The sequence below is a fragment of the Psittacula echo genome, assembly GCF_963264785.1.
Source record: "Psittacula echo genome assembly, chromosome: 12".
Lineage (NCBI taxonomy): Eukaryota > Metazoa > Chordata > Aves > Psittaciformes > Psittacidae > Psittacula > Psittacula echo.
This window is the reverse complement of record NC_137747.1, coordinates 13362111-13484006: the sequence shown is the minus strand read 5'-3', so window position 1 is coordinate 13484006 and position 121896 is coordinate 13362111. Positions and strand designations below refer to the sequence as shown.

The 121896-nt window shown below is 49.3% G+C and overlaps 3 protein-coding genes across 4 annotated transcripts; 1 reads left to right on the top strand and 2 right to left on the bottom strand.

Annotated features, from left to right (window-relative positions):
- Positions 1-1576: 1576 nt before the first annotated feature.
- MYH7B (myosin heavy chain 7B) lies at positions 1577-28799 on the top strand (the record flags this gene model as incomplete). Its single annotated transcript, XM_080627696.1, has 42 exons — positions 1577-1675; positions 2391-2546; positions 3266-3369; positions 5018-5161; positions 5266-5422; positions 5502-5529; positions 6482-6578; positions 7439-7462; positions 9101-9193; positions 10235-10298; positions 10422-10520; positions 11498-11601; positions 12113-12251; positions 13408-13526; positions 13663-13812; positions 14121-14291; positions 14983-15162; positions 15246-15378; positions 15868-15944; positions 17341-17428; positions 17855-17972; positions 18519-18642; positions 19383-19519; positions 19937-20192; positions 20735-20977; positions 21153-21329; positions 21648-21793; positions 22112-22202; positions 22942-23331; positions 24040-24166; positions 24619-24737; positions 24967-25163; positions 25306-25655; positions 26094-26218; positions 26460-26575; positions 26665-26857; positions 26948-27151; positions 27250-27375; positions 27484-27654; positions 27892-27996; positions 28327-28422; positions 28536-28799. Exons 2-42 carry the CDS (start codon positions 2450-2452, stop codon positions 28797-28799), a joined length of 5943 nt encoding a protein of 1980 aa, XP_080483822.1. The 5' UTR covers positions 1577-1675; positions 2391-2449.
- A 668-nt stretch (positions 28800-29467) lies between these two features.
- Positions 29468-67342, bottom strand: TRPC4AP (transient receptor potential cation channel subfamily C member 4 associated protein). Its single transcript, XM_080628101.1, has 19 exons — positions 67132-67342; positions 56061-56189; positions 55708-55824; positions 52588-52645; positions 51456-51511; positions 49907-50035; positions 49231-49432; positions 47110-47304; positions 44445-44587; positions 41096-41227; positions 40484-40542; positions 38149-38250; positions 36592-36675; positions 36182-36272; positions 35621-35761; positions 34001-34109; positions 33392-33504; positions 32946-33152; positions 29468-31983 (listed from the first exon to the last, which is right to left on the bottom strand). The coding sequence occupies exons 1-19, from the start codon at positions 67258-67260 to the stop codon at positions 31846-31848; spliced, it is 2334 nt and encodes a 777-aa protein (XP_080484227.1). The 5' UTR covers positions 67261-67342; the 3' UTR covers positions 29468-31845.
- Positions 67343-71120: 3778 nt separating this feature from the next.
- On the bottom strand, positions 71121-80335 carry LOC308226476 (ER degradation-enhancing alpha-mannosidase-like protein 2). Of its 2 annotated transcripts, XM_080628215.1 has the most exons (11): positions 80208-80335; positions 80020-80130; positions 79869-79908; positions 78814-78919; positions 77541-77666; positions 76620-76831; positions 75375-75516; positions 74842-74966; positions 74017-74161; positions 72473-72594; positions 71121-71649 (listed from the first exon to the last, which is right to left on the bottom strand). In XM_080628215.1, the coding sequence occupies exons 1-11, from the start codon at positions 80324-80326 to the stop codon at positions 71158-71160; spliced, it is 1740 nt and encodes a 579-aa protein (XP_080484341.1). In that variant the 5' UTR covers positions 80327-80335; the 3' UTR covers positions 71121-71157. The 2 variants fall into 2 exon arrangements, with proteins under 2 accessions (XP_080484341.1, XP_080484342.1); XM_080628216.1 differs by lacking the exons at positions 79869-79908; positions 80020-80130; positions 80208-80335 and adding an exon at positions 79512-79844.
- Between the last annotated feature and the right edge of the window lie 41561 nt (positions 80336-121896).

The following is a 121896-nucleotide window of genomic DNA, read 5'->3' as shown; positions in this document are numbered from 1 at the left end:
TGTCGGTGGAAGGGATGGCACTGGGAGCCCAGCCTGGAGCCCAGCAGCAAACCATACCTGTGCATTGAATGGAAGCCTGGCCACTGGTGGGCTTCTGCAGAACTCCCCTGCAGTGCCTGGCTCAGGTCAAGGCAGGTTCTGGGGCTGCAGAAATCTCTGTGCACGCTGTGCTTTGTGCCTAGCCTGAAGCCACATGCCCTAAGCAGCTCCTAATGTTGCTATTCTGGCCGTGGCAGAGGCCACCCCACATCCAGGCTGGGCACAGCACTGTGCAGCTAATCCTTCATCACCCCATGCCTCGGTTTCCCTTACTCTACAAACTCAAGTCACTATGGGGTGTGAGGGGTGCTGAATGGGGAACAGCAAACCCCTGCAGCCACGGGCCCTGGTTTTCCATTATCACCTCGTGGGGTTATTTCTATGTCCCCAGGACATGACCACAGGAGCGAGGAGCCAAGAGGTGGCTTGGCATCAAAGCCCTTTGCCTTGGGGAAGGTGTGTGCTGGTCCTGTCATTGACAGCAGCATCTCCCGGGCTGATGCCGGCAGGAAGGGGATGGGGTACAATAAAGCATCCAGCGCTGCTTTGCTTTTTGAATGCACCAAAGCAAAGGCCAAGAGGAGCAGAGTGCTTGGTGGGCAGGCATGGGTGTCCTTCACCAACATGGGTAGAAACCTCACTACGCTTTGGATGCCGGCAACTAAAACAGCTTTTCCCTGAGCCTATGGCATGTCTGTGGGTCTGGGTGGCCCCGCTGGGTCCCTTTCCCATCTTGGTGCTCCATCCCATGGTGCTCCAGACTGTGACGACCACGTTGTACCCAGTAAAATGGTGTGGAGAAACCCAGCACCATCTCTGCTGAGAGATTCTGAATCTGGCCTAGCCATGGACCAAGCTCATGGGAGCAGGACCTGGGAGTTACTGTTGGGCAGAGCTTGCCAAAGCAGAGCCCATCCATGCAGCGAGGCAGAGCAGGGGGCTTGAGCCTGCCCTGGAGGCTGCCCACCGGTCACTGCAGCTCAGGGGAGCATCAGGGCCCTCTGACAAAACAGCTTCATGCGTGTAACTAGAAAAGTCAGTCCTGGTGCTTGTGATGGTTGGTGTTAAATGGGCAGTGGCTGCCGTGCCGCAGGAACAAGCCAAGCCCGTTGAGAAGATGACAGTGGGGTAGCAGAGACCAAGCCCAGAGGTCCTGGGCAGTCTGTCCAGGGAGAGGCTGAACTGGAGCTGAGCAGGAGGTTGGGATGCTCCAGCTCGGAAAGCCAGCGGCCACACACATCCCGCCAGGCAGCGGCTCCCCTGACAGGGTGTGGGGAAGAAGCAGGAGGGAATGCTCAGGTGCAGGAGGGAATGGGGAAGCTCCCATCCCTCTGCTCCCCACCAAGCAGGCAGCACGGGCAGGCTGGGAGAGCTGCGCTGCCTTCCCGAGCTGGAGTCTCTGCCTTTGTACTCGCCTGACAATACAGGAATAAAAATAACCAGGCTGCACTTGCAGAGAGATAAAAGCGAGGTTTGCCTTTTGTGTCTCTCCGGGCAGTGGGACAGCAGCACCAATGGAGCTGTGTGGACATGACACATGGGAATTTCTGACATATCTTTTCCCACTCTGACCTTGACAGACACAATAAAAGGGGGCTTTGCTGCACGCACTCAGCCACTCAGTCCTATCAGCAAGGTTAGTAAGAAAGAGCATGTCTGTGTTGCGCGCTTGTCCTCTGCTACTAACCCGCTTCACCTCTGCAGGGTGGGTGATCCCGGAGGACAGGGGCTGAAGGCGGTGGTACAGGGGAGGGTGGGACAGACCTGCACCAGGAGCCCTTCTGCTAAGGGCTGTGTGCTTTGCCAAGCTCCTGGCTACCAGCAGCGGCCATGGTTGTGATCGCTGCCATGTCCCGGAGCTCTGCTGTGTGACACTGCAGTAGATGGATATTGGAAAGCACCATCTTCTCCAAGCAGCTCTCTTGGCGATCCTCTAGAAGGGGTCTTCCCAGGGATAATACCTCCAGCCTTGCTTTTATCTTCCAGCAGATACAGGTCTGTGCAGAGGTTTTGTGCAGGGTACCAAGGCTCCAGCAGGTCTGTAGAGCTGGAATAGGCTTAGCTGAGTTTATCAAGAAAAAGGGTGTCATTGACGATCTCTGGTGACACCTATAATGTGAATGATGGTTTTGACACCGAAGCGGTGCCGGCTCACCCAACTGGGACTGGATAGCAGCAGAAGGGAAAGTGTTTGGTAATTGCTTTGTTATTATGGCTATTATTAGCTGCTATTGTTGCTATTGTCTCTCTAAAGTTAAAAGCTCTTTTGGTGAGCCTGGTGCTCTTGGTAAGCAGCCCAGCAGCGAGCACTTTCCCCATGCACTGATTCGCTGTCCTTTCCCTCCTTGCAGCGTTCAGGTGTCCTGCACTCTTCCTTCACTGCTGCCAGGTCTTCCTCCAGCCAGGCAAGATGTCTATGCTGGACATGAGCGAGTTTGGGGAGGCTGCTGAGTACCTCCGGAAGAGCTACACAGAGCAGCTGAAGCTGCAGACAATCCCCTTCGATGGTAAGAGGCAGCTCTCGGCACAGCCCCATGTGTGTGCCCCGTGCCAGCCCCTTGGCCATGGCTCTGTTTGGAGACCATCCCCATCCCTTTCCCAGTGCTGCTCCTGATGGAGCAGGTGTTACAGAGCTGCCCCCACCACCCTGGAGGAAGATCTCACAAGCAGGAAAAGCAGGTTTTTATATTTCCCCTTGTTTGCAGAAGTGTCCTTTGAGGGAGACGGGCTGAGGGAGGTCAAAGCCTTCTCCAGCTCCAGTTTAGAGGTGTCCGCGCTGTCCCAGCCACCCCGCTGTACCGCAGCTCGGGCTTCAGGGCCCAACTTGCTCCTCTTGGTTCAGCAAAAGAGGAGAATTTTGCTTCCTCTCACCGTCCTTTTTTCATGATGGTCCCAGTGCAAGCACATGAGAACAGCAGACTTGGGTCAGGCTAAAAGCAAATCCTGGCAGAATAAGCAGCTGCCAAACACAAAGAAGGCAATGAAACCCCAGCTCCTATGACCAAGAACATAGAAAGGAAGAATTGCTGTCCTTCCATGTTACCTGACTGCGTTTGTGTGGCTTTCAGTTGACAATGTCAAATGGTTTCCTACATTTCAACCTGTTCTGTGTCTTTTCCTTTCCTTTCCTTTCCTTTCCTTTCCTTTCCTTTCCTTTCCTTTCCTTTCCTTTCCTTTCCTTTCCTTTCCTTTCTCCACCTCTCCTCTCCTCTCTTTCCTTCTCCAGGAAAGAAGCGTGCTTGGATCCCGGATGAGAAAGAAGCTTATATAGAAGTGGAAATCAAAGAAAGCACTGGTGGCAAAGTCACTGTGGAAACCAAAAATAAGGAAGTAAGCAAAATACCTTTCCTTTACCAAGGGAGAGCAAGTGTGTTTGTGTGTGGATATACGTGACAGGCTCACGTCTGAAACTAGCCGAGCTCCTGCTGATAACCCGGGTGATCAGTGGTGCCCCGAGGGGATGCAGTGTCAGGACACTGATGACCTGCCAAGAGTGGCAGTGGTTCAGCATCTCCCCATGGAGCGCTGGCTTTTGAGCACGGCTCCTGTGCAGGGCAGACCCAAGGGAACAGCCCTGGCCCAGCACAGCTCCAGGCTGTGGATGGAAAGGCTGCCCCAGCGCAGCCTTTTGCAGTGCTGAACCCAGTGCCCGGCTCCTCTCCAAGGTTCAGACCAGAGGTAAGGGGCCAGCTGGCCAATTCCTGCTCGTTTTAGCTGGGATTTACAGTGGATTGTGGTGCTGTTGAGAGAACAGGCGCTGGGCAGAGGGCAGCACCAGCTATGCCTCACGGTGAGGCTCCAGCCTGCCAGCAGTGGGAGGGAGGCGAAGCAAGGCAGGATCAGCTGGTATTTATCAGGATAATGAGCAAACAAGGATCAGTTGGTTTTTGTCAACATAATATCCAGTCCCAATAGCTGCAAATGGAATAATGAATATTCCTGTTTGGCTCTGGGAGTCTCATGGTCCCACAACTTCATCGCAGTGCAGAGACTCTGACTGGTGTAATGCTGGGGAAGAAACCCAAGGACCTGCCCGGGCAGTAAATCATAGACTTTATTATTGGTACTCCTCAGCTGGTCAGCGTGGCACTGAGAAGTGCTCATGTCTGCCAGGTTTAGAAGAAATGCATGTAAGTGTCTATGAAAGTGTCAAGGCTTTGAAAACATTTTTGTTTGAAACGGGGGGAAAAAAGTAAAGAAATTTGCCCTCCCCAAAATAAAATTCATTGGGGAGGGTGTAGAAATTTTAAAAATTATTCTGATATTTGAAAGATCTTCAGCTTCTGTGAGCAAAGCAGATTCCAAACCTCTTTTGCTGTTCCCTCTTGAAACTGCCTTGCTTAACAATGTCACAGATTTCCAACATCTGTACCTGCTTTCCCTGGATCAGCATTTCCAGCTCCTGTGTCTAACACCTAACACCTTCTAACACCATGCACTTCATATCCACCTGTAAAAAACCTCTGAAAGGTTTCATTTCATCTTTATTAACAAGACCATTTGCTAAACGTAACTTCTTCCATTCAGGCCAGACTCGTAACGTGATAGCTTCCCAGCGCTTGGGATTAAATAAACGCAGTTATCAGTGATGGGGTGCAGGCTTCAGCTGTTTGCCCAAATGACCAGGGATCTCTGTAAGCAATAGTCCATGTTTCCCAGAGGGTTTTAGGCTGTGAAGAAGGGCACAGGACAAGGGTGTTGAGCACGTTGTGGGCTGACATCCTTGTGCCCCCCAGCTTGCATCCACTCTGTTGGTCTCAGCCACAGCCCATCTCCCTGGGAGAGAAGAGGTCTGGAGCTTGCTTGTCCCAACAGGGCTTTGTGGCTGGGGCTCTGCTAACCCCACCAGCCCACATGGGAGGACAGCAGGCATGGGGCAGGGTGCCCAGCATGGGGATGTCATGTCCATCCACGCAGCAGGTTAGAGGGTGTTCACTGGGGACTGGGGTCCATCTGACCTGTCCCCCTCCTCTGGCAGACGCGGGTGGTGAAGGAGGATGAGCTGCAGCCCATGAACCCGCCCAAGTTCGACATGATCGAGGACATGGCCATGCTGACGCACCTCAACGAGGCCTCTGTGCTCTACAACCTGAAGCGCCGCTACTCCCACTGGATGATCTATGTAAGCCACTGGCACCCGGCAGGCGGGGGGGCACCCGTTGGGGTGGGGAGATGAAGGGGCATCAGGGCACCCCCATCCCTCACCCGCCCTCTTTCCCTTTGCAGACCTACTCGGGGCTCTTCTGTGTCACCATCAACCCCTACAAGTGGCTGCCCGTCTACACGGCGCCGGTGGTGGCAGCCTACAAGGGCAAGCGGCGCACCGAGGCCCCCCCGCACATCTACTCCATTGCCGACAATGCCTACAACGACATGCTGCGCAGTAAGCCCTCGCTTTGGGGCTCCTGGGGTTGGGGGTGAGGTGGGTGGCACTGTCCTAATGCCTCCTCCTTCTCTTCCAGACCGTGAAAACCAGTCCATGCTCATCACGTAAGTGCCCCTCGCCCTGCTCAGCCTGATGCTAGGTGCCTGGGCAGCACCTTGTGCCCCAGGGAAGCCCCTCGGCCATGTCCCCCATCCTGTCCCACCCAACCTCACGTGCAGCCACCATGTGAGGTGACAAGCTGCCTCCCCTGCACCCCAAAGCTGCCATGGGGCACCCCAACTGCCTCTGAGGAGCAAGGGGAAAGGAGAGATGGAGGCCAAGGCCAGAGGGGGATGGTGGCAGAGGTGGCCAGAGGGGCGGTGGTGGGGGAGGAGGGTGACGTGGGAGAGTGTAGACCAGGTTGATTTCAAGTGACATATAGATAAGGGCTATATAAAGGACTCTAAAGGACCCTATGCTGCTGCCAGGAGCCATGGACATTTTTAGCCTTGGCCATAGCCTAATTAGGAAAGGCAGGGGCTGCGGAGAGATGCTTGGCGCGTGTCCGGTGGCGGCTCTGCTCCCCCCGGGCTCTTTGTGATCTGGGATTACAATGGGAGAGCAGCTAACTATAGGGATGAGCTCAGCCAGCCCGCCGGCTGCGCCTGGTGCAGGATCCACCCGGTGTGGTGGCTCCAAGACCGCCAACAAAGCAGAGCGTGCTGAAACCACCCGAGTGGGAGCAGCAGACCTGGGTCCTGCCTGATCCTGCACAGCTGAAGCCCCGGGGCTGGGGCTGTATGGCCGTGGTGGGTGCCAGCACCTCCTGCCATAGATGCAGCCGGCAGCTGACTCCCTGCGGCACCCCCAGCAGGACACGGTGAGGATGGAGCTGGGTTAAGACAAGCCCCAAAGACAAGCACGCACACCCGCAGGCTGGAGGGCATTGACAGTGCCACCCCTCTGAGACTCTGCTTCTCCTTCCTGGCGCGATGAGCAGGGTGGCAGGGTCTCTGTTTGAACTTTTGCCTGTTCTTTGCCTCATGCCCTTGATCTGTGTATTTCTGTTGCTCTAAGCGGAGAATCTGGTGCTGGTAAGACTGTAAACACCAAGCGGGTCATTCAGTACTTTGCCATTGTCGCAGCCTTGGGCGACACGCCGGGCAAGAAATTAGTAAGACCCTCTTTTGAAACAAGCTCGTGCTGTTTTCTTCCTTTCTTTGGTGTTTTTTTCTTTCCCTTCCCTCCCCCTTTTCTTCTTTTTACTTCTTTTCTTTTTTATTTCCCCATTTTTTTGCATTTGGAAGCGTGTTTTGGTCTGACCCACCCAGGGCTTGGCTTTTCCTCGCCTTTTGAACAAGCAAGGCTTGAAATTACTCTGCTCAAGGGGAAATGGGCTTTTTTCATGTGGCTGCTCAATCTGTGCAGCCTGGAAGAGGTGCCTTAGGTGCCCTCTTCATCTTCTCTTCCTCCTTCAACACCCCACAGAGCTTCTTCTTAAGGAGTATTAAAAGAACGCAGCAAACCTGCCATTTCCCACCTTGCCTCTTTTAAGCCTTGCTTTTCATCCTTTTCTCCTTTTTTTCCCCCCTCTTGTTCATTTTGACCCTTTTCTACCTTGTGCTTTTCTTGCTCTTGTTTTGATTCTTGCATTTCTTTGGTGCTGGTTATTTTTGAGCTGCCTTTGCAAGTGCTTATTTCTTCTTGATACGTTGAGGCTCCAGCCTGCTTTTCCCCTGTAGAAGCAAACTGGCTGCTTTAGGTATCAGTCAAGCAATACCTCAGCATTATTTTCTTTACTCTTCTTTGGGTTTGGATTTAACCGTTCTTGCTTTTTGATGCATTTCTTTATTTTCTTGAGCTAATCTATTTAACAACTTTTTGGCATCTCTTGTAAAGTTTAATCCTCCCAATTTTCTTCTTGGACGGTTTTTTGGCACTAAATGGTCATGCCCTGCTTTTCTGACCATGCTTCTTGTGGTTCTTGCCTGCCTTTTCTGGATTGCTAAAGACCATTTTCTTTCCTTCCTCTAGGCAGCTCTTGCCACTAAAACTGGGGTAAGTGTTGGAGACTCCTATTCTTTAATGCTGAGGACAGTTCTGGTGCACCACAGAGCGATGGGGTGATGAGGAATGCCTGTGTGGGACCTCTGCCTTGGGTCTGGGAGCAGGGGCAGTGTTTAGTTCTCCACTTCGCTTTGTATCTCCCACCTTCCCATAGTTTGGAGCTTTGGTGTTTCATCTCTTAGCGACTTTCTACCTTTTTGGCTCCAACCTCTCCTTCAAGGGATCATTGCTCTTCAAACACTGGGCAGCATCGTGCTTTGGCTTCAGACCTGGGTTCTCATAATGCCTGGACATGCCACCCTTTGCAAAGACCTGAACAGGCTCAGCCCTCCACGTTGCAGGCAGCTCATGTCCTTCTCCAGGGTGTGTTTCTGAGGTGCTTGCTTAGCTCCAAGGAAACAACTGGGCTCCTTTGGAAACCCAGCACAGCTTCAGGCCCTGGCACTGCCAGCACGCCCAGGGCTCAGCCCTGTGTCCTTAGTCCTTTCTCTGTCTGAGCACTGAGGGACAGCCTTTAGCTGGTGCACACTAAAGGGAGGCTCATTAACACATGAGACTGCTGGAGGGCTGGAGCTGTGGGTCCAGGGCAGCCCATGGGGCAGCCCCCATTGAATCTCACAGGCCAGGCAGCTTAGATCAGGCTGGATTTAAGGATAACAGATCAGAGGCTATCCCAGAGACAAAGTGCAGTTGGTTAAAGCTGTGATTCACAGCTGCTCCCCGTCTCTTTACCTTCCACGCAGCTGGAGCTGCTGAGCTGGGGAGTGGTGGTGAGCACAGTACAGCTCATGGTGGGCAGAGCTCAGAGCTTTCCTGTACAGGGAAAGCCCTATGGGTTGGAATGTGTCAGAGCATGGGCATAAAGCTCTCACGAAAGATCCTGCAGGAGCCTGTGCCACCAAACTCTACTACTGTTGTCAGCCTCCCCTGTCCTTTGTGTGGCTTGGCATGAGTCTCTTGCTTCTCTCCTTGAATTCTTGCCCTGCTTTGCCTGCGTTAGGTGGAGGTTGTCTCCATATCTTTGAATTGTGTGTGTGAAACATGAATGGAAAACTGAGGTTAATTCTGGGGCTTGCTCAGGAGAGCTCAGCAGATCACATTGGCTGGGGCTGGTGATGTGTCCTCATCACAGTGTGACCCTCCTGTGCATGTTGTTAATGTAGGGAGTCATGGATCAAGCGTGCTTTCTGGGTCATTTCTGCAATGTTCTGTGATTTAAACTCTCCCAGACTGTGTGTGGTGGAAGAGGAAATTCCTGTCAGAGTCAGAGCCTGGAATGTTTCAGACTGCTGTGGTGACAGCGTGTGCTTGCTCTTGGTTTCATATTGTAGCAGCCTGAGAAAGGGGCTAAGGATTGCTGTGTGCAGAGGGGAGAGCAGCCTGGGTCTTCAGAGTTTAGGCAAGGAGGAGCCCACAGAGAGCATTGCTGCAAAGCCTAACGCTGCTGACCCTTAAACCAAGCTGCATTGCTTTGTGAGACAAGGAGATGCCTGAGGAGCAGCAGGCTCTTATAAAGGACAGAGCAGGCAGATGGTGCAGGGAGCCCCACTCACTGTTTCCCTGTGTTGTTGGTAACAGATCCCCTCCGGCTGGGTGGGAACTGACGCATCCTTTGGGTTTGTTTTGCAGGGCACCCTCGAAGATCAAATCATTGAGGCTAACCCAGCCATGGAAGCTTTTGGCAATGCCAAAACCATAAGGAATGACAACTCCTCGCGTTTTGTAAGTGTCTTGAGCAAGACAAGAGAGCTAAAGTGCAGCGCTTATGCAAGCTGAATGCATCACTTGTGCCAGTGTGTTCTCTATGGTGTGAGCCAAAGGCACCCAGCAGGAAGGAGGCTTTGCTTCCTGGTGGGATTGAACTGCTGGGGCCAGGCTGCTTCTGGTTACATCAGTGCAGTAAATGGTGTGCTGAATGAATGTGTTGGTGTCACAGCCTGTGGCTGCAGAGACATCCCTTACAGGACCAAAGCTGAGGGGCAGTAAACACAGCCTGGAGTGCTGTGTGCCCCTTCCAGGGAGCAGCATCTCTTTGGCTAAGCTCAGTCTTGGTCTGCTGTGGGATGCTGTCATGCCTGTTCCTGTGCCTTGGAAGGGAGACGCTTCAGGGATTCCTCAGCACACCATGGAGCAGGAAGTTGGGGCAGACTCAGTATCACACTGCCCCACGGAACTGCTCAGCTTTAAGAACAGGTCTGTTCTTAAACCTGGAGAGGGGCTTTGGACAAGGGCCTGTATGGACAGAACAAGGGGAATGGCTTGAACCTGCCAGAGGGGAGACTGAGATGAGCTCTTAGGCAGAAGCTCTTCCCTGTGAGGGTGCTGAGGCGCTGGCACAGGGTGCCCAGAGAAGCTGTGGCTGCCCCATCCCTGGCAGTGTTCAAGGCCAGGTTGGACACAGGGGCTTGGAGCAAGCTGCTCCAGTGGAAGGGGTCCCTGCCCGTGGCAGGGGTTGGAGCTGGATGAGCTTTAAGGTCCCTTCCAACACAAACTACTCTGGGATTCTGTGATGATTCTATGAGAAGGATTTATCTGCTGTGAGTGAAATCTCTGCCCGCCTGGTGTTCAAAGCCTTAGGTGATGCTGATGATACAAACCAGAGAACTTCACCCACCCACCCCTCACAGAGCCCAGTAACTTTCCTGGCATCAGCAGAAGCCTAAGAAGTGGGAAATCACCAGTGCCTTGTAGTTGTCTGAGGTTTCTGGGAGCTGTTTACGTGTGTAGCCAAGCCCAGCACTCACCTCCTGCGCATGTTTCCAGGGCAAGTTCATCCGGATCCATTTTGGCCCCTCAGGGAAGCTGGCCTCCGCAGACATTGACATCTGTGAGTAGAGCTGTGCCCACTGCAGTGGGGAGGGATCACACCTCCCCATGTGTGTGCTGATGCTGGGTCAGCTCTGGGAATGACCAAGCCCTTCTCTGACCCCTCTGACCTGCCTTGTTCTAGATCTTCTGGAAAAATCAAGAGTGATTTTCCAGCAGCCCAAAGAGCGGAGCTACCACATCTACTACCAGATCCTCTCTGGGAAGAAACCAGAGCTGCAAGGTAAGGCAGCCGAGGCTTCTCTAGCATGATGGCCTGAAAGGGCTCTGTGTTAGCTTTGGGGTCCGCAGGGAATGGCAAACCCAGCTCACATGCAAGTACTGCGCTCAGATGCTTTGTTAGCTGCACAGGATCATAGGATTGGTGAATAATTCAGGGTGGAAGGGATTTCACCTACTCCAGCCTCCTGTATCCTCCAAGACTGAGAAGCCAGACCAAAGCCCTTTCTGCAACTGCCTAGGAGCAGAAGTTGTTCTGGGTCTATCTGCAGGGTGGGAGCATGCTTTGCAAAGCTGCCTTGCATAGAGCCCTTGTTGTATGGTGGGTACAGCACTGACCTCCGCATGTGCAGGGTGGATTCTTACTCCTTTTGGGGTAGGGGGAAGTGTTTTGCAGCCTGCTCTGAGCTCCTTCAGCCACCCGAGTGAGGTGATGTGTTTCAGGTGGGCTTGGAAAAGCTACACGGCTCACTCACTGGTGTAGACACATCCTAGGATAGTCCCAGCAGACCCGAGCTTGGCCTGGGGCAGTCCTGTGCTCTGAGCAGCCCTGCTCTCAGGTCCCAGGCCCCATGGAGTGCACAGAACCCTCGCTACAGTGCAGGAGGATACTGGCACAGTCCCCCAGGGTGGTCAGCCCCTTGGCTGCAGGCTCATTGAGCTCAAGGACAAGACCTTATTAGGCAGGTCTGGAGCGCTGTGCAGAGCAGTAATCTTATCTGGTGGTCACGAGGACATGGATGGCCACTTCTAAATCAGTCTGCAGCCAAGCCATGTCCCAAGATAGCAAACAGGAGGCACATCACAGAGGAAATGGACCCCTGTGTGGACCTGCCTGGCCTTGAAGAGGGTGTTCCTCCCACCGGCTGGTGCCCTCTAGTAGTTGGCGCTGGTGAAGCCTTACCTCTTCATCTGTGCCCCTCTGCTCCAGCTTGGTCTCTGTCAGACTGGCCTCACCCTCTGCATGTCTTCCCCCAACAGATATGCTGCTGCTCTCCCTCAACCCCTATGACTACCACTTCTGCTCTCAGGGTGTGACTACTGTGGACAACCTGGATGATGGCGAGGAACTCATGGCAACAGATGTACGTGAACTTCTTTCCGACTGCACAGCGTGAAGTGGGCCTGGGGGAGGGCACAACCTCCATCTCCCATGGGGAGACGTGGGGACATGTCCTGGCTTTTCTGTATCCCTCTCTAAATTAGCTGTGAGCTCCCTCTGGTTTATATGCACATGCTTTGAGCTTACAAAGAAAGAGCAAAGTGACTCTGATCTCCATCAACAGCCCCATCCAGGCAGAGTAATTCTCTGCATTAGGAAGGCTCGGTAGCACATAAGCACTTCCCATGCTCCCAGGAGAATACAGCTCAGCCTGGAAAGCTTCCTGCTTGTGGATGCTAGGCTAGTCCTTCTGCTTTCAGATGGGTTTGGTGGGAGCTGGCCTCACATTCAAAATCCCATGGACAGGATTCCTTAGCTAGACATGCACTGGACAGAGCACCCTGCCCAGAACCCCAGGATAGGGAGAGCACGTTAGGAGACCTCATGTGGGAGTGGTGATGTTGTTCTATCTACACTGCTTTGTCTCTCCTCAGCATGCCATGGACATCTTGGGCTTCAGCAATGACGAGAAATACGGCTCCTATAAAATAGTGGGTGCTATCATGCACTTTGGCAACATGAAGTTCAAGCAAAAGCAGCGAGAAGAGCAGGCAGAGGCTGATGGCACTGAAAGTGAGTTTGGCTCCATGCTGCCAGCTCTGCCCAGCCTGGCCTGGGCATGCAGGCCCCTCCAAGGGCAGAGTGTGGTAACTTCCCTGGCCTGGTCAGTGGCTGTCATCCCAAGCAACCAAACGGTCTGTAGGTGCACAAAAGGGTTTGTCTTTGAGCCGGCACACTTACGGCAGCCTATTCTACAAGGTGGTCTCATCTGCATCAGACTTGCCTCAGTTGCATCATAGGCTCTCACCCCCTGGCTGTGCTTCACCTTATTCAGTCTTCTGCTGCCTTTCGTCTCCTCTCCTCTGGCAGTGACAGCCTCCCAGAGCATGAGCCAGGCCATGGTCAGGACTGCTGGGACCTGCTCAAGACGCAGCCTCCTGCAGAGCAGTTAGAGTAGGATACAGTCACTGTTTAATATTTGTCCTTGTTTGTTGCCTAGGAAAAATCCCGTACAAATCAGAGGTCTAAGAGAATGGTCAGGCTGCAAAGCAAACCTGGAAATTCAGGCAGAGCTCAAGTATTTTCTGTGGCTTTTGCATTGCTGCATTATGCCTGGCTCCCATATAATGGAGCAAGCTTCAAGGCAGGATGAGAAGGGGGAGCTCTATCACTTAGCTGGAGGGCTTCAGCAGTCACTATACTTTAGCTGAGTGACTACCTGGATCAGACCTTCCTGCTAACATTCATGAAGGAAGAGTTCCCCTTGCCTGAGGAATGTCAGCACAGGATTCAGCTGCTACCTGGCCATTACTGATGATTTTGCTTTAGCAGTGATTTCCCTACAGAGGTGATTTTCCAGCTCCAGTCTGCTGTTAGGAGTCTATGAAAGATAAGCAAGAAAATCACCTCTCTTCTGGTCACTTTAAATTCACTGTGTGGGAATCCAGGCTCCCACTTTTCAGTGGGGCATAGAGATTCCCAGATAAGGCTTGAAAACCTGGTAGGGTGCAGCAGGTCTGCTACAGCCATCTCCAAACCGTAACTTCTCAGGCAGGAGGTCAGACTTTGAAAGCATCATACAATACCCAGGATGGGAAATCACACCAGACTCTGGAGAAGGTGGAAAAACGTGTATAGGGAGCACTGAGCAGCAGGAGAGCCAGGAAGTTTTAGTTGTTGTCTTCTTTCCTTCCTCGCTGCCTCCTCATGCCTTTGTGCTGCTTTATAGGTGCTGACAAAGCTGCCTACCTGATGGGAATCAGCTCAGCTGACCTCATCAAGGGCTTGCTCCATCCTCGTGTGAAAGTGGGCAATGAGTACGTGACCAAAGGTCAGAATGTGGAGCAGGTGAGTTTGCCTCAGTGACCCTGAGCTCCCCGCGTCTGTCCTTGGTGTGCCAAGAGGAGCTCTCCAGCCTCTAGCTCCTACAAAAGCAGGGAGAAGGATCAGTGCTCATGGCCTGCTCTATGATGTGCTTTGACAGGTTGTCTATGCGGTGGGAGCCCTGGCTAAAGCCACCTATGACCGCATGTTCAAGTGGCTGGTGACTCGGATCAATAAGACCCTGGACACCAAGCTGGCCAGGCAGTTCTTCATTGGAGTACTGGACATTGCAGGCTTCGAGATCTTTGACGTGAGTTCTGCGGGCCGCCGGCAATGGGATTGGGGGAATGTTGTAGCCAAACAGCTCAGTCCCCTGGTGTTTGACAGCTCCTTCTCCTCCAAGAAACTGCCTTGATAGGGAAATGAGCTCTTGTCTGGATTAGGAGCTAACAGGCAGCTCACACTGCTTGTGGGCACATCTCCAGTGATCCCTGGCTACCTGCTCTGGTAGCGGTCCAGCTGAGCCTAGCAGAGATCACTCCTCACACCCAGACAAAACAAGAGTGAAGCCCTTCATGTCTGGGCTCCTTCTAATGCAGAATTGTTTTCTTCTGGCAGTTCAACAGCTTTGAGCAGCTCTGCATCAACTTCACCAATGAGAAGCTGCAGCAGTTCTTCAACCACCACATGTTTGTCCTGGAGCAAGAAGAATATAAGAAGGAAGGCATCGAATGGGTCTTCATTGACTTTGGCCTGGACCTGCAGGCTTGCATTGACCTGATTGAGAAGGTAAAGCAGGAGTCAGGCATGGGAATAGTACTTCTGGTAGGTGGCTTGTTTGCAAAGACTGGAAGTGCTCTGCTACCAGAGAGGGAATGATCCCCCCCAGTGCGTGGGAAGTGCCCAGCTTTGTTTTCCCCACACTTACCCCAGAGCCTCCAGCCCAATGAGTCCCTTTGGCACAAACCTTGACTTTCTGAAACCACAGACATTCTGTTCCTGCCCACTGGTGAGCCACAAAACCTGGTGCAGCCTTTGCCTCCAGAGAACACTGATCTCTGCCCCCTTTTCCTACCCACTTGCTGCCTCTCAAAGCCTCTTACTAAGTACTTGCTGATTCAGAGCAGCTTGTACAAAAGGTTTCCACCACTGCATGGTGGAAACTCACCTCTTTCAGAGGGAAGGAGCTCACCTATCAGGATACTGGAGAGGATCTCCCCTTCCCACAGCCTGATGGACCTGGGCAAGCCCCCAGGTCTTGCAGGCTTGGCCAGTCCCACTCTGACTGGCAGGAGGTCAGATGCAGCCTGGAATACACCAGTGATAGCTTGTCCCATAGTCAGTGTCTTGCACCATTTGCCTCTAAGAGGATGAGGTCTCCCAAGTCAAGCTCTGCTCAGCGGCACAGGGAATCTGCCATTCTGGAATGGGCTATGGCAAGGCTGAGCTCAGACCTCTTTATACCACCTTCTCCCTGCAGCCATTGGGAATCCTGTCCATCCTCGAAGAGGAGTGCATGTTCCCAAAAGCCTCCGACATGTCCTTCAAAGCTAAGCTCTATGACAACCACCTTGGGAAGTCGCCCAACTTCCAGAAGCCCCGGCCAGATAAAAAGAGGAAGTACGAGGCGCACTTTGAGCTGGTGCACTACGCTGGTGTGGTACGTCCCGGACACCCTCCACAGCACCCACATCATCCCCTTGGAGCACCGACCTTACCTTTGCCTCTTCTCTCTGCTTAAAGGTGCCATACAACATCATTGGGTGGCTGGACAAGAACAAGGACCCCCTGAATGAGACAGTGGTGGCTGTCTTCCAGAAGTCCCAAAACAAGCTCCTGGCTTCCCTCTATGAGAACTATGTGGGCTCATCTTCAGGTGAGGAACAACCTCATCTGTTTCTTGACCTCGAGCTCCCCTCCCTTTGCAGCAAAGCCCCTCACCCTCACACCCTGTTGGTGTAGTATTCCTGCACCTAGCAGCCCAGGCCCGGGGAAGAGCCACACTGACCCTTAAAAACCACTCTGACCTGGGTAGGTGCATGCTCTGGCCATGCAGTGCTGGCCTAGGGGCTTTAGAGGGGGGTTAGGACCAGGCTGAGCTTGTGTGGTGCTGAAAGAACTGTCCTGGTGGCCCTGTGTGACCTGAGATGTGTGAAGGGGTCTGTTGTTACCGAGATCTGAGGAGCAGAACCCACAGCTGGGTGCTGTGGAAGGTGTTTCTGCTCTATGGCTTTGCTCTGCAGCAGAGCATTACTAGAGAGAGTAGGGGCTGTGGGTGTTTCGAGGGTGTTTGGGGATGCTCCTGCATCCTCCAAGCCAAGCAGATGTTGTGCTCATGTAATGAATCAATATTTCAACCCAACAGAGGAACCTCACAAGCCAGGGACCAAGGAGAAACGTAAAAAGGCAGCTTCTTTCCAAACAGTGTCTCAGCTACACAAGGTAAGAGCCAGCCCCTCATCCGAGCCCGTAGGGAAGCATGCTCAGAGTGTCCCAGTGTCATCCTGCTCCCCTGCCAAGACTCTGGGGTATCTTGCCCCTGAGGGACCACCAGAGCTCCTGAAGGAGCAAAAGCTCCTGACACCCTCTTGTCCGTGCGCAAGGGGCCGGTGCCTGGCAGAGTCCCAGCCCTGTCCCCATGCCCTAGGGAAGGACGCGGGGCTCCGGGCTGGGAGAGCGATGGCTCCCTTTGGCTTGCGCTGCTTCCGCCCGGCTGATGCTTGCGCTGCTCACAGCTCCTTCGCCTTTGAGAGAGCGGCAGTTAAGACTTGTAGTGATGTTTAGGTGATGTATTACATGAACATCACTTTAAGTCTGTGCTACTTCTCTCCTCATTCTGGTCAGCGGGAAGGACAGCCTTTGGGCAGAAGAAAATGGAGGAGGATCTTGCAGGTCTCTGAGCAGGCAGCTCGCTGCTGTCCTGTGCAGGGAGGTGACCTGAGCTCTTTCACAGCTCAGGGTGACACCCCATGCTCACCACAGAAGTTATTTGCCTGCCCCAGAGCTTAAGCCGCTGGAAAACAGCGCAGAGGGGGGTGTGAGCTCAAAGCTGTGTCCTGCCCTGACAGCCCTGTGGTGACAGGGTGCTCGCAGAGGGCAGTGCTGGTGTCTGAGCCCCCGCAGGGACATGTGTGACTTTCTTCCTCCTGGACAAGTCACAGGCCTTGGGGAGAGGTGTTTGTAGCAAGAGGTTGTCCCATGGTGAGGTGGAGCTGCGGGAAGGTGTTCCCAGGCAGGCTGAGCCCGTACGAACAGGACAAGGCAGCCTGCAAAGATCGAGGGTGCAGATGCCTTTCCCATAGGAAAAGGCAGGGCCATGTCTTGGCTTGAGCCCTGCCTTGGACAGGAAAGGAGGTCCAGGCTGGGTTGGCTGGGCCGCCTGTCATGGCCAAAGGGTATGGGAAGCACTGTGGAAGTGCAGGGGAAACCTGATGAGCTGAGGACTGCAGGCAGTGTGGATGCCAGCACTAGATCAGGAGGATGCTGAGCACAGAGTTGGTGACAGAGCAGAGCTGTTTACCAGGATAAGCTCAGTGCTGTGCTCCTGGCTGTCCCCTGCAGCAAACCTTTACCTGCAAACACTTGAGAAGCACCCAGTCCCCTCTGCCGTTGCTCCCACCCTGGCAGAAGGCAGTGGTCCTGCTTACAGGGCTGGGGTGTCCCGTTGGCAGGATAGCACAGGGATTAGGAAGAATTCCCTCTTTCCCATGAAGAGTGGTAGGGGGCTCTCAGTGTCTGCTCTGTCCCTGCCTGTGGGGAGAAGGAAGGGGCTGCAGAGATGTGTTGTAGGGGAGCAGAGGTGTCACCCTGTGCCTCATCCCCTGTCCCTGTCCCACAGGAGAACCTCAACAAGCTGATGACCAACCTGCGCTCCACTCAGCCCCACTTTGTCCGCTGCATCATCCCCAACGAGACAAAGACCCCAGGTATGTGTGGACTGAGACAGGGAGTTCCCTTGGGTGACATCCACATGTGGGAGCTGGCAGGACTCTGGCACCCACCTTCTCTCCAACCCTTGTCTTGCAGCAGCTCTGCTGCCACTCACACCAAGCCCCATCTCAGTGTGGAAACCCCTGTGACCCACACCAGCCTCCTCTACTGGGGAGAAGGAGTTCTGCCAGGCTCCCACTTTGGCTGTGCATTGATGGTTGGGCTGCTTAGTGTATGACAGCAGGCACAGCAGAGTGGCTCACTGACTTCCACTCGTGCTCAGCATAGGCCTGCCGGATGGGTTAACACCCGCATTCAAAACCATGGGTGGATTAATTTCCAGGGTTCAGACCCACGCTGCAGCTCCATTTCCTCTCTCCTCCTGGGCTGAGTGTCTGCTCCACCTTTGTTCTCACCCACAGGAGCCATGGATGCCTTCCTGGTGCTGCACCAGCTGCGCTGTAACGGTGTCCTTGAAGGCATCCGCATCTGCCGTAAAGGGTTCCCCAACAGGATCCTCTATGCAGACTTCAAGCAGCGGTAACTCTCTCCTCTTCCTTGCCCAGCAGCCCCCATGTATTCTAGGGGCTCTGGCTCTGACCTGCTCCCCTGCTTGTGTGGGGCTGGTCTGAGCCACCACCATACCCCCAGTGCATGTGTGGGATAGCACTGCTGCTGCTCTGTGCTGCCAGACATGGAGAGTTTGGTGCCAGACATGATGAGACTGGTGACGTTTGGAATGCAGGGCTGGTACAGGGAGATAGTGGCAAGGCTCAGCTCCATTTCTCTCTGCCCTTGGGATTCTTACTGCTCTGTAGTTGGCCCCATCCAACCAGTGGCCTCTTCCTGCACAGTCTTCCTTGTGTTCAGGGACTAAGATCTGCAGGGTTCCCTGATGTCTGCTCTGCAGAAGAGCCCATTCAGTGCCCTTTAGCAACTGGTTCATACATGGGTCTGGTCTGTGCAGCAGCGCTCTCTAGAAGTACTAGAGGGAATTGGCATGACCTGGGATATGGGGATGACGATAGAACCATTGACTCTGTTCTGGAGTTCTCCTGCATGTCCTCCTCTGCTTTTTCCCTGCAGCTACCGTATCCTGAATCCAACAGCCATTCCAGATGACAAGTTTGTGGACAGCAGAAAGGCCACAGAGAAGCTGCTGAGCTCCCTGGAACTGGACCATTCACAGTACAAGTTCGGTCATACCAAGGTGAGAGCAGGCAGCTGGTCCAGGGACGCTGTCCCTCCTGTCTCTGCAGTCCCAGTGTGCTCCCCATGCCCAGCTTGCTCTCTGCCTGGCCACAGCCCTGCTGGAGCCCTGCGCTCTGCAGGCTGTGTGTGGCCCTTGAAAAGGCTGAGAAGGGCAGTGGAATCCTAGAACTACAGAATGGTTTGGGTTGGAAAGGACCTCAAGATCACCCATTTCCAACCCCCTGCCATGGGCAAGGAATGCCTCACACTAGACCATGATGCTCAAGGCTCTGTCCCACCTGGCCTTGAACACTGCCAGGGATGGAGCATTTACCACTTCTCTGGGCACCGTGTGCCAGTGCCTCACCACTCTCACAGCAAAGAACCTCTGCCTAATATCTAACCTGAACTTCCCCTGTTTAAGTTTGAACCCATCACCCCTTGTCCTGTCACTGCAGTCTCTGATGAAGATGCAGGCTGGGAAGAAACAGGTCTGAGAACATCTCTGCTGCTTGAGCTCGTACCACCCAATGCAGCAGCTTGTGTCCGCTCAGGGCAGGAAGCTCTGGTGTCCCCTTGTGCCTTGTGTAGGTGCCCCTCCAACCAGTGCAGTGCAGGGAGGGCACTGAACCTGCAGTGTGCAGCTCTCACTGCTCTGTGTGCCCCTGCTTTGGCCACAAGTCAGCTCTGCCTGGTGGGTGGTGTTCCCCCTGAGCCGCTGCCCTCTCTGCTCTGACTGCTCTCCCTTTGATCCTGCAGGTGTTTTTCAAGGCTGGTTTGCTGGGCTTGCTGGAGGAGATGCGGGATGAGCGTCTGGCCAAGATCCTGACCATGCTGCAGGCCAGAATCCGTGGGCACCTCATGCGCATCGAGTATCAGAAGATCATCAGCAGGAGGTAGAGCTGAGGGTGGGGGGAAAGGCAGAATGTTGTGTATCTCCCTGTTCCTTTGAACATTTGAGTGGGTTTGAGGCAGTGGCTGGGTAAAGCCCTGTCATGAAGGGCTGGAGGCAGACCTGTGAGAGATCAGGCATGGGCTTGGTAGGGAGGCTCAGTGTATCTGGGTAGGGAAAGCCTTTGGTTTCCACTGGAAGATTCAGAGGGATGCAGAATGAAGAGACTTGAAGCCAGCCCACACCACTCATCCCACTAGGGCCATTATGTGTGCAGACAATGTGCCATTCATTCAGCATACTTCCATACTGGTGGAGAATAGAGCCGTGTCCCGGCCTGCAAAAGCCTGGGCTCTATTGCAGTGGGAGTGGGATGTGGGGAATCTACACCTATGATGATGCTCTGCTTGTGTCCCTCCAGGGAAGCTCTCTATACTATCCAGTGGAACATCCGGGCCTTCAATGCTGTCAAGAACTGGTCCTGGATGAAGCTGTTCTTCAAGATCAAGCCTTTGCTCAAGTCTGCTCAGACTGAGAAGGAAATGTCCAACCTGAAGGAGGAGTTCCAGAAACTGAAGGAGGCTCTGGAGAAGTCCGAGGCTAAGAGGAAGGAACTGGAAGAGAAACAGGTCTCCATGATCCAGGAGAAGAACGACCTGACTCTCCAGCTGCAGGCAGTGAGTGCCTCACCCCCTCTATAGAAGTCTAAAGATAATGCAGGGTCCATGGGCAGGAGAAGCAGCAGAGCATGCTAGATCCCTTGTCCAGCCTCTTGCAGTTCGAGACCCCCTTGTTGCCACAATCTGTTTGAAATGCAATGTTAGACTTGGTGCAAACCTGAAGCATCATCACAGAGTTGCCACAGAGATTCGTGCTCCCCTGGCTTGGGAAGGGTGATCATCTCATCAGGAGCATGGGGAGATGGCAGTGTTTGCTAACTGGCTGTGGCTGATCCATGCTGTTCCTGTTCCAGGAAGTGTCTTTCCAGTGTTTCCACCCTCTGTAAAGATTCAGCTGTTGTTAGCACTTTGGCCCTGCTTAGTGTCAGTGGTTGTCCCATGGACCTTGCAAACAGAGCTCTCTGGTTTTGACCACCTGAGCAACTCAGGCTTGCTCTACCCCTTCCACAAGGAGAGCTTCAGCTGTGGCCAGGGTAGCATGGCTGAGAGCCTGCTCTGGGGGCAGTGAGTGAGCACTGCCTCTCCTGTGCTTGTCCCAGGAGCAAGACAACCTGGCAGATGCAGAGGAGCGCTGTGACCTGCTCATCAAGTCCAAGATCCAGCTGGAGGCCAAGGTGAAGGAGCTGACAGAGCGCCTGGAGGATGAGGAGGAGATGAACTCAGACCTCACCGCTAAGAAGCGCAAACTGGAGGATGAGTGTGCAGAGCTGAAGAAGGACATTGATGATCTGGAGATCACGCTGGCCAAGGTGGAGAAGGAGAAGCATGCCACAGAGAACAAGGTAAGTGACCCTCCCTGAGAACACAGCCTCATTGCCCTGGGGCCTCAAAGCTTGTGGAGGCACCAAAGAGAAGCATTAGGGACAAGGTTGCTGGTTTGTGGGAGCCTTTCATGGGTATTCACTCAGCATCCCTCTCCCTGAAAAGATGTGCTCAGTGGTTGACTCCCTGTTCCAGGTGAAAAACCTGATTGAAGAGATGGCTGCTCTGGATGAGATCATTGCCAAGCTGACAAAGGAGAAAAAAGCACTGCAAGAGGCCCATCAGCAGGCCCTGGATGACCTGCAGGCCGAGGAAGACAAAGTCAACACACTGACAAAAGCCAAGGTCAAGCTGGAGCAGCAAGTGGATGATGTGAGTCATAGACAGTGAAGTGAGAGAGGTTTGAGTCAGACCTCCAGGTTGTCCCTGATGGGATCTGGAGGGTGGGAACATTATCAGATCCCCGTTTAATATGGCCAGTTGATGAATAACCCCGTTGGCAAACTGCCGCTGAACCAAGAGGTGATCCAGAGAGATGCAGTTCTGGGCTGAGAGAATGGGACTGGACACCAAGCAGGAAACAGCTCTGGCTCTCAGGGCTGGGTGAAGTTCCCACAGCAATGGACATGGGGAAGGTTGGAGCTGCAAAGGATCCTTTCCCTCCCTACCCTGTTGCCCTTCATTCTCCAGCTGGAAAGCTCTCTTGAACAAGAGAAGAAAGTCCGCATGGACCTGGAAAGAGCAAAGAGGAAACTTGAAGGAGACCTGAAGTTGACCCAAGAGTCTGTAATGGATCTGGAGAACGACAAACAGCAGCTGGAGGAGAAACTCAAGAAGTGAGTGTATGATCTGTGCCTGGGCTCTGTGCTTACTCTGCCAGGCCAGGGCCCACCTCTACATCAAGTGGATGTGTGGCCTCTGCAGGAGCTGCTGGGATGGGGCTTTGGATGTGCCAGTTTGGCCACTCCAATGCTGGCTTAGAGTAGTCCATGAGCTGCTTCTTACCCCTGTAGTCTCTTTCCTGTGAGGGTTGGTTTGTCCTCTGGACCTGGGTGTTATGCTGCAGGGAACAATCTTCCTTCAGCTTCAGGAGCCAGATGTCCTTGGGAGGACAGTGTTTGTCTGACCATGGGCTCTGCCTTCTTTCTGTACAGGAAAGACTTTGAAATGAGTCAGCTGAATTCAAGGATTGAAGATGGGCAAGTGACTGAGGCCCAGCTGCAGAAGAAGATCAAGGAGCTACAGGTATGGTGGGCAGAACTGTTCCCACAGCCTAGGAGTCCTCAATTTCCATCACGTGTAACGTGATGGGGAATCAGTATGGCCCAGATCCTCTCTGAACACATTGCCTAGGCAGAAGAGTGATGAAGAGGCAAAGCCTCTGCCAAAATGTGGTGGGCTGAAAAGAAGTTCATTAAAGAATGAACTGTTGAGGTGAATGCTAGCGCCAGCATGAGGAACAGCTTCTAGGATGTAGTTCTCTGTCCAGATTAAAACCTTAAATCCAGTGCCCAGACTCTGAGGGTCCAAACTTGTATGTGGGGCTTCTTCCTATCAGACAGGCCCCACGTTAAAGCATGCAGGTTCCCACTGAAAAGAAGCAAGTATCAGCCTGGATCCTGATGTCAGGGCACAGAGGAGAGCAAGAGCTCTGCAAAACACACAGCCAGGGCGCATCAGGCACTCCTGCTTCAGAGAACCCCAACCCAGCCCAGGCCTTTGCTCTGGACTGGTGGCTGCTTATTCCCCAGCAGCAGAGGAGACACCTTGCTCCACTGTGGAGAGCAAAGATGCTGGTGAAACCTGGTGCTTGGAGCATCTGCCTTGTTACCCCTAGTCCTATTGGTACAGTCCCTGATGAAGAGTCCCTCTCCAGCATCCCTGTAGGCCCCCTTAGGGGATATCTGCCCATGGCAGGCGTTGGAACTGGATGTTCTTAAGGCCCTTTCCAACCCAAACCATTCCATGATTCTGTCTCTGCCAGGCCCGCATTGAGGAGCTGGAGGAGGAGCTGGAGGCCGAGCGCGCTGCCAGAGCCAAGGTGGAGAAGCAGCGGGCGGAAGTGTCCCGGGAGCTGGAGGAGCTGAGCGAGCGGCTGGAGGAGGCCGGCGGAGCCACGGCCACGCAGCTGGAGATGAACAAGAAGCGGGAAGCGGAGTTCCTGAAGCTGCGGCGGGACCTGGAGGAGGCGACGCTGCAGCACGAGTCCACGGCCGCTGCCCTGCGCAAGAAGCACGCGGACAGCGTGGCCGAGCTGGGCGAGCAGATCGACAACCTGCAGCGCGTCAAGCAGAAGCTGGAGAAGGAGAAGAGCGAGTTGAAGATGGAGGTGGATGACCTATCATCCAACATCGAGTACCTCACCAAGAACAAGGTGGGCGCTGCTCCTCTGCAGGGCAGTGAACATCAGTGCAATGGGTGTGTTCAGCACAGCCATGCCTGTGGGATGTTGTCCTAGGTCACTCTTTGCCACAGCCAAGTCACAGACTCATAGAATCCCAGCCTGGTTTGTGCTGAAGGGACCTTAAAGGTTGTGAAGTCTCCTACATTGGAGGTATTCAAGGCCCGGCTGGACAAGTTCCTGTGTGATGTACTCTATGTTACCCTGCTCTTGCAGGGGGGTTGGACTAGATGAGCTTTTGAGGTCCCTTCCAACCCTTGGGATTCTGTGATTCTGTGATTTAGTTCCAACCCCTGCCATGGGCAGGGACACCTTCCACTGGAGCAGCTTGCTCCAAGCCCCTGTGTCCAACCTGGCCTTGAACACTGCCAGGGATGGGGCAGCCACAGCTTCTCTGGGCACCCTGTGCCAGCGCCTCAGCACCCTCACAGGGAAGAGCTTCTGCCTAAGAGCTCATCTCAGTCTCCCCTCTGGCAGGTTAAAGCCATTCCCCTTGGCCTGTCCCTACAGGCCCTTGTTCAAAGCCCCTCTCCAGGTTTCCTGCAGCCCCTTTAGTCCCTCTTTTTCACTGGGTATAGCTTGTCCCTGTATCCCTATGTCAATGTTTGCAAGTCCCTTTGGGGAGGATGGTGCTCTGTGGCCAGGGCTGGGTCTCACACAGGCTGTGCTTGGGGCACGCAGGCCAATGCTGAGAAGCTGTGTCGCACCTATGAGGACCAGCTCAACGAGGCCAAGTCCAAAGTGGACGAGCTGCAGCGGCAGCTGAACGACGTGAGCACGCAGCGGGGCAGGCTGCAGACCGAGAACGGTGGGTGACAGGGGACATGTGGCTGCCTCGGGGCATTGGGACATGTGGGACGAGGTCCAGCCAGGCAGAGTGTCCCCCTTCTCCCATGGACAAAAGGAAAACAGCAGGAGCTCCATCTGGAGCACAGGGAGGTGGGATGTCTCTGTTGTGCGTCCACTCAGGCCTTGGAAAGCTGCTCTATAACTTGACTATAGGCCAAGGAAAAGGACCTCTGTGGTGGTGGTGGTTGTGCTGGGGGATGTTCTATGAGCTCCAGCTTCAGCAGGAGGGGTTTCCTTTCACTTTGCCCTTAGCTGCTTGTATCTCTGCCCATGGGCCCCAGCTTGGCTGGGTGGGGATGCTGCCGGAGGTCTCCATGCAGCTGAAGGCCACAGGGTGTGCAGGAGCGTGCGCTAACGCAGGCTGCAGCCCTTCAGCCCCAAAGTAGCTGTTTTGGCTGTGTTTGACCCCAGGGGAGCTCAGTCGGCTGCTGGAGGAGAAGGAGTCCTTCATCAACCAGCTGAGCCGTGGCAAGACCTCATTCACACAGAACATTGAGGAGCTCAAGAGGCAGCTGGATGAAGAGACCAAGGTGAGGCTTCTATGGCTGCTCTCTGCATGGCACAGATCTCAGGGAATGGGCCATGTGTCCCACGTGCCCCATGGAGTGGGGAGGTGGGACATTCCCTGCACACAGGAGCCCCAAGGGCAGCTTCTTAACCTGGGCAAACCAGGAGTCCTCTCCTGCTGCCCCCCGTCCCAGTGCCATGGCCGGTGTCCTGGGTCCAGCAGCTCCTCTCATCAGCTCTTCCCTTCCTCAGAGCAAGAATGCCCTGGCCCATGCCCTGCAAGCGTCCCGGCACGACTGTGACCTCCTGCGGGAGCAGTACGAGGAGGAGGTGGAGGCCAAGAGCGAGCTCCAGAGGAACTTGTCCAAGGCCAATGCAGAAGTGGCCCAGTGGAGAACCAAGTACGAGACGGATGCCATCCAACGGACGGAGGAGCTGGAGGAAGCCAAGTAAGTCTGATGGTGGAAGTGGGTTCCTTGCGGGTGGCAGGTTTCCATTTGGTGATGGGCTGAGGCTGTTTGGGCAGGCTGTGGGGGCAGTGGGGTGGGATGACATGGGCTGCGAACACTCCCCCCTTGCTGCCATCGGCAGGAAGAAGCTGGCCACCCGGCTGCAGGAGGCAGAGGAGGCGGTGGAGGCTGCCCATGCCAAGTGCTCCTCGCTGGAGAAGACCAAGCATCGGCTGCAGACAGAGATCGAGGACCTCTCGGTGGACCTGGAACGCGCCAACTCGGCCTGCGCTGCCCTGGACAAGAAGCAGCGCAACTTCGACAGGATCCTGGCCGAGTGGAAGCAGAAGTACGAGGAGACCCAGGCGGAGCTGGAGGCGTCGCAGAAGGAGTCGCGCAGCCTGAGCACGGAGCTCTTCAAGCTCAAGAATGCCTACGAGGAGTCCCTGGACAACCTGGAGACCCTCAAGAGGGAGAACAAGAACCTGCAGGGTAGGACTGGGCACAAGCCAGACTCCTGCCCCCATGGGATCCCCTGTCCTCAGCCATGTGGTGGGATGGGGGCTCCCTGTAGGCAGGGATCAGACCTTGCTGCTCAGCCAAGACAAGGAATGCAGCAGCCCAGCCAGGAAGCCACCATTGTCCTGTCCTTGTGCTGGGCACTATGAGCAGGCAAGCAGCCTCACTTTGCCCTTGTTAGCCAGTGGTGCATGGCAGGCAGAGCCATGACCCTGGTTTGAGGGTGTTGCAGTGGACAAGCAGGTCTCTATGTGTCCATAGAGTCTCTCCCATGCCCTCTCCTTCACTGCAGCAGTGGCCCCAAGCACACTCAGCTGCTCTCTAAGGGCTGGGGGTCATCAGCCAGCCTGGGCAGGCGGATGGGGATGTCACACTCTCATTCCTGACCAAGCGCCCTTCCACCCCTGCCAGAGGAAATTGCTGACCTGACCGACCAGATCAGCATGAGCGGGAAAACCATCCATGAGCTGGAGAAGCTGAAGAAAGCCCTGGAGAGTGAGAAGAGCGATATCCAGGCAGCGCTGGAGGAGGCTGAGGTGGGTCCTTGTTTCCCACTGGTGCTTGCAAGTGCCCCTTGCCCTCGGGAGCAGCAGCTCACACCAAGGTGACAGGGCTGAGCTGAGCTGCAGCCCCTGGGCTCATGGGGGTCCTGCAACCACAGCAAGGCACTGGGGTGGCTCCCCATAGCTCTGGGGTAGGGACAAGGCCAGGCTGGGGCAGGTGGCTGATGGAGCACCCCCAGGGGCCACCTTCCCATGGCTGCCACTGTCTCTACAGGGGGCCCTGGAGCACGAGGAGAGCAAGACTCTGCGCATCCAGCTGGAGCTGAACCAGATCAAGGCTGATGTGGACAGGAAGCTGGCGGAGAAGGACGAGGAGTTTGAGAACCTGAGGTGTGTGGGGAGAGCGGCTGGGCTGGGCCATCGCTGGCTCCATGGCCCTGGCTCTGTCAGGGATGGGGCTGATGCATCATCTCCCGCAGGCGCAACCACCAGCGTGCCATGGACTCCATGCAGGCCACGCTGGATGCAGAGGCGCGGGCCAAGAACGAGGCGGTGCGGCTGAGGAAGAAGATGGAGGGAGATCTGAACGAGATGGAGATCCAGCTGAGCCACGCCAACCGCCAGGCCGCCGAGTTCCAGAAGCTGGTCCGGCAGCTCCAGGCCCAGATCAAGGTTGGGTGATGGCGGTGGGACCGGGTCGGGGCTGTCCCTGCTGCCCGCCCCGCGCCCTCCTGCGCCCGCTGACCCCGTGGTGCCCTGCAGGACCTGCAGATCGAGCTGGATGACACCCAGCGCCACAATGACGACCTGAAGGAGCAGGCGGCCGCCCTGGAGCGCCGCAACAACCTGCTGCTGGCCGAGGTGGAGGAGCTGCGAGCGGCGCTGGAGCAGGCGGAGCGGAGCAGGAAGCTGGCGGAGCAGGAGCTGCTGGAGGCCACCGAGAGGGTCAACCTGCTCCATTCCCAGGTGAGGGACCGCCATGTGCCGCGTCTCTGCTGGCACTGGAGAGCCCGGAGCCCACACAGGAGTGGGGCCGTGGTGAACTGACCCTGCTCTGCCTGCAGAACACGGGCCTGATCAACCAGAAGAAGAAGCTGGAAGCAGACATCTCGCAGCTGAGCAGTGAGGTGGAGGACGCAGTGCAGGAGTGCCGCAATGCTGAGGACAAGGCAAAGAAGGCCATCACAGATGTAAGAGCGGTGGGGCTGGCGGGTGGGAGGAGAGGGGAAGGTCTCAGAACGTCTTCATTGAGCCCCCAGGGCCGCCTGGGCTTGTGGTGATGCCTCTTGGCCTTGCAGGCTGCCATGATGGCAGAGGAGCTGAAGAAGGAGCAGGACACGAGCGCACACCTGGAGCGGATGAAGAAGAACATGGAGCAGACCATCAAGGACCTGCAGATGCGCCTGGATGAAGCAGAGCAGATTGCTCTCAAGGGAGGCAAGAAGCAGATCCAGAAGCTGGAGGCCAGGGTGAGAAGACAGGGGCAGACCCCTCATGGTGCATCAGGCTCTCCAGGGCCCCAGCACTGCTTCATCCCTCTGGAGCCAGGCTGTACACATGGGAGCCATGGGCAGTGAGGGACAGTCCCTGAGGACCTGAAAGCCTTTCCTAGGGGTTGTTTAGTCTCAGCTGTGGCTTCTCTGAGCTGGGAAGGTGTCTTGGCCTCATCTGGGGCTGGTGCTGAGCTGGCCTCTGTCCCCCTGCAGGTGCGGGAGCTGGAGGGAGAGCTGGATACGGAGCAGAAGAAGATGGCTGAGGCCCAGAAGGGCATCCGCAAGTATGAGCGGAGGATCAAGGAGCTGAGCTACCAGGTACAGCAGCCCCGGTCCCAGCTCCAGCCTGCAGGACCCAGCTCAACGCTCCCTGTGCTCAGCCTCTGCCGTTACCCCAGTCCCCACCTTGTCCTGGGCTCTGTGCAGGGAAGAGGGGCAGGATAGGCTGCAGCATCTCCTGAGCTGGGTGCTGAAGCACAAAGGGGTCGGGACACACACACACGGCAAATGGGGAACAGACCCTGGTGCTCTGTGTGTGTGTGTGAGGGGCCCTGGCACCACTGGGACTGTTGGCTGACAGTGTGGGGCAGCGGGAGCCCGAGCTGGGGTTGGTTTTGGGTCCTGCTAACAGAGCTGGGGCACTTGCAGGCTGAGGAAGACCGGAAGAACCTGGCACGGATGCAGGACCTCATTGACAAGCTGCAGAGCAAGGTCAAGAGCTACAAGCGCCAGTTCGAGGAGGCGGTAAGTGCCCGTCCGCACTGCTGTGGCTGTCGTGGGGCAGAGAACCCCGGGACGGCCGCAGGAGGAAGGGGCCATGAGGCTGATGCGGTGCCCGTACCTCCCTCCCCATGCAGGAGCAGCAGGCCAACTCCAACCTGGTGAAGTACCGCAAGGTGCAGCACGAGCTGGACGATGCCGAGGAGCGGGCGGACATCGCCGAGACGCAGGTCAACAAACTGCGCGCCCGCACCAGGGAGGTCATCGCCTCCAAGGTAAGGCCACCAGCGTGGGGACAGGGCTGCGGCATCCCTGCAGCACAGCCCCTGGCCCCGTCCTGCCCAGCACCAGGTCTGGGCTCTCACCAAAGCTCTGTTGCGGTTCTTCCCCAGCACGAGTAGCAGGCACTGGTGCCTGCCCTGCCCCGCTGCCTGCTGTAGGTTGGAGCTGAACGGCTGCTGCCAGCTTTGCACTGTGTGAATAAACGTAGATGTGCCAGGACTTTGCTCCCTTGTGTCTGTCACAGGGTAACCGGGCCCTTGGCCTCTGCTGCTGTGGAGGGCAAGCTGGGGGCTCTGGGGGTGTCCTGCACAGCCAGGCAGGAGGTAGGGACAAGAGTCCCAGCTCTATGCCCTGGCTTGCTCCAGGCTGCTGGTGGGGTTTGGGAGAAGAGCCCTGTCCACATCCTTCCCCACCAGCCCACTTCAGCCCCCTCAGCAGTGGGGCACCAGAGCTGAGGCAGGGTACAGAGGGGTGAGGGTGTCACAGAATGAATTCGGGTGGGAAGGACCTTTAAGCTCATCCAGTCCAACCCTTACCCCAGCACTGCCAGGGCCACCACTAACCCACGGCACTGAGGGCCTCGGCTACACAGTGTGTGAACGCTTCCAGGAAGAGTGATTTCATCACTGCCCTGAGCAGCCTCACCAAAACCATTACTCCTGGGGAGAACATGAAAAACCCCAACTACAGGCCTGCAAAGGGCCTGCAAAGAAAGACATGGCCACTTGGTTCTTTAAAATAGATTTCTTTAATGGTTTCCATTCAATACGTTAGTTTGCAGTTAGTGACTTGGCATTAATCTGGGCAGCACAAACCTTAGCAATTCATGGGGACAGTGCAGGCTTCCAGCAGTACTTGTTAGGGACAGGGGGTCCCACCTCCATCCCAGGGTCCGGCGCTCTGCCTGGCACCATGCAGGATGCCTCCTCCCCATGCTCTCCATAAGACAATACAAGGATGAAGGAGAGAGACAATCCCTCTCAAAATGAGATGTTGGGGCATCTGCATGGACAGATGAGCTCACAGATATGTGACACCCAGTTATAATGGGCCTGTTCCCCTCTGCACACTCATGCCCTGACCCCCAGCGTGTTCCCTCCTTGGAGGAGCTGCTGTGGGTTCCTTTTCCTTCGCTGCTGATGGCCAACTTGGGCTCCTGCAACAGCCTAAATGCCAAGGCAAAGCCAAGCTGCCTCTAGGATGTGTGGACCCCACAATCACTGGGGCCTTGAGTGGTCAAAGGGAGTTCAGTTCAGCCACACAGCCAGACAGCAAGGCTAGACGGAGCTTGGTCCCTCTGTTACATCAATCCAGATGTGAATGAGACTCTGGAGGCTTAGAGCAGCAATCACTGGATGCACCAATAAAAGGCATCCCTTACATTAAAAGCCTTTTTAATTTGAAGCATTTATTTTACGTGTACATCTATTACAGTTAAGAAGAAGCAAAGATACACCAAAGCCACAAGTACCCAAGAACAAAAAGAGTACAGAGGAGAAAGAAATTACCTCAGAGGGGGGAAGGGGCAGGGATGGGGGGGACCTGATGCTGCAGCTCTGTAGAGTGAGGAACCAGGGTAGGGGCTGCCCAAGGCATTCAGCCCCCAAGGTGGGACACAAGGATCCCGGGAGCTACTGCATGAATCCAGGTTAATGCACAAGCTCAGCAGCTCTGACCCCCCTGCAAGCAAAGTACTAACTGCAAGTCCAGAGCAGGACACAGAGGAGAGAGGTGGACAGGGAGAGCAAGCCCTGCATGGGGGGAGTTGGAGCCTTGCTGCTCACCCAGGCCCCAGCACAGGGACCCTCAGAGTGGGCTGCATTCTGCTGGCAGTGATGAGACACAATGCTTCAACCCTGGGACATCCTTTCCCCAGTACCTCCCAGAGCCAGGACAGAGCTGAAGCCAAGTCACTTCATCAAATCAGAAAAGAAGTGTTTCAAAGAAAACAGGTTTCCTTCAGCTGGAGCTGCAAGACACAGTTTTTGACTCAAATGCAGTGGCTCAGGAGTTCAGGTTGTTTTCTCATTCCTGGGAATCTGCCTTGGAGCAACACAATTACCACTGGTGAGGAGGCAGGGCAGATGCAGGTTTGGCAATCAGGACTGCCAAATGCCAATTCCCCCTTTTCCAACATATCCCACAACGTTCCTTTCAACCAGGAGGGTTTATTCCCAGCATTTAACACATTCTGATTAGATCCAAGGAAAACAACTGACGTCTCCAGTAAATATTGCACTTCAATATTAGTGTGTGGGTTTTGCTTAAGGACTGAAAGCAGAGACTGACATAAGACTTCAGGCATGGCAGGTCAGCATCAAAAGCAATGGTCCTGAAGAGGATTTTAAAACCACGTTAGTTCCCCAAGAAGGGACAAGCTGCAAGTTTACCAAAATTAGTACATTTTAATGCTCTGTAAAAGAGCCAACCCCTGCTGCAACTGCCCAGTGCTGAGATGCCTCTGGTCGGCACAGCACTGTAACACCTTCAGGTAGGAAGCGGAAGACAGCAGGAGCAGAGGTTCTCTCCTAATGCACAGATTCAGTACCAAATGATCCAAAAGGAGCAGGTAAAGAGGTGATTGGAGCTGGGGCTCTCAGGAATTAAAAGCACACATGCGCACACACGCACACATACACACACTCACACTCTAACCAACCCTGAACCCCTGGTTCCAAACCCCAACAGAAGAGCTGCACCCAAGGATGCCCTTGTGGTGGCTCTGCATGTGGCTGGTGGGTAGGTCCCGGTCACACTGGCTCCTTGGACCTCACATCTGGAGGACAGTTCTGTGCTTTTTGACTTGCTCATTCTGGAAGAGCCACAACTCAACTGGCACATAGAGAGCATCCTCATGGGTCTGCAAAGAACGATCTCTGACCAGCCACGCTAGGCTGGGAAGAGAGAAAAGAAAGAGGCTGGTTTTTGCAGGTAATGGTTTTTATCCCAGAACAGCTGGAAGATACATCCCTGAATGTGTTGCCCAGAGAGCTCTCAGAGTCTCATCTGTTAGAGATCAGAGATGGGGATGGGGGGGGAGTGGGGTAGGGACAATGCTCCACGGTTCCAAGCCGTGCACACACACACACTCCACAGCATATCCCTGAAATCCACGGGCTGTGAGGGACCCTCCAAGTGCTGTCCATCAGAAGCCGGAGTGAAGAGTTACTCCTCAGCAAAGTCTCTGTCAACGTCCATATACGCCTCGTCGATGTAGCTAACTATGGCACAGGGGGATGTCCGGTCTGGACTGAGCAGTATAGATACAGTCTCTTTCCAGTAGGCAAAACTAATACATGAGCTCTGTGGGAAGAGATGAAGAGGTTGGTTAGTGAGGTTCACAGGCACTGACATGCAGCAGAAGGCACATCCCAAAGGCATTCAGTGGACAGAACTGAAAATTGCTTCTTATTCAGCCTGATTTGCCCAGCCCCACACCTCTGGGTCACTGTTCAGCCCCTCCTTGCCAGGGCAGCGAGCAGAAGGGGTGGGAAGAAGCTCCTCTTCAGGTACCTCATCTATAGGAGACTGCCAGCACATCACTCATGACAGCCATATGGCTGTGTTCTGCAGTTACACACGCACCAAAGGGCTTTCTTAAACACATTAAAATCTGTTAAAGCTGGCACTCAATCACTGAAAAGTCAAGGAAGGAACCTGTGCAACCTCCCTTCAGCCTTCTAGGGCATATACAAGGGAGCTGTCTTCTCATCACAGGTCATTTCTTCCACTTCTAAGTGCCCAAGACAGACCAGCTCAAGCGGAAAAGAGTGGGCTGCTTTCCTTGTATTGCATGTCCCTTCTATGCTCCCTTGTAAACAGGGCAGCTGCCTTGTATTGGAGCAGCTACACCAGACTGTTTTCCTGCACTATGCCACACCAGAAGAGAGGGGACAGTCCTGTTAAGGTGCTAACTAATGTGAAAGGTGGATCCTGTCCTGCCTTCACACCCCTGTGCAGGGCTGTTCACCTCACCAGCCCTGCCCCTCAAACCCACTCAGCACTGGCAAAGTCTCCCTGTGTGCCAGAGCAAGACCTAAGGGCCTACTTGCACGAAAACCCAGCATCTACCTTGTGGGGTCTGACTGCTTGCCGAAGGGACCTGACTGCGAAGATGGTGTGAAAAGCACTACACAAAGTTACACTCTGGAGCACAGCTTGCTCCTTTCTTGCCCTTCACAACCTCTCACTTTCCATTTTTGCCAGGTGACTAGCAGACAGAAACTGCTATGACTGATTCTTGCTACGCTAAGAGGCTCACATACATTTTCTAAGCAGGTGCTGTCTTTATCCTTGTTGAGGTAATGCTGCTGCCAGAATCGCAGGAGACTGTGGAAGTTGTTCAGGATGAAGCCTGGGTATTTTTCTGTGTATTCCATCTGTTGCAAAGTGTGCAGATAAAAAGGCAGCTTTTCTTTCCTTCGGGCCAGCATTAGGATAACTAAACTTGTGTTCAAGCAACTGACATTTTCCTAAAGGTAAAAATGACACAGTAGTTGAGACAAGAAAATCCAAAACCAACCATAAACCCCCCTGAGGTATCAGCTGTACATATCCTTACAAATCATGCTTATGGTAAGCAAGAGGAGCTGCTGTGTGTATCAAGAAGGGACATGCATCTCCTCAAGAGAAGGCAGGTTCCTCCCTACTCCCATCCCAGTTCACCACTACACAATATCAGCAATCTGCAAAGTTACTGTCAGCTCTTTACCTGTGTAAGTGTCTGTACATGAATAATATTAATGAGACGGAAAAGAAAGGACATTCTCATGGACATCTGGGACATATATGACAACAGGCGGCACTCTGACAGGACTTCTGCAACTGCAGCAAGAAGAAAGAGACAGTCATCAGGTGCTTAAAGTTCAGGCAGGTTGGTCCAAGCAACACGGCAGTTAGGGCTGGTGCTCAGAGTGTAGCAACAAACATGCAGAGTGGTGCTTCTCAGTCTAAAATGAAAGTTTTCAAACCCCGGACTTTAAATAACCACTGCCACTACCAAACACCTCCAAACACCACTTCTTATTCAAGGACCTGTAGGGACAGGCCAAGGGGAATGGCTTTAACCTGCCAGAGGGGAGATTGAAATGAGCTCTAACGCAGAAGCTGTTCCCTGTGAGGGTGCTGAGGCGCTGGCACAGGGTGCCCAGAGAAGCTGTGGCTGCCCCATCCCTGGCAGTGTTCAAGGCCAGGTTGGACACAGGGGCTTGGAGCAAGCTGCTCCAGTGGAAGGTGTCCCTGCCCGTGGCAGGGGTTGGAACTGGATGAGCTTTAAGGTCCCTTCCAACACAAACCAGGCTGGGATTCTATGATTCTTTACCTTTAGCATCAGACTGATTCTCAAATCGGTCCAGGGACAGGGTAATGCAGCGAACAAGCATGTTTGAGTCGACCAGTGAACTGTTGATCTGATTTAAAAATATCTGGAACTAAAGAGAAATATTTTTTAGTATTGCATTAAAAAAAACCCAACAAAACCACCATCCTACACGCACACCCATAGAGGAGGTCTGAGAACAGCATTTACTCTGTGGCAGAAGGGGAACAGGTCAGTTAGGAAAACCAACAAACAGGATTTGGCAAGTAGAGCAACATTAAGTGTTCTCCAGGTGTTTAACACTGAAATAGAACAGTTCTTGAAGGATACTGGAGAAACCACCCTAAGTTCTGAGCACAAGTACCCAAAACGTGCATTTCAATGTAAGGCTTCAGACATGGACAATTTCCCCTTCCCTTCAGAAAGAAGAGGTCAGTTCTGAATGCCCAAATGCTCAGGGTCATTTCCTTTTTTGTTATCCTCAACAAGAGGAGATCCATACTCCACGGCTTGCCTCATCCAGCCCAAGCCAACTCCAGCACTGAAGGCTGGCCAAAGGATGTCTACAGCAAGTACCTTAAAAACACTATGGCAAAGAAAAATGCCAAAGTCCTGGCACCACTCAAATCTCTTTTGAAGCTGGGTCACTTCAATGAAGCCAAGATTTCATACACTGTTGGTTTTGAAAGAGGGAAATGAGTCAGCATAGCTGCTGGGCTCTCTAGCTCCTCCAGCTCCATGTTTTCCTACACTTACTCTGTACAAGCAGACAGTGCTAGGGAGGAATAACATGGAGAAATATAGAATGACAATTAAAGAAATTATAGCTTGATAAATAGGAAGCACACACAAAGTGTAAGGACAGATTCTCTAGAAGGATTGCATTCATTTACCAGAAAACCACCTGAAATTAAATACATCTTTCTTTTAAATGCACCTCTTCTTCTATCCTCCCTGGTCCTTCAGACTTAACAGCAACCAGAGAAACATTTCAGTAACAGAAGCAAGAGTATGAGGTGATTCAAAGCCTATCCAACAGCTGATGTTACACGCACAAAGTGCACAAGAGCATGCAACCACTCTGCATAGAGTTGCCCATTCCTGATCTACATATACAACTAAGTTTTATAGGTAATTACATCAGCCTTGTATGTAATTGCCTGTAAACTCACATAACACCAATATATGTCTTTCTACAGCATCAAATATTGAGTATTTAAAGTCATCTCCATGAAGAACCCTTAAAGCTCCAGTAAAACATTTTTTTGAGCCTGTCTCAGCGCCCACAACTATCAACTTAACCCAAACCCCACTGACTTCACAGAAAATGTTCTACCATAAACCCTGACCTTAGCCCTGCCTGATCATGCAACAGGGCAGAACTTTCTGAGCAGCCCACTGCCTGCTGACTCACAAAGAACTGGGACACTTCTGAGAACATGAGTGCATGCAGCCACATACATGCTTGTGAAGAGTCTTTGGCACCTCACTCCTTAGCATTAATTGTGCACCAAGCTCAACAATCACGCCAAAATCAAATGCATCTGAGCTTTAGTGCTATGTTTGGCTGTATTGTAATGTGTGTAATATGACCCACTTGGCACAGCTTCTGCAAGTATTTACCTTCTCATCTGTGTTGATGTACTTGTTGAACCTCTTGAATGCATCAATATTGAATTTCATCAGTTCTCCCAGAAGGTCAAAGTAACTCTGAAGCACATCTCGTGATTTGCACTCACTATCAACAATGCAGTAGAGAATATGCTGGCATGGGAGGAAAACATGTTATTGCCACAGTTTAGCCCAAGCCAGCAGTACAGCACAGACTCTGATGTAACCACTAAAACAGCTATCTCCAGGTTTAGTTCTGAGAAGACAGAACTAAAGACTACAATGCAGATGAGAGTTCTGTTAAATTAATCCCAGTGATTAACTTAAACAGGGGAAGTTCAGGTTAGATATAACAAAGAAGTTCTTTACTGTGAGGGTGCTGAGGCGCTGGCACAAGTTTCCCAAAGCAGTGGTAAATGCTCCATCCCTGTCAGTGTTCAAGGCCAGGCTGGACAGAGCCTTGGGCGACATGGTCTAGTGTGAGGTGTCTTTGCCCATGGCAGGGGGTTGGATCTGGATGATCTTTGGTCCTTTCCAACCCAAACCATTCTATAATACAATATACTTCATTACCTCCAGGAGTCCTCTCTTCAGCAGGAAGATCTGGTCTGCATAGGAGGTGGTGCCCCGCAGAAAACTTTCAACTGCCCTCGCTTGCCAAAACCTGAGAGAAAGAAGAAACGAGGTTTTCATTTCAAAGCAAGGGGAGTATTTATCACAACTACTGTTTAAATCAAATTTCCTGAGCTGTTTCATTCCAATCTAAAGCTGGAGTCAGTCCTGTTGATCCTGCAGAAAGTCGCTGTGCTGCGTGTGAGGTCCAACACAAGCTCTGGCATTCTCCTTCACCTGCACTACCACAGTAGACAAGTGCAACGAAGCCAGATCTTTTCATATGTTATCATTTTCAATAGCTATAACCTGCATGAAAACAAACTGACTTCCCAGTCAACTCAAAAGAGCTCCAGCACAAGTGAACCCACCTGAAGGAGGATTCAGCCGGTTCCTTCTTCATGACCTGAAGCAGTCTGGTCAACAAACCCCTTTTCCCATCGCAGACAAGACTCCTAGAGCACATGAGGAAATCACAGCATGAGTGGAAGGGCTGGCAAGCTCTGTACCTTGTAGAACACTTAATCCAGTCCCTTCTCCAGAGCTTTTAATAATCAAAATCCCAGTTTTAAATATGCAGTACAAATATTCATTGCTAGTTCTACCAATGGAAGAACTCTCCTCACTGTCTTTGATGAACATCTGCAATAAAACGCTGCAACATGACCATTATATGATCTCATGTATCAGGAAAATCAACATGGAAACAAAATGCTAAGGGTGAAAAAGATACCAAGTTTAGGTCAGAAACTGAACAATGCCGCCTGTCAGGCGACACAAGCCACCCTGCAGAGGCAGAATGAAGCATTTCAAGCTGCACCCTCCTACTCAAAATGCCCCCGGATGCAGGTTCAGCAGGTTAACTGCCATGTACCGGATCAGTACCCTTGCTGGGCAGTCAAGAGCCAGCTGACAAAGCCCTTGTGGGAAGCGGCTGTTTTGCAGTGTGAGTCTGTTCTCACTAGCACTTGAGAGAGATGAGAAACTCTGCAGATTGGAAAAAGCTGTTCACACCCCTTGATCCATCTCCTTTAGTGTGCTCCTAACTGGGTGAATTCTTCCTCCTAAATACTCACTCCTTTCTGACCAAAGCCAGAAGGGTACCTGTGCTTAGACAGGAAGGATCTGAGTAATACAGACACCATTTCTTCCCAATTAGGCACAGTATTATAATAATTTTAATCTAGGAATCCTCTTAGAGAATTCCCTTTAGAAGTGAGGTAAATCTGCTCTGGGAGCCCAGGGCCTGGCTCATACTCTGGGAGTATCCTGACAATTGGATTCTGCAAATATTTCACCTTGGGAGGTTTGTGCATCAGAATCATGTATTGAAGAGCTTATTAAATCAAAATAGTCAATCTAACAGGTACTCAAATCTAACACTAGAGATTCATAAGTGGTTTACCATGTTAATCTAATTTAGCTTATTCTAGTTATTAGCTGCTCTTAAAATAAAGCCTCCGAGTAGACACACATAGATCTGTTTGTGCAGACTGGAAATGGACGTTGTGTGTGCACAGCCTGCTCCTAACTAAATCTCTAACTAAAATTTATTAGTAGCAGCAACTCATGCATTGGGGGGATGCCAGTTTACTCACCAGGTCTGTCTGTAGTGCCCATAGTGAGAAGGGCCAGACAAACAGGCCTTTGGAAAGCACATCATGACGAAGTCTGGCCCATGAAGTCAAACTCCCGCTTTCAGGTTGCTTTTATTTTATAAAGAGCCTTACTCTGAGCACAAGCACATTTTACCTTTGCTAAAGACCACGAATATCATATAAACCCAGCCACTTCCTGCTGTAACACTGGAACTGAAGCAAGTGTCTAGGACAGAAGGACCTCAAATAAACCTGGTGACATCAAACTTCCAATGTAAGTGCTTGCAAAACTCTAGAAGCTGCTGCAATAAATCCTTTATCCCTACTCACCTGTCTGTGTTGACAACTGCATCAACTTCAGGGATGTTGGCTTTATGGGAGATTGCACTCAGCTCATTGAGCTCTTGGCTGTTTAAAAGCAGATACTTGTTCCTACAGCAAGACATTTGGGGAGTCGGGAAGAAAATGCAATGAATTCAAGAGGCAAATGTGCAATCCCATGAAGAGTAAAGCTACACACATACGAGGGCTGCAGGACCAGGCAAGCAGCTTCCACCTCTCTGACTCTGCTCCCCTCACCACAGCGCACTTCCAAGGCAAGCCAGCTACCTGCTGTGCTCTGAGCCTCCTCCCAGACCACCAAATGCCAGTTTCAACACTGACCACCTTGGAGATGGTGGTTCTTTGCTGTTCAGGATCTTATGGTTTGGTTTTTAAAATCTCAGCAACATTTCGCTGAATTTCAGAAGACTTAAATCAACTTTTTCCACAGCTTCCTACAGTTTCTCTCTGCCCTATAGTGACCATGCTCTTTGTCAGTAGTAAATCTGTTACAAAGTAGACACTGCAAGAAAAGTCCTCAGTCATCCTGGTATTTTACTACGCTGAGCAAACTGTTTACTCTGGAAAGATTAAAACAATTCATGAAACGTAGAAAATAGAAGAGGAATTGATACAAACCCCAGGAATTTGCATGGAATTCATTATCAAATACTAAACTTTTCCTAATGAAAGTCAATTAATTTATCTGTAAAGTAAATTAAATACAGAACAAGACTGACAGAATAGAAATGCAATCCAGAGGGTCCCTTTGAGAGACTCCTTGCTCATGCCAGTGTGTGCCCTTAGAGCCCTCCAAAGTGCTCAGAATCAACTGCAAAGTTGTATTTTCAGGAGCCCTAAAGGAGCACAGGATGCAGTGACGAGTGTGAAGATGTGCAAAGAGAACCTATCCATCATACATAGCAACTACACAGAAGATAAACTGTTAGACCAGAAAGGTGATGGGGATGCCTTCTTGCTTCAAACACTGGCTTCCAGATAAGTGCCCACTGAGGCTGTCACATGGAGCTTCTTTTGATCTGGATCAACAGGTTTCTGTAATGAAAATACAGCCTCTCTCCCCAGACAATAAACAGTCCCACAAGTGTGGGTTTATACAGTCTTATTGAATATCAGCACAGAAGTACTTGCTGTCATCTTGTCCTCAGCTAACTCAGCGTATCTGTGAGTCCATGTAACTATTTATTTAAAACCCCAAACCTGATTCCACACATTCTACTTGCTCAAATGTTACAGCTAAAAGCTCTGTTCAAACAAGCCTGAGATCTTTGTAGTGGTCACTCAAGGGGGAATATCATCTAAAGAGATTTTATTGGAAAACCTGGAGCGATTCCTGGGCAAACAATGTCTTGCATGAAGGATTTACTATAGGTCGGCCATACCCTTCTGCTTAGAGTATGTCCAGCAGCTCCTCAGTCTTAAAGCTAACCCTGCACAATCAAAAAGGTTGATATTTCCATTCAGTACTAGATCAAACCTACACACAGTTATCACTGGCTGCACATCTGAGCAGCTAGGCAAGCAGTGCCGTATACCTCAAAGGCAGATGTTTGTAAGCAACAGAACACCACCTTGCAGGACTGAATTAGAGCAACAGGACACTGTACTGCAAGATATAATTTACGTGTCAGAACAGAGCAATAAGTAGCTCCATAGCAGCAGTACAGCATTTACAGATCACTATTCCAGCAGACTCAACCTTTGCAAGTTTGCCTTTTGAAGGTAAACAGAAGCTTTCTTCCTATTTCCAACCTAGCTTCCCAATGGCTAGCTGACAGATAATTGTTCCCTTAACATTTTTCCATCCAGTTTCATCAGGTCTTCTCTGTTGCTGGCATTCAGGCAGCAATCATGTCTTCCCAGCCTTTTAAAAAGGCAAAGGAGTCTTGATTAACCTCTGTAGAGGTTGCCTTTCACCTTGATCTTCCAACCTGAACATGTCCTTACAGGGTATATGCGCTTTTGTGAGCACACTGGCTCACTACCAACTTTCAGAGAAAAGACAGATAAAGAGCAGCATGAAAGCTGCCTCCTTATTCCCTCAGCTAGAAAGTGCTCACTCATCATATAAACTTTTCAGTTCGTTGCAACACAAAGCAAAACGGGCTATTTTAAATCATCAACAGACATGTCAAGACGTGCCCACTGCAGAGCATGTCCCTAACCACTTCACAGCAGGAGCTAAAAGGCACATGAACAGTGAATCAAGTTTAAGGACAGTACAATGTTCCATTCACATGGATCCTGCACCATGCTTGGGACACCCACTGTAACTGCAACCAAACACACCGAGCCTCAGTCTCCCACAGCTTTCCATACTCACTCATGGTGATCACTAAAGCTCTGAAGAAGCCTCAAGAACTGGATCTTTAAAGTAATGTCCTAAAAAGAGACAAGAAAGGTCAACAGATTTTGCTTTATTTGTGGATATCATTAGTTGCCAAAGCTGACATGAAACAGCTGAACTGAAAACCTATCCAAACCAAACACATCTGGACAGCAGAGCAAGTGACTTGCACAAATGGAGAAGGCTGCACTTTGCAGGCTTCCCAAAATAGAACAGAAGTGGAGACTGCCCCGAAGCCTGTGCATGTAATGGTTAATAACTTTCCACTCCCCCCAAAAGACCTGACTGTGATCCATTTGTGTTCTGTGCCTCTCCTTGCTAGACCCACTAGCTATCATGTCCTTAAGTTTGGTCATCTTCCACCTTTGGCCTCCAAGGACCACGGAACCCTTTCCCAGTTCCCAAACTAAGAGAGTGGAGAGGCTAAATTGCCAGCAGGAACCAAAGATAAAGACTTAAGCAGTAATTCACCAGAAAAACGTGAATGCACATCTCTCTTTCTTATCCAAGCACCCAGTTACTCAATACAACCACCCAGAATTAAATGATAGGATAAAAATCCAAGATAACATTTAAGAAGTTACTCACTGGGCTACAATCACAATTCTGGTTGTGTCCATGCAGAACCAGGGCTGATGCCGAATGCTTTCTCCAGATCAGTTTGTCAAACAAGTTATTGAGGCCAGGAATCAGTTTGAACTCCGCTATCATTTTATGAACCTGGAAAGCAAGAGAAGCACATATCCAATCTGGACAGAACAGTCTGGTAAACAGATGGGCACAATTATGTCATCCTCTGACAACAGAAACAGTGAATTCCTTTAGCAAACAGCATGTGTTTGTGGTTACATGCACACTGACTATGGGCTATCACTACAGCAGTTTCCATTTGGTAGAGATGGATAAAAAACAGACATTTTGGGAGAACGCTGTTAGCCACTGCTTCAGTTAACCCCCCTGCCTCTGGAAGCACAGGTTTTCATGCCCATCTATATAGAAATCACATTCCTGCTGCTGGACATCTCTGAATATTACACCTGAAGAAGCATGCAGCTCCTTCCCACCTCATCCACACCACCCTGACAGGCTGCAAAGCTTGGAGTCCTTTGGTGCTCCCTCACTTTAAAATGCTCTCAGACACTTTGGTCTAGTCACAAGCCTCCAACAACAGCAGCTCTGAGCAATCTCTCTGAACAAAGCACTCCCTGTAGTCCCTCAGTGGCCAGAATGGCACAAGCACAACAGATGAAACCAAGTGTATGAGCTGCTTGCAAGAGCCTCAGTCCCTCACTAAAGCAGGAGCTCTCTGTGCCCATCATTTTAACTCCTGAATATGCTCTTTTCCACCCAGAGCATAACCTGCTTATTTCAAATGACTCCTCCCTAATCTCAGATGTGTTCAGTTTATTTAACTCCCAAGTTCTCACCTGATAGATGGCTGCATGTCAAAGCTCCTGAGTCACAGCCACTGCCTTTGGATCATGCTCTCCTCTCAGACCCCAAACTCCTCAGCCCAGGGATGCCAAGACAATCCCTGCTCTATATTCATTCTTCAACCTCCTGTGAGCTTTTCCTGTTGCTGCCCAGCTTCACATGAGTTGCTCTATTTCTTTCTCACCACTAACACTAGTATGAGCTTCTGCTGCATGCAGTTGGGCTCCCTGTAGCAGGAACAAGTAACTCAGCTGACCGCCTTTCATCACAATACATATACCTCCTTATACATATATAAGGAGAGTAATTTAGAGTGTGCCCATAGTAAGAAGGAAGCAAAAGCACAGATCAGCAGTGAAACACCACTTATCCCCAAGAGCATGATCATCCCTAACACACAACAGGTACGAGCCAGGACACTGCTACCTCAGCTGCTGATTCATGCACATTAGCCAGTAGTCAGGTTTAAACCAAGGATTTAGAGTAACCATCCAGCAACAGGTTGAGTTTGTCAGGAAGCAGCATCATGCGTCAAGCGAATGCCAGACCATTATGTTGATTATCACAGTGGACTGAGGCAGGTTTGTGATGTCCAGTAGAAATCCTATGCAAAATTAGTCCAATATAAAACCAGTAAGAACTTCGGCTGCTCAGACTGGATGACTGATAGCACAGATCAGTGCTTTTATTCATTCACAGGAAAAGAGATCTCATCAAGCAACTGAAATGCTTGTCAATGAGAGTGCTGTTGCAGACACTGAGCTTTCTGCTTATTGGAGGCTTTCCACATAGAACAGCTCAGCTCCAGCTCTTCATCCAGCTGCTTCTCAGGAAGGGGAATGGATTCACACTTGGTTCAAAGGCAGTGGATTTTACTGAAAGACCTGGCTCTGGACAAAAAGTGTTTGGGAATGAAGTAACTCAAGTCTTTCAAGAATTCAGTTCCAGTCTTGAACCAGCCCTGTGAAGTGCGCCACCAGCTTTATCCTTAGCCACCTTCCCTGTTTGCATAAGGGCAGAAGTAGCAGAGGAGGAATAAAGAGCTGGTTTTCCCAGGAAACGGAAAAAAAGGTCAAGTTTAAAGCTAGCTATTCCAGCAGCAAAGTGTCCACCTTGTCCCATTTGACAGCACCACCCTAGAAGTGACCCAGGAAGCCAGCCTCTCCATCTCCCTGAACAGGCAGCAGTACGATAAGCACAAGCTACAAGTATTTTCTAGAGTATCTATAAAGCTGCATTCTTGTGGTGAAATCAGGCAGGGATCAGTTATCTGACTCCATACAATGGGAAAAAACCTCCTCCCAACAGATCTATGCTCTGGTGGGTTTATGCCCAGCAGAAACAGTACTTCTAAAAGCAATGAAGTACTTTCAAAAACAGTGAAGTACAACAGGATTATGAGTTTCTTATGGCACTGACTGTGGTTGCTGCAAGAACTGCTAGTTTCTTCTGGTTACTATTATACTGAATCTATTTCTTTTCAGTGCTGACTATCAGAGTTCAAAGTGACCAGGTGAGTTATGTTTGGGACTGTACTACAAAAGCACTTCTATTTCAAATTCAGATTAAGAGATTTAAGAGACTCCACATATTTGTGACTCCTAAACAGCAGGAGGTTACAAGTAAAGAACAAAATACTCAAAGTGTGCTCAAGCAACAGCCCAGCACAGCTATTCTTGCCTAATACAAGAGCCCTTCAACAGCTCAGAACAATCTGATCCTCCCAGTCTCTAGGGCATCCAAATGCCCCTGCTATTCCAAGCTGCTCTGTTGAGCTGAGGCTGCCAGTGCTGGAAATCTGCCAAAACTGCACCAACAGATCGCTTTTCTTTTCCCTTCACAATATGCTTTTGACCAGTTTCTAGCAAAACACAGCCAAGCTGCAGTGACTCGTTCTCCATAAGCCTATGGAAGGCAGGGAACAAGTTATTTTTCATTCTGAAAGCGAGAAATACAAAAGTGAATGAGTGACATTTCTAGGCAGCACCTAGAGCAGACAGCCCTGAAGTGTATCCTCCCAGCTGAGAGTTTAACACCACACTCACACTCAGCTGAGACATGGGAACATACTGCAAAACCACCCAGTCACCCCAGAGGATCTTCCAGAAGTGAAAGCAACCAGGGAAGGTGAAGCAGGAAATGCTCTGAGCAGGTCACCAGTGCACCAAGAAGGGGAAGAACACATAACTGCAGCTCCTGAAGCATCCAGGTACACCCACATCTTTCTTCACACACAGACAGGATGCCTCAACCAGGGGCATCCAGAGCTCTGTAGACTGACACCCCCCCGCCAGAGGTCAGCACGACCTGTGTCAAGCCTTGCTCAATGGCTCATGCTGGCTCTCAATGACGCGTGTTTGTGCAACCCTGTGGTGACACGATTTGCCCAGCTTTACACCTTGAGCTTTGCCCCTCATGTTTTCGTGCCCATGACCTAATTCTTGAGTATTTAGGTTTAAACAGATGTTACCTTCTGCATGAGTGACCCTTTTCAAGTGCTCACCTGATTCCTCTGTCTCCCCATGAGCAGCACACAGAGAACATACAACACCTCCAGCTTATACATGATCTCGTGCATGATCTTCATGGGCTGTGGAAGCTGTGCTCGTGTCGAGGGGTTGGCTAAGCCACTCTCATCTGAAGATTCTGAAAAGATGGCAAAGATGCAAAGCCTGAGGCAGCTTCAACAGGAAAGGATTTGTAGCAGCTATTACTTGTACACTGAAACACCCCAGGTGTTTCATCCAGCACATCTGCTTGAATCTTACCCAGAAATAGAGCCATGCAGCAAAGAACCAACTTACATTAAATGCTACAGAATAGAAAAATAGAGCTGCAATAAAATAAAATTAGATTTCTTAAAATGATTTTTTCCATGGATGACGGGACATCGTCTAAAATAAGTAGGATCACCTCTACGAACTAGCAGATTACCACACCAGAATGGACATGGCAGAAAAGGTAATAAAAGTAGGGGTGAGATTATCAGAAGCATTTACTATTTGTCTGTTCTCATTTCATACCTCAGTACCAGTATACTTAGGCCACAGGTAAATAATTTTCATAGCCCTGTCTAGAATTATACTGCTAAAGGCAGAAACTGGATATAACAAACCATGGCAGGGGGGTTGGAACTAGATGATCTTAAGGTCCTTTCCAACCCACACCATTCTACGTTTGCAAGACAGAAATCATGAGTGACACAGAGAAAGTCAATAAAGACACAGTGAAACTTGTAGGCTGCAGTTCAGAAAGGAGTTAGCTCACACAAAACATATCTAAGGGCTGAACTGTCCTGCCTGCCACAGGACAGCACGAATGCTTGTTGAACCCATGTGAAGAAACAGTAACTATGCAAACACACAAAGGAACGAAACCACCAAAGGCACAAAAGTGCAGACGCTGACTGACTCAAGAGTCCCCAAGCCACAAGCTACTGGACACTGAGGCAGTGTTCTGGGAACATGCATCTGGGTTTGTGTCCTGGGTTCAGCAATAGCAGTCATTTTCCTCCTTCTTCGTAGCTGGTGCAGTGCTGTGTTTTTGACTTTCAGCCTGGGAACAGCGCTGATAACACCGATGGTTTTAGTTACTGCTCAAATGTTTACCCTGACCAAGGACTTTGTGAGTCTCATGCTCTGCCAGGGAGGAGGGGAAGCCGGGAGGAAGCAGAGACAGGACACCTGATCCAAACTACCCAAAGGGTATTTCATACCACAGCACGTCATGCCTAGTATATAAACTGGGGGCAACTACCTGGAAGGGCTAGATCACTGCTCGGGTAGGGCTGGGTATCGGTCGGTGGGTGGTGAGCAGTTGTATTCTCTTCCCTTGTTATTTCCCTTATCATTATTATTATTATTGATGGCAGCAGTAGTGGTTTGTGTTATACTTTAGTTACTGGACTGTTCTTATCTCAGTCCATGGGAGTTACATTCTTTTGATTCTCCTCCCAATCCCTCCAGGAGCAGGGGGAGGAAGAAGGTGTGTGGGGAGGGGAAAGTGAGAGAGCAGCTGCATGGTTCTGAGTTACCAGCTGGGCTTAAACCACAACAGTTTGCTTGCTGACTGATGTTGTGGGTCAAAAGCTGTGATTCAGCATGTTCCACCTCAGCCTTGAGAATTCTGCTCTAGAACACCAAATGCTCTCTGGTTTCACAAAATCCCAGGCTAGTTTGGGTTGCAAGGGACCTTAAAGCTCATCCAGTCCCAACCCCTGCCAGGAGCAGAGACACCTTCCACTAGAGCAGCTTGCTTCAAGCCTTGTCCAACCTGGCCTTGAACACTGCCAGGGATGGGGCAGTCACAGCTCCTCTGGGCATCCTGTGCCAGTGCCTCAGCACTCTCACAGGAAAGAACTTGTGCTTAGGAGTTCATCTCAATCTGCCCTCTGGCAGGTTAAAGCCATTCCCCCATCCTTTCCGCCACATTGGTGTGTATAAAGCTACATAAAAAATGCTGCTATTGACATATTTCATGGGGTTTTTTTAATATTTTCAGAAGTTCTAATAATTGCTACAAACCTACTGAAGCTGGGTAAGAACAAAGTTTTCTAAAGCAGCACAGAAGCAAAGATGTAGGTATCAAAATCTGGGGCTGATTATCATGACATTACCAAGTACTTTGACCTCTCCAAGACATACAATGCATTTTTGTAAGGGTGAAGAAACAAACCCCATGTTTCCTTCAAAGCATTTTTTAAGGTTGTATTAACACTTCCACACACTCAACCTGGAACAATTATTTTATTTCCCAATTAACTTACTTAATTTTCCTGGCACTACCTTTCCTTTTAAAAGGAGGGATGCCTTGCTTGGGATGAAGTGTTTGGACCTAAAGCTATCAGCTTAAGTTTTAGAGCAAAATGCTGGTGAGGCCACTTACCTCAGGTATGTGTTATTTTTGTCACTCCAAGAGAGATCAGGGCTGAGGATGTACAGTGTTAGTGCTATTTAGGCATGCAAAGGGCACATTTCCTTCTGCTAACTTTAGTTCATGACAAAAAACAATCAGTGCTACATAAGGACAAAACAGTAGTCAGACCTAAATGCTGAGGCTGGTGGTTTTCCAAGAAAGAAATGGGAAAGAAAAAGCAACACATGGCAAACATTGTAGAAGGTTAAGGTATGCAGCAGCTAATGGTGGCTAGAGGAATGCAAGCCAGGTACCTGTACTGCTCTGCTCTGCCTCTTCATTTGCCACTCTCATCAGTGTATCAAGCACTAGTGCATTGTCCAGCCCCAGCCAGGTGTACCATTCTTCCAACTCCTGCAGGAAGCTAGAAGTACCTGTTGTTTCACACACCTTCCGTGTTGCCAGTTTGCACAAGCGCTCAATGAAGCCTGGAATATTCAGAAGTGTAGCTGAAAAAAGAAATCAAAGTATTTATTATGATTGAAAATAACCAACACAACACTCATCACATCCTCTACACCACAGGGTACCAAACCACCTCCATTAGTAATACAGAAGAGTGCACAGAAACTAAATCCACCTGGTTAAAATGATATAAAGATGGAAGAAGTCAGTGCACTCTCCTGTTAAGGACTGGCAGAGAGCATACACATCCTAGAAGTCATTCAATCAGTGTTAAACTGGTTTATGTAACTAGTTCTACCCTACTCTAACTGCTTGTTTCCAGCCAATTCCCTCTGCTGGCACTGCTGGTTTCCAGTCCATAGTGAGTCAATACCAAGGAACTGATCTGGCTGAAAAATCAAGCTGGCAGTAATAAAGAAGCAGCCCTTGGAAGAGGCAGCTCCACCTCCTCTTCCCTCTGCTGTGTGATGCTACCTCCTTCCTCTACCTGCTGTGGTGTATCTCACTGCACTCTGAACCAGCTCACTTCAGAAGGTGGGTAGAAAGCTGTTAGCTTTTTAAGTATGGTTTCTTGAATTAGTTCTTCATGGAGCAAAACAGATTAGAAACACATAACAGCAGCCCCAAGTCAGAGGGTTTTAATTGTGGAACAGCACCCTCAGAAACAGCAACTCAAGGACAGGAATCACTGGTCTGCAAAATGCTTGGGGAGGTGCATTTTGTCCTAAAGATTTCACAGAATAACTGAATGACAGCCCTGTTTGTTATAGCTACATGGCTAAGTCTTCACAACTGCAGGTGTAACTAAAAAAGGACTATGTGGAAGAGTTGAGATTCTGCCTGCTGGTACCACCTCTAAAAGAAGCAGCTTCCTGATAATTTTAACATGGAATATGCTTTACAGTCCTAGATACAGCATCTAATTGCCAAACAAAAACTGACTAGTTAAACACTTGCTTGGCTAAGTTCAGCTCTGCAAGATTCAAGTTTATTCAGTTCAACTAAACTTCGTACCCACATCTATGTGTACTTATCCACCGCTCTTTACAAGCATCCTCTGGTGATCACAAGGCAGAAGACAATACAAATCCTTTAAAGCTTCTCGCAGCTTCTGCCTGCTGTATTATGTGTCTGTCTTTCCCTGGATGCTGTAGAGGTGACAGCAGTTACAAATGGAGCTTTTCTGTTCACGCCTAACACAAAACATTGGGAAACAGGAGAACCAGCTCCAAACCCCCTTTTTCCGCTTCTCAAAATTGCCTGGCATGGGCCTATGCAAACATCTGCTTCAGAAGCACAAAAGAAAGAGTTGAAAAAAACAGATTCTACATTTGAGGGTACTTTTAAATCTCTTAAATTCACACTCATCCTTCTGGGCAAGATCTTCATATCTGAAGTACTCAGCAAAATAAGGAAACCAGCCCTGTGCCCAAAGTTAAAACTGGTATTAGACTCACAGATTTCCAAGTCTGGTGTACTAAAGGGGGGCAACATGATTAGTATTAAACATACTTTCCGTGTTGATGAAAAGAGACATCCTGCTCAGGATAAGGCCAGATAAAAGCAGAGAAGGAACTGCTCCAACATGCTGCATGCAGTTTAGTTCAGGAATTCCTATTTTAAGGAGGACATGGAACTACTGAGAGTTGCTAAAGGGAAGGCCATGAGGAATAGAAGACAAACCCAAATCATTTTAACCCACTCAGTTCATCAGAGAGGGCTGAAATGACAGATATTAATTCACCTATTCACCAATCCTGTATGAAACCAAAAGCTACAAAGGAAGTTTCATTACCAGAAAAGATTGTTTCCAGGAAACTGCTTGAGGAAAGTGAATAAAGAGAAATGCTTTGCAAGACAGACTGCTTACAGAATCCTCTGGAAACACATGCTACAGACGGGTCATTGAGCAGAGGGAAACTTCACACACTGCTGAGATTCTTTTGTGTTTGTTCCCAATGAACAATTACCTTGATTAATTTCAGCTCGAGAAGGACCCAAGTTTTTTTTCTGCTGGGCATTTTTGGCGAGCAGCGTGTGCTTGTCATCACTGCCTGGGTCAAGTTCTGAAATGGTGACAGCAAGGATCCTGCAGAAGTTCGCAAGCTGCTGCTGATCAAAACTAGACACCAGGCTCCCAAGATTGGGAATATCATCCAGTTGGATCATTTCCTAGAGGAGGCAACATCAGGAGAGTAAGTCACACATGATGATAAGGACATGGAGTTGTTGGAGCAAGGCCAGAGGAAGCCACAAGGTTTATCAGGGGCTGGAGCACCTCCCGTATGGAGATGGGCTGAGAACATTGGGCTGTTAAGCTTGGAGAAGAGAAGCTGCGTGGAGATCTCAGAGCAGCTTCCAGTGTCTGACCCTCTCCACAGAACATACATGGACATTTCATTCAGGGTTTTGCCAGGGTTACAGTCACCCACCACCATCCTTTGCAAGCTCTGCAACAGCATTACAAGACCACATGCATCACTTGGCTGCTGTAGGAAATGTGACTGATGATCACTGTTAACATGCAGGTTTCAAATAAACTTTAAGAGGTGAGGATGCCTGCTCAGAGGGTTATCTTCAGCAACTCAGAGACAGCTGTCCTTCCTGGCTTGAAAAGCCATACAAAGAAAGAAACCAGCAACTGACCTTTTTCACTCCCAGGATATCTTCAATGAGTGTTGCAGTTTGTAGAAATGTCTTTTTGTTTGTCATCAGTGTAAACAGGAACAACACAAAGTCGTTTCTTTCCGCCAATCGCCTTGTGACTCCTTCCGTCTAGAGAGGAGCAAATGCACACAGGGACCCAAAGTCAGAGCCCACCTTGAGAAGTCACAAGTTACAGGCACATGCAGGACAGTTTTACAGATGATGTGTTGTTGAATCTGCTACCCCTGAAGCCAGGAAACATCATGTTTATGGTGACTAAAACACCATAAACAGTCCTTGCCTGAAGTTAACATGCAAAAAACAACAGGCTCCAGGATGAGAGGCTTCATCTCAAGGCAGTTGTTTACTTGCCTGAATCAAAAGGAAACACTGCATGCATAGAAATACCTCAGAGAGACCTCTGGTTCCCCATGCAAACTGTAACCAGCTCCGTTCCATGGTATGCAAGCACACCCCAGATGCCTGTCAGCATCGCTCCCAGCTTGGCAGAGCAACCAGAATCAAGCACTGGCCTTACTGAACTCAGTGATGAACCCAACTTCATGCTTTCCCGTGACTTGTGGGTTCATCACTGAGTTCATTAAGGTCAGCTTTCATGCTCTGATCTCTGCTGAAAGCACAGCCAGTCCTTTCTGGTATTAAACGTAACTTAAAACTACATCCTTACCACTTTCAAAGCTGTTTATTATATATAACTGACACATTACCAGTGCTCACAGAACTAGATACTTCCTGAATATTTACACATAAGCCTAAGAACACTTAATATTGCACTGACATTTCTGTGATCCTGAATGCTTCTCATTCAAGAGAGCAGTTATACTGAATTAAAACAGCTATTCTATACATTGCAAACTTGTTTCTTAGCATATTATGCCATTCACAGTTTGCAAAAGTTGCACTATATGCAGTTAAATAATCATCATGTCAGTCAGGAAGAGTATTCCCTCTTCCTGCTTCCATGTGCGCACATAGTGAGAACATGATCTACTGAGACTCCAACTCCTGAGATCAAGTTGATGTCTTTGGAAGAGCTCCAAGCCAGTAACTGCCTTTTCTCAAGTTTCTGTTCCACGGTGCTCCCTGGGTTATGCCATAATGAAATGTGGGATTATCTTAATCCTGAGGATGTTCCCTGCATGCATCACCTGAGGCATGCGCTTTTAGCGTCAGCATTTTAAAGGCAAGGAGTTGCGACAGGCCTTTAACCAAGCGTCTTCCCTAACACTGATCTGCCATCAACCAAACTGAACATTCAGCACATAGAGTTGCAGGATCCAACTTAAAACACTTTGCCAGCACTATCACTGAACTCGACTAGCTGTAACATGGGTTAGCAGGCATCCATTCCCAGCTGCAAGTTTGAGGTTTGAATACAACATGGCTCTCCTATGGAAACATGCACACAAAGAGCCAAACATGAGGATTTAACCTTGACAATGTGGCTAAGAAAACAGAAATTATTTGAGTAACACATCAAAATTATAGGGTGGCCCAGAAAACACACTTCCACAGCAGCGGTACTTACACATATACACGTGTTGTACAGTATGCTTAAACAGTCCTTGATCAGGTCATCGCTTACTGCAAAGAAGAACACAGACACTCAATAGCTACACACTGCTGAGGAGCACCAACATTCACCATAGTGACATCAACAGCTATACAACAGTGAGAATTTCAGGCTAACTCCTAGCTCAGACCGTAAGTGCAAATGCTTTGGAGGATGGAAAACGGAAAGAAACACTCTATGCCTGACCTCTTCATATGGTTTCTTCCAAAGCTCCCCTCAGCACTGCCTAGGACCACAAAGATGTACTTGTGGTCTAGAGCACTTCTTAGTGACACACAAAAGAAAATCATGTGGGTGTAGAGAGTGTTTTAGGAAAAATATCACAGATCAATTCAAAATCTGTCAATATGAGGAACTCCTGGGATACATATTAGTTCCAATTGTTAAACATGGAGGGAGTTTTCTCCACACAGCATCAGGAATTCATAGCAAACCTTTCACTCTCATTTACTCCAGCATTTTAATATCCAAAGTATGTTTTCAGTAGAGACAACAGCTGCCTCCAGCTCAAATTCAAGTTACTTCACCTTTGAAGCTCCCTGGCTGCCAGGCATGGAGTGTACCATGACATTTCCTTTGCTCAGCAGGGTTCAAGGAACCAGAATGACAGACAGGAGAAATGAAAACACTAAACCAAAGCTGCTCCAGAAGGGAAGTTGTGCTGAAGCTACTGCACCCCACCTGCAAGTTCTCCTTCCAGCAATCTGGAAACTGGTTACTATGGCTAGACCAGGAAAACAGCATCATTTACATTATCTCACAATCTCTGTAACTCCTATTACATCAAGGATGTTTTGTGGACTATTAATAACTGTTAACAGCAGCTACACCACAGTAACAATGAAAGTTTCCACTGACTGCAGATTAACTGCACTGAGGGATGTTATGCTGAGTGCATGAATGCACTGAGCTGTGCTTTGCAACAAGTGACTATTCTAAATCCCATCATGAATCAGTACCAGAGGGAACAAAGAAACCAATGATTCATTTAGGAATAGGAAATCACTGGTTTGGGAACAGAGAAATAGAAGAATTTCTATGTGAATAAGAAGACAAGAGTAAAAAGAAAACCCACCCATTTACTTACTTTTCTGTTTCTTTTTCTGTGTGATAAGAGTTGGTCTCATGAGGATTTCTACTAAAAGCTGTAGTAACAAGATAAAGAATTAAGGGAATAATCATTGAGATACAAATAATCAATTCATTTGTCAGTGATAAATCCAAACTTAGTCCTGTCTCGGCTGAAGCCACAGAGGTGATTACTGGCAGCTCTACAGTCAAACCCCACTGATGGCAAAGTTACCTTGACAAAAATCAGTTGCATTTACCCTAAAGAAATAACAACAATTGTATAAGACAATCTTCCACTGGCAAGTTTTTAAGCATTTGAGCCTGTAAAGAGTGTAATTTCACACGCATCCAGTAACACCAAAGATGGCTATCACACATCTCCCAGAATAATAAGCCTTTAGCAATCATCTGCAAGAGATGCAAATTTAGCATCCCTAAGTGCTGCTGGGCTTCAGAATACATTCTTGGTCCAGCCATAACTGAACTTAGTTGCTCCAGATTTTAAACTCATCACTAAAGAGCAAGCCACTGCTTCTGTGCATGCACCTTGTGTGTGCTAAACATCCACGTTTACACATGGCTGAAGTGTTGTCTTCATTTCTATGTCAGGAATGTAATGGTCAGCTTCCCAAGACTAGGGCTATGGCTCTGACAGATGTTCAGACAGTCAGATGCAGAACTGACCTTCAGCTGTTCTAGCAGTTTATTTTAAAATGAGAGTTAACCACTGGAAGGAACTGATGATTTCTGCAGGAAGCACTGCAAAAAGCCCCTAACTTTAAAATTCAGTTTAAAATCATTAAGTGCAATGCAGGCATCACCTGGTTGAGTCATGCCAACTAGGAATATACTTCTATTTTACAACCTACTCTCTCTACTTGTCCCAATTTAACTTGGTCTTTTAATGAACCACCTACCCAAACACAGAGGCAAACATTCAATAGCACTGGAGGCACTGCCCATTTTAACCACTGATAAGTAAACAGGCAACTTTAAGAATGTCCTAGGTTCAGCTGTAACATTTGTTTTTCTTCCCAGTAGCTGGTGTGCAATGCTGTGTTCTGGCTTCACTCTGAGAACAGTGCTGATAACACACTGACATTTCAGTTGATGGTCAGTAGCACTTACCCTGATCAAGGACTTTTCATTCTCTCGTGCACTGCCAGTGAGGAGGTGCACAAGAAGCCGGGAGGAAGCAGAGACAGGACACCTGACCCAAACTAGTCAAGGGTATATTCCATACCACAGCACATCATGCCCAGTATAGAAACTGGGGGGTGTTACCTGGAAGGCCCAGATCACTGCTGGGTATTGGTTACTGGGTGCTGAGCAACCATATTGTGCAGCACTTGTGTTCCAAACTTTCATTTCTTCTCTTGTTGTTTCCTATTATTATTGTTGGCATTCTTTTTATTATCAGGATATTTTACTTTATTTTGGTTATTAAACTGTTCATATCTCAATATTCATTTGATTCTCCTCCCCACTCTGCCCTGGTTGGGGGAAAAGGGGAAGGTGAGTGAGTGGCTGTAAGGTGCTGAGACACTGGCTGGGTTTAAACCACAACAAAAGAGGAATACACATTTTATAGAATCCCAGACTGGTGTGGGTTGGAAAGGACCTTAAGATCATCCAGATTCAACCTGCTGCCATGGACACCTTCCACTAGACCATGTCACCCAAGCCCCTGTCCAACCTGACCTTGAACATTGCCAGGGATGGGACACCCACAGCTTCTCTAGGCAACCTGAGCCAGGACCTCACCGGAGGCAGAAGGAGCAGAAAGGGAGTTACAAGATCTTATTTCTTGGAATGTGGTTGCATTCAGATCCAAGGTCCATGATGTTCCTGTATCAGTTCATGTGTTTGTACTTCTGGGTAATATTTTGTATGTATTCATATAAAGGCAGGACACACAAATGTGCTTTTGTTCTTTCTTGATGTAAAGGCTATCAGAATCCAAAAATAAGGAGTCTCCTATCACACATTATACATACAGAGCACACTGCAGATTTAGTGTCCTTCAAAGTTACTTGTGCTTCACAGCTCAAAGTGCAACTGCAATGTGGAATCAGCAAATGGCATACACAGAACCAGCAGATTACACTCCTTCCCTTTTAAAAACACATAGGGCAGGCTTATACAGCTGCCTTTAACCACATAAATCCACTGGTGTCAGCCAAATCTCTGGCCATAGTACCAGCTAATTAAAGTGTAGCTGATATTTACCATCTCCAGCCCAAGTTAAAAACCAAACCAAAACCAGTTGAGAGGATACCAGTGACTAAACCAGTACTGATTTCAAAACAACATAACCTAAATACAACTTTTACCTAAGTAAAGTCACGCTAAGAGAGAATTAGCAAAGACAGTGTTTAGTTAGACTGAAAAACTATCATCATCAATTTAATGTGGGGGCATCAATTTAGCGTGAGGTGTCCCTGCCCATGGCAGGGGGCTTGGAACTTGATGATCTTAAGGTCCTTTCCAACCCTAACTATTCTATGATTCTATGAATTCGTTTACCAGAAAACACAAATCATACACGTCTAATGAAAGCTGAAATCCCAGAGTCTGTCACCATTCAATTGAGCAAATGGGTATTTGTGTAATACTGAATAAAGATAAATGTTTCCAGAAACCTTGGAGGTCTGTTTAAAAACTTTTCCATAAAGGAAGCAGTCCTTATTGCATGCCAGGTATGAACACAGACAACCTGGCTGAAGGAGCGCACCAGTGTGCTTAAAGAACCACCACACATCCTTCAGTGGTAAGGGAAAAGCTCAGCGCTCTCATAGCAACTGTAGTAATCTCACAAGTAGAAAGCACTTGAAACTGTTTACAGTGAGAACATAGAGGTCTCACCTTAAAACCAGACTGCCTGAAGAAACAGCCAAGTCTTCTATATCATACAAGAAAAAGCACCTCACTTTTGATGATGGAATACCTCAGAAAATACACCCTTCTCACATTTTGATTAACAGAAACAGGCACAATTCTAATGTTTAACATCAGATTGGTAAAGTCATTTTGTAGCTTCTATTTAGAAGCTTCAAAGGTCTCAAGGACCTCACAGATTTCTCAGTGGTACAATTATCATACAGAAATCTTTTGATATTGTTGAAAAAACACTTACATCGACTCCTCCAAATAAGTCAAACGTGTATGTATTTGGGAAAGTGGACTCTTGAGCAGCTTTTTTATCTTCTGTAACAGATGCCACTGCTTCCATTGAAAGAAGTGGGGAAATTTCCTGTATGCAAAAGAAGGTTCAAAGAGAAAACTGTTCATCAGTATAACACAAACGTCTCCAACTACCCATGTGATCTACTGACTGATGAATGACACACTGCCGGTTCTTATCTACCAGCCAACTGACAGATGTTCTCATACAAACAGTAAATACTCTAGAATACGATCACAGTAGACTTTAAAGAAAGCAACAACAAAATAACCCCTAGCTTTCATGAAGAACAGTGTAGACAGTACCTTTAAGATGCTTTGGCACTGGGAGAAATCGCTGTTCGGGTGGCTATGTTGATATAGCTTCTGCAGCAGCAAGGGAATCCCACTCCATTTTGCTTGTTTATCTCTTTCCTTTAACAAGGCCTCTGTTATCTGCAACAAAAGAAAAGAATTTCCACGTGTCAAATGCTTCATAACCAGGAAAACTACCTTCTCACCTCCTCAAAACGTCAGCATCAGAATATCACACAGAGCAATTTATTGTACAGAGTACCATTATAAATCCAGTACCTTTTTCCATGCAGCATTTATTCAGGACTGATAGCTGCAGAATTTCACAGATGATCTAAGTATTTTGAGCAGGAGGGGGCTTAAAGCAGATGTTATCATTGAGAGTATTTAATCTCATGCCATATTTTTATATTAATCCTAGATTTTAAAATGGGAACACATTAGTGTCTGATTAACTCCACTGGTAGAACTCCACTGGACAGGTCAGTGGAAGAGAAAATGGGTGCCCCTGATGCTATCAAGATACACAGAACACTGAAGATGGAAAGGCTTCATTACTCATCACATTCAGCTTGTAATAAGGATTTCCTCAGCCGAATCCCTGAAGCCATTATTGGTCATAGCAATGACCCAAAACATGAAGATTTACAAGCAGGCTCCAGGAGAACATACCAAAGATCCAGTAAAAGCTTCCTCTGTGGTCTGGTTATAAACAAAGACCAACAACCAAATCAGCAGAACAACACTGGCATCACCCTCTGGGAAGCAGCCTGCAACCACCCCTTCATATCTGCTACTACATTTGTGCAAACTTTCTCCAATTTTCCCTCTTCTCCCCAAAATATGTATTAAAAAAAATAAATATTCACCACTATGTTTTAAACGTAGGAAGAAAAAAAACTAATAGCAGCAATAGCAGCACAAAACTAAGGAATATTCTGCTTAGAACCCACAAAAGCTGTTTGAAAACTTGACCACTTCCTGCAGGTTACTGCCAGCAGATGCTGTGAAGGAGAAGCTCTTCATTAAAGTTCACCATGCAGTCAATGCTGACCCGCATTTAACTCCCTTCCTTAACAGTACCTCAGAGGTATCTAGGCCAAACCCAGAAGAGGGCCTTGCCCTTGTACAGAAAGCTCAGACAGGCAACAAGAGTTAGAGCAGGATTTCTGGCTGGTGTGACATAATTTTTATATGCCCACCAAATAACAAACAAACCCAAAGGAAACTGCAATCCTCAGGTCAGCCAGACTGCATCTCAATGCAACAGTTGTGGAGCTTCTTTTCCTTCAGGCCCAAATCTCTAAGCTGCTCTCATTCTGGGTAAGTCACTTCCAGCCTTTCTGTGGCTAACTTCGTAGAATGGTTTGGGTTGGAAAGGACCTTAGGATCATCCAGTTCCAAACCCCTGCCATGTAACCCAAGCCCCTGTGTCCAACCTGGCCCTGAGCACTGCTAGGGATGGAGCATTTACCACTTCTCTGGGCACCCTGTGCCAGCGCCTCAGGATCCTCACAGTAAAGGACTTCCTTAGATCTAACCTGAACTTCCCCTGTTTCAGTTCAAACCCATCATCCCTTGTCCTGTTGCTACCGTCCCTGATGAAGAGTCCCTCTCCAGCATCCTTGTAGCCCCCTTCAGACACTGGAAGCTGCTCTGAGGTCTCCATGCAGCTTCTCTTCTCCAGGCTGAACAGCCTCAACTTTCTCAGCCTGTCTTCATATGGAAGCTGCTCCAGCCCCTGATCACCCTCGTGGCCTCCTCTGGACTTGCTCCAACAGCTCCATGTCCTTTTTACGTTGAGGACACCAGAACTGCACACAGTGCTGCAAGGGAGGTCTCACGAGAGCAGAGTAGAGGGGCAGGATCTCTTTCTTCGACCTGCTGTCACGCTTCTAAGTTGTATTGTTTCCCTTCAGCCTCCCTAGATGTTCACTGTTAAGAGTTAACAGCCAGGAAAGCCGCCTTCTTATTGTTTCAGCCAGGCCATCCTCCTCAGATACACCTCTGTGTACAATTCTAAAAGCTCACTGCATTCCATATTAGACAATTATACGCAAATATACTCCAGTTTCTGACTGAGAATTCACCCCTTCTCTCTGCTTGCTAGACACTATACAGAAAGACAAGAAAACTGGGGCAAGCACATGAAACCTCAAACTGGCAATGTTAGCTGCTGTGAGTCCTCTCCCTTCCTCTAAGCTTCCCAGATAGCTAAGGTTCTTTTCCTGATGAGAACTTCAAGGCTCTTGAAGTATCAGGTTTTCTTGCTACAGAGGCTGACTGAAGCAGCACAAGCAAATCTGGGACATAAAACTCTCCAGTTTTTAACTCTTCCCTGCTTTGACTTCTGAATGAGAGTGATCACTACTGGAGAATGACACAGTTCCTTCTGAGAAGGCCACTCAGAGGCAGGACAAACCCAGAAATCAAAGGGCTTCTCACTGTTTGTCCTGCGAGCAATGGGTCAGCTCCTTTGAGGTCACAAATTTCCATCTCTCCTTGTAACACCCAGCACAGAGATGAAGAAGAGCTCCAGCACTGCCCATTTCAGGTGTGGCAGAAACACACAGCCCCATGAGCAGCAGAAACTGGATTCGTTGCTGGGTAAAGTGCAAAGAATGTGCAGCAAAATGCCAGGGAAAGAATCCAACTCTCCAGCTCCAACTGATGTGCAAGATACCACAGGCAAAGATGACGTGCATGGGCTGCAATCTCTGCTTCCAGTAGCACAATGGAGAATTCAGCATCCAAGTGCTCTCAGAAACAGCCAAAAGCTCTTTACCAGTGTTAAAAGCTTGCCCTGGGTTTAATACTGCATTTGTTAATCACATGTATGCTTCTTGGTTTGGGCAGGCTCCATCTCCATTCCCATCCCTGTACCAGTAGGTCTTCCTCTTCCTGTGCTGGACTCCGAGGCAGCCACTTGTGCTGATCTGCAGAAAACCTTTCAGAACTGAAATTCTGACAGAATGAGGCAAATGTTTCCTTGCTCTCATCTTCCTTTAACTGCTTTCAAAACAAAGTTTTCTTTCTCTTATTTAATACATGCCTTTGGTTTCCCTGCAAGCTCCAGCTTGTGGTCCCTGTTCGGCATTTATGAGGCTAGCCTGGCTCTGAATATTTCCATTGTGGTGGGGTGGTATCTGCCAATGCAAAGATTTTAGATTCTGTGGAGGGATTAAAATTCAATTGGATTGTATGGAGCTGTCTGTCTTTACACCCATTTTGGTTAAAAACGGCATCTCCCGATTTCTGGAATGGCATATAAATGAAAACTGTTCACTAGATGTTAAGTGGGCTTCCCTCTTGCTCTTTTTTGGGCAGACATTATTGAACAGTCATCATAAGTAGCTCTGGGTCTTTGGGGGCCTCTTTCCTGCTAGAATTCTTTGGTTCAGCATTGATTTCTCACACATTTTCTTCATTCACTGAATAGCTCTGGATAAAGTAGCTGAAATCTTGCATACGAAGCTTGAGAAGTCAGATACTCTAGCAAGAAGGGAAGGTTGCAAAAGCCCAGCTGGAAATGGTATCAGTTAAAAGACAGAGGCCAATCTAACCAGTGGTTACTGGGGTTAGGAACCATCACACATTCCTGGCATTAGGAGATGACAGAGTAAGTACCAATTACTGGGAAAACAAAAGGACCAGCGTCAGAACTTCTCTACACCCCAGTGCAGCAACCAAACTGGTACAAACATCAAGCTCCGCACAGTCATTTCTCAGAAGTTTGCATTAACACATCCAAGTCTTGAATCACAGACTGAGAAACCTGGGGAACAGCACGCTGTGGCTCTCCAGAAGCAGACCTTCCAGGCAGGCCTCTGAAACAAGGCAGCACACATCCGCTCAAGCCAAGCACAGAGCTCCCAAGCTATGTCACCAGCCAAAGTGGTCTGAGTGATGTCAGTTTTACTCCAGCAGTTCACTGAATGCTGTTCATCAGCCAGGGGATCAGGTACCTGACTAGTCCCATCCTGGCTAGCTCGAGCTGTGCTGCTGAAGCCACAGCACTGCGGATTTACTGCAAGGGCAATCAAAGACTTCCTGGAGGATTTAAGTACAGAGTTAAAAATGTGTCATCGAGCCCAGCCACGACAGCAAGTGGAGCAGACGGAGTGGTTCCTCTGTAATCCCAGACTGATTTGAGGTTGAAGGGACCTTAAAGCTCCTCCAGCTCCAACCCCTGCCATGGGCAGGGACACCTTCCTCTAGAGCAGCTTGCTCCAAGCCCCTGTGTCCAACCTGGCCTTGAACACTGCCAGGGATGGGGCAGCCACAGCTTCTCTGGGCACCCTGGGCCAGCGCCTCAGCACCCTCACAGGGAAGAGCTTCTGCCTAAGAGCTCATCTCAGTCTCCCCTCTGGCAGGTTAACGCCATTCCCCTTGGCCTGGCCCTACAGGCCCTTGTCCCAAGCCCCTCTCCAGCTTTCCTGCAGCCCCTTTAGGCACTGGAGCTGCTCTCAGGTCTCCCCTTCAGGAGCCTTCTCTTCTCCAGGCTGCCCCAGCCCAGCTCTCTCAGCCTGGCTCCAGAGCAGAGCTGCTCCAGCCCTCGCAGCATCTCCATGGCCTCCTCTGCACTCACTCCAGCAGCTCCACGTCCCTCTTGTGCTGCTGCCCCAGAGCTGGATCAGGACTGCAGGGGGGTCTCCCTAGAGCACAGTAAAGGAGCAGAATCCCCTCCCTCAACCTTTGGGATTGCAACCGAGCACACGGGGGGTTGAGCTCAAGTGCACACCGGTGGCTTATGTTGAGCTTAAAGTCTCTCAAAGGACTGGAGTCCAGGATCTCCCAGGAGATGACTCCAAAGACTGGTAACCACCATAGGAATAGTTCCCTACTATAGAGTTTAAGTTAACTAACTTTTGTGCATAATCTTTTCTTGAAAGTATAAGAACGGCTGAACTACATGCAAATCTAAGTATTTCTTTTAAATTTCTAACCCTCCTGCGATATAAATGCTTTTAAAACACCCCAGTATCCATTAGCATAACAGTCTAATATAACAAATTATAATACTTAAATCTTCATTGAGGTATACTGAGTTATATGTTAATATCTACCTAAATCCATCCCTGGATCAGCTTAGTTCCCCTTTCCTTTCTCCCTCTCACTTTGCTATGGGATTTGTTGCTGATGTTCCTGCCCATGACCACTATTCTCCAGGCACAGCTTCTCCAACAGAAGCAGCTCATCCTCCCAGCTGCTTTGTGCCCCTGCACGGGGTCAGAACTGCATTATGAGCAGCACTAAACATTTGTTACTGCCCTGAGACCTCCTGTAGTTACGAACGCTTCAAAGTCCCTTCCCCTTCCAGTGAGGATTTGCCTTTCCATCTGTGGTCCTGCATTGTGAGGATTTTCAGTGCCCTACAAAGTAAACCTCTTACTTTCCCAGCCTTGTCTCTACCACTTTTCCAAGCTGTGGTCAGTGACACATCTCCAAGTCTTTCCAGAGTTGCTGACGAACTGGAGGCCCAGAAGCACATGACAGAAGGAGGAACACCATGAGCTAAAACTCCCCTTCACTCTCCAGAGCAAGCAGTTTTCTAACAAAACTGTGCCTCTAGTTCACATTTACCCTTCAAACATTTCCCTGTCTTGATGAATACTCACTACAGGAGCCTGGTTTCTATCAACTTTCAAAAGCAAAATAATAGTGACTCAGGTGCCCAATCACCCTTTACAGCACTGAAGGATTCATGCTGCGATAGACTTCACAGCTATGACACATCTGCTGTCATCCTACTTAATTCAGTTGTTTTTGTTGCCATCATAGAATAGTTTGGGTTGGAAAGGACCCTAAGATCATCCAGTAAACCCCCCGCCATGGGCAGGGGCATCTCATACTAAATCATGTCGCCTCTGTACAACCGGGCCTTGAACACCACCAGGGATGGAGCATTCACAACCTCCTTGGGCAACCCATTCCAGCACCTCACCACCCCCACAGTAAAGAACATCCTCCTCATACCCAATCCCAAACCTCCCCTGTTTAAGTTTTAACCCGTTACCCCTTGTGCTATCATTACAGTCCCTATCATGCAAGCAAGTTAAGATTGGAAACGCTATAAAAAAACCCCCAGAATTTCCATTCTCATTTCCCATGACCACTTCTGAAGTATATATTCAAACGTTCTGAATGTTTAGAAGGAAAAAGAAGCATGAGATTATCAAGAAACAGATGCAAGCACAGGGGCTCTGTATCATTTTCATATCCTTCCCTTCCAACCTTTTAGGCTGTACCTTTAAAACCCAGGAAACCAGTATTTGTGCAATTAAATATTCAGCAATAACTGAGGAAGCCATCTCTGACACACTGCCAGGAGAATGAGTGTTCGGAGTTAGGGGAGTGTCCCATCAGCCCAGCTCTTGACCACAGCCCTCTTCTCAGTTGCTAACAAACATGCATCAGCCTGGCGAAGCTGTCCCTTTCCTCACGCAACTTCTCACAGAAAACCTTCAACCAAGGTAAATGATCCCCCTCCTCAGACACAAGTGTCCAGTTTAACACAACAGCATACCCAGAAACAACTTGTGCCACATATGGCAACATGTCAGAGATCCCAATTTCATTCATACAAAAAAACTCCAGTGGTGAGATGTTGACTTCTCCTAGCTTAATAAGAGCACCCATCTCCGGCCTCTCTCCAGCTCCTAGATTCTTCAAAGTGTGGATCCAGTTTCCCAAAACCAATGTTTCCTCACCCTCCACAAGCCTGGATGGAGCCACCACACCCTTTCTCCTGCCAACCCAAAAGCCAGGCATGAACCCAGAAGCATGGTGGCTTAGCCAACAACTTGCTGTGGCTTCTAGCCAGGTCTAACCATCCTCACAACTCCTGGACTAATGCTCTACTCCCCATCCCTGGAAGAAGAGCCCATTTACCAAGACAAAGAACAGGGCTTGAGAATCCAAAACCCTACAGTGCTTCTGAGAGTGGAACAACTCCAATGCAGATCTTTTAACACCAGCAGCTCTTCAAACCCACTACAAAATCCACCAGATTGTAGGAACAGCTACTACTGTTTGCTTTGATGATGTTACTCTCGGAATATAATACTTCAATGAATATGTAAAATTATATTAACCACACGGATTACTTTTGCTTGGAACTGCCTATATCTCTTTTTTAATTCATTTCGAATGAAAGCAAAATCCATGTGGATATCTAGGAAAAAGCAAAAGGGCAAGGAATATCATAGAACCACAAAATGGTTTGGGGTGGAAGGGACCTTAAAGCTCATCCAGTTCCAACCCCCTGCCACAGCAGGGAATCACATCTACAACAGTTTTCTTCCCACTCATACAACAAAATAAGACCAGTGAAGTCCAACCATTTCTGAGTGTTTCTTATGGATGATAGAGCTCTGGTCCCTGTTACATAAAAAGCATACTCCCTAGGTGTCCTTTAGCAAGGAGTATAAGCCTGCTAAGACACAAACAATTAGAACTACTCAAGAGGATTATATTCACCTGAATGCTTTTTTGGTGGTGGTGGTGTGAGGGAGCAAAACTGATTAGAAACCAAAATATTTCCTCAGAGTTGGGAAACTACTCCAGACGGACAACCTGTAGTGGTGGGAGCTGGAAATCTGCATGTCTGAGGCAGATGTTTTCCTTCCACAGAGATGTTTTTTCCAGAGTGGATGGGGCTATCTTGCTAAGGGAAGCATCTATTGCTAGGGATGAAACACAGCTGGAAAGATGGACTCTGTTTTTCCATTCTGATTGTTTCAGCTAAGCCTTGGCAATCCTGAGAGCAGCACTGACGATGTGCTCTTGGGTCTGCACCAGCAGCACACTGATTTGCCAACAGATCACTGGTTAGCCCATTATTATACTAGTCTGTCTATAGCGACTCACATAGCTGCACCTAAATATCTTCTGGTTTCATGTTATACACATGCTTTTCACAGTTGGCTTGCAGCAGATGAAGTACGTACTGTCTTGCAAAGGAATCTGAGCTTGATCAGCCAAGCCAAAACATTCTGTTGCCTTCAAGGAACCGCAGCATAAACCCCGTCAGGTCTTATTTAGAGTGCCTGTGTGCAGACAGCACTGCTGTGCCAGCACAGGGACTCAAACCAGCCAGGTCCCAGGCAGTGTTTCTCCTTGTTAAAAAATGTGTGTCACTTCTGGAAAGTTGGTCTGTTCTAGTTTACCAGTATCTGAAAAGCTCCTTTCACTTGTTCTGGACTCAGGGCAAACCCTGACACAGAGTATTGCAATCTCTTATCACTGATTGAGGCTTGTACCCAGGGAAGCAACTAGGCTCAAATGCCTCTATGAACAGGCAAGGGCAGTATCTGCCAAAATCTGCCTTATCCATCAACCTCCTTATTATTAACAACAGAGCAAAGAGACCAACCAGCAAGAAAGCTCTGGCTCCTGGTAGGCAAGTACAGCAGGAACACACAAGGATCCAGATTTTGGAGACTTTGCTGGCCTCAAAACTGCCAGATATCCAGGTGGCTGTTGCTGTCAAAAATACTATTATGTCCCTGTATGATCAGACTGATGGAGCTTTCAGATGCAGGCCTGCCAACAACGAACCTCACCCATTCAGAGATAAGCCTCTTCTTTCCTCACACAAAAATGGATCTTGAGTTCACCTAAAAATAGTACACAAAGTCTTGTTTAAGAACAAATGCCACTGCTGCCCACAGAAGGGTTCTGACTGTCCCCCAGAGATCAGATGCTGAAATACAGTCACCACACGGGGCTTGGAGCAACCTGCTCTAGTGGAAGGCATCCCATGGCAGGGGGTTGGAACTGGATGAGCTTTAAGGTCCCTTCCAACACAAACCATTCTATTAAATGAACATTGTGGGAAAACACTACTCAGCTGGCAGGCACCTCAGCAAGGAACCATGCTTCCTAATCTCTCTGAATTAACAGCCTGAAAATGCTTTCTTCTCCTCTCGGAATACCAGCAGTGTATGCAATCCATGCAGCATATATCCCAGAACCTCCTTGTAAAGAACAGGAAGACAGAGCCCGAAGGACATTCTCCCAACTTTTTCTAAACCCCAACACAGCAGCTTGGAAGCCTGATCTGTTCTCATGCTTTTCAGGAGCAAATGAGTTGATAAACTGAAGCACAAGCTACAATACTGTTGCTGAGGAGCCAACTGCAGGAAAACCATGAACATCCTGATCAAAAATAGAACTTAATAAAGATAAGCACCCAAAACTGCCTCCTACTTCTTTAAAAGTTACATTAAAATGTTTTATATTTAGATCACCTACAAACAAAAAACTGCTTCGAGGCAGAAGTACAGAGACACGTCATTTACTAAGTTCAAAATCATTCAGGGAGTTCTTGTCATTTCCTCTTAGTTTAAGTGATTTGAAACCAGCATTTATGAAGCACTGGGAGCCCTCAGCATCCAAGCTTGAAGTCTTTGAGAGCAGCACATTGCTACTGAAATTTATAAAGTAAAACAAACCAACCCCTTGCAACAAGAAAACCCCATCCCAAACTTGGGCATTAAGAGAAGGAGGAGGAGATAACCAGAAGTTTCCTCACTTCCTGTTAAAGCCTGGTCACTGCTTCGGCAATGATTCCCAAGATTTAATAAACCCCTCTATTAAAACATGGGACCACACTGCATTTCTCAAGCCAACTAAAGAGTGGAGCTACCATCCTAACAGATCAGGATGGTGCACAACATTGCTACAGGTTTATCTGACTTAAATTGCTGCTGTTGTAGGGGGAGCGAGAAAGAGCATAGAAGTGGACAGGCGAGTTGGTCAGACAACCTGCTGCTCTGTCTGCATGCCCTGCGGAACAACCCCACTGAAATAACTTCCTTCAAAGGACACTTCATGAGGTTTAAATTCATGCAAATGGTTTGCTTTCTCTTAAGCCTTAGTCAAACTATCTGAGCAAGCAGCAGAATGAGGACAAAAGAGAGGCTAAAAGCTCTTTCACCTCCTCAGCTACAGAAGGTGTGGGCATTCATGCTGACCAAGTCTTCCCTTTGCAACTGCTCACACTCCTTGTTAATCAAGGAACATACTGTTGCCTGCACTACAGAAAACCACTTAAGACAATGGTAACTCATTTTTAATACCATTTCACCTCTCTGAAGATACTTTAGCTCAATAAATCACCACCCGAACGCAAGCTCTTTATCCCACACTTCACTTCCCAAGTCTCTGCACCATTTCACAATTAATCAGTAAAACAAATGCTAATTACTCTTCACAAAACGAAATGAATACTCCATTATCCGTGGGCAGCTTCTTAAAAGAGCCAGCAGAAGCACATGATAGCACAAGCCTCCGTTTGCAAGTTTTCATTTCTTGGTAATTCCCCAGCATCATCAACTGGGAAAGACGTCAGATTTGAAATAGACCTGGAACAGTGTTATGGAAAACCACCAGCTAAACCAGAGCTAAAGTGCCTCCCGAGCTTTAGTATCATCAGGTTGGCTCTGTCCATCAAACGCACCTTAATTCTGATGCAGTGTTAACACGGTTCTGTGCAAAGCTTCTTTTCAGGGAGAAGGCACAACCTCCATCACCAACCAAAGCAACAGGGGAGGCCGACTCTTTTGCAGCAGGGCACAGGCCTGCTCTGCTCCCCAGCCTTTCTTATAGGGAGACCAAAGATGGGAAGGGGGAACAAGGAGCACGAACGCACAGAGACATCCTCCTCCTCCCCACCACGTCAGGCTGCAGGGTGAGGACTCGGGCCAGGACCGCGGCGGGGCAGCACAGGCAAGGCTGGGCTCCAAGCAGGCTCGGCAGCAGGCCCCGCCGGGATCCTCCCGGCCTCCGAGCTCCAGCGGAGGCCTGACAGCGCCGGGCCGGGGCTCAGCCCCGCCGAGGGGCCGCCAAACACCCGCTCCCAACCCCACACTGAGCAGGCCCTTGCGGGGCGGAGCAGGCGGCTCTGCAGGCCCAGCTCCAGGCCGGCCGCGTGCGGGGGGTGTGCTAAGGGCAGGGGGTGAGCCAGGCCTCAGCCAGCCCCGCGGGAGTCCCCGGCCACGCCAGCCCCGGGCCTGGTGAGCCCCCGCCGTGCTCCGGCACCCTCCGCCCGGCCCAGGTGCCGCCCCCCCACACCCCGTACCTGCGTCCCCCGCGTCAGGCCGCAGCCGCTGAGCTGCCCGTACCGCAGCTGCTGCAGTATGTTGGTGGGCGCCGCGCGGACGCCGCGCCGGGCTCTGCCGGGCCTGGGGCCCCCCGCCGCCTCCGCCATGGCCGCCGCGGTGCTCGGGCGCACACAAACATGAAGCGTTCCCCCCCACCGGGAGGTGCTTTGTACGGGGCGGGAGCAGGGACCCAGCCCCGGCAGAGCGCTGCGCGCTGCGGGGGATGCTGGGAAATGTAGTCCCAGTGAAGGCGCGGGGATGGCGGGAAGGGGAGTGGAGCACCAGGGGAGCAGAGCGGTGTAAATGGCTCCGGGGGGTAAATAAACCCCAACGAGAAACACAGCACCGGGGGGATAGACACTGTGGAGCACGGTCACGGGATCCCAGCCTGGTTTGTGTTGGAAGGGACCTTAAAGCTCACCCAGTTCCAACCCCTGCCACGAGCAGGGACACCTTCCACTGGAGCAGCTTGCTCCAAACCCCTGTGTCCAACCTGGCCTTGAACACTGCCAGGGATGGGGCAGCCACAGCTTCTCTGGGCACCCTGGGCCAGCGCCTCAGCACCTTCACAGGGAAGAGCTTCTGCCTAAGAGCTCATCTCAGTCTCCCCTCGGGCAGGTTAAAGCCATTCCCCTTGGCCTGTCCCTACAGGCCCTTGTCCAAAGCCCCTCTCCAGGTTTCCTGCAGCCCCTTTAGGCACTGGAGCTGCTCTCAGGTCTCCCCTTCAGGAGCCTTCTCTTCTCCAGGCTGACCCAGCCCAGCTCTCTCAGCCTGGCTCCAGAGCAGAGCTGCTCCAGCCCTCGCAGCATCTCTATGGCCTCCTCTGCACTCGCTCCAGCAGCTCCACGTCCCTCTTGTGCTGCTGCCCCAGAGCTGGATCAGGGCTGCAGGGGGGGTCTCCCCAGAGCACAGTAAAGGAGCAGAATCCCCTCCGTGCTCTGTTGCTCATGCTTTGAGCGTGCAGCCCAGCACACTGGGGAGGGTCTGGGTTCCGAGTTCTTGACTAACATGCAGGCAGCAGCTCCCAGGGACTCAAAAGGTGATGATGGTCCCAAAGACACAACGGTCACCAGCAGCCACTCTCCTCCATCACTGCTGCTGGCTGGCTCTAGAGGCTTAGGGCTGCTGTTGCCAGCCCAGCTCTGGTGCTTGGTGAGACAACAGGGAACATACAACGTGGGCACCCAAAATCACTTAAAACACAGACCTTGATCTATATTCCATTTTATTATCCCTTTTTTGTATAAGGGACAACAGAAGTCCATACTGACACTAGGGATTAACATGATGCTTTAGAGCACCCTCTAGCCTGTGCTGCTGATGTACTTGAAAGTTTTACAGCATCCCATCTTCCAGCCCTTCTCCCCACCATGAATAATGCATGGGCTTGATGATTATCAGAGTTTTAATTGTAAAAAGCAAGATGTGCTAATGGATGACTTGCTGTTTGGATAAACTGCTGCTCACAGAGAGCCACTAAGCACTGCAACTGAAGAAATGCACACATGGTCACCTGTTCACTTGCCTGCTCATGCTGCCTCAAACTGCTGTTCTCAGTCCCTTCCCCTAGGGCTTCTGTCACGCTTCCCCCTTCGCTTTTTGGTATGGGGTTTTTTTTGCCATTGCCAGCAATTCATACAAGGGTCTGACTTTTTCTTCTTTTTCCTTTGTTAGCTCCATTAAAATAGTATTTCACAAGATGTTGGCTTGACCTTTCACCAACCCACAGCCTCTCCACATCCCAACAATTGCTTTTGAAATACCTCAGAAAATCCAGCCTGAAGTTTTGAGCTTTGCAGGCTGCTGAGGGTGGAGACAAACACCACCACAGTTTTAAGTATGGCATCAGCATTACATGCTAAATTTGGGTTGTCTTCTATCTTTCTCCACTCAAGCAAAGCCCGTGGTTTCCTTCCAGCCTCTGACAGATGCCACAAGTATGCACTGGAGGCGGGACCTCCTGAGCCCTGACCTGCCTCATCTGGAAGCCATTCAAAGCTGCCACTACTCGTCTGTGTTTAACACACCTCTCATCTTGGGTTCCTGACAAACCTCCTCTACGGTCTGTTAACATGACACAGTCAGTTTTCCGTTTAAACAAAAGGCTTACTAAAGATCCTAAGAAAGTCCTTTTTGTTAAAAGAAAGTCTTAATAAGGTGGTAGTAGCTCCCAAATACTGGAACAAACCAAAATTAAGGCTGTCTTGTGTTATTCTGACTCACCCATCCCATAGCACCAACCAAGGTCCACCTGATTATTCCCAGTAGGACAGTAACTGTGGAGAGACGAGTTCTTTCAACTCCAACTGTTCTAAGGATAGGTCTTACCTTCTAAGTCCCTTTGGTTTTGCTACTGAATGTAGCTTGTTTGTGCCTGCTCCAACTCCTCACTTCCCAGCAGGCTTGAAGAAAGTTCCATCACTTTTCTGCCCCCCCTTTTTTTTCCCCTCTCTTTAGAAAGAAAACCTCTTTGTAACACCAGTGTTGGATCCTTGCATACATCTGTCAAAAAGACACTAATATCACATTTGGATTTCTCAGGTCAGCTGAAAGCCGAGGTTTCATGCATTTCACCTCTTAAGAAAAAAAGAGTTTCCATAAGAGGAAGGGTCATGGGAGCTCTCTCACTGCCTGCTGCAGAGCTTATGAGCGTGTTCAGCTTTCTCTGGCATCAAAGGGAGAGCTGCACTTCAGTCTGAACCTTCCATCCCACCCTTATGCACGTCACGCATACAGCTGGTCCACCCTGAGGCCAACTTCATCCACTGAGCTGGCTGATGCAGTTACATAAGTGAGGCCCAAAAGGAAGTTTGAAAGAGGAAGGAAATGGGGAAATGTCACAGGAAAAGTGTGTTAGACTCTGTAAGAAGGAAGCAAGCTCCACTGCAGGGTACACCAAACCTCTGCTAGTCCACACTCCACCCCAGTTTGCAGATGACGCTACCTGAACATTTATTAAACTGGTTTCAGGCAGGCAGCACTGACCCACGCTGGTTCTAGACATGGAAGAACCAAGAACTTTGCTATGTTGCAAGTGCTCTCCTTCCCCCACAGCATCCTTCAGCCTGACAGACAGGAACCACCTCAAACTCAACAAGTTTTCTCAACTGGTCATCAATCTCTCAGGTAAATCACATGTTCCTGAAGAGGCCAAAGATAAAAGGTGGAGCACATCACAGAAGAGACTTAAAGGCTCTTCCTTGTGATCAACTTGATCTTCCTTGTGATCACCTTGTGATCCCTGCTTTTCCCCTTATAACAGGCATCTGCTCTGGCTCATTTTTACAGAGTAAAGTGTCAACTCTGCATAAGCCTGTAAAACCTCAAACCAAACTCACAATGGAATCATCATAAAATGGAATGAATCCCAGCCTGGTTTGAATTGGAAGGGACCTTAAAGCTCATCCAGCTCCAACCCCCTGCCACGGGCAGGGACACCTTCCACTACAGCAGGCTGCTCCAAGCCCCTGTGTCCAGCCTGGCCTTGAACACTGCCAGGGATGGGGCAGCCACAGCTTCTCTGGGCACCCTGTGCCAGCGCCTCAGCACCCTCACAGGGAAGAGCTTCTGCCTATCATCTAATCCGCTTCCTGAGCTGCTGCTCACACTCTGGGGGTGCAGCCCAGCACACAGGGGTTCTGGGCTCAAGCACACACTGAAGCTGGGCCATGGGGACCTTCTCCTCACCCAGCACCCCCAAGTCCTTCTCCTCAGGGCTGTTCCATCCTGTTTCTCCCAGCCTGTGTTTGTGCTGGGGATTGCCCTGACCCAGGGACAGGACCTTGCACTTGGCCTTATTGAACTTGCTATTCAGGCAACCAATTGGTTTGAGAGTATCTGAATCACATCTGATGAATGAGCATAGCAGAATTTAAGGGGAAGCTGCTTCACTTCCTAATAAAATTCACATTGTGAGGTACAACACTTTCCATTATGAAACTAAAAAAATATATTCTGAGAGTCTGACTCAAGTTCAATAATTTAAATTGATGAGGAAAACAGAATCAGGTGTTATCCAGGAAGACCTGTCCCAGTACTGCAAGCTTAGAGTTAAAAGACTGACTGGGGCAACTCAGAAGGGAGTGTGAGCTCTTCTTGGAGTTCCTTTTCTCTCCACCTTTCTCTGATGAAGCATCTTCAGGGTCTTTTGCACCTTCTCCTTCATCATGGGTGGAAGAGCTCTTTAAAGAAAATTTCTTGGGTTTCTTCAGTGAATAGAATTCCCGCATCAAATCCTCCACCTCCCACTGCTCTTCCTTACGCTCCCTACAGCAGTGCAGGGCAGCAGGGTCGATGGGATGAGCTTCAGTGTTGAAGATGTATCCTCCAGCATTCAAGACGCATTCCCCATATGGTGTAATGACCACATCAAAGTCTGATCCATCATTGTGAATGAAGTTGTCTGGGTCAAAGAGCAGGTACAAGTATTTGATTGTTTCAGCCAAAAAGAAGGATTCCATGCGATTATCCAGCCTGTGATCCCGCAAGTCTTTGATCTACAGGAGAAGAAATACAGTGGGTCACAGTAATATTGAATTCAATAAGCCATGAACTGAGGGGGAAAAGTAAAACCAGCAATTCATTTCAGTTAAACAGCACAGTACGGCACCAATTCACCCTGTATTTTAAACAGATGTATGCAAATACAGCAACAAGGTTCCAGATGTTTGGAATTAGCACAGTCTAGTGATAAGGAATAGGAAATAAGCAAGCAGGAGAAATGCATTTCCTAACTGGGCAAGGAGGAGAAGAGGGAGGAAGCTTCCCATCATTTTCCCTACCAAAAAAGCCCACAACATAAGGCTTTTACCTACTTCCCAATCACAAAGCTTAATTTCCAATATTTATATGGATTTTTTTGTAAACCAGAGCTTGAAATCTTCCATTGAATGATTTTAGAGAAATCACACCCTGCAGTTCTCTTGTGTTTGATCAGATTTTCAAGACACAGTGGGAAATCACAACCACACAATTGGCAGGCAGAGCCTGCACATGAGCCTTCCTGCTGCATGGAGCACCAAGTAGCTAGAAAGATACAAGAGGCATGAGAAGCTGCTGATGTTTTCTCATGCTTGGGCTCTGTTGCCCATGCCAGAATTCAGCCAGTGTTCAGGATGTGAGGGAAGTTATCACCAGTAACATGAGCAGCCATTACCAGGTCAGCTTCAGAGAAATACAAGGTGCTTGTTTGAAAACAAAATCATGTTTCAACTAAAGCAATCACTTGCCTCAATGGCAAAGTATCATTTCTGAGAACACTTTCTGAAAGCTGATGCTTAGCAGCCATTCAGCTGACTTAGCAGTTGATTTAACACTTACAGTTGCAAATCCACAGTCCACCTTGCTAATTTTCTCTATTGACTCCACTGCATCTCTTCCCAGTTCCAAGAGTGTGGGATCTCTTGTAGCACGGTACAGATACATCGCGCTCTCAATCAGCTCTGCAGAAAAACCCCCGACATTTGCAAAACATCAAGATTAGCAAGCCATGGACATAGGAAAGAAGGGATATTCCTTTAACTACTTTCTACACACTGCTTCAGGATGCTGAGGTGAACAGCCCAGCTTGCCTTGTGTCTCCTCTGGCTCAAAGCATCTGTTCTCCTGAGGATGTGCTACAAAGAAATTCACTGTAACCAGATTGCATCAGCTCAGGTAAGAGTGAATAATGCTCCCCTCCCACATTCAGGGAGTGGGAGGGTAGTAAAAGAGAGTAAGATTAGAACAGATGTCAAAGGAAGAAAAGAAAGATGCTCCTAGAAAGAATTATGAAGAAATTCACTCCCCAAAATGCAATTTTTAATACTGTAAGCCCCAAACTGGGGTATCTAAAACACCATTAAGCAAGCACTGTGGAAATACTCTATATAGGCAATGTATGCACTGTGATGTGTTTATTTACTAAAGAAACTGGGATGCTGTAATACATTTTGGGATGCTACAATACATTAGAAGTTAATGCTGATGCGTTTTTTTGGTGCAAGTGTCCAATTCAAAAACATCTTTGTTTAAAGAAGGATGAATGCCCCATCTCTGGCAGCGTTCAAGGCCAGGCTGGACAGAGCTTGGAGCAACCTGGCCTAGCTGAGGAGTCTGTGGCAGGAGGTTGGAACTGCATGAGCTTCAAGGACCCTTCTAACACAAACCAGTCTGGGATTCTATGAATGTAGATGTCACCTGAACACTCAGCTCTAAAGGAAATTAATGATTCTAATTATTCAGATTATGTCACTGTAGTATCACAGACAACATACAATCCTATTATATATATTAACATATATATTAATAATATATATGATGCTAATAATATTATATACTATATATTTATATAGTATAATAGTATATAATTATATATAATTATAATAATATATTAATAATATATGTTAATTATATGTCTTATATAAACAATATAATATATATTAATTTTATATATATATTAAGCTGAGCTGAGCTTTACTAGTGCAACTAGAATTGGTTTATTTTGGGAACTCAGCAGAACTAGTGGTCTGTCCATACTCGCTTTCACTTCCTAAATGTAAAGAACACAAGCAGTAGCATCAACATTTTGCATGACTCTAAACCATCCCATGTTGGACAATCTAACACTTATACAAGTCAAAACCTACATTGGGAACCCAGCTCATTAACATGCCCCATTTATATAGTAACACTACGGTCTGCTTCCTCTAAATGTAGCCCTGCCTGTGTGAAGGGCTTTGACTATGGAGATCACTGGTAAAACACATGCAGGAACTAAGTCAAAGCAAAACTAGGGAGGAACTTTCAGGGGGTAGGTAACATTCGATTGGACCACCATAGCAAGAGCAGCATTCTATGTTCCTTTTGATTTCACTTGTGCTTACCAGGCCTGAGTGGATATCCTTCCCTCTTGTCCACTGTGTAGCCCTGGGGAATGTTGTAGAACTCCGGCAGCCCACCAAACTGCTTCCAGACAGTGTAGTAGTTGAGGAAGGTTCTCATGGCATTATTTACATCCCCGATGAGGCTCTGAGAGAGAGGGAACAATTAGCAAAGCAACATCTGGATTAAGAAGAAACAGCACAGGAATCAATGCAATAACACTGCTATAGTCAAAGCAAGAGAGAGTGACAGAAACAGGTTGTTCAGGTCTGAGGGGTGTAACTAATACTTGGGCATGATGTCTTGAGACTGAAGAGGAGACAGATGCTGCTTTTCTGTTGGATCACAATCCACACACCTGAAATTATAGGAAGTCTTAATGATTTTCACCTATAGGAGGTTGTGTTTATTCAGTCAACATTTCTTTTAGTCAATCACAGCATCCAGTCCATTTCAATGGGGATAAAGTCCCAGACCTTTGGTCTGATCAGAAAGCAAACCATGAACAGGAAAGGATTCATATAAATAAAGCATTTATGAGGGGGTGGAAAAAGAGGTGTGATTTTCTTTTTCCTTACATTCCCAACTAGATTATGAGCCCACTGTCAGTGGAGTTTGCTACAACAAAACTACCCTCTGTCATTCTTAATGGGAGACTCTTTATAGACCATAGAGTCAACACCTCCTCTTCCACAGGCTCAAGACTAGGGCAGATTTCACGAGAGAGCAAGCCAAACTTTTAAAGCAACACAGATGAGGGTTCTATTCAGAACTTCTGTATTAAAAACAGATGAACAAAAATCACCACATGGTATTACAGCTCCTACCTGTAGGCCTGGCCAGTAGGCCTCCAGGGACTGAAACACAGGCATGGACACTGTTCCTTTGTACATCTGAACCCAGAGGTACCAGTCATCAAACTTTGTGTAATTTTTGATAGCTTTGTTATATTCTATAGGGAAACACAGAGGGGTTGGTAACAACAACAAAAATATCTCTTCTTTTAAGAGCAAGAGAAGCCCCTTTTTCACTTGAACCATGATAAATGACTAACTTCTCAGGATGCTCACTTTGGTTACTCTTTGTCATCACAGACTGTTCAAAATTATTACAACAAAGGCTTCAGGAACAGTCTTGAATCATAGAACCACTGAATGGTTTGGGTTGGAAAGAACCTTAAGACCATCCAGTTCCAAACTCCCTGCCATGGGCAGGGACACCTTATACCAGACCATGTTGCCAAGGCCCTGTCGAACTTGGCAATGTACCCTATTAGAGTTACATCTTCCACAGTCTCACATGCAAAGTTTTTACAAGGAGCCAATCCTGGGACTCTTCACTCAGGACACAAACTACTCACCCAGAAACATGGACATCAGCTCCTCGTCCTGCAGGAGAATGGCTCCTTTGACCAGGTATTCAAAGTAGGAGTCCACTCCTGCCCCAATGCCAGCATCTTGGGCGACCCACTTGGCAGTTATCACATCAATGTGGTTGCCAACCTGGAAGAAGCAAGGGAGGATAAAAACGGGAGTTCAAGTGGAAAAAAAGCCTATCTCCTAAACAATAATGCCCACACCACCACCACATGACACGTTTGAGCTTTCTTTACACTATTTCACAGATTCAATGTCCATTCCAACTAGTATTTTGTCCATTGCAAGACACATTTATCAGTATCAGAGAAGTACAAACTGTAGAAAATGTAATTTTACCATTTCGAGCTTCCAGTATGAACACTGCACTGGCCAAACCAAAGCACCATTATGCTACTGCAAAAAGGCACAATTTCAACATGACGTGACTGGTCCTAATTCTGATCTTACAAGAGAGTAAAGAAGGATGAAGAGGTCCAGAAACAGTAAACAAGGACGTCAAAGGCATGAGAGCTGCCATGCTGATATTTAAAAAGATCCTTCAAACCTGGGACTCTTCAGCCTAGAAACAGACCCAGCTGATGGAGTATAAAATACACAATCATGACTTGCTTGGCATGAAAAAAACCCAGCTACTAAGTTTCTTTCCTGAACAAGGCTTAGGGGTATAAACCAAAACTAAACAGATGCCAAAGCAAACAGAAGGGAACACTTCTTCCTACCGCATGTAACAAATCTGTCCCTTTTTACATACACAACACTAGGAGTTCACATGGCTTCAAAAAGCAGCTACAGAATTAGCTGAAGAAAAACTGAACACAGAGATAATACTTCTGGCTCTGGCTAATCCTAAACCACCAAAGCTGTAGAGGCTGGTAACATCCTGTTGCACTTGCCATACTTGTATTCTCTTCTGTAGGCCATTGTCCCAGCAGGCATCAGACAGACCTTTCATTTAATCTCTTAGAGCTGCTGTTACAAAACCAGCAATACCCAGTGGGAGGTGTTGATCTGTTCTGGAGCAGAACAATGGCATAATGTTGGGCAGAGATGTGGATGCTGCAGGTGTTCAGGAACAATGTGAAATACAAGACTTCCGCCCAGTTCTTAGCACTGGTTATTTATCTAGTTCCATCTCCTCTCTCTTTATGCTTTTTTATGCTTAGAGCTGCATCAACAAAACTACACAAAAAGCAAGCCAGCAAATTCAAAGTCCATTCTTCACTCACCAGCCCAATATCTGAGCGATTCTTCCACAGTGCCTTCAAAGCCTTCCTGGCAACGTCCTCAAACACTGGATCACCAGTGAGGTGGCTTAAAGTGGCAAATTCCACTATAAATGTCCCAATTCCAGCAGTACAGGTAACTGGGGTCTCCCCAGGGTTTACTCCATGCAGCAAGTTCACTGTTCCATATGGCATCCCAGTTGGGGTCTGAAAAGCTGAAACATAAGATTTGGGGTTCCCTCTTATGTCTGACACTCTCAAACATGTGACTCACATTCCACTGCACACAGGCAAGAAGCAGGACTGGAGCAACTGCAGTAACTGCAAAGAATGAAGTGAGAAGTAGAATGTGATCCTGGGAGGGGCAGAGGGGGCTCTCCAAGCTACCCAGAGTCCTGGGAAGGTACTGCAGATACCTTCCAGCCTGCCCAGAGCAGCATTCCTGCCTTTATTTCTTACAGCACAAGCAGGGTAGTCAAAATGAACTAAACCCATTGGACAGCAAAGTGCAAACACTGAGCTTGTGATTGCTGAGTGGTAGCCTAGCCCCAGATGCCCACCACACAAGGAAACAGTGCCATGCTATCAGGGACACATCTCAGCAGCAGCTCACAAAGGGGTAGATAAGGCTGCATCTTATTGTCTTTACAAGCTGCTGTTTCACAGTCTTTATTTATTATTTATCCTAAATATATTTCCCCTCAAGAAGCAACAAACAATCTGAAACACATATAACACTTGGCATGCATTTATCCAACTGGTATCCCGCACTTCACAATGTTCTCCCAGAAAATGAAACTTGCTTTGAGCTCAGGGAGCACAGAACCCTTTATGAGTATGCTCATCAAGCAGCACCACCTTCACCAAACACACCGGTCACCTCATGAGCCACGGCACAGAGACACAGACCACAAGAGTTCTCACCTGGTAGGAGCTTGCGAGCTGCTTCCTCTGCCATCCTCAGGAGAGGCCCAGAGCATGGCCAGCCCACTTCCACCTCAACACCAGCCTTCTTGGACAGCAAGTGAGCTGAGAGGAGGCCACCCACCACTGGAAGAAGCACAGTAACAATCACAGAATCACAGAGTAGTTTGGGTTGGAAAGGACCTTAAGACCATCCAGTTCCAATGCCACGAGCAGTGACACCTCATCCTAGACCATGTTGCCCAAGGCTCTGTCCAACCTGGCCTTGAACACCGCCAGGAATGGAGCATTTACCATTTCTCTGAGCAACCTGTTTCATTGTCTCACCACCCTCAGGGTAAAGGATCCCATCAAAGAAGCTGGGCAGGAGTCAAATCTGATACCCGTTGTATTTATCATGATGCAATGGCAGTGTTTGGGAGATGGCTCATCCTTAACAGTCAGGACACAGCCTGATTCAACATGCCACAGAAGAATGGTTTGCTTCTTCCTGCCCGTTTACAACAGGTAGCAGATTTATTTCTTCCATTAGTTTAGAAGCATCAGATCCTTCTTGCCCTACTACACCTGCACTGTCCTGCAGACAATCAGAGAGCTAACAGTATAATGAACATGAACCTCTAAGAGAGGAATTTAGTTTCTTGCAGACAGTTTAATACTATGTGTAAAGTGATACAGTGTCCTGTATTACTTTACATCTTATGTAATACAATCTTAAATTCCTTGGAGGAAAGCATCCAAGCCAGAGTTAGCACAGAGAAATTACACTGCTGCAAAAACTGCCTCAGCAATATTTGATAGGAGAAACACAAAAAGCAGAACTAACAGTTTTGTTCCCTGACAGTGTCTTTTAGTTGGATGGCACTGAAGGAGTTCAGCATTCAACTGGGTACAAGACTTGTGATTTTCAATAAAGACAGTCAAGTTTCACTTATGACACTAAAGCAAGAAATTAATAACATCTATTTCAAAACAGTATGGAAAACCATGATCCAATTTGTGGCGTTTCAGTGGAAAAGATGCTTATTTCAGAGCTGCAGACCTGGCACCAGCACACTGAGACTGCCACATCTGCTTCTGTTTGCACTGAGGCAGGAAGCAAAGAGCTGACGTGCAAAGACCAAAAAGAAGTGACATTTGTCTGGGATTTTTCTGTTGGTGTGCCTGTCCTCTCACACTGCATTTACAAACTCACTCTGTCCCCTACCTCACATGACCTCTGGGTACAGTTCAGAGGCTCCTACAGGAACACTGTGGAAAAAGCCCACCTCACCTCGAATGTTAGTTTCAAAGACAGATGCATTGACATCAATATCAAAATCCACTCCTTCCCGCAGCACACCAACGACTCGCTGGAACTCGGAAACATTTCCCAAGATCTGCAGGGAACAACAGAGAACAAGGCTTAGAGTTCACAGGAAAACAAAGGTGCAAGTCAGTGTTAGGGACTAATTCTTGGTTTGTTTTATTATTTTGTGAAATCATTAATTACAAAGAGTATTTAAAAAAGTGATAACCAGCCTCATCTGGCCTGCATCAGCACCAGTGTGGCAGCAGGGCCAGGGCAGGGACTGTTCCGCACCTCAAATCCTGTGTTCAGCTCTGGGCCCCTCACTCCAACAGAGACATTGAGGGGCTGGAGTGGGGCCAGAGAAGGGCAATGGAGCTGGTGCAGGGCCTGGAGCACAGTGTGATGGGGAAGGGCTGAGGGACCTGGGGGGTTCAGTCTGGAGAAGAGAAGGCTCAGGGGGGACCTGATCGCTCTCTACAACTGCCTGAGAGGAGGATGGAGCCAGGAGGGGCTGGGCTGTGCTCCCAAGGAACAAGGGATGGGACAAGAGAAAATGGCCTCAAGCTGCACCAGAGGAGATTTAGATGGAGATGAGCAACAATTCCCTCCCCAAACGGTGCTCAGGCATTGGAACAGGCTGCCCTGGGCAGTGCTGGAGTCACCGTCCCTGGTTCACAAACCATGTAGATGAGGCCCTCAGTGCCATGGGTTAGTGGTGGCCTTGGCACTGCTGAGGAACAGTTGGACTTGATGATCTTAAAAGTCTTTTCCAACCCAGTTGATTCTTTGATCTCATTCCAAAATGCTTTCTCCACACACACTGTAGGTCTTTATCCCTGAACCTGAAGGTGGGAGGCCTAGGGCCAGAGCACAGTGAAATGTGAAGGCTCCCTGGTCAATCAGTGACTGTACTGGTGCTACCGTGTAAAACACAGGTGTGAAGGAGGCTGACAGTGGCCTTGAGCGGCTGAAGGCCGGGACGGAGCCGCGGGCACGCACAGGGCCGGGCCCCAGGGCTGGGGACAGCCCGTACTCACTAGCAGCGTGTCCAGGGCGTCGATCAGCGTGAGGGAGAAGCTGTGCGAGGAGAGAGTCGCGGTGAGGCCCAGCGGCAGCGCCCAGCGGCCGGGCGCCCAGGCCCGGCCCCGCGGCGGGCGGGCGTGGGGGATGCCCCGGCCCGGCCCCTACCTGCCCCAGGTGTCCTGCCCATCGCAGGTGAGCGGCCGCAGCTCGTCGTAAGGGAAGGCGCTCTCCAGGTAGTGCTCGTAAGCGTGGTAGAACATGGCGCGCACCCGCTCCCTGCGGCACAAGCACAGAGCGCTCAGCCCCGCTGCGGCTCGGTGCCGCCCGTCCCCACCGCCCGGGCCCGCACTTACCGGTACGACGTCACATCCAGCCCGCGAGCGGCCGCGCCGGGGCCCGCCGGCGGCCCCGGGAGCCGCAGCGCCCACAGACACAGCAAGGACCCGAGCGAGCGCAGCACAACCACCGCCATGACGGCACCACCGGCCGCAGCCAATGGGAGCTCTAGGGGCAGGCAGCGCATGCGCACGCCGCCGGAAGTACCTGACAGTGCGCGTCCTCTTCCGGTGCGTCGGTTTTATCGGCTACGCGTGGCCGGGACTCCCCATCGCAGGCACGGGGAGCGCCTACGGGCAGCAGTGGGTATCCTGGGCGGGCTGGCGCTGTGGCGCTGGCAGCAGTGGAGGTGATAGCAGCTGTGGGACCTGGAAATAGATACAAGTATCTGAGCTCTTGTAGTGGTGATGTGTGTGGTAATGACATGGTACCAGCGGAGGTGCCGGCTGCCAGGGAAGAGGAGATGGTTCCTGGCACCATCCCTGTGCATTTCTCTCTGGCTATGGGGCAGGAAGGGGTGCAGGATATTCGAGGAGGAGCTGGGAGGTTTCTGGCCTGTGGGCTGCCCTCCTAACAAACCATCCTCATGGTCTTTTTCCCTTCTTAAATCCAGTTTAGTGTGGTGCATCCAGACCTGCTTCAGGAAACACAGTGAGCCTGCCCCATGGAGCTGTGTGGTGCTGTCACCCTCTGCAGTGCAGGTGGGCTGCACATCCTGGTGTGATGCTCAGTGTCGCAGCAGGACAGGCTCTGAGGCAGCCTGGCTCGCAGCAGCCCTGTTCCCTGCAAGAGCAGTGAGTCCCCAGGGATATCAGCACTGTAGCTCACGCCAGGGAGGATTTCCATGCTCACACTCCCCATGTGATTACACTGATTTTAGCACCCTTGAACCAGCAGGTTCTGTTTTAACGTCAGAGTGATTGGCACATCCCTCGTTACACCTGCATCTTTAGACTTCAGTTGATCCAGAGTGAATCCTTCCTTTTCTCCCCATGCATGCCTGTAGGTGAGGAAGAGTGAGGTGGGACTGTATCATGGAGAGCAGAAACAAGAAGTAATAAGCCAGTCCTCTTGTGTGGCAAAGGTGCAGCATATAGAAATCAATACTGAAGCAGCTTGCTCACCGGAGAGGAAGGGATGCAAATAACCCAATGCTTTGTCATTTCATGCTGGCATTTGGCACTGAGAGAGCTGGCTGTTGGTGTTCTTTAATGACAAAACCCACTTTTTACCCCACGGCTCCTCTCGCGGGGCTGTCCCACTAGGTGTCACTGCACACTCGTGTTCCCATGTGTGCCCGCAGCTCTGCTCCGTGCAGCAATAAACAGCCACCGAGTAATTTCAGCATATTATTTGTTTGCTGCAGCTGTAATTCAGGTTTCTGGGGCCATACATCATAAGGCTGTCTGCTTGCTTATTCCATGGCTCAAGGCTGCTGGAGTATATCTCACTGTGTCCCTGGGAAAATCAACCTCTTGAAGCTGATTTCACTAAAAGCTGTCACAGTACATTGCTGGAGTGCCTTTTATTAAAGTTTATTTTCCAGACTGATATTTAACAGTGTTCTAGACCACTGTCATTTACCATCGGCTGGAACAGCAACTGCTCTATCAAAGTCACTTATTGCATTCTAAAAGTTGACTCAAGTATTTTTAACCAGATAAAGTGTGTGAGTGGAAAGAAACCCAGGACAAGACAGAGGCAGAGCCCTACAGTGTCTGTTCCCTGGCATCATGGCATTGGAGGAAGGGGACTCCATTGGCGCAACATCACAGGCACTAATTGCACTAATTGAAGCGCGATCATTAGTGCCTGCACCCTCTAAGCATTTGAAAAACATTTTCATGACGAAGAATGTAGCAAAGTGTAACAAAATCAGCTGTTCATCATGAAAGAGCTTCCTGTCAGCCTGCAAGGACCAGGAGTAGCAAAGACCAAACCAAGGGATGAGCAGAGGATGGTGTAAATTGGACTGAATTTATCTTTTTATCTTTCTTAATATTACTTATCTCCTATGGAGCCAGGCTGAGAGAGCTGGGCTGGGTCAGCCTGGACAAGAGAAGGCTCCTGAAGGGGAGACCTTAGAGCAGCTCCAGTGCCTAAAGGGGCTGCAGGAAACCTGGAGAGGGGCTTGGGACAAGGGCCTGTGGGGACAGGCCAAGGGGAATGGCTTTAACCTGCCAGAGGGGAGACTGAGATGAGCTCTTAGGCAGAAGCTCTTCCCTGTGAGGGTGCTGAGGCGCTGGCACAGGGTGCCCAGAGAAGCTGTGGCTGCCCCATCCCTGGCAGTGTTCAAGGCCAGGTTGGACACAGGGGCTTGGAGCAAGCTGCTCCAGTGGAAGGGGTCCCTGCCCATGGCAGGGGTTGGAGCTGGATGAAGTTTAAGGTCCTTTCCAACACAAACCAGGCTGGGATTCTGGGAATTGCTGCTGCAGGGACTGGGCAGTGCCTGGGATAGCCAACGGGATCAGAACTGTGTTGGTTGTGTTTGGTGCAGTTTCTGGGTGCAGTTTGTGAGAGCCCTTCCAGCAGCTCCCGTTGAGCACCCTGGGCTGGACTGGGGAGGCAGCTAGGGCTGCCTTCTCCCAATCACTTGCTGCTCTGCCTCCTGACATAGCCACAGGTTTATTGCAAGCCCCACTGAAACAAGGTTACTTTGTGTTGCCCCCACAGCCCCGTCACCGAGGGGCTGGGAACTGTCTGTCCTGTGTCCAGAGGGGAGAGCACCCTGTCTGTGCTGCTGCGGCTGCTGCAAGGTCTCTAAGCATAGGAGATGCAGCAGCTTCCAAGTAGTGGTGTGGCAACCCCCTGTGTGTTCATGAATAAACACAAATACAACTGATGGCATGGAAATTGTTTGGGAGAAAGGGTGGTTCTCAGTGTGGCTGTGGCACATACTAGAGGAATGTTACTGTGGTGTGCATATAATAGACAAGTTACATAGGCTTTAATGCAATAAATCATGGAAGATGCAGGGACAGAGCATGTTTTAGGCTGCATCAGAGTCAAGCGCTGCTTCATCTGCCTCACTCCAGCTTGTCAGGGTGTCTGTACTGGCAGAATAATAGGAAGTTTCATTTGGCTGTGGGAGAGGTTGTAATTACAGAGGCGTTCAACACTTGGTTTATGACATTTACGCTGAGGACTTGTTTACTACTTGCTATTACCATAAGTGGTGCTGTTGCCCTGCTTGCAGTTTTGATGGCCATTAACATGGAAACTATATGTAAATGAGGATTGTCCATTAATATTTATAATTCACGGTGGAATGTGAGAGTTTGTGATGAGAGGAACTGTGAGCAGGAGGTTTATGAACACTGAAAACTGTTGCTAAGGTGGTTCTCTTGAAATCATTTTCCTTTGCAGCCCAACATCCATTCTTAATTTTAGTAGCACATATAGCAGGGTGGAAACGATGATTGATTTTCCTCCAAGTGCTGTGGGCTGCTTCAGTCGAGATTTCACTCTAAAAGACTAGACATTACCAATTGCTTTTTATAACTTCAGAATTGATTTTATTTGTTTAGCACCTGACTAACATAATAAAAGAGAAAAGAAATCCAGCTAAAGAGGAGACACAGCAAACTGACAGGCTGCCTGGTTTGTGGCTTTCCTTTTGGTGCTGTGATTTTTAGCCATGCTGCAATTGAGGCAGGAAAAAGCTGGACTCCCAGCCCCAGCTGCCTAGGGGTGACTGGTGAGGTGTCCCAGTGCTGCACAGCCCTGCTCCCCCCAGCAGAGAGTATGAGTAGGGGAGGTCTCACCAAGGAGGCACTTGGCAGGCAGAAACAACAGCAAAAGATGAGAAAGGGAGAGCTGACATGGCATCACTCCAGCATAGATTCGTAGAATCATAGAACAGTTCGGGTTGGAAAGGACCTTAATATCATCTAGTTCCAACCCCCTGGCTTCAACTGAGTCTCTTTAAACCTCTTAATGATTTTTCTTTCACTAACTAACTAACTAACTATCTATCTAACTAACTAACGGACTAATGTAGGAGCTGTAGGTAGGCAGCAACCAGAGAATTAATGCAGTGAGTCTCCCGTTCCAAACAGGTCTCTTCCAAACAGGGCCATGCGGAAGCTGTCTGCACTACATTCCCAAAGAATGGTGGCTTTATATAGAGTTTGAATGCTTTATGCAAGTCTGGCTTGCTGCTGGGATTTTGACAAGTGAGAAAGCAAAAATAAAACCCAGTTTGCATCAATGTGACTTGGTTTTTAGTATGGGGATTTATGCACCCATGTTAGCTGACATTGTTAGATTCCAAAGCTGCCACACCTGTGTGAATGAGGCTCCATTTTCTTTATCTGAGCTTGGATTTCCCATAGAGATTGTGGCTTTGATATATTTTTACCAGGAAGATTTAGAGGTGCTCAGAAGATTTGTGCCTGTAGAATACAGATGGGCCAACAGGGCAGGGCATGGGCATGGGACCCCTTCCAGTAGAGCAGCTTGCTCCAAGCCCCTGTGTCCAACCTGGCCTTGAACACTGCCAGGAATGGGGCAGCCACAGCTTCTCTGGGCACCCTGGGCCAGCGCCTCAGCACCCTCATTTGATTTTGACCTCGAAGTTCAAAAGACTTGTATGTCTGGGAGAATCCCCATCTTCACATTCACACAGTGAATCTGGTGAGAAGGGCTGATTTTACAGCTGGAGAGAAGCAATGAGAAATCCTTCCTTCTGGAAACACAGAGGAGGCAGAGACACTGTATTCCCTAGTTTATGACCATGTAAAACAAATTCACTGAAACTTGCCACTGCACAAGGATCTCCTACTGTTAGTAAAGGTCAGAGCAGAGGTGAGTTTGTTTCTCAAAGCAGGAGACCAGGAGAGTGTAACTGTACTGGTAACCGCTGCCAAAGGGATGCAGGACCAGGGGCAGGTGGGTTTGGAGCTTCTGTAGGGGTTTCCCTAGTGTTTGAGAAAAGGGAATTTTGAATCAGGCAGAGATGCACCAGAGCAGATCTGAGAAGTCGCTTTTTAGTGGTGGCCTTGGCAGTGCTGGGCTAATGGTTGATGATCTTAAAGACCTTTTCCAACCTGGTTGATTCTTTGGTTCTGTGATTCTGGTTCTCTCCAGCATTCACCTCCTTTTTGCCTTTTTCTGTTTGCTTTCAACCTAAAGCTACTTTATTGCCAGTACACAAAATATGTCATATATATGCCATGCATTAAGGCAGGCAGGTGACAACCCTGGTGGCTACCTTCTGTCCCTAGACTTAGTTTTTGACAGGGGTAAGTAGAAAGCTGCTCCCTGGTAGCGTTGTTTCAATCTGCTTGGGGTAATTGGCAAACCCTCAAAGACCCTGTGGAAATTACATTGATATTTGATAATGCTAATTTCTGACACAGAAATCACTATGAAAACAGCCCAGCCCGTTCCTGTGCAACTCTGAAGGCTCAGGATTGCAATGTGCTTATAAACAAGCTGTGATTCTTGGAGACCCACAGATTCAAGGAATGAGTCTTTCAGGAGAAAAGAAACCCAGTGCCCAAAACTTGCTCAAAGATCTCCAGTAAGGCTGTGGCTGCTCTCCTGGGCTTGGTGCTGTGCTGGCTGGAGGCTGCTCCCATATAACTCCTTTAGTCACCAAAGGATAGTTCCTGGGGGACTGTGGTGATCTGTGAGGGGGAGCAGGCTGGCAGGGGCTAGCATCCTGCATCCCAGCACCCTGCGGCATCTGGGTGCTGCTTCCACATTCATGGGCTGTCACCTGAAGGACTTCCCTAAGGCCTCAGCTCTGCAGCTCCCAGCAGGACCATAGGGATGTTTTGACCTCCCCTTTGCTGCCTGGCAAAGCCGTGGATGAGGACAGCTTTTGATGGGGAGAACCAGCCCAAAGCTGGCCACTTCTGCAGCAGCCTGGACAGAGATGCCAGCCAGAAAGCGAGGGGCTGGCAAAGATCTTTGTGTTGAAACCTCTCTGGTAAACATTTGGTGGTTTGTAGAGAAGTGAAAGAATGAAAACTTTGCTTTAAAAACTAAACTTTCAGTTTTCAGTTGTTTGGGATTATTGATAAAAATCAAGCATGTTTTCAGTGGCAGTGAGCTTTCAGAGCAGGGTTTGGTGGCTAACCACCCGCTCCCTCCGCGGTCAACCAGAGCTGTTTCGAAGGCAGTTTTAGAATCATAGAATGAACCAGGCTGGAAAAGACCTTTAAGATCATCAAATCCACCCATTCCCAAGCACTGCCAAGGCCACCACTAACCCATGGCACTGAGGGCCTCAGCTACACGGGGTGTGAACACTTGCAGGGACGGTGACTGCAGCCCTGCCCTGGGCAGCCTGTTCCAATGCCTGAGCACCCTTTGGGTAAGAAATTGTTCCTAATATCCAGTCTAAACCTCTCCTGGTGCAGCTTGAGGCTGTTTCCTTTTGTCCTGTCACTTGTTACTTGGGAGAAGAGACCAGTTTTGCACCTGAGTTGCTGGTCTGTGTCCCCAGAGAGCTCCTGCCCCTTTGGACAGTGCTGTGAGACACAGGTAGCTCCTGGGACCATGGGAGCCCCTGGAAGGCTTTCACTGTGCCCTTGTGATGCTCTGGTCTTCTCCCACGGAGAGCCTGTTCTGCTGCTGGCTGACAGCAGATGAGTGACCACAGCACTGCCGAGGAGTCAGGCAGGTGACAAAGCTGCCAACATGGGAATTACTGTTAAGGAAATCCCCATGTCTTTTTTGTTAACAATTATTCTGAGTGGTCAAACAGTGTCTGTGTCACCAGAGGACTGCTCTTCTGGCAGTTCCGCTGCTGCTGTCTGAACCCTCAAATGTCAGCATCAGGCAGGCTGCAGGGCTCCTTCCTCCCTTATTTGAAGATGATATTTATTTCTCCTCTATTAATGTTTTAGTAGGTAGCCAGACAAGTGCTGGCTCTGCTTTCATGGAGCAAAATGCATGTATTGAGGCAATCTTCACCGCTCCAGCTGGGAAGCCCCTTTAAGTCAGTGAGGTGACACAGTGGCAATGGACTCCGAAAGGACAGGCTTCCAGGTGGGAAGACAATGGGTTGGCAGTGCAAAACTCCCTACAATGACCTTCCAGCTCCACCAAAACAAAAGCAGGTTCCCACTGATGTCAGCATGGCAGGAGATCTGAGCTCCAGAGGTGGACATCCACTCTGGAAGTGACTGAGAGGACAGAACCACCTCCTACCTCCAAGCTTCTTGTCCCTGGTAAACCCAACTGGTTTATTTGGTGGTGTACAAAGAAGAAACTGGCAGTGGTGCAATGGGACACCCCAGCCATCAGGGCATTGATACCCCCATTCATCAGGGCATGGTTACCTGCAGCTCAAAGCAGGTAGGGGATGCCACAGTCCACAGAGGATGCTGCAGGTAGACAGGACCTTCTCTTGTATCCTTCCTACAGCATTTTGAGGGTGCAGTGCATTTATAACGGGTTTGTTGTTGTCCTCACGAGTCCCCATTTCAGTTTGTGCCCCATCTGCTTTTCAGTGTCAAATGTACCAGTGCTGTGGTTTGGGCATCTCATGGTTTCGGTTGTGATTTCTCAAAATTGGATGAGTACCAACCAGCAAATAACGACAACAAGGTCCCACCCTACCACAGAACCACACTGCAGCTTTGGGACCGGGTTTGATGGGATTCTGCCAACAGATCTGAGCTGACTTTTGCTCATTGTGAGACCTGGTTGTTGGGGCTCGTTTCCTGTCTTTTCCCCTTTCTTGTTTTCTTTTTGTGGTGTAACACAACATTGTGAGCTAAGCATTAGAAATGGGTTAGGACTTTACTGAACCATGGGTGGTGTTTTAAAGGCATTTTGAGAACATCTTCTTGTATCACTCCCTCAAAAAATGTAGAGACCCAAGTAAAATGTAGGTAAAATTCAGGTGATGAAGCTTATATAGATTTTAATCTAGCAAGTCCTTGTGGGTAATACCTTATACCAACATATATTTTCTGCATTTGTACACACGTGTACAGGTGAAAGGGCTGTTTTCATAGCTGGAAAGGGAAAATATGAAACTTCCCTCTGCTCTTTGGATATAGAAAAAAAATCCAGTGAGAAACACACAGAGATTTCTTTTGCACGTTAGGGATTGATCTTTTAACCTACAGTCAAGAGAAGCTCAAACTGGCTTTTGCAAGAGTCCTCACTAGTCCCTAGTAAGAGTCCTTACTAGTCCCTACCAAGGGTCCTCACTAGTCCCTAGAGCAGATGGAAAATGATTCCTGTATTAGGTTTGAGGACTCAGCAGGACTCTGCAATCTGGGCTGCAAAATTAAGAGGCTTAAAATGTGTTATTTCCACCTGTTTGCCCCCTTCGTTCAGGGAGTTATTGGGTCAAAGACCTTTTCAAACTTCCTCTTGCTACCCTTGGTGTTCGAAACACAACATTTTTCTTGCTCAGAGCTGAGATTTTTGACTGATCTTCATTGCTTCAAGCTGAGGTTTTAAGAAGCAAAGCAAATCTCTTGGGAGCTCGGCTGAATGGAAGTTCAAGATTGGCCAAATAGAATTCAAAGTGGAAATTCAAAGTGGAAATTAAGGATACATCCCAGCCTGCTCCAGGCATTGCCATGGTGCTTAGCTCTTCTTTTTGGACAAGGTTGGTTGTGGTCAAGCACCATTGGCATGAGCACCGGTGCTGCCTGCACTGCCTGCACACCAGCTGGGGCTTGCCGGGGTGGATGTGGAGCAGCATTACAGGCAGGGAGCACCAGCTGGGATCCTGCCATGCCCTGCGGGTCTGGCCACCCCAAGGGAGCTGGAGTCACGACTTCAGGGTGGCTGCTGGCATCACCTGAGCACCCAGCTTGCCCCTGAAGTGCCCTGTGGCTCTCTAGGGTGCCTGCAGGAGCTGCTGCGGGTGCCATGGAGGTGAACGGGCCAGCTCATCTCATAACTGCTGTCATCGCAGTGTGGTGTTGGGAAGCGGAGCGGTGCAGCGATAGCGATCAGAGGTGCTCGTGCTCCAGGCACACACCACCAGCAGTGGGTGAGGAGCGGTTCCTCTGCTCTGCAGTGCTGGTTGTGATCACAACCACGTTCCCGCTATGGCCTGCGGTGGAAATGCGGCTTCGTGACATTTCTCATGAGAAGCGAGACTTGTCCCTTTCAATCCTGAGCACAGCTGGTAGCCAGGCCGGCTCTTCCCTTCACACCTGTGCTGTGTCCTCCTCCTTCCAGACCCACCTGTGGTCCTTCCCCACATCCCTGGGGGACTCACTCCCATCCAGTCCACATGGTGGTGAGGGTCTTCCAGTCTCTCACTGGTCTCTATTTGCGTGACCAGAGGGAGTAAATGCTCATTTACTGGAGCAGCCAACTCAAGCTTGGTCATCATAGAATCCCAGCCTGGTTTGGGTTAGAAAGGACCTCAAGACCATCCAGGTCCAACCCCTGCCATGAGCAGGGACGCCTCACACTAGACCATGTCTTGCGAGGCTCTGTCCAACCTGGCCTTGAACACTGCCAGGGATGGGGCAGCCACAGCTTCTCTGGGCACCCTGTGCCAGCGCCTCAGCACCCTCACAATAAAGACCTTCTGCCTTAGATCTAACCTGAACTTCCCCTGTTTCAGTTTGAACCCATCACCCCTTGTTGTGTCACTACAGTCTCTGATGAGTCCCTCTCCCACATCCTTGTAGGCCCCCTTCAGCCTCCTTACTAGGAGTCCCTGAGCACTGGTGGTTTTGTTACATCTCTGATTTTAACCAGCTATTCTTCCCAGACCAGAGAAACCTTTTTCAACCCAAATTTCAGAAAACTTAGCACATTGCAGGGAAAAATCCCAGTTTTGACAAATCTGCACTTTCTAAAGTACAGGAAAGTTGCCAAGTTTGACTTGTTGCTGCCAAAACAGAGCAATTAGGACTTTTTGTTTGGCTCCACCTGGCCTGATCTGACTAAAATAGAAAGCCCTGATTCTGCATGTTTCTCTCATCAAAAGCATGGCTGCTGCCAGGTTCCTCCAACCTCAGTTTGCTGCTGTGCCACCACCTGTGTCTGGATGATGGTGATGCAGGGCCTGATGCCATGACCCACTTCTGAGCTGAGCTTCATTTTTAACTGTACAATCAACCACTCCTGTTTTCCTGCCTCAATGTGACATATGATCAGGCCCTGTGGGTCTTGCTGTACGTACCAAGGTACATATAATCAATATTGCTGATCACCATCAAAAGAGGAGAGGAGAGGTTAGGGAAGAAGAAAGGGGTGTCTTACCTGCAGTGAAGCACCTCTTCATTCACATGACATGTCTGTAAGCCCTTCATGGCTGCAGAAACCTGCCCTTGGGGCTCATTTGAAGCTGTGGCTGCCCCATCCCTGGCAGTGTTCAAGGCCAGGTTGGACACAGGGGCTTGGAGCAAGCTGCTCCAGTGGAAGGGGTCCCTGCCTGTGGCAGGGGTTGGAGCTGAAGGAGCTTTAAGGTCCCTTCCAACCCAAAGCAGTCTGGGATTCTGTGATTTCCAGACTTTGCTTTGGTTTGTGAGAGCTCTGCTCCTGTGAGATCAGGGGTGTTTTGGGACATGGGGCAGAGGGCAGGGCAGAGGTCCCCTTGGCCACGGACGCTGCCAGCCCATGAATGAGCCGTATGCTTGTACCCTCAGTAGACACAGGGTGTGACGGGATGGCAGAGGTGTTCATTCTGCCACACTGGTACCAGAGGGCGGGATTTCCCATGGGTTTCTATGGGTTTTCACTGGAAATGACAACCAGATTACTCTGCTCTCATTGAGGGAGGTGTGGGATACATCGAAGAAAGGTTTTGAAGCACTTTCCTCAGCTCCCTGGCTCCTGCATGTGTTTTTTAGCAGCCTCCCCTTCCCCACCTCAGGAGCAGAGGGAGATGTGCAGCCAGTGTGGGACATGGGGACACTGCACCTGCATGTGTCCTCATGAAGGTTGGCTGGATGCTGGTGAAAGGGCCTCTCTCCATAGTCCATAGTCTCCTAAGAACTGTGCAGAGCCTAAGTGATTTGGGAACTGATGATCAACCAAGCCAGTGTTGAGGTGGGAAACCCCCATTGCTCCCTAAGGAGAAGTGGCAGAGGGAGACTTTTTCCTTTTCAGGCTTTGTCTTGAGTCTTGCTGGCCATGAGTCCAGCATCCAGCACAGCAAGAGCTTTTACTGCCCTGCCACAGCCTGACCCTGGGGAATGCAGTCATACATCAAAGCCAGCAAATATGACATGAAAAATGGCGTTTAAAAAAGGCTACTGAGGAAACAAAGCTTCCAGGTCTGGTGTAACCCCTCTGGTCCAGGCTGGCAGCAGCATGGGAGCTTTGAATCCTGTGACTGCTATTTTTAAGGCATGGGAGAGAAAGATGCATCATGAAATCATAATGAACTAGTGGCCCTTTCTTTGGAAAGGCTTTGGAGCCTGGGAAGGGATGGCCATTTTGCCATGAGGACGGTTTTGTCCCAGTTTAGCTGTATCACAACCAGTGGAGAAATCTCACTTAACATACACTCAGTAAATAGCTTTGCACCTCCCATCCACACTGGCCAAGGCCAGGAGGTGTATTCCCCTATGTGCTCCATGGCCTTTTCCCAAGTGCTGAGGAGAACCAGCAAGGAAGAGGCATAGGAAAGAGTCTAAGACAAAGATCCCAAAGCTTGTGAGGAGCTTTATCGAGGCTGTGATTATAATGACAAAGGAAATAATCACTTCATTGCATTTTCTTCCTAAGAAATTCATTGCCCCCCAGTGCCTGTGGGCAGAGCAGTGAGGAGTCTGCAAGGCCAGAACATAGGAGTGAATTCCAACTGTCAGGTCCTCTGTGCTGCTTGGGAGTGCAGAAGAGCAGGAGAGCTACAGCAGCCAGGGCTCGAGTCCTCCAGGTTGAACATGGTCATTCAGAAGTCACTGTAGGCAAAGCCCTGTGAGCCAAATCCTGCCTGGTGCTAAAGCAGCTCTTTGTTATGTGCCTAATCCCAAATCACTGTCAAGCCAAGCTGCCTGTGAAGACCTGCTGAGCACCCAAAATCAGCAGGTTTTGGCCACGAGCACCATTACGAAGCCCTTAGTGGGACAGAGAGCTGATGGAAGCCTGGCCACTCTATCAGCAATGTCAATCTCAGCCTGCCATTAAAAATAAAATCATTCCTTACTGCTGGGGAAAAAACACCACTTTGAAAAATCTATATCCCGGTGATGGGCTTTGTTTTGCATTTCTTTGTGACAAAAGTGATTAAACTGCTAAATCATAGCTGCTTTTCTCATAAAAAGACAAAGCAGCTTTAGATCCCTACATCATTTCAAGAGTTGCAGAAAGCTCTAGGTAAATGGGAGCGATTTGATCTATCTTGGTTTTATCACTGTATCTCCTACTCCCACAGGCTCCTGAGCAGGGTGTATTTGCTGTCTCATGGCCTAATAGCTTCCTGTGTTACTCATAACTTAAACACTGAGAGAGAGATAAGGGATTGGGTTTGGTTTGTTTCCTTTAAGGAGAAATGAACCTTAATAAATAGCTCATTACCAGAAGGTGTCATAGTGAAAGTACAGAGCTTTCTCCTGTTCCACACTTGGCCCTTGCATTTGGTTAAAGAGCAATGTGAAAACCTTGAAAAATGAGCCCCGTCACACTCAGTAAATGCTGGATCCAACAGGGCTGAGCTCCTGTCGCAGGAGATGGTCAGACAGGGGCAGCAAACCGCTGCAGCCTTTGCTGGGCACAAATCATTCCTTGTAGTGTCCACTGAAAGGGTGGAATTTGCAGTCACAGCACCCATCATCTGCAGTGTTTCAGAAAGCTCCTAAGGGCCCTGAGGTTGTTTGTGAGGAGCCCTGGTCCTGCTATGAGCCACTTCCCATGACATCTCCTGTTGCTTCAGCTTGTCTTGCTCCAGAGAGAGCTGCTGACAAGAGTCTCCTCCATCAACCTGGTTTCAAGGACAGATGGATGTTGGTCCTCCAAAAGCATGGCTGGCCATGGACGTGGCCAAAGGATCTGCTGCACTGGAAGGCACCTCTGGTGACTGTCAGTCCAGTCTCTAATCTTCTGCCCATCAGGCTTTGTTCATGGTTGTCTCTGAGGTGGGGACGAAGATGCTTCTGGTGCAGATGACTGAAGAGAGCACGGAAAGGGGCTGCCCAGAAATGAATCTGTGAGAGGCAGAAAGAGAGAGGACCACCAAGCTTGGGGTGAGAGGGAGCAGTGTAGGGAGTGGGAAAGATGCAGTGAGGGAGTTTGATGCCTGGGTTTGGATGGCAAATGCCATCCATGGGTCAAACTGTGTTCTCCAGCACCAGGAGAGCAGGAGAAGCGGATAAGCAGCTTGCTGCTCATGGTTGGAAGGTTCAGGTATGGAAGTCAAGAGATCTCAGGGAAACACCAGCTTCCCTTTACAATGTGTGTGTATAACACAGAGGCAGGAGTGGGGAGAAGCTTGGAAATGGGTGAGTGAACAAGAAAGGGTCAGAAAGCAAAGATCCACCTCCTAAAACTGCCAGAAAGGAAAGATCTCTTGACTTTTAGGCCATCTCCTGACACGACTCCAGACTTCAGCACACGTGGGGTTGGCAATACTGTGGATTATTTGTTACAAATGATTTACAAGGCCCTTCAGAGGGAAATAAATTTCACAGGACAGTGCCTCCAGGGGGAATGATATGTATTGGGATGGGTGATTCATCATTCTGCATTAAGCCCATAAGCTCAGCTGACATCCAAGTATACCTGATAATCTCTTATCTAAATCATTTCCCCTTGAAACCTTCCATCTGTGCAGCTTTGGGCTGTCCATATGAGGATAAACTGTTGGGGAACCGGTGTTGTGATGGCATGGCCAAGATGGAGAGCTGCGGAGTCCTCCCCAGCAGATCTCACACCATGTTAGGTTACATGGAAGGCACCAATAGTGCCAGATAACCCCAGAAAGGAGGTGGAAGAAGGGGGTAGAGGCTGTTCTGCATGGGTTTGAAACCTGGGTCCATTTAAAGTCTCTGAGGGTGAGCACTTGGCTGTGTCTTCCTTCATGCTCAGTCTCAGAGGAAGGCCAAGAGCTTTCTGCAGAGCCTTTACCTAGTTTAGGCAACAGGGAGCTTTCCCCATGCTTCAGGAGATGGTAACGGTCTTCATCCTGAGACATTTCATCCCGTTTCTCCAAATCTTTTCTTGGTTACTGTCAGTCTGGGTTATCCTTGTAGCCATCCTGGGATGAGGCCAGCTCCAAATGCTGGGCTTTCGAATCATCTGCTGCTGGTGATGCTGAAAGCATCAAAGTCCTTTGTCTGCCTTCCTCTCAGAGTCCTCTTTTTCCTGCTGTTGTTCGCACAGGGTTTTCTCTGTCATGGGGCTCTGGGGACTGATTTTTTGTGGGGGATGTTGGTCACATGTAGGTTATTATAGAATCATAGAATCAGAGAATGGTTTGGGTTGGAAAGGACCTTAAGATTATCCAGATCCAACCCCCTTGCCACGGGCAGGGACCCCTTCCACTAGAGCAGCTTGCTCCAAGCCCCTGTGTCCAACCTGGCCTTGAACACTGCCAGGGATGGGGCAGCCACAGCTTCTCTGGGCACCCTGTGCCAGCGCCTCAGCACCCTCACAGTAAAGGACTTCTTCCTTAGATCTAACCTAAACTTCCCCTGTTTCAGTTTGAACTCATCACCCCTTGTCCTATCAGTACAGTCCCTGATGAAGAGTCCCTCTCCAGCATCCTTGTAGCCCCCTTCAGACACTGGAAGCTGCTCTGAGGTCTCCACACAGCTTCTCTTCTCCAGGCTGAACAGCCCCAATGTTCTCAGTCTGTTTTCATACAGGAGGTGCTGCAGCCCCTGAGCATCCTCATGGCCTCCTCTGGGAGGAGGAGTGTGCTGTGTGCTGTGTGCTGGGGCAGGACAGCGTCAGCTATGGTACAGCTTGGAAAGGCTGTCATGGTTCTGGACATGGGGCATCTGGGGGTCCTCCAGCAGCCTCCCATCATGTGTCTTTACAGTGTTCTGCAAACCAGGGACACTTGCAGGGGAACGTGAAAGATGCATCTTTTCCTCTGGCCAGCCATGGTCTGTTCATGGCTGGCTGGAACCTGGTTTGGCAGAGTAACGTGATGGTTGTGCTACTGGATTCAAGAAATTAATCTCTAATTATAGCAGCCACTCAGTGTCCCCAGTAATGTAGTGTCCAAGAAGGCCATAAACCGTGTGAATCACCTATAAAATCCACATGTAACTCCGGTAAAACAACAGGAAATACAGGCAAGATGAGCTGTCACGCCGTTGCTGGCTATGCTGATGGTATGTACCATGCTTGTGCCTTTGCTGAAGCAGGTTTGGATGGGACCCAGAAGGGTAAATGCATTGCAGCTGCCTCTCTCTTGAATTCAGGCTGCAGCTTTGCCTCCTCTGGGCCCCACGCCAGCAGCCCCACAGCTCACAGCCTGCTGCCCCTCTGCTTGCCCTGAGCAGGAAACCTCCCTCCAGCCCCAGTTGTACCCCCATAGGCATGGTGAGGGGTAGAGGCATGCACCAGGCTCTGCATCCTGGTAAATGCATGGACCCCATCCCTCCTGCTCACCACACGGGGTGACAGGGACACATCTACCCTGGGCAAGCTCCAGCATGGAGAGGTGGGAGCAGCTTCCCGCAGTGCTGGTGGCTGGGTCCTGTTCCCTGCCTGGCTGCTGCTGCTGACACTGCTCCTGTGCCAGCACAGGGCACGATGCCGGTAAGCAGCATAACTGGAGCCTCTCAGATGTGGGGAGTTTGTTTTTCTCCCGTCTTCTCCACAGAGCTCCCTGCCAGTGGTGTTGATGTGTCAGGAGAAAGGGGCTCACAGCCCATGGCGTGCATCCAAGTGTCTGCATGGCACAGTAGGCAGCAGGAATGGGCCTTCCTCTGCCACCCAGCAGCCATCCTGCAGGCAATGGGCACAAAAGCGGTGTCTGGCCCTGTTTTGGACACGTTCCTCTGCCCAACAGCATCCACGATCTCCCTCTGGGCTCCTTCGTGGTACCCATCACCTGCATCCATGAAGCTGCTCGTCTCCATGCCAGGAGCCCATCGCCCTCTCCCAGCTTCTCCACATCCTCCTGGTACCCCACAAGTCTCTGCCCTCCTCACTTTTCCCTCTCTTAGTCCTCAAACCCGATCTCGACTCCCCCCATCCTCCCTACCCTTCATTCAACCTGCATGGCTGGATGAGCATCCCTTCATTCACATGGAATTCAGCAAACCCAGGGCGTTTTGGAAGGGCTGGAGGGATCTGTGAATTTACTTTGAATATAGCAGCATGTTTTGGCTAAAGGGAACAGGAGAACATTTTGAAAATGTCAAAATATTTTGTTTAGGCATTTTTTAAACAAAATGCTTCACTTGGTGGTTGACAAAAAAAGAAAAGAGAAAAGAAAGAGGGGGAAAAAATCAGTTCAGAATCTCCAAAGCAAAACCTTCCCATTGCCGTTCTGAGATAGCACCTGCCTGCCAGAATTCAAACTACAAAGGCACAGAAGCTGTTTTCAATAGCAAACACTGGCCAGGCACCCGTGGGAGTTTCTGCAGTGGAAGTCAAAGTGTTTCAAAGGGAGTCAAAACATTTTCTGATTGGATTTTTTGACCCTGTTTCACTTGGAGTGGGGGGAACGTGTCCTTGTGAGCCTGGAGCAAGGACTTTGTGTTGGCTGCTAAGTAGAAATGTTTATGACAACATGTGGCTGGTGGGAGCTCAAATCTGCTTCTTGCATTAGAAAGGAAACGAATGGTGGGGTCAGATCCTCCATGGTGACCCTCTCTCTGCCACTTTGGCTTCTCAGCCCATATATGCTTCCAGGGCCAGAGAAAATCATAGAATCTGTTAGGGTTGGAAAGGACCTTAAGATCATCCAGTTCCAACCCCCCTGCCATGGGCAGGGACACCTCACACTAAACCATGGCACCCAAGGCCTCATCCAGCCTGGCCTTGAACACTGCCAAGGATGGAGCATTCACAACCTCCCTGGGCAACCCATTCCAGTGCCTCAGCACCCTCTCAGTAAAGAATTTCTTCCTTAGATCCAATCTAAACTTCCCCTGTTTCAGTTTGAACCCGTTACCCCTTGTCCTGTCACTACAGTCCCTGATGAAGAGTCCCTCCCCAGCATCCTTGTAGGCCCCCTTCAGACGCTGGAAGCTGCTCTGAGGTCTCCACGCAGCTTCTCTTCTCCAGGCTGAACAGCCCCAACTTTCTCAGCCTGTCTCCATACAGGAGGTGCTCCAGTCCCTGATCACCCTCATGGCCTCCTCTGGACTTGTTCCAACAGTTCCATGTCCTTTTTATGTTGAGGACACCAGAACTGCACACAATGCTCCAAGTGAGGTCTCACGAGAGCAGAGCAGAGGGGCAGGATCACCTCCTTCGACCTGCTGGTCACACTCCTTTTGATGCAGCCCAGGATACGGTTGCTTTCTGGGCTGCGAGCGCACACTGCAGCCGGCTCATGTTCATTTTCTCATGGACCAACACCCCCAAGTCCTTCTCTGCAGGGCTGCTCTGAATCTCTTCTCTGCCCAACCTGTAGCTGTGCCTGGGATTGCTCTGACCCAGGTGTAGGACCTTGCACTTGGCATGGTTAAACTTCATCAGGTTGGCATCAGCCCACCTCACAAGCGTGTCGAGGTCCCTCTGGATGGCATCCCTTCCCTCCGGCGTATCAACCGAACCACACAGCTTGGTGTCATCGGCAAACTTGCTGAGGACGCACTCAATCCCCCTGTCCATGTCACTGACAAAGATGTTGAACAAGACCATGTCTGCTCCAGCCCATGCCCTGCCCTGGAGATCCTGTGGCTCTCTGCAGGGAGGCTGCAATTTCTTTGTGTTTTCCAGGGCCTATTTCCTGATGTATCTGTCTGCTTGGCCCTTGTCCTCCTGTCCTCTCATCTCCATCAGCTCTTCTTGAACACCACTGGTAGGGGACAAGCCTGGGGCCATTGTCCATGTCCCTCACTAATGTGGCTGCACAGAGCCCCTTCTGTAAAGCCCCCAGACACCACACATCCCATTCTTGCCTGGGTTTGTGCTGCAGTCATGCCAGCTGCCTGTTTGTCTTTGTACCATCTGCCTGTGAGCCCCCACAGAGCTGTGAGAGCTGAGCACTAATTTCAAGCACACTTGCCCAAAGGCTTGAAGGTGGGAAGTTCCTACAAGCACAACGACAGTCAGGAGCAGGGCTGGGGGCATCTCATGGTGTTGTGCCTCTTGGTGGCACCTCGAAGGCTTTGTGGCTCTTCTGGTCCTGCCCATGTAGAGATGAAACAGAACTATTCCAAGACCAATGTTTTTGGCTGTATAAACTGTCCATGCTCAGTACAAAGGTGCTGCAGAGATGAGCCCTAGGTAAGCCAGGCTGGTGGGTCTGTGCTGTCTGCATAGCAGAAGGGCCAGAGCTGTGTTTCTGTTCCTAATTCACTGCATGGTGGAAGGGTGGAAATCAGCAGCCATGGGATGTCCCTGGCTGAGCCCCCAGCCCTGGGGCTGGATGTGCGCACAGCTGCAGTGACTCAGCTTTGCTTTGGGGTGACAACCCAACCCTTCCAGCAACCCCCACACCCTCCTTGCACAGCACCCTCGAAGGGTGGTTGGAAAGGGAAGCATGGAATCCCAGGGTGGTTTGGGCTGAAGGGACCTTAAAGGTTCTTTTCCTCTTGTTTTTCTCCCCTTTTCTCTATTTTTTCTCTCTTTTTTCCTTTTCTTTCTTCTTTTTTCTTTTATCTTTATTTCTTTTTTCTCTTTTCTCTTTTCTTATTTTTCTTTCCTTTCCTTTTTTTCTTTTCTATTTCTTTTTTTTCTTTTCTTTTTCTTTTTATAATTTTCCTTTTCTTTTTCTAATTTTCCTTTTCCTTCCAGTGCTCCATTTCACAGGGAACTGTTTTGTTTCTGCCAGATAGGAGCAATGAGGAAACTCAGGCACTTGAAGTGATGAGAGATTGCATGCGAGGGTGTTAAGTATGACATACATAGAATAGCAGGTCATATATATGTGTGTATATATAAGTACATGACAAACATACATATATATGTGTGTATATGTGTATAGGTATTACCTATACCATCTACGCTGTTTGTCACCCATCCGTGTGTCAGCTCGAGTTCATGTCGCAAGGATTTGGCCGTGCACCACTAGAGGCCAGTGTGCACCTTGAATTAAAGAGGCCGCTGCGCTGATTGATAACCGCCTGTTGAGAGCACAACGCTTCCCGCGGGATGAGGTCTGGATGCACGGGGAATGCTGGCCAGGGCAGGAGGAGCGGCTGCTCACTGGTGGCATCCCGCAGGGATGGGTGAACCCTTCCCAGGGAGGGGTCCTGCACCATCCTGGCAACTTCTTCCCAAATCCTGGTGCACCGTGATGGACTGGGCATGGTCCTGCCTGGGACCTGCTGCGTGTCCAGGGTGCAATGCAGCCACAGCATCCACTTCTCCAGGCAGCACATCCATCGCACCGGGAGCCAGCCCTGTCCTAGGGGACTGCTGGGACACTGCGGTGGCAGAGCAGGTCCCACAGCTTCCCTTCGCCATGCCACTGCCACTGGACACCAGGCTGATGCAGCAGCAGAGCTCCAGGCTGGGGATGGCAAATAACTGCCTGCTTGCTCCTTTGTCTGAGCTGCAGATGGTGAGTTTGGGATGGCCCTGGAAAGTAAAATCAATTTATGAGCAAAATAGACCATTGCAATGCTTCATTTAACTAAAGATGGAGTGCTTGGTGTTGTTGCACAGAAGTTTTCACCTTGACGTCTGCCGTAGCAGCAGCAGATTGAGACACCTTTCACCATCCAAGATCATTTTGGTTTGATAACAGCAGAACCTTTGCTTAGTGCATGTCAAAATGAAGTTGAAATCAGTTCTGAAATGGGTCCATTTTAGCTCCAGTTGTTTGCAAGCCCCAGACTCATCAGGAGTAGCAACAGGGAGACGAGGGGGGAGCTGGGTAGGGCTCTGGCATGGGAAGCGGGGCTGGAAGAGCAGTGAGGAGGGAGTGCTTTGCTGTGAGAGCTCCTCGATAATGCAGCTGTGTTTTGGGAACTCTTCTTGTACAGTTGATGTTTTTTAAAACCTTGTTTATTGCTTGGCTGCTTTTATCTTTTGGAGATGGAGAATGAGAGCAGAGTGCTCCTCCTGGGTGTAACAGCTTCCCTGCTTTGGCTGGTCTGGGGGAAGCAGTGACATTCAGGAGTAGGGATGGCTTCAGGTCCCGTTGGAAGCCCAAACCCAAATACTCAGTCCTAAGTATTCTTTTTATCTTTTCTTGGTTTTTTTTTCCCTGTGGAGCAGAAGTGAGAACAAGAAACAAAACCAAGGAGATGTTTTCCCCAGCATCCTTCCAAAATCTTTTCTTTCTGCCACATAGGTAATACTTGCACTCCTGTTCTCAACCTGGAAAAGCTGAGATCTACCTCAATGGGACCTGAAACAGGTTAAGGTCCCAGGAATGTCCACTTCAAGTTGAGACTGAGGGTCCAACTGTGTGGTCACAGGCAGACACCAAAAAAGCAAGACCGAGGCAAGTGTGCATGGTATCCCACATGGAACTTCCATCTGTCTTCGAATTGGGGATTCTCCTGCCTGCTTTAACATGAGCATTTTCACTTGTCCCATTCTCCAGAGCAGCTACTGGCAGAGCTGACCAGGGATCTGATGTACCCCAGTGCCAGAACCCCTTGGTCAGAACCACCCCAAGTGACCTGGGATCAGAGGAACTGCTGAAAAGCCACTCAGGAGGGCTGAGAGGGAGACCCCCCCCTTGCTGTGTCCCTGGAGCACTGAACCATCACCAGAGGGCTGACAGGCTCCGAGCTGGCTGGAACCCTGAGTCTTGTTGAAGTCTGGTGTCGGTTGGAACAGGACAGCTTCGGTGCCAGGCTGGGGTCGCTGCTGCCTGCAGCTCTGCTGGTCAGGGTCCTCATGGGAGCAGGCGGTTTGTTTAACCCGGGACGTTCAGCTGGGAATGTGAGGCTGAATGAGCTGCTGCTTCCTGTGGGATTTCCATCCAGTGCAGCGAGAGGAGGGTCAAGGAGAGAGGAAAACCACTGCCCTGTGCTCTGGGCAGCTCATGGTACATGGCACGGCCATCCCGGCATCCCCATGGCTGGGTGCAGCATCCTCCCATGGCTCCCTGGAGCTGTCCTGCCGGGATGGCTGCATCTCTCAAGGGAGCTTTGCTGGGCACCACACAGGGCTCCTTGTGCTGACCAGTGCGCAGCTTTGGTGGAGATCCACTGAGTCCCAGGGAGATCTGCTGCTCTGGCAGGGGGGCAGGAGCCCAAGCAGCATGTGGAGGATGCTTGTGACACCTTAATGAATGTCCATCCTCTTGCAGGACCTGCCATGGTCATGCTTCTGTGAGCAAAGAGCTTCTGATCATCACTGTGTCACATGGATGGAGCAAACAGCTATCACAGGAGAACCAGCATGGCAATTGCCTCTTCCTCCTCCAGTGTCCTGCCATGGTCCACACTCCTCGGGATCCCTCCAGCGTGGGAGCACTGGGGCCAGCACAGGAGCCAATGGAGCTGTAACACCATCCTGTAGCCCACGTGAGAAAAGCCTCCCAGGGGAGGACTCGGGGTCTTTGTGTTGGGGCCAGAACAAGCAGCCCTGAGAAGCAGCAGCGCTATCAGCCCCATCTCACCTCCCCCTGAACCACAGAGCACAGCTGCTGCTGGGCAGGTTCTCATGGAGGGTCCCTGTGCCCTCGCAGTGTCTCATGGGGAGCACTGCTCTGGTGCCTGCCCACATCCAGGGCTGTGCCAGTGCTGCAGGCAGGAGCTGGGTGTCTCCAAGGAGCGCAGGCACACAGGGGTTAACCAGGATCCTGTCTCCATGCACAGCTCCGCTAATGGAGCCAGCACTGAGGTCTGTGCGCTGTGCTATGCTAAAAAAGCATAAATAAAAATGAAAAAAAGCATGGAATCTATTTAGTCTCTCATTTCAGAATTGCGTTTGACATCTAAGTAAATACAATGTTCCTGAGGTCATTAAAAATCAGAAATAGTACAAGATTTGGGTTTGCCATAGTTTCAGAATGAATCAGGTTTCTGAACTTGTTTTAATCTCTGTCTAATTGCTTTTCTGTATTCTGTAACCTTTAGAAAATGAGTTTAACAATTAGTCATCTCAGACTAGTTAAAGACAGCATCCTGCCCTCAGCTCAGTTTTATTTTCAAGAAATAACCAATGCCAAAGTATTTTTTTTCTCTACCTGGAAACATGGGTTCAGGCTACATGTTGGGCAGGTGAAACAGTTTGTGTTAAGGCCTCTAAGAGCTTGAAAGTTCAGCAATGCTCATCTTGATGTCTTTTCACTCTTCCTCCACAAGAAGAGCTGGAAGAGAAGTGGGAAACATCAAGAAACTGTGCCAGGCATCGCTGGTGCTTCAGTTCTGCTCCTTCCAGGCACAGAGCCCCAAACCAGTGCGGGGACTGGCTGGTGAAACGGGCTGGATCCTCTCTCCTCCCAGGATTGCAGATCTGGGCACAGACCAGGCAGTTTCCCCTTCCTTTGGCCCATGCCTGCATTGCCAGCCTGTAGATCACCCCAGCTGGGGCACACTCATGGTCCTGGTCCTGTTCATGCCACCATCTCCCTGTTCCCTCAGCACCTCATTCATCTGTGCTAAAATCTGAGCTGCTTTCTCTCTGCCCATCACACTCCATCACATCATGCCAAGCTGGGTCTCTGCTGTGTTCATTAGCTTCCCAGGGCCCCTATGGGGTCCATACCCTCCAGGTCAGCAGGCCACCAGTGTTGGTGGCCCTGTGTCCCCTTGCTGCTCCTGCACCATGGGGTCCCTGCAGTGCTTGGACCCTGCTCACTGGCTCCTCACAGGGTGCTGGAGACCATCACACACCTCTGGGGCTGAGGTGAAGAAAGAGGCAAAGCCCAGCCTGTGCATGGGCACTGCAGGGACAGAGCACCCTGTGTCCCACTGCCTGTGTCCCACAGGGCTGCCCTTGCCACAGAGGACAGATCTGTGTCCCAACCCTGCCATCAGCTCCAATTCCCTCTTGACTTGGGGCAGCCTAGTGCAAATCTGACCTGCAGGTTCCTTCAGTGTTGCAGAAGGCAGTGGAGGACGAGTGTCCTCCTCCAGGCTCCTTTCCTCATCACACTGGAAAAGGCACTGCAGTACATTCCTCTGCATTGTCTTATGCTTTATCTAGTCTACATTTCTGGGGGGCTGGACCTGCCCCAGTTTCCCTGGAGGGATTATTCCAGACAGCTCTCACCCTGGGAAATGCTTCCTGCTGCTCACCTTATGTTTGCTGTTTCTTAATTTCACCTCACTGTTCTCAGCTCCAACCCATTGTTTGGCAGCCGTCCCTTTCCTCCCTGCTGACAGAGACCCTGGTTGGGTTTGCAGGAGCTCTTGCCATTGACTAACCAGGTGATACCCACTGAAGCCAACGGTTTGTGTGGTGCACAGGCTAACGGCAAGTGCTCCTGTCTTGGAGAGACCTTCTTGGTCATCCTGTTCCCCTTGGAGCGACTGTGCTGCTGTTCTGTTCACCTGCGTCTCCAGCAATGGGTTAACCCCCCCATGGGGATTCCAGGTTGCAGATCCAGTTCCCGGCCCTGGAGCACCCACTGAAGCTAGTGGAAAAGCTCACATTAGGGGTGGGATGAAGCTCTAATCCCACAAATGTGCTAATCTTTGGATCAGAACACTCAGTGCTAAAACGTCTCTCTCAGACAGCTGAGAGTGTGTTTTGCTAAAGCAAACTGCAATTACATGTAGTATCTTCAATTTAGCTTGATATGTTGCCTCTAGAAAGAGGAGATGTCTTGTGTTAAGCACAGACAGTACCTTTGACCCTCTCCTCTCCCCTCTTACATCCCTCCTCAAACCCTCTCCCAGGCCAGGGGAGCAATGATGGTGGCAGCAGTAGTCCTGGCCGGGAGGTAGGAGCTGCTAATGCACAGCTATTGCTGTCCCAGCGAGGAGCCTTGTACAGCAGTGACTGAGGAAATGAAGCCAGAGCCTGTGTGGAGAGCAGAACAAATGCAGGAGAAAAGGCCCGTGGGAGCCTGCTGCTTCGCTACAGCAGGCAGAGGCAGCCGCTGAGCAGAACACAGTGATGGGTAAAGGCAAGCACCGCACGCTGCAGCTCACACCCTCGGCATGTCTGGGGCAATGGAGCTTCCCCCAAGCTGAGAGACCCCAGCAACAATGGAGATGGATTTGCTTTCCACTGTCTTCGTGGAGTAAAGGTGTAGTTAACATATCCCCCATGTTGTCCATGTGCTGTCTAAAGGTAGAAGGTCTCCTCCCTCTGTGTCTTAAGACCTGTGGTGGCACAGGTACTGCTTGAAAGCACCACATCTCGCTAAGCTGTTCCTGCTGGCAAAGCACCCTTCCATCTCATCCTTGGTCCTTTACATCGCTCTGCTCAGCAATGCTCAAAGGCACTTAGATGTGGAGGGTCCACGTGTCCCCCTGGGCTCTGACCAGAGGCTGCAGCAAAGCAGCTTGGTGGGAAAATCAGTGTGGGCTGGGCTGGCCTGTGTGGGAAAGGATGTATGGGAGAAGGAGGAATGCCCCTGTCCTTGAGCTGTCATCGCTCTCTCAGTGGGTTGCTGTGTCTGAGTATGTGCCAACAGGCTCCAAAGCTGTGGCTGGGGTATGCCCAGAGGAATTCACCCAAGTCAGCATCTAAACACAGCAACGCTGGACTTGGAAAGCTGGTTCATAGTGTGTGAGTGGAAGCAACGTCAGCAGAAGAAGGTCCCTTCCCCCTCCCTTCATTACATTAACATTCGCTTTCATTTTACTACTGAACAAATGAAGACAACAGCTGTGTTATTTAACAGTGTGCGTTTTACTACCAACAAAGAATGGTCCTTTAAAACGTGCAGAACGCTCGGTGCCCTTCCAGCGAGAAGTGGAATTGCAGGTTTGGACAGAATGACCTAAATACTGAAAGTGCAGCTGGAGCATTAAAGCCATAGTTGGTGGCAAGGATGGCTGGGTTTGGCTTGACTAATTGGCACAATGATCCAAAGGGCGATTACACTGCTTTAGGAGCAGAGCCATTTGCCACATATCACTGTAATGGCAAAACTTAAGGATTGGTGGATATTCAAAGAAGTGATCCAAAGTGAAATAGCATATCTCTATTGCTACTGTTTTTCTAAAGGTCATATAGATACCATAACAGTTGCTTCACAGTGAAAACCTTGCATGCAACAGATGAGCATAGGTTAGCATGCCTGTGCTGAGGGAAGGAGATGAAAGCAGGTCTTGGGGCCAGATTTGGGCTGACCTGGAAACAGCCACCATGTGAAACCACAGCAGCAGTGAAACCACAGCAGCGCACAGCTCCACATGTGCTTGCCCAAAATATTTCCTCTGTTTCCAGCTTACCGCTTGTGTTTACCTTGTTGAGCTGCCTTAATGCCAGACTTGTAGTGTAGGATTGCACCGAGGCTGGGGAAAAGAGTAAGCCTGAATATTGATGCTGTGCTTGCGAGAGAATAACTGACATGAATGACACAACACATCCAGCATCTTGTCTGAAGCACTCAGAAACGAAGCTTGAGTGTGCAAGGCATCTTGAAACCTAAATGGGAATGTTGGTGTAAGCTCAGGTGACAGTCAAAGGAGATGTGATGCATCTTTGGGGTTAGTCTGATGCAAACGGGCACTTGAAAAGAGCTGTGATGGTTGGTTGGCCAAAGGCGAGCAGTAATGTGTGCTAAAAAGCCATTGTATTGATTGAAATGCATCTAGAAAACATCAGCCTGATGTAAAACATGAGTAATCAGGAGAAGCTAAATGCTGTTTCATAGAGCTCATGAACATGTGCTTTTGAGCACCCTTCATTAATAAATCAATGAGATGTTCATGTTGGCAGAGGGTTCAAAGCAGCTTTTGGTGGGCTGCTGGAGGAAGTGGCTGTATCCCAGTGCTGTATCCCAGTGCTGGAGAAGGCGACTGTATCCCAGTGCTGTATCCCAGTGCTGTACCCCAGTGGCTGTGCCTCCACAGGGGTGGTGACCAACGGATGCTCAAGGACAACAGGGTCTCCAGTGAGCAGCAGTCACACAGGATGCTGGGGTCTGTCAGGGACAAGATGCTGCAGTCCTAATTGTGAAGCGAGGGATCTGCCTGCAGGGCTGGGGCTCACTCAGGACCAGCAGTTCCTGCTGCGCTGTTGGACCCTGCACCCCGTAAGTGATTTCAAAGAGTAAATCCATCTCTTCCATCCTGTATCCATTGCAAAGGAGATCTCCAGTGGCCTCTTACAGAGGTCTCCAGTCCAGTCTCTTTCTTAATAAGTGATTTATATAAAATCCAGCATCTCTAGAGCTGCTTTTGGAGGGAGAGACCACAAGTGGTGACAGGACCAACTCATTCTACAGGGCAGTAGCATGGGGTATTGATCTGTGGATCTTTGCCTGCATGAGCAGGAAGCAGCACCAGTCAAGGTCAGAAATGAAGGTGTTTTCCAGCTGCCCTCGCATCCACAAGATGCACCACTTGTAGAGTAAGGAACCTTTTAAGCACGTCTCTGCTGCTGAAGAGCTCCTGTCCTGGCAGCACTTTCAGCGACTGCATCTTTCCACTCCTGGGATTTGCAGCCTGTAAATGGGAGTTCAAATATGCACTCGTGTGCACTGCAGCTCCCTGTTCCTTCCTGCCTGCATCTCCTGGATGCTCCACTCCAAGGGGGAGCAAGGCTGGGAGCAGGCTGTGCTGGTGGCTCGAGAGAGGTTTTGGTGCCACAGCGAGGTAAATGGCTTCAGGATCCTGGGAAATGCCGCCTTCTCCATGCTGCTCGGTCATGTAGCATGAGCTGCAGTCAAGCCCGTAATGCAGGCTGATGGCCCTGTCATGGCAAGAGGCTGTGACTGTGACGTGGCCCTGGGGTGTAACCGTGCAGGGGGTGTGCACTGGGGCAGGGCCCTCGCTGCATCATGACAGTGAATCTGTGGGACGTGAGATCATCGTGGCAACAAGGTGATGGGCTGCGATGGCTCCTTCACAGGGTCTGGCAGCAGTGACTGGAGAGCTCTGCTACACGAGTGTGATGGCAGTGCGGTGCCAAGCAGTGTCTGTCACCTGTGACGGGTGAACGAATGGGTTTAACAGGTATATTGGGTTGTGGGGACCAGTCTCCTCCATCAGTAATCTCACTGCAACCACGGGTATGGCTTCAGTGGCCAGCAAGTGGTGAGGCCATAGGACAACATCCATGCTGAGTTTGCTTGGAGGAGCTTGGAACATCCACTGACACCAGCTCTCCAGCTACACGACATGGCACGCGTGCCCCGCAGAGCTCTTATGGCTGTGATATCCCTGAGTTTGTAGTCTAAGGAACCTAGAAATTAATGTGTAAATTAAAATTCCCTTTGGTGAATTCACCAAAAGCGAGATACTAAAAAATCCCAGAATCCCAGCCTGGTTTGTGTTGGAAGGGACCTTAAAGCTCCTCCAGCTCCAACCCCTGCCACGGGCAGGGACACCTTCCACTGGAGCAGCTTGCTCCAAGCCCCTGGGTCCAACCTGGCCTTGAACACTGCCAGGGATGGGGCAGCCACAGCTTCTCTGGGCACCCTGGGCCAGCGCCTCAGCACCCTCATAGCGAAGAATGATAGTGAAGAAAACAAAGCAACCTGACTATTCGTGCCTTGCTCCCTCCTCCTTCCACCAATTTCTACAGTAAAATAGAGGTTTTACTTCAAAAAGTATGCATTTTTAATAGATTTTATTTACATACTTTTCCTGTCTAATAAGATGGGGTTTAAATGCATTAACTGCAGCATAATTCTCTCAGACCTTTGGAGAAAAGAAACTACAATAAAGATTCTTGTCTCCTAATGTTCTGGGTTTCAGGCAAAAATTATACTGTAAGATAGGAATGCTTAAAAACCCCATAGTTCCACTGAACAAGAAAATCCAGTTAGAAAAAAACTGCATTGGAAAACATCTATTTGCCCACAAAATAATGTAAAAATAATGAGTCCATATCCCTCTTTGATGTGTGTGGCACATGCTCCTTTAAGGAGAAATTCTGTATTTCAGAGATAGTGTGCATATCATGGAATGAAACGGTTGTTATGGCAACAACTCTCAAAAGCAAGTACTTAACTGAGAAATGTGTTCCACATAGCCATAGAAAAATGAAAACATGAAAACAGAGACAGGAAGAATGGACAAACAGAAGCAGTATGAGATGGCAGAGCCATTTCTGATTTTCAAGCGCACAGAGAAGCAGCACTGAACTGGTTTGGGGGATTTTTTGTTTTCTTCTTAATTTACAGGCAAAGTTTAAAGCTGGGTCTGTTCGTGGAAGGTTTAATGTGTCTTTTATTTGAGGCCATAATTAAAAAGTGCCATATCATGTTAGTCCACCCTTATTGTTGTGGAGCAATGGATGGGGTGCAGTCGAGCTGTATTCAAACAGCACACCCAGCCCCGAGCATGGGGAGCTGGTACCCCAGGGCAAGCTGCATCTCCAGCATCCCTGGGATGGATGGGTCCAGTCTCCTGTAGCTCAGAGCCATGGGCCTGGGGTTCCTGCCTGGGGGGTCACTGCAGGGTGGTGTATCCTGTGCTCAACCACACAGGTCCGTGCAGCCCCTGGCTGCCACCAGTCCAAAGCACTGTGGGAGAGGCAGAGAAACCCAAAGCATTGACTGCCCTTATTGCTGGTGCCTTGTCCCATCACATCCACGTAGTCTGGAGACCAGACCATTTCCCATGCTACAGAGAAAACCCCTCTGGGTTTCTCATTCCTGATCCCAAATCTAATCATGGGTTTAGCCCAGAACAAGTCAGTGAGGCAGAAGTTGTTGTGGCCAGACCTTGCTTTATTTCTGTATCTATTTCAGCATCTCCAGTATGGAAATCTGGACTGCCTCAGCACTGGCAATACCTTCTAACCTCCTGATATCCCTTATTCCATAAGCATACACCAAACTTTTCCATGAAGACCGCAAGGCTGCTCCCCGAGCAGCACCGTTCAGCCCTGCTCTCTAGTGCTCTGTGCAACCTTCCCTTTAACTGGATCCACATCCTCTTTGTAACTCCTTCAATAGAGGTTCTTCCAGGAAGACTGATTTCCCACCAGGCTCTGAATGCAATCTTTTGTTTAAACCTAGATAGATTAGCTCCTCTGCTCCTCTCTGTTTTCCTATTAAAATGATACTAAATTGGCCTAATGTGATCTACTTTTGATAAAACCTTGCTGACTTTTTTCCTCCCATTTTTTATTTGCCTCCATGTCCTCAGAGGTCCTTCTCTCAGTAAAATGAGATGAATGGAAGGGCCTGAAACCAGAAGGTGAAGCAGCATAGAAAACAATTATAAACACACCCCCCAAACCCTCTAGTATTTCAGACAACCTAAACTGATCTGCCTGATGTCTTTGACTATCCTGTTAGATACTGCTTGTCAAAGCACCTGTAGAAACGATAGGGCCATAGGGACTGGCTCAAAGTGTGTTAGTCTTTAGGCTGAAGGTTTTGACTTTGGAGTTGGGGTGCGGTAAGTTCGGGAGCAGTAACTCACTGTGTTGATGCAGCTCTGCTGCTTTCCCTGCACATCCATATCCATCCTTACTTTACCCACACGACTGCACCTTCCTGGCACTGGAAGCCTGACTTTGCAGGGGAAAACCTGAATCTGTGGTCTGGGTGGCTTTGTCCAACTTTGTTCTGGTTTTGCCCAGCCTTGGCTGGACCTGGGTAGGGTCTAGGATGGGATCTTGCTGGAGTGGTGCTGGCTCTGGCCACTTGCTGCTGCCCTCATTGTCCTGAAGCACCCAGGGAGGATGAAAAGTCATTACCGGTGGTGGCATCTTCTGTTTAGCGATGCCAAGTGTATCCATAGCTGGTGGGACCCAACCAGACCCACCACTGGGAGGAAGAGCAGCAAAAGGACTGGGACAAGTTGGGGTGGCCTTGCATGGCTTCACCACTCCTGCCCCTCACTGATCCCCTCAGACCAAACGTCTGAAGGTGCTGGAGATCCTAGGCCAGGGTGCACCTCACCCAAGCTCTCTCACTATGAAGCCTTTCCTCTGAGCTGTGTGTCCCTCTCCATCTGTGGTCACTGGGGAGCGGAGGAGCACAGGCATCCTAAGAGTGTGAAAGCAGGGAGGTTAACACCCCCCCAGGGCATCCACTCCTCTCCATTGACTTTTCTGGAGCTCATTGCTAACCTCAAACTTCATTTGGGAGACAGACACAGCCTGGATGGGGATTTATCTTGTGCTGTGTGTGACGAGTGAAGGGAAGGATTTCTCAGTCTAACCCAGGTCTGCCGAATCCTCCTTTGCAAATAAGTCATTTACACGTCCCAAAGGCAAAGCGAGAATTTGTAAATGAAAACTTCTTCAGATAAATCTTTTGTAGGATTTACAAAGCTCCTGATGGGATTTGTAACTCCAGACACAGATCTGTACACTGCCAGCGAGATTGGGGGGCTTTAAAAATCCATCTCTCGACTCGCGAAACAACCTAACCTTTCAGAAACCAGGTAGCTAAACCTAAGACTAAAAGCACTCAGCACTTGGGCCTGAAGGTTTAGTGACAGGATTTATACATTAGAACAGCGAGATAATTTAACTCAGGTGTATTAAATCCTGATTTATTAACAAACTCAGGAGTAATAGCTTTACAAGTAACTCCCAAGACATTTAAAAGAGCTTAACCCTTCGAGTACCGGCACTTGTCAGACTGCCACCTCCGTGAATGCAAAGAACATGTTCCAATATACCAGGAAAATTCAACTGCATTGCAGACAAGCCCTGCAGCCCTCTCCCTGGGGTTTCCCCCTCCCATGGAAACCAGAAACAGCCCCTGGGGATCCCCCAGTGCTGCATGTTCCTGGGGTCCTTTTTGGTCCCACTGTGCTCAGACACTCACCTTGGCTGCACGTCTCTGCTCTGCGGGATGGGGCCCTGCTGCATCCCTCTCCTGACGTGTCCCAGTGACACCTTGTTCTCTCTGCCTTTAAATGGGTGATGGTTGGGGTCAGAAAACTCTGCTGGGGAGGGCCCTCTGGCAGGCTATGTGTGGGGACCAGGACAAGCTGTCTCCATTCCTGAGAGCTCTGTGAAAGAAGCCTCTTTCAGAGGATGCTCTCCCTGCACCAGCTCTTTCTCCTCTCCAGCAGTCTCATTTCTTTCCCAGTTACCTCCTATACAGACTACATGGCTTTGAGCTCCTCAGGGGGTGCAGACGGGGGACCTCCCCCTTGGGATGATGAGGGAGGATTTCCTCTGGCTGTTCAAACACTCTGTGTGCTCTCACATCTTTAAATCCCTTGGGTTTGGCAGTACTCAGAAGCTGATCTCTTCCTGATCGCAATCAATTCTGCAGTGATTCCACCTGTGACAAACCTGTTTGCAGAGAAAGGTTTTCTGCCTTTTCCATTCATGTTTATGCCAAATGCTCCAGCAAAATGAAACATTTCCAAAGCAGTTGTAATTTTGAGATAGAAACCCCATCATTACCTGAAGGAGTCTGACAGGGTGGCTGATTCCCCTTCCCTCTTTCCTCTGGTGCTCTATTAGCTTTCGTTTAGCATAATTGAGTTCTCATGGCCGTGCCATGCCCCAGCGAGCAGCTTGCTTCAGGATTGCCCTGGGTACTTGACAAGCTCCACGGGTATCCAACCCCTCGCCCAGGGAGAGGAGCCCGGGGTGTTTTGAGCTGGTGAAAGAGCTCGATGCTGTTTGTGTCCAGACTTGCTTGGAAACAAAATGACCATTCACCACAGCTCGCTCTGTTCATGGCATAAACTGCACTAGAAAATCATTGTGAAAGCAAGAGCTACTTGTTAATGAAGGAGCAAAGAGCAGCCAGCACGGGCCAGAGCGCTGTGTGCGAGGGGAGCTGGAATGGAAAAGGCACTTGACATCTCTTTTGGGTTCAGCTTGCAAGAGCAATTAAACACTTTAGAAACTTAACTCCTATTCCCCCTGGTGAGCTTTTCTCTTGTCCTTCTGCTTGGCTCTGCCACAAATTGGTAGTTATTTTTGGAATGTTTTTCTGTCCTCCTTTGATCAGGTCTGATGATAGGTAGCATGGGAGCACTGAGTCAGTGCGGATGAAGCCCTCCCTGGGGTATGTGCCACTGCTCTGCTGCAGTCACTGAGATACTCACTCTGAGAATCTCTCCTTGAACTCTCCATGTTTTTACAAATGTATCTAACATTTTAACTGCAGCAGGTATAAGGCATCTGCTGTGCTTCACTTCATGTGTTTGGCTTCTGCAGTTTTCACTTTAGACACTGAAAGGCATGGGGAAAGGTTTTCAGTTTTTCTCCAAGTTGGCTCAGGTTTGTGGTGGACCAAAGCCCTGATTCAATAAAACGTTTGGTCACCTGCTGAGCTTTAACCACATCCTTAACCTCAGCTTTACCCAGGAAAGCTCTTAAGCATCAAACAGGATCCCAAGAGTTCCCAACGATTTGGTAAATCTCGAGGGGGGGTGGTGGGCTGCTGCTTTGTCCTGCCCAGACTCCCAGCAAAGCTCTCACTGAAGGCAGGACTGGGGGCAGTGTCTCTGAGCATGTTTTTTGTGGTGCTGGGTGCAGCTCCCAAGGGCATTGTGATGGTGATGCCTCACAGGGAGAGAGCAGCGTCTGCCAGTCCATCCATCCATCCATCCATGAATCCATCCATACATCCATCCATGAATCCATCCATCCATCCATCCGTGAATCCATCCATCCATCCATCCGTGAATCCATCCATACATCCATCCATGAATCCATCCATCCATCCATCCATGAATCCATCCATACATCCATCCATGGATCCATCCATCCAGCCATCCTGGGCCACTCTCTGCAGGGTCCTGCCCTACACAGCCTTGCACACCCTGGTTGCATGGTGCAGGCAGAGGACAGCTCCTCTCAACATGGCAGAAGTGGCAACAGCCAATTTAACGTGGAGCAGCCAAAAAGCCCTTGGGTCACCTGTGCACGCCCGGCTCCATCTGGACCATCTCCATCACCTGGACAGACGCATCAGCTCCGGTGGGCACTGCCTCCGCTCCCATCAACCTTTCACAATTTAGGTCAGGGGAAGAAAGGAAACGGTTAAAGCCAGAGTAACTCACATAAGACTGTTCATTACTATAAGATGTCTGTGTATCATTAAATTGCATTTGAGCTTTCATTAGGCAGTTTTTTTCCTCGTATAAAAGTCTTTGTTGTGTCAATTAGTTGATTGACTATCATCTGCTTTCTGGGTTACTGAAACCTTATCCATTGTGAATGAATTTGTTTATCAGGGAAAAGGGACCAGGGAAGGGAAAAAAAATTCAATTAGATGTCAATGTGTGGAGTGACAAGCAGCATTTGATAGGGCTTTTAGTTTAATTGCTTGTGTTTCATTAAGAGATGTATTTAGCAAGAGAATTCTTCATTTTCAAAAGATCTTGGGTGTCTTCTTTTTTGCTTCTGGCTTTTAGGTACTCCTGTAACATTCAGAAAACACAGAGAGATCTATTTTTTAATTAGGAAAATGACTTTATTGTGACGTGCTCAACATATTGAGGCTGTTACATCACTGACATGTGGTGACAGCCTTTCAGTGCCATCCACATGCAAGTTGCGGGGGACAGGGTGTACCCCAGCATCATTTGCCAAAGATCTGCTGCTCCCTCTGCAGCCCACGATAACATTGTGTTAATCCTTAGAGTTTGTGTGAGGAGGAAACCATTCAGCTCCCTGCCCTGGAAACATTTTGGAAGGTCTGGTTTAAATCTTTGAAAGGCTGCAAATCCCTTTGGGAGGAATGGTTTTCATTTGGTTTTATTTGGACTCCAGCTCGTCACCTGTGGTTGACAAATAAAAATGAAATAGCCTTTGGTAGGGGGCTGGCACCTCCTAATCCAGCGTGTTGGGCTGAGCTGGTGTAGTTGTATAGGGGCATCACCAGGAGTACATAGATCACACTGGAGTAACGTGCTGAGAGCCCTCAAGTTTATTTTGATAACTTGCTGTTTATTTCTAATCCAGCCTAAAACCTGTGAGTAGATAAGCGTGCAGCTGGCTCTGCTTGAGAGACGGCAAGGGGATTCCAGCAAAGCTTCCAGAATGTCAAATGAATGGTTATTTTCCTGTAATTCCAAGGAAACAGCAGGAGCAGGGAACCCCTGCGGGCAGAGCATGGTGGTGGGGGCTCATCGCAGCCATGGATGCAATGGTACATTCTCCATGAGTGGAGGACCTCCAGCAACTGCTCCAAGGGTGAGACATCAGAGCCCAGCTTTACTCTCATAGAGCTCTTGGAGCTGGGTGCATTGGGCAGCAGCTCTTGTGAAAAGGAATATCTTTTGGCCTGGATGTAGCAAAGTACCCAACCAAGTGATCAATCTATTAGGTTTGGAGGAGGACTGGAGCAAAGGAGCTCCTGAGACACCCAGCCCTGCCCTCCATTGTGCAGGGAACCCTGCTGGGCATCACTTTGGTGATCAGGCTCCACCTCAAAATGTGTTTAATTCCTTGCCTTTGAGAGATTTGCTTTTCAGATATGGAGGCTTGGGAGCAGGGAGAGTCTCTTTGGGTATGCTCAGTGCCCAGCAGAAATCCTGGCAGGGCCTCTGGGAGTGTCTGTGTAATGAGCAGCTCTAATGAGTACTAATTACACCCAGCACATGGGTAATGAGGCTCTTGCCCGAAGCGCATCAGTACAGTTCAGTGTTTTCTGCCATGGCTGTGTTCTGTGCCTCCTCTTTTCTTGGAAAGTAGAGCCAGGACATGGCCTCTTCTCAGAAACTCATTATTTCTCTTATTCTGTGATGAGAACTCATTTTCAAAGGCTTCAGATAAGATGCTGGGAGGCAACGCATGAAGCAACAAGCAATTATATCCTCCCTAAACATCTTGTCTGCCACGGTACAACAGCATCATGACAATGACCAAGAAGCTGAGGTTTTTACATGAGTAAACCAGAATGGCACAGCATGGAGTGCTCCAGGTTGTTCTCTCTGAGAGAAAACTATCACTTTACAAATGTACTTGAAGAGAGCTGAGGTTTGGGCAAAGCAGAACTGACGTAGCTGAAGAGTCTGAATTTTACCTGAACCTACTGAAGAAGCAAGAACACAAACCAGACCAGCCTTTCCAAGAAACCATCATAGCAGCAGCAGCAGCAGAAGAGAAGGAAGAAGAAACTGCACAGAGCAAGGCAACACTGTGTGATGTTTGAGAATAATTACGGAGAATCCTGCTCTTTCCAATGCTGGACAAGAGCTCTAGAAGAGCTATAGGAGCGTGCTGTGAGCATCATACACCTGAATCGTATACTCCTCCATGCTTCCAGATAGCGAGGGACTGGCAAACCTGGCTTCACTTTGAAGGCTGAAGGAAGCAGCTCAAGATATCCAGGTCCAGCCCTGCTCAGCATCTTCTCCTGTGTGCGGTGGGAGGAAGCACACAGCGCCCATCCTCCCCATCTGCACACAAGTGGTGGTTGTTGCACATCCCTGTTGTGCAGTTCACTGTAAAGTGCTTCCATGTGCCCATCAGGAGCTGGATCTTCAGAGCTGGAGACCACAGGTTTTGATCCTTGTCTGGGCAAGCCATTGTCCTTTTGGGTATGTGTGTCTTCACACCTACTGACCTCCCCTGGAGCAAGACCTGCCTGGACATCCCCATACCATGTCCCCAGGAGAGGTCCCTAATCTGGGCAGGTGTCTCTGCAGTGTCAGCCCAGGCACTAGAAGAGCCTCTTTCCTCTCGCTTTGGCAGCATCAGAGAAGCTCATGGGGTTAACGCCATGGGGGTTTAGCTGTTGCTTTTTCCTGATAACTAAGAATATTCTGATAGGAGAAGAGAGGTTTTCTAGTCATGTTTTCTGGTGTCCACAGTGAGCTGCTGGCTGTGTGCAGGAGATGGAGCATTAATATTGCTATAGAAATCTTCAGCCTGGTGCAGAGCCCCATGGTGACCATGCTTTGAACCAGCACCTCTGGCTCATTAGACAGATATCATTGCCCTGAGGAGTGTCTGCACATACCAGCCTCAGCAGCTACTCAGAGTTCCCCATAAACCATTCAGACCTGCCTCACCCCATTGGCTTTGGGGGTTTCCTTGGGCAGGGGAAGGAGGGACCATGTCCCATGCATCACCCATGCATCGTCATGCTGTCCTTTGCTCCACAGAAGCCCATTGAGCTGTCTCCTGAGGGCCTGGCTGTGAGGCCATGATGGAGATGAAGCTGATTCAGTGTTTGAGCAGCTCCAGCCCCTCAGCCACAGCTGTTTTGTTTTCATCTCTAAGTAGCTGAAGGTGTGCGTGCCTATCAGCGAATCGCCATCACCCCAATGGCAGCGTGTTCCTCAGATAAGAGTGCTGTGTAATGGCAATTATGTTTTCATGTGTTGTGAGGAAACTCAATGGGCAGAGTGGCAGAAATGTTCTTCATCCTCTGTTAATTATGAGCTACTTACTGCAGGGAATCGTGCAAAGACAAAAAAGGGTAATCAAATGAAATAAAGGGGAAGCAGCTTGTGCACTTGCCTTCGTGCTGGGTGGAATTAGCTCCTACAATGCTCTGCCACCAATTATCATTGATAATGCTGTGTGGCCCCATGTGTGACCTTGCCATCAGCTCCACAGCAGCACAACTCCCTGAGAGATGGGTGCAAGGGCTGAATGGGGGCAGATGTGTGGGACTGTGAGCAGGGATGCTCAGTGCTGCAATACTCCTGTGGGGCTGGGCTGGTGTGAACTCTGCCTGTCCCACCATGAGCTCTGAAATGGAGCTTCCAGAGAATCCCAGCAGAGCCCCAGCTGGAGCAAAGAGCTCAGGCTGCTGCCTTTTTTATGTTGCTGTGTTTTCTGCCTTCAGGCTGTGAGATGCACCAGGAAAGAAAAGGATGGGGATGCCGGGAGGGACTGTAGCAATAGGATTGTAGCAATAGGACAAGGGGTGATGGGTTCAAACTGAAACAGGGGAAGTTCAGGTTAGATCTAAGGCAGAAGGTCTTTATTGTGAGGGTGCTGAGGCACTGGCACAGGGTGCCCAGAGAAGCTGTGGCTGCCCCATCCCTGGCAGTGTTCAAGGCCAGGTTGGACACAGGGGCTTGGAGCAAGCTGCTCCAGTGGAAGGTGTCCCTGCCCGTGGCAGGGGTTGGAGCTGGATGAGCTTTAAGGTCCCTTCAATGCAAACAACTCTGGGATTTGATGATTCTATGCTGGGGGTGGCTGTGGGTCTGTGAGCCCAGGTCTAGCTGTCCCTGTGGGTCCAGACCCAGGCAGGCGGCAGAGGCAGCTGTGGTCCCACATGCTCTAGTGGTCAGGATTCCTGGCTTTCACCCAGGCAGCCCAGGCTTCATCCCGGTGTGGGAAGACAATGGTATTGCACATTGTGCCTGGTTTGGGGCCCTCCAGGACAAGGGAGATGCTGGGCTGCTGGAGCTGCCGGCTCCAGGGCTGGAGCATGGGGCAGATCTAGGTCTGTTCAGCCTGGGAAGAAGGTGAGGGGAAGATTTCATTGCTGCTTGGTGAGAAGACACACGAAGACAGGGTCAGGCTCTTCCCAAGGGCACACAGTGGGAAGATGAAAGGCACCAGCTGGAACAAGGGAAATTCTCTTTAGTTATGAAGGATGATTATATCTCCATATGGTGATGAAACACTGGAAGTGGGGCTCAGGGAAACTGTGGAGTCTCTGTTCCCTGAGGTATTTGGAACTTGACTGAACAAGGCCCTGAAGAACTTGCTGCAGCTGAACCTACTGGACCGTATAGGCTGGACTGAAAACCTTCAGAGCACACTTCTGACCCACGAGGTTCATTCTTGGAAGGTGTTAGAATGGTTTTCATTTTCCTGGGGACAAGATACTTGGTGGTCCCTCATCCTAGCTGAGTGCCTGAGCTCTCTTTACCTCTCTGGTGACCCAGGGGATGGCTCTGTTGTGATGCTGGGTTACATTAGAAGACAGTGAGATGCAAAATCTGTATTGGATGGAGTGAGAATTACACCAAAACTTGTATTTGAGATGGCAAGGAACAGACTATCAAGGAGTCAAGGCTGGGTCTCTGCTTCCTGATGGAGCTGTTGCTTCAACAGCACACTCCCTGCCGCTGCAGCTAGTACATCAGTTACACCAGGCCTGGGAAATGCTCATGCAAGGGGATAAATTTGTCCTGTGGGTAAGAAAAGAATGAAATAACCAGGGTGTGATCTGTACAACAGCTCGGCAACTGATGAGGATTGTCAGTAATGTGTTTTTTGAGCACTGTAAGCTTAACAGCCTGACATATAGCAAGCACTTTAATTCCCAAAGAAAGATATTTCCCCCCCCCCCCCCCGAAAGTAATAAATAGCAACATAACTTCTTTGAGAGAAATTTAACCACAGATCTATGCTGTATCTAATGAGAAACTTCCTTCTGAGCTCATACTGTTAAGTATAGAAGGGGAAGGATGTTACTTACCAGGGATGTTACCTACATTTTGCATCCCCTATAAGTACCTCTGCATAGAGAGACCTTTAGAGGAGTCCACCTAAGATATCTGCATGGTGCAACAAGACTTGGATGTTTCAGGGTTCAGAGCTACTACCACTGAGTATCTTTGCCTTTGTCACACATGTATTCCAGTTGAATCCCTCAGACCATAGCAGGGGACCAGACCTAAAACCCTATGAGCACGTTCAAGCTGTAAAATGGACACAGGCTGCAAACAACGTTAGTTGAGTCATTTGAATAATGACTAAATACTTGGATCTCTCCAGGAATGACCAGGAACAAAAAAAGAAGTGAGATTCATCATCTCAGCCCTGGGCTGTGAATGTTCTGCTCAGCTTTGCTGCTGATACCGGGAGAGCAGATGCTTCCTTACTCTGCAGAAACACAGCGTGTGAAACAGTATTTTAACAGCTTTATCTGATATTTTATATCTCACTGTCAAACATAGCAACGATTCCACTTCTATTTGGGTATGTAATCTGGAGAGAAGGCAGCAATAATCTCTCAGGAGAGCCAGGCATGGGACTAATTACTCCAGCTAGAGATTTGTAAAGAGACATTTTCAGTGCTAGGATTTTATCATTCCACAGAGTAATTAAAAGACAACCCTGTCAAAGGAAGTTTTGCAGTCTTAAATATTCTTGTAAGAAGAATAACCCTTTCCACGCTCAGCATTGGGATGGCTTTATTTCCCAGCGATGAGTGATGGCTACCCATGCCTACCAGCCAGCTCAATGCCATGCTCGGGTGCTTGCAGTGGTGGGGCAGAGCAGTGGCTGTTTCCATGTCACCTCTGAACGTCAGTGATTGGGAATGAGGGATGCTTTTGCAGAGGGCTAGACCCAGGAAGAGATTATCTGGCCACTGGAGAGGTTTAAAGAGACACTTCTGGGAATGTTGATCAGATTATCTGATGCTGTAAGTCAGAGTCATGTGGAGGCAGAATTTCTGCTTGAAGTTTGTTTCTTCAGTGAAGCACTGGTGAGATCAGAACAGGGAAGCCTGCTCGTTGCAGTGGGTTATGGCTCAGCCACCTCTTCAACAGAGGTCCACAACTTGGGACCAGAAATAGCATCTTTGGCTGCTCCAGAAAAGGGATCAGTGTGTGCTGTTATAGACAGAGGTTGCGCTTGCCCCTGGGTGGGAAACAGCCCTTATGTGGGTGAGCAATGAGGTGTTGCTGCTTTGATCCCATTCTTGAGGTTCATTCAGCACTGTGCTTGCTGTGCCAGGATGGCTTGGTGCGACCAGCAATGATCACAGGAGGGATATAAAGCAGAGGGGATTTAGATGCAGCTTTGCAAATACCATGAAAGGACAAGTTACATTCAGGGCAAGCTGAATGTCCTGAATGCTGAGTTTGCCCTGAATTCAGGATACTTGATTATCCGAGGCAGTTCAGATCTCTAGTCAAAGAGTCAAACTGCTTAATAGCCACAGTCTCCTCCAAGGTTGGTGCTGGGTTTTCCAAAAGGTGTCACTGAGTCATTTATCCCTTTGGATAAATTGATAATTTGGATAACTTGGATAATCTGAAAATCCAAGTGTGGGCATTGCCTTCAGGACCCTGTGACTCGCCCATGGCAGCAAGGGTGGTTGGGAGAGTGAACAGCATGGCAATGACATGGGATGCTCCATGCCGATGAAAACCCAAGAAGCACATCTGCTCGGTCCATGGGATGCCAGGTTAGCCTGAGACCTCTGCTTCATGCCTGTGCTCCACGCAGCTCCTTTCTGCATCTTCCTGCTTAAACCTCCCTGGTTTTAAGATGGGTTTTATGTCAAGTAAAGGATTTTGAAGTTAAGGAGTTAATTCTTAGAGAAACAAAAACTTTGGATCTGACCTTAATGTCCTTGAGTAGAAGAGAAAACCACTGTGCATAGTCTAAGAACAAGGCACTGCACCTTGTCTCCTTGTCAGCTTTTCCTTCTCCTCTCCTCTAGTGCCTTTTGATGCACATGGGATCCAGAGATACGACAGGCCAGTGAGACTGATGTGACATGTGTAAAGAGAGAGAATTAGTATAAACTGCAATGTATCACAAAATTAGCATCACCCAACTGCCTGTTCCTTGGCATCCTGCCGGGTTCCGTCTTTATCTGGGCAGTGTTTAATTGCCTAATTGTTGTACTTTATTTCTTTATTTCTAACTTGCCGTGAGCATGTAGAACTGTAGATGTAGCATTAGATCACTTACAAAGGAAGCCTTTTCAGAGGGGTTCACTTCTCATATCTTTTGCCTGGATGTGAACATTTTAGCCTCCAGCTGTGCCAATTCCAGCCAGCCCCTGGCAGATGGTGGTTAAAACTGTGCAGAAAGAATGGTGGCTGCAGTGGGTCTGGTACATGGGGGTGGGCATCAGGCTCCTCTCTCTCCCCTGCATGCACCATTGCTCAGCTTGAGGCTGCTTGCAGACACAAGAGCGGGAAGCCCCAAGCATCAGAGAGCAGGTCAGGCTGTGGAGGGGGACTCTGCGGCCCCAGTTTGGTTGGTAAAAACTGAAACAGAATCCTTGAGGAACATCATGGCAACCTCTTGAGCTGAGTTCAGCTCTTGCGAGGCATCAGTCTCTGACCATGGAAACACACGTCCCCACCAACCCCAGCGAGGGCACGTCATAGAGTCATAGAATAACAAAATCGACCAGGTTGGAAAAGACCTTTAATATCATCAAGTCCAACCTTTATCCCAGGACTGTCAGCACTGTTTGAGTCCCTGCAGTCTCAAGATCCCAAGTCTGATTTTAGGACTGGTGAAAGTGGAGGAACTCCACATTCTCATCGGCAAGGCAGAGCCTCTGGAGGGAGAGTAAATTATCAAACTGAGATCAGAGTTTTCCATCTACTCCATCTTAGGCCATGGAGCCTGATTGCAAATGGCATTAATCCATGCAGCCATTTACTGTTTTTTTTTCCCCTAATTCAGAAACTTTCCCTATTTCTATGAAAACAATTTCTTATCACCCTCCTTATCTGCTCGAGAGTGCTCTGATCTAGAGGAACTCCATGCTAGGGATGGCCTAATTAAGCAAAATTAACATTTTATCATATAATGCTAACATTTAATCCTACATTCATGCAGCTTGCTTTAAATATACTCCCTGCACATCCTTTCCTGTAAGTCTCTCATGCTCTGCCAGCTCCACTCTGGTTTTATCTATAAGGAATTGAGCTTGTACCTGTGACAGGTGTGGAGTGTGTTAAATCTTTTGATCATCACACAAACCACTCATCCTGATAGCCTTTAATCTAAGCAATGCAAAGAAAACCCTATGCACTAGCTTTATGCTTCTTCCATCTCCCCGAGTTT

What these genes read in the sequence shown, in the direction of transcription:
- TRPC4AP (XM_080628101.1), bottom strand. Translation starts at nt 67,260, where the DNA reads ATGGCGGAGGCGGCGGGGGGCCCCAGGCCCGGCAGAGCCCGGCGCGGC. An exon ending in ACTTATTTGGAGGAGTCGAT is followed by an intron (nt 52,646 to 55,707) that starts GTAAGTGTTTTT and finishes TTGTTACTACAG; the next exon opens with CTTTTAGTAGAAATCCTCAT. An exon ending in CCGGCTGAATCCTCCTTCAG is followed by an intron (nt 36,273 to 36,591) that starts GTGGGTTCACTT and finishes TCTTTCTCTCAG; the next exon opens with GTTTTGGCAAGCGAGGGCAG.
- LOC308226476 (XM_080628215.1), bottom strand. Translation starts at nt 80,326, where the DNA reads ATGGCGGTGGTTGTGCTGCGCTCGCTCGGGTCCTTGCTGTGTCTGTGG. An exon ending in CCTACTGGCCAGGCCTACAG is followed by an intron (nt 74,162 to 74,841) that starts GTAGGAGCTGTA and finishes CCTCTCTCTCAG; the next exon opens with AGCCTCATCGGGGATGTAAA. An exon ending in TGGACTGTGGATTTGCAACT is followed by an intron (nt 71,650 to 72,472) that starts GTAAGTGTTAAA and finishes CTTCTCCTGTAG; the next exon opens with ATCAAAGACTTGCGGGATCA.